We start from the raw sequence: 144,179 nt of genomic DNA, 5'->3' as shown, positions 1-144,179 counted from the left end.
ATGTAGATCGATTCGTAGAACGATGATTATGCTCGAGGTACATAATGAGATGTTGAGGAGTATTTTGTTGAAACTTGAGTTGTTGGTGGTACTGGTATTGATGTTGGTGGTACTGTTGGTGCCGGTAATGTTGCTGAAGCTGGTACATTTTGTACCATATTTTCCAAGGCTACAACTCGGGCGCGAAGCTCGTTGACTTCTTCCATTACTCCAGGATGATTGTCGGTCGGAACGAGCGAATGAATAAGGTTTAGAATTTGATGTAGTATATAATCATGACGAGATACTCTGGAAATGAGAGAAAAAAATAGTGTTTTGGACAGGTTCACCGGTAAGTGCTTCGAGTTCTTCGTCAAGAGGGCAATTTGGTTGGTGGAAAGGATCGCCTTCTTCCCGTCTCCATCGGTTAAGTCAACTACGAACCCATCAGATGAATTGGGGATGGCTGATTGGTTGATTCATTCTGGTAACGCTGCTTCCGGAGCTTAGGTAAACATCCATGTCAGAATAGTTGTCGGAATAACTATCGGAATAGCTATCGAAATCTAAGGGACTCGAACTGGTTAAGGGATTCATCTCGTACGATCAGATGAAGGATTTTCGATAAGAAATAGATTATAGGATGTAGATTAGTACCCTGCAATACATAATTTACATATGCATATATAATAATAAAATCCCATAAGTTACGGAGGAATCTACGGAAGCTGTCAGGCAAAGGTAACAATAACAGATACGCTAAGATATGAATTTATCTATACACTGTCTATGCAATAGAGGCAGTAAGACGTGTCTAGAACTTAAGGATGATAAACAAATAATTTTTGACACTAAATGATAAGCAAAACTTTTGATATGCAGACACGGTCGAAGTCCAGACTCACTAATGCATCTAAACAACTATTAGTTAGACACACTAATGCAAGACCTGGTTCGCTAAGACCACCGCTCTGATACCAACTGAAAGGACCCGTTCATATACATTATAAATGATTCACAATAGTTGATTTCATCACGAGGTATTTGACCTCTATATGATACATTTTACAAACATTGCATTAGTTTTTAAAAGACAAACTTTCATTTACATCGAAAGTTGACGGCATGCATACCATTTCATAATATATCCAACTATAATTGACTTAATAATAATCTTGATGAACTCAACGACTCGAATGCAACTTCTTTTGAAATATGTCATGAATGACTCAAAGTAATATCTTTAAAATGAGCAAATGCACAGTGGAAGATTTCTTTCATACCTGAGAATAAACATGCTTTAAAGTGTCAACCAAAAGGTTGGTGAGTTCATAAGTTTATCATAAACAATAAAAATTTATCATTTTGATAGACCACAAGATTTAAATTCTGCATGGTACAAATGGGCCCGAATCCTATACCCACATGTAATGTACATGCGATATATTTTAAATACAGTACACCTTTCTCGTGTACGAAATCATCTTTCATAAATCTTAGTAACCGTACACGTATCTTGTGCACAAAAATAACATACACATAACCTGTGTATAAAATCATTTTCTCGATACATAACATTCACTTTTCATTTCTTTCATAGCTTGGCTTGGTAACCGACCTTAACATATAATGCGCATAATAATATCCCCAAAACAGAACATCTCGTCTGTATAATAATCATATAAACTTTGAAGTACTAAACACCACGCCCAGTAGCCCTTTCGTCTAGTGAACATTCTGGGTGAGGGTGTTAAACCCGGTAGCTACCTTTAGGATTCGCGTTAATTAGGCGTGCACTAATTCTCAAAATTAGTGATGTTCCCTAATACTTAGGTTACCAAGCAATAATAATCAGGAGAAAAATATTCATATCAATTGTGGCAATTATCACGTCCACATAATTCATTCGAGGAATGTTTTGCTTGTGTCTATCTCGTCAAACATTTATAAGAGCATTTCATGTATTCGCAGTTCAAAATGTATTTCAAAAGCATCTAATAAAACAGTTGTAAAAGTAGCGCATGTATTCTCAGTCCCAAAAATGTAAAGAGTAAAAGGGAATCCAATGAACTCACCATACTATATTTTGTAATAAAAATACATATGACGACATTGAACAAGTACAAGGTTGGCCTCGGATTCACGAACCTATATCATTTGTATATTTATTAATACACATATTTGTAATCGAATAAGTTTATATATTATTATTAGTGATGTACTTGTTATATTTAATAATTTGTAAGTTTTATTAATTATATATATTTTTATTTTATATATACAATTATTAATATAGTTAAGTTATAATATTTTATATCTATACACTTTATTTTACTACTTATAATCTTAATAACGTCATTTTAAAAAAAAACTTTTATTTTCATAAATAATATTTGCTTAATAATAATGATATAGATAATACTTGATAATAGTAATAATAATAGTTTTAATGATAACAAAATAATAATTTTTATACAAATGATATTAATGATAATAGTTTTTAATAATAACAATACTAATTTTATTAATAATAATGATAATACTAATAATTACAATAATGATGCTAGTGTTAATATTAGTAAAAGAAAAATACTGGATTGTATCGTTTAACAATATCAATAGTCATAATCCTAGTAATATCAGTAATACTTATTTTAATAACAATGATAATTCTAAAATTTCCATAATTATACTTTTAATGATATTGATAAGGATAAAAATAATAACAACATTAATGATAATATACTAATAATATCAACAATCTTAATCTAAGTAATAATAATAATAATAATAATAATAATAATAATAATAATAATAATAATAATAATAATAATAATAATAATAATAATAATAATAATAATAATAATAATAATAACAATAATAATAATAACAATAATAATAATAATAATAATAATAATAATAATAATAATAATAATAATAATAATAATAATAATAATAATATCGTGTCGAAATTTCCTATAAAGACTAAGTTTAAATTTGGTCGGAAATTTCCGGGTCGTCACACAACATGCCCTGCGTATCGAAGCAGTTGGAGAAGAATTCTATAAACATGCTCTTGGTTTGATGTTACCCCACTCTCCCATGGTTAAGAGTCATGTGATGTCCATGATATTGCTTCATTTATACATAATTTTATTCGAATATCAGTTTCATTCTGTTGGTTTTCGGTTATAAGTTGATGAATTTATGAAGATATCCATTAAAGTTCAGGTTTTTAGATTCATAAACGTGAATTAAAGAATTGTGATGTTTTGGAGTAAAGTCGGGTAGTGATTCCAGTGTTTTCAAGTAAAAATCGAAGAAAGAATCAAAGGTACCAAATACTAGAGATCGAGAATCAGAAATTGATGAGAAATGTAAATCTCGCGGCCACAATCTTTTTCTTCGCGGTCGCGAGGTATCATGATTCTCGCGAAAATTGGATGGTGGTCGCGAGATTGTGACAGAAGTTCGGGCTTGTGGAATGCAGTCTCACACCCGTAAGATTTGTGATCGCGCTCGCGAAGATTAAACCGGGTTCGCGCTCGCAAGGTTTAGCTCGCAGTCGCGAGGTGGCTAGCTGACTTTAGTTTTTAATTTATTTATAAATAGCCGAATTTTTTCCCAAGTTAGGGTTCAGTTTTAGTTACGAATTTTAGCTTACCATCAGTTTGAGTTACGATACTCATAACTTTTCTACATACTTTTAAGAGGGTTTATGTTATTGCATCAATCTTGGTTAGTTTTAGTCTTGTAATCACTTTAATTCTTATTCAATTTAATGTCTTTGATTGTTTATCTTTTCTATTTTATTGTTTCTTGCATTAATATGAGTAGCTAAATTCATAGTATCTGCTTAGATTATTGAACTGAGGTAAAGTATATCTATCTTTATGATTTAGACAATTAATCATATTACTTGATCTTGTTTAGCTTAAGAACGACCGTTATTGAGGTTAATTAACTAGTTGAAGTTGCGGAAATTATTAACTATTTAGCGAGAGTTGAATTAAGTTGTGATCTTTACTAGCTTATTGAATGTGAATAATTTAGGCCTTCGGATAGTTGTATGCGGAACACCAGTATAATTAGACGATTAGCAATTAAACTGTGATAAACTTTGATGATTTTGAAATTGTGTAGGGACACCAAAGCAATTCAAGTTAGATTATTATCTTGAGTAATATCTTGGCGACTAGATTAGAAAACTAGAATCAACGAGAGTTGAACTAGGGATTTACTTAATAATCTATGAGAATCGAGAGATAATTACAGTGTCACTATAATTATAATTGTTCAAAACGGACTTAATAAGCAATCCTGACCCGAGGCAGTTGATTCTAAGTGGATACCTTTTCTATATTGATTTAAATCTAATTTACTTTTCACGATTATTAGTTTTACAAACAACCCCCCCCCCCCCCCAATTTTACTAGAAAAATTATTAGTTAAAGTTTCTGATAAAACTGCTCTCTGTGAAAGAACTGGTCAATTTTACCTATAGATTACTGCACGAACGGGATTAGTTGCATTTATTGTGTATTGTGTGATAATTATTGGGTATTTTTACTAGTTAATTTAGAGTAAGAAATTACACATCAGTACCCGATGAATGTTGTTGTAAAGTTGAAGAAACGCATAAAAATCCATTCATGTATCAAAATATTCCACCGTTGGAACGTACTTATTACCATTATATCCACAAACAGTGTATATAATGTATCTAAATTATTTAAGTTTAAGTTTACGAAAAAAGTACTTAAATTTATCCAGTTTACACTTACAATTAGATGAAACTGGAACTACGGAAGAGGATAAATATCATAGACAGGTGGAGAAAGCGTGGTTAGCTGAGTTGTTATTTTCGTCATCTACCGAGGCTGGTGGAGAACCGAGGAAAAAGGTGAATGTGGTGAATAGGGGTGATAAGATCTTGCAACAAATATTGGATCATTGGGAACTTAAAGAACATCTGACAAAAAATATCAATTACCCTAAAAAATAAAGTAAATGATCAGTAATCATGAAAACTCAAGATTCAGTTGATAGGTTGTTTTAAGCCCGTGAAACATATTATTTTTTATTTGCGTTTTAAAATCGGGAACCGTTGTTGGTTCCGGTGAGACTGTTTGAAGCATGTTGCATGGTCAGATTGTCTGACCTTCGAACCTTGCAACTAGTGTTAGATCATTAGTCACACAGTTTGATTCAAAGTCGCAAGGTCAGACTGTCTGACCTGCGAACCTTGTGACTAGTGTTAGATCATTAGTCACACAGGTTCATTCAAAGTCGCAAGAATAATTTGTCTGACCTGCTGATAATGCTAAAAATGAACATATATTTCATAGCATTATTCCTCAAGAAAGACAAGCTTTTAGTTGCAATTGTTCTATTTACAAGTGATATTCGTTTAAATAATAAAAGGTGAAGACAAAAGACAGATTCAACGAATTGAAGACGCAAACGACCAAAAAAGCTCAAAAGTACAAAAGACAATCAAAAAGGTTCCAATTATTGATAAGAAACGTCTCGAAATTACAAGAGTACAAGATTCAAAACGCAAAGTACAAGATATTAAATTGTACGCAAGGACGTTCGAAAATCCGGAACCGGGACCAGAGTCAACTCTTAACGCTCGACGCAACGGACTAAAAATTACAAGTTAACTATGTATATAAATATAATATAATATATAATTAATTATATTAATTATATATATATTATATTTATAAATAAAAACCGTCGGCAGAGAAAGACTCCAAGGGACTGAGCTGTAATTTCATTCTCCGCGACTCGCGGAGTTTGAAGGCCAAAATGGCCGCGAGTCGCGGAGCCCCCAGTTTTGAAACTCCCTATAAAGCAAACCGAATTCTGATCATTTTCATCATCTTTTTCTTCTTCTTCTCATACGTAAATTATATATATATATTTATAATTTATATTTTAATTTTAATTATAATTCTAATAATAAGGGTATGTTAGCGAATATTGTAAGGGTGTAAGTCGAAATTCTGTCCGTGTAACGCTACGCTATTTTTAATCATTGTAAGTTATGTTCAACCTTTTTACATTAATGTCTCGTAGCTAAGTTATTATTATGCTTATTTAAAACAAAGTAATCATGATGTTGGGCTAATTACTAAAATTGGGTAATTGGGCTTTGTACCATAATTGGGGTTTGGACAAAAGAACGACACTTGTGGAAATTAGACTATGGGCTATTAATGGGCTTTATATTTGTTTAACTAAATGATAGTTTGTTAATGTTAATATAAAGATTTACAATTGGGCGTCCCTATAAATTACCATATACACTCAATCGGACACGATGGGCGGGGTATTTATATGTACGAATAATCGTTCATTTAACCGGACACGGAAATGGATTAATAGTTAATAAACTTGTTGAAACAGGGGTGAATTACATTCAAGGGTAATTGGTGTAATTGTTAACAAAGTAGTAAAACCTTGGTTTACACGCAGTCGATAGCCTGGTGTATTCATTAAACAAAGTATTAAAACCTTGTTACAATTCGAATCCCCAAATAGTTGGAATATTTAACTTCGGGTATAAGAATAATTTGACGAGGACACTCGCATTTTATATTTATGACTGATGGACTGTTATGGACAAAAACCAGACGGACATATTAAATAATCCAGGACAAAGGACAATTAACCCATGGGCATAAAACTAAAATCAACACGTCAAACATCATGATTACGGAAGTTTAAATAAGCATAATTCTTTTATTTCATATTTAATTTCCTTTATTTTATATTTAATTGCACTTCTAATTATCGCACTTTTATTTATTGTTATTTAATTGCACTTTTAATTATCGTCCTTTTTAATTATCGCAAGTTTATTTTATCGCACTTTTATTATTCGTAATTTCATTATCGTTATTTACTTTACGCTTTAATTTAAGTCTTGTATTTATTTTTAATATTTTACATTTGGTTTTAACTGCGACTAAAGTTTTAAAATCGACAAACCGGTCATTAAACGGTAAAAACCCCCCTTTATAATAATAATATTACTTATATATATATTTGTATTTTTATAAAAGTAAACTAATATAGCGTTAAGCTTTGTTTAAAGATTTCCCTGTGGAACGAACCGGACTTACTAAAAACTACACTACTTTACGATTAGGTACACTGCCTATAAGTGTTGTAGCAAGGTTTAAGTATATCCATTCTATAAATAAATAAATATCTTGTGTAAAATTGTATCGTATTTAATAGTATTTCCTGCTAAAATTAATAACTATTTTATATACACCCCGCTGCACATCAAGTATTTTTGGCGCCACTGCCGGGGACATCTCTTAAAAGCCGGAAGCGCAACACTAATATAAAAAAAAAAAATTTAGTTAACTTTTATTAAAATTCGTTTTTGTAAAAATACGTTTTAATTATTCAAAAATATAAAAAGAAAAACAAAAATATAAGTATTATTAAGATTTTGTTAAATATTTAAGTTTTATAAGTTTCTTTATTTTTATTTTAGTGTATAAAAATATAAGTTTTATTTAAATATCTTTTATTTATATAAAAACAGAAAACAGAAAATAAAAAAAAAATAAATAAAGAAAAACGCGTCGAATTTAAATAAGCTGTCATCTGAATTTCTGAACCCCGCGAGTCGCGGGGTTTGATGCATTAAATACCGCAAGTCGCGGAGTAATTCTGACACCGACAGAAACCCTAATCCTGCATTTATTACGGATTATTATTAATTATTATTATTATTAACCCTAATTATTATTATTATTATAATTAGTTTTAGTTTAATTTAAGTTTTATTTAATTTATATTTTAGTTTATTAAGTTTAATTAAATTGTAAAATTAATAGTTTAATAAAATAAATAATATAAAAATAATATTTTTGTAAAAATTGTACTTTTTACAACTTTTTGTATATTTTTATATTTTGTCCCTTTTTAATCGTTGTAGCGTAATATTTGTATTTTTTTCGCTCATATTTAATTTTAAACTTAGTTTTTGCCATAGTCATTTTTACTCCTAGATTTTTAGGCTTTGCCGTAGAATTCCTTAAGTGCTTTTTCTTTAGACTGAGATTTAGGTACTTTAGAATTTTGCGACGCCTTTTTTTTAAGTTTTAGTTTCTTTTTAAGTTATTTCCATTTGGGATTTAGTTTTTCCTGTAAGCTTTAATATTTTTAGACGACTTTTACCTATGTATCAATTATCATTTCAATTAGTAATTTCAATTTGCGATTATAATTTTAAGTTAGTTGTAGTAATAAGGTTAGGTTAGTCAAGTATTTTTAAGTTTTTATAAGTTTCTTTTATTTTTCCGTCACCTTTTATTTTTCAACCATTTTTCTTTTTCGACCTTTTTCGATGAACTCTTTTTCTTTCTTATTTCTCGCTATTCTAGTTTTAGGACATAGATTTTTATTCTACTTCTTATCTAAATTTCTTAAAATTACGAAAATTTATTTTGAGTGGTTAAATTGATAGACATCAAAATTTTCTGGTTCGTAGTAATAGTTGGATTTGTACGTGGACCGGGTTATTGGAGCCAAACAGTCCTCAATTATATTGAGACCAAACGAATCCTGCCCCTCTGCTGCATCTTTTGGCTATTCGAAACGTGGGCAAAATCAGAAAAGTCTATTGATTGGATAACTTATTATAATTTTTCTTTCCTTTTAAAAACTAATAGGATATTCAGTGAATGCACCGAGCAAGACGTTCATCACCTTTTGTACGTTCACCACCTGTAACTAGATCAAGACATTTAGCAAATATAACCGCCGTTGATTTTTCTTTAGAATCGTCATCCAGTCGACCAAGTACTTCAGTTCAAATTTCCGATAATCCATTTTTTGAACCCGACCTCACAATTGAGAATCCGGAGAATATTCAGGAACGGTTCGTAGATCCTGAACCATTAAACTTTCCTCCGGAGCCACAAATCATTCAAACGGAGATTGTTGAGGAACGAACCATTAAATCAGAATCATCTAGTGATACCGATTCAACAAATTCAATTATGGAGAATCTGGAACCTTTAAGTATGGAAGACCGAATGAGAGCTAAACGCACTGGCCAAGGTCACGCAATTACTCATCCAGACATTAATGCGCCAGATTATGAAATCAAAGGACAAATTCTACACATGGTGACTAATCAATGCCAATTTAGTGGTGCGCCGAAGGAAGATCCAAATGAACATCTACGTACCTTTAATAGGATCTGCACACTATTTAAAATCCGAGAAGTGGAGGATGAACAGATATATCTCATGTTATTTCCCTGGACTTTAAAGGGAGAAGCCAAAGATTGGTTGGAATCGTTACCTGAAGGGGCGATCGATACATGGGATATTTTAGTTGACAAATTTCTTAAACAATTCTTTCCTGCATCTAAAGCCGTAAGACTTCAAGCAGAAATTGTTACGTTCACACAGAAACCAAATGAAACTCTATATGAGGCTTGGACTAGATATGGAAAATTGTTAAGAGGATGTCCGCAACATGGTTTAGACACCTGTCAAATAGTACAAATATTCTACCAAGGATGCGACATCACTACAAGAAAAGACATAGATATAGCAGCTGGTGGTTCTATTATGAAGAAAACCGAAACTGATGCTTACAAAATTATTGATAACACTGCTTCCCACTCACATGAGTGGCACCAAGAAAAAGATATCGTTAGATCATCTAAAGCAGCTAGAGCCGATTCTAGCCATGACTTAGATTCCATTTCCGCAAAGATAGATGCTGTGGAAAGACGAATGGAAAAGATGACTAAGGATATTCACTCAATACGAATTAGTTGTGAGCAGTGTGGAGGACCACATTTGACAAAAGATTGTCTCAGTATTGAATTAACAATGGAACAAAGAGAGAATATTTCATACATAAACCAAAGGCCTGGAAATAATTATCAGAATAATTATCAACCGCCAAGACCGATTTACAATCAAAACCAGAATTATAACCGAAATATTCCATACAACAACCAACAAGGTCCTAGCAATCAACAAGTATCCAATAATACTTATAATCAGCAAAGACCTAATTTTCAAAACAAACCACCACAACAAACCGATGATAAAAAGCCAAATTTAGAAGATATGATGACGAAGCTAGTTGAAACTCAAACGCAATTTTTCACATCTCAAAAACAAACCAATGAACAAAATGCTCAAGCATTTAGAAATCAACAAGCTTCTATTCAAAATCTGGAACAAGAAGTAAGTAACCTAGCAAGGTTAATAGGTGAAAGAAAACCAGGAAGTCTACCTAGTGATACAAATGCTAACCCCCGAAATGAAACAGCTAAAGCTATTACCACAAGAAGTGGTACAACACTTAAACCACCTGAAATACCTGTAACTTCTGATAAAGCTATTCCTACTCCACAAGAACCACAACCTGATCAAGATAAGGAAAAAGAACCGGTAGTTGAAAAGGTTAATGAAGATAACACAGTTAAGGATAAACCTTATGTTAAACCATACCAACCACCACTTCCTTACCCGAGTAAAATGAAGAAAGAGAAACTTGAAGCCGAGCAATCCAAATTCTTGGATATGTTTAAACAGATAAATGTAAATCTTCCTTTCATTGATGTGATTTCAGGAATGCCTAGATATGCTAAATTCTTGAAAGATCTAATTTCAAATAGAAAGAAAATGGAAGAACTCTCGGCTGTTACTATGAATGCTAATTGTTCAGCAGTGCTGTTGAATAAGATACCAGAAAAACTATCTGATCCAGGAAGTTTCACAATTCCATGTTTTCTGGGTAGTCTTAGTTCAATAGAAGCATTGGCAGACTTAGGTGCTAGTATAAATCTAATGCCGTATTCACTATACGCTAAACTAGACCTTGGAGAATTGAAACCAACCAGAATAAGCATACAACTAGCCGATAGATCAATAAAATATCCTAGAGGGATAATGGAGAACATGCTAGTTAAAGTTGGTACTTTAGTATTTCCAGTAGATTTTGTTGTTCTGGACATGGAAGAAGATTCTCAAGTTCCTCTCATATTAGGAAGACCATTCTTAAACACGGCTAAAGCAATGATAGACGTGTTCGGTAAGAAACTGACCATAAGTATAGAGGATGAGAGTGTTACCTTTTCAGTTGATAGAGCAATGCAACAACCACAATCTGCAGATGATACATGTTATTATATTCAAACTATAGATGCACATGCAGAATTATTAGAAGAATTTCCAGAATTACAAGGAACAGAAGAATGTTCTTTAGGAGAAGGTAATGAACCAATTGATGAAGCTGAAATGTTAGCTACACTTATAGCTAATGGATATGAACCAACAACAGAAGAAATTCAAATGCTAAAAGAAGAAGACAGATATCGATACAAATCATCGATAGAAGAACCTCCGAAATTAGAGTTAAAGCCACTTCCAAGCCATTTGGAATACGCTTATTTACATGGTGAATCTGAATTACCTGTAATAATATCGTCTTCTCTTACTGAAAATGAGAAATCACAACTCATTTCTGTGTTAAAAGCTCATAAACCAGCCATTGCATGGAAGATTCATGATATTAAAGGAATAAGTCCTTCGTATTGCACACATAAAATCTTTATGGAAGAAGGTCATAAAACGTATGTGCAACGCCAACGAAGACTAAATCCTAATATGCAAGATGTAGTTAAGAAAGAGATTATTAAACTGCTAGATGCAGGTTTAATTTATCCAATTTCCGATAGTTCATGGGTAAGCCCAGTTCAATGTGTACCTAAGAAGGGTGGCATGACTGTCATTACAAATGAGAAAAATGAGCTTATTCCTACTAGGACTGTAACAGGATGGCGTGTATGTATTGATTATAGAAAATTAAATGACGCCACCAGAAAAGATCACTTTCCCTTACCTTTCATAGATCAAATGTTGGAAAGATTAGCCGGAAATAGTTACTATTGTTTTCTAGATGGATTTTCCGGATATTTTCAAATTCCAATAGCACCCGAGGACCAAGAGAAAACCACATTCACGTGCCCTTATGGTACTTTTGCTTACAAACGCATGCCATTTGGACTTTGCAACGCCCCTGCAACCTTTCAAAGGTGTATGATGGCGATTTTTCACGACATGATAGAAGAATGCATGGAAGTATTCATGGATGACTTTTCAGTCTTCGGTGATACATTTAAATCATGTCTAGTTAATCTGGAACGAATGCTAATTAGATGCGAAAAATCAAATCTAGTACTTAATTGGGAGAAATGTCATTTCATGGTTAAAGAAGGCATCGTTCTTGGACATAAAATTTCAAAAGAAGGAATTGAAGTGGATAGAGCTAAAGTAGATGTAATTGCTAAACTTCCACATCCCACCAATGTTAGAGGAGTTAGGAGTTTTCTAGGGCATGCCGGTTTTTACCGACGTTTCATAAAAGATTTTTCTAAAATTGCCACTCCTATGAATAAACTCCTAGAAAAGGATGCTCCATTCATCTTTTCAGATGAGTGTATCAAATCTTTTAATATTCTTAAAGAGAAACTCACTAATGCGCCGATCATGATAACACCAAATTGGAATCTACCATTTGAACTAATGTGCGATGCAAGTGATTTTGCAATGGGAGCCGTTTTAGGACAAAGGATTGAAAAACGATTTCAACCTATATATTATGCTAGTAAGACATTACAAGGAGCACAAACGAACTATACAACTACTGAAAAAGAACTCCTTGCTATTGTCTTTGCTTTTGACAAATTTCGATCATATCTCGTTCTAGCAAAAACGGTGGTCTATACCGACCATTCTGCTCTTAGATACCTATTTTCAAAACAAGATGCTAAACCAAGATTAATCCGTTGGATCTTACTCTTACAAGAGTTTGATATTGAAATCCGAGATAAAAGAGGAGCAGAAAATCTCGCCGCTGATCATCTTTCTCGTCTTGAAAATCCCGAATTAGAAGTTCTAAATGAATCGGCCATACAAGACAACTTTCCTGATGAATATCTATTGAAGATAGATTATAAAGAAATCCCATGGTTTGCAGACTATGCAAATTATTTAGTATGTGGATTCCTTGAAAAAGGATTATCGTACCAAAGACGAAAGAAATTCTTCAGTGATATAAAACACTATTTCTGGGAAGATCCACATCTGTTTAAAAGTTGTCCCGATGGAATAATACGCCGATGTGTATTTGGAGATGAAGCTAGTAAAATTTTAAACCATTGTCACACAGGACCAACAGGAGGGCATTTTGGGCCTCAACTAACAGCAAGAAAAGTTTATGATGCTGGATTCTATTGGCCAACAATTTACAAAGACGCACACCTTCTTTGCAAATCCTGTGATGCATGTCAAAGGGCCGGAAAAATAAGTCAACGTGATGAAATGCCACAAAATGTCATCCAAGTATGTGAAGTATTTGACATTTGGGGTATTGACTTTATGGGTCTATTTCCAAAATCTCATAATAATCTATATATACTCGTAGCCATTGATTATGTATCTAAATGGGCGGAAGCACAAGCTCTCCCAACTAACGATGCACGAGTTGTAGTCAATTTTTTAAAACATCTTTTTGCAAGGTTTGGAACACCGAAAGCTTTAATAAGTGATCAGGGTACTCATTTCTGTAATAATCAACTTGAGAAAGTTCTTAAAAGATATGGAGTAACTCATAAAATCTCCACCGCATATCATCCACAAACAAGTGGACAAGTTGAAAATACCAACCGAGCTTTAAAACGTATTCTAGAGAAAACCGTAGGATCAAATCCGAAGGAATGGTCCATTAAATTGGAGGATGCACTCTGGGCTTTTAGAACAGCCTACAAAACTCCAATTGGAACCACACCTTTTAGACTTGTTTATGGAAAAGCATGTCATCTTCCAGTAGAAATTGAACACAAAGCATTTTGGGCTTTGAAAACATGTAATCTTGATTTACATGAAGCTGGACATCTACGATTAAGTCAACTAAACGAATTAGAAGAATTAAGACATGAAGCATACGAAAATTCGTTAATCTATAAAGAAAGAATGAAGAAATGGCATGATAAAAGAATCAGAAGTTCAAAAGAATTTAAAGAAGGAGACAGAGTTCTTCTTTTCAATTCACGATTTAAGCTATTTCCTGGAAAATTGAAATCAAGATGGTCTGGACCATTCATAGTCAAAAGAGTTTTCCCATACGGAACGATAGAATTAATAAATTCAAATGGGATGGAATTTAAAGTTAATGGTCACAGAGTTAAACATTACATACATGGTCCGACGGAAGTCGACAACCAAGTTAATCATAATTTCGACACCACAGCTAACTAAGTGTGGGGAGAATCAAGTCTTTAAAGGATAATATTTATTTCTGTTAGAGTTAGATTGTTTGTTTTCGTGTAAATCTCGAAAATGGAACCCGAATGGTCTTTCCCTAGCAGACCCTAAAGAACTACTCTTCTCCCCCCATTCTGAATTTTTATTTTTTTAGGTTTTTACAAAATGAAGACTGCCTGTGAGCTAAACCATGGTCTAATGCTACACGCTTTGATCACTAAAAGAAATAATGACATACTACCAAGTGAAATAGTATCAGTAATCAGAGAAAGAATGGACGGAGTTAGAAAAGAATCCAGATGCGAAGATAATAAGTTACAATTTGGTAAAGGAAAATCAAAATCCGCAGTGAAAAGAAGAGCACGACACCTAGAACGATGTCATAAATGCGGAAAATGGTCACATGGAGGTAAATGTTCAAATAATCAAACCTATTCAAATACCGAATTTGTTACTTTATGCAGAGACGGACCGTTCATATGTTTAGAAGAAAAGACACTGAATGCGCGAGGTTACGCCTATGTAGCCATGGAAAACCAATTAAACCGACTATCTTATGAATGGGATAGATCATATAACTAAGAAATCTATTTCACAGGTATGTCTGTACAGTTTTTATTTTTATTTTTATTTTTAACCTTTTGATAATAAACGCTAATTTGTTCGCTAAAAAGTATTAAATTGGTATTGAATAAAATTAGGTTTGGCGACCGAAATTATTGATATAATTCAAAAATTTATTACATCACTGCGAAATTTAACGTTTATTCTTAAGGTATAAATATCTTTAAACAATCAACCCAAAATATTTCAAAAATTCGTCATGAGTTAAATTAGGTCTTGGAACCGAAATTACTTTACCGAAAAGAGGGGCGCATATTTTTGATAATATTTGATTGATTAAAGTGGGATAAAAAGACAAAAAGATTTTTAATTTTATTCTTACCATGTTTTTAAAATTAATATTTAAATCTTAAATTAATATTGTAAACTTTGTAAAAACAATATATTTAAAATTGTAAATATTTGAAAAATTAATATAAGTTTGGTATGAATTTATAAATTTTTAAATTAAGTTTGGTGTGAATTTTTAATTTTTAAAATATAAATTTTTAATTTTATGCATTTCAATTTTAAGTTTGGTGTGAATTTTTTTTATATTTAAGTTGTGTGAATTTAAAAACAAAAATTTACTTTATCTCATTAAGTTAAAAATATGATTTTTAAAATTCGTCGTAAGTTGAAGACTAGGTCTTTAAACCGAAATTGCTTTACCCGAGGGAGGGACGAGAACTTTTATTATCATTATTTTTAATCTTATTGAATTAAAGTATGCCAAAAACATTGAAAAAACCCAAAAATCTTAGCTTTTAAAACAATCGCTACAAAAAGACAAATTTTAAAATTTTGTCGAGGGACGGACTAGGACATCGATCCGAAACGACCTCGTCCTAAATAACAAAGGAAACAAAATTTTAAAATTAAGTACTTAATTGTTTCATAAGTTAATGATTATAAAAAAAATAAAAAGATAAAAAAATAGCAAACTCCGCGACTCGCGGAGTTTGAAGTGCAATTCGCCGCGACTCGCGGAGGAGTCGGATTACATAAAAAAAATAAAGAGCTGCAACAGCTCAGTTTCACTCCCCACAACACAAAATAAACTGCGAAAACCCACGAAAATACCCGAGAAAAAACCCCCAAAATCACAATTTTTAACCGTTAATCACCAAATCTTTTGCTAAAATCATGTTGAGAAGGATGCTATCTAAGAATTACTCAAGAAAAACGGTAAATTTCTACACCTAAACACCATTTAATCCGAAATTTGGTGTTCTTGAGTCATTTTTTTCCCAATTTGATTTTGATGCTTTTTAGTGTAATTAGGCTTAAATTGTTTATGTATTATGCTTGTATAACCTAGATTGATGCTGTTCAACATGATTAGAAGCCTTAAACTTCAAATTTTGAATAATCTAGGGTTTGTGTTCTTGAGCAAATTTGGGGCTTTTTGATATAAACAGGTTATGGTCGATTTTTATCATGAATTGTTGCTAAAATAAGTAGTGTAACATGTTTAGGTAGTTAAATGATCCAAACTTTGAGCCTAAATATGATTTTGAGAATTAAAGTGGACTTTTTCAAGTCTAAAATTCATGAACTTGATTTTTGAAAGATAATGCCATTTGAAACTTGTTTAATTGCTAGTAATGATTATTTTGACATGTTATTTGAGTTGAATGCTTATGAACTTGGCGAACATTTTTGTATATGCTTATTTGCAAAAGTGTAGATTTGATAAAAATGTGAAAATGAGCTTAAGTTTGATATAAATTGATCATGTCATTGTAATTATTTTGATTGATGATTTTGCTGACACTAATGCATATTTGGATGCACAAAAATTGTGTTTGATGTGTTTTGCAGACTGAAAGGGGTGAATTTTCATCCCAAGCCCGCAATGCTCCTGCTGAGAATATGGAACAACAGGAGGTGGATAACTACTACAAGCAGGATATACCTCATCCAGTCATGACCTTTTCTGATATGCACTTGGAAGAGTTGCACCCGAACCTGAGATTTGACAGACTTTGGATAGATTATCCAAAATACCAAAGGGGTTTGCATACTCTTCATTCTAAGGTTGTTGAGGTACCGAGGGTCATAGAATGGGGACCCTTAGAAGCTGTAGAATTGGCCGGGCCAATTAGGGAATTACTTGTACAGAGGTATGGTAATTCTTCTTTTAATGACTGGGTACGTTTATTCACCATGCGTAGACCTGTATATAAAGTATGGTGTGAAGAATTGTTATGTAGTATAGAGTTGAATGATCGGGTAGCTAGTTTAACCGATCGTTCTTTTATTAGATTTTTGTTAGGCGGTTCGATGCGCCACATGTCTTTACTGGACATGGCTCAGGCTTTACGTATATATAAGCCTGAGGAGTTAGCGTCTGCCGATTGTAGAGGATTGATACTAAACGGTAGAAAGATAGATGAAAATTTTGATACACACGGTGTGTGGAGTCAAATGACAAGCCATCACCGTTTCAAAGGGGGAAATTACTCTTATTTGGATATAGATAGAGCCGAATTAAGAGTGATACATAGGTTTTTAGCTAATTCGATTACACAAAGGGGTAAGAACAAGGAAAAAGTAAATGAACAGGATTTGTTTTACCATATGTGTATTCGAGACCCACAAAGCGCTGTAAGTATACCATATTGTGTGGGTTATTATTTATCAGCTATGGTTCGAGGGATGCGACCGCATAGCATAATAGGAGGTGGTATTTTTATTACTTTGATTGGTGAATATCTCGGTGTGGATATAAGTCGGGGGGGATTATTAGTAGAAGAACCAGAACCCCGCGATACTATAGGTTTAAATGTATACCATGGTGCGAAAGTTTTGAAGAGGCGAAATAACGCCGCAGTACGATACCATGGTAGACATCCACAGGTGGAGAGAAACCAACAGCAAGGTAATGTAGGAGGGGGGAATGAGATGCAAGAAATGCAAACGTTTATAGCTTCTCAGGAATACGAAAATGCTAGACAGAGAGCATTTGAAGATTGGCAAGTTCATCAGAACCAAATCATAGCTCATTGCCAACATATAGGTAGAAACTATATTCCTACACCGAAACCCATCTTCCCTCCCTGGTCTATAGAGATGCAGCCACCGTATCCTACGTATGACCCTGCCGAAGCATTCTATAGCACCTATGGTTATGCCTGGAACCCCTGTTGGTACCAGTATCATCCCTAGTATACTTATTATTTTTTTTATTTTGTAATTTGTAATGATTGATACGTTTAATACTTTTGTTAATATTGTAATCATTTTTATAATTGTCTAACTTTTATTCTTAGATTTTAATAATTTTTGAATGTGGGGTAATATACCAAACTTCAAAAATATGTATATATATTTGCAGTTTATCTTATGTACACAACAGGGTAAAACAACGCATTTTCAAAGACTGGCATTAAGTTCAGCAAAAGCAACTAATTTTGACGACAAGATGCAAAATATATGTGAAATAACAACAAGACGGAATGAACAAATGATGTGCACCATTTATCATTCAGCAAACAAACGCCAATATATTTGGAAACTTTGGTAAAATTTAATCATTTTCACACAAATCACCCTCAATAATTTAAATTGTTACTGATTTCTTGCAAATGAGGGCATTGCAAGATCTTAAGTGTGGGAAGGGGTTAAATTCTTTTTTTCGGATTTTAAAAATTTTTACTTTATACACTTGGTTACCATTAAAAATACTAGTAAAGCAGTAGTTGTATTAGAATCTAGTGCTCTCTGATAATAAAGAACAGCCCTGGTCTTATATACTGACTACCCAATTCTAGTAAAATTTTTTAAAATTTTCAATTAAATGAACTAAAAATCATGTTTATACATATTTATGAACGATAAAACTAGGTTTTAACACCGAAATTATTGTTACCTCAAAAAGGACATAAATTGAGAAACAAACCAAAATGTTAAAATTCATTTAAAATGGAATAGAGGACGATAAAAAGGAAAATAAAAGCCAAGTGTGGGAAAATTTACCAAGTTATCTTAAACATATGTCACATATATCTGTAACAAATAACTGAAAATACTTTTGCTTTGGACTAAACTAAACTGTTTTACCCGATGAAAGAAAAGAAGAGATGGATCTACACGATGAATTAATTCCATCATTAAAAGGAAGTAAAGTCTTCCGAAAAAGAAACGCGCTTCTTGATTTAGGTCATGAAGTTGTCGTCCAGACCAGCTGTAGGTTGACGAAAAATCTAGAAAAGTCATCACTAAAATCAGCAGGAAATCCATGGACCTCAGCATTAAACAGGGTCGCCAAGTGGTCAGATTTATCCTAACCATGAGAAGGATTTATCTCATACAATGGGGGGCACCATGCAAATTAGCTGGATAAGACTAATAAATCAGATCCCCAGAAAGGATAATCTCCTTAAAGATTAAAAATCAGCTTTTAAGACTGATATTACTCAATCCTAGAGATTGACCTTAAAGATTGAGAATTCAAACTCATGGAATTCAATGATATCTAAACTCGAGCTTGAACGAGAAAATATTTTGATCAAAATTACAAACCGATTTGTTTTCTGAAAACCCTATTTTCAATGCGTTCATTACCATTGAACGTAAAATCTTAGGAATTCACCTGGAATTCATTAGGTCACCTGAACTAAATCGAGTGTCAACCGTAAGAACGGTGGTTGCATAGTGGTCAAAGACAGGACCTTGTGCCATACCGAAAAATTATAAGGGTGAGCTTTACTATTGCTCCTACCAAGGATAGTAATTGCGTCCGACACGTTATAGACCATAATTAAAAGCATGTCAGGGGACATTGCCTTAACAGTTGCTTGTTCAACGCTTTCCTTTACAACCGGACGGTAGTTTACCAAAAGGTAATATACGGGACAAGTAAACTGGACGTGTTGCTTTCCAAATACAAGGTTAGCAAGTGGGTGACACAAAACCATAAGTTTTGAGTTAAAATTTTCAAATCTGAAACCCACCAAACCCACAAAAATATTTTGCAAACACCGGTAAAGGGTTATTCCGGAAAACTTATCTAGGGTAAAAACTAGATTTAATTTTCAAAAGATCAAATGTTTTCATAAAGATCCAATTTCCTTAATGGATCTAAATTTTTATAGTCATGTGGGACTGTAAACCATATCGTTACTACCATTGTTTATACGGCCGTATAGAAATCACTGATATACAAAGTGTGAAGAATAAAGAAGTGATTCTAGTATTTCAAGACGATATTGCTTGAGGACAAGCAACGCTCAAGTGTGGGAATATTTGATAATGCTAAAAACGAACATATATTTCATAGCATTATTCCTCAAGAAAGACAAGCTTTTAGTTGCAATTGTTCTATTTACAAGTGATATTCGTTTAAATAATAAAAGGTGAAGACAAAAGACAGATTCAACGAATTGAAGACGCAAACGACCAAAAAAGCTCAAAAGTACAAAAGACAATCAAAAAGGTTCCAATTATTGATAAGAAACGTCTCGAAATTACAAGAGTACAAGATTCAAAACGCAAAGTACAAGATATTAAATTGTACGCAAGGACGTTCGAAAATCCGGAACCGGGACCAGAGTCAACTCTTAACGCTCGACGCAACGGACTAAAAATTACAAGTTAACTATGTATATAAATATAATATAATATATAATTAATTATATTAATTATATATATATTATATTTATAAATAAAAACCGTCGGCAGAGAAAGACTCCAAGGGACTGAGCTGTAATTTCATTCTCAGCGACTCGCGGAGTTTGAAGGCCAAAATGGTCGCGAGTCGCGGAGCCCCCAGTTTTGAAACTCCCTATAAAGCAAACCGAATTCTGATCATTTTCATCATCTTTTTCTTCTTCTTCTCATACGTAAATTATATATATATATTTATAATTTATATTTAAATTTTAATTATAATTCTAATAATAAGGGTATGTTAGCGAATATTGTAAGGGTGTAAGTCGAAATTCTGTCCGTGTAACGCTACGCTATTTTTAATCATTGTAAGTTATGTTCAACCTTTTTACATTAATGTCTCGTAGCTAAGTTATTATTATGCTTATTTAAAACAAAGTAATCATGATGTTGGGCTAATTACTAAAATTGGGTAATTGGGCTTTGTACCATAATTGGGGTTTGGACAAAAGAACGACACTTGTGGAAATTAGACTATGGGCTATTAATGGGCTTTATATTTGTTTAACTAAATGATAGTTTGTTAATGTTAATATAAAGATTTACAATTGGGCGTCCCTATAAATTACCATATACACTCAATCGGACACGATGGGCGGGGTATTTATATGTACGAATAATCGTTCATTTAACCGGACACGGAAATGGATTAATAGTTAATAAACTTGTTGAAACAGGGGTGAATTACATTCAAGGGTAATTGGTGTAATTGTTAACAAAGTAGTAAAACCTTGGTTTACACGCAGTCGATAACCTGGTGTATTCATTAAACAAAGTATTAAAACCTTGTTACAATTCGAATCCCCAAATAGTTGGAATATTTAACTTCGGGTATAAGAATAATTTGACGAGGACACTCGCATTTTATATTTATGACTGATGGACTGTTATGGACAAAAACCAGACGGACATATTAAATAATCCAGGACAAAGGACAATTAACCCATGGGCATAAAACTAAAATCAACACGTCAAACATCATGATTACGGAAGTTTAAATAAGCATAATTCTTTTATTTCATATTTAATTTCCTTTATTTTATATTTAATTGCACTTCTAATTATCGCACTTTTATTTATTGTTATTTAATTGCACTTTTAATTATCGTCCTTTTTAATTATCGCAAGTTTATTTTATCGCACTTTTATTATTCGCAATTTCATTATCGTTATTTACTTTACGCTTTAATTTAAGTCTTGTATTTATTTTTAATATTTTACATTTGGTTTTAACTGCGACTAAAGTTTTAAAATCGACAAACCGGTCATTAAACGGTAAAAACCCCCCTTTATAATAATAATATTACTTATATATATATATTTGTATTTTTATAAAAGTAAACTAATATAGCGTTAAGCTTTGTTTAAAGATTTCCCTGTGGAACGAACCGGACTTACTAAAAACTACACTACTTTACGATTAGGTACACTGCCTATAAGTGTTGTAGCAAGGTTTAAGTATATCCATTCTATAAATAAATAAATATCTTGTGTAAAATTGTATCGTATTTAATAGTATTTCCTGCTAAAATTAATAACTATTTTATATACACCCCGCTGCACATCACCTGCGAACCTTGCGACTAATTTTAGATCATTAGTTACACAAGTTGATTCAAATTCGCAAGGTCAGATTGTCTGATATGCGAACCTTGCGACTTGATTCAAACAACAGTCTTTAACATGAGATACACACATACATGCATGCATGTATGTATGTATGTATGTATGTATGTATGTATGTATGTATGTATGTATGTATGTATGTATGTATGTATGTATGTATGTATGTTGTAACGCCAGCCTATTTTTATCACATCGGAAATCTTAATTTAACAAACACCACGTTATTTATAAAACACGTAATTAAGTTATTTATTACAAACCGGATTATATAAAATACAGTTTCATTTTAAAATAAGACACATCAGAGTACTTCGAGTCAAACACGTCTTCAGCCCAAATCCCAATCCTAGCAGTACCTAAACCTGCAGGGGTGTAAATGTGGGGGTTAGCGCACCGCTAAGTGAATGGAATCTATCTAACAGAATAAGATTAAGCATCACACAAGCTTTACATCAATATCACAACATGGTAACCACCAACTAGCATACAAACACGACAATATGAGGATCGGCGACTTGTACGAGCACACGAATCCTAGCTGATCGGGCTAGAGTCTACCGATAGCCCTCGCTATTCGATTCACAATATAGTCATCCAGACGCAGGGGATGCGTCGTTCACACTATACTCACAATCAGTAGCCTATGGACCCAACCTCCCTAGGCACGGTTGACCTCATACAGACTCTAACCTCCCTAGGCATGGTCTCGAGCCCCCAGTCTCCCTGGTGTCAATCACATAGCGCACATACAACCACATACAACAGGCTTACAACAACTCACGAGCATGGCAATCACTAACTAACATTGCAACTATCTAAGAATTGCATTTTACACAGTATAATCAAGATAAACACAAGTAGCGTGATCAGCTACTTAAACTCTATCTATAGATAGATCCACTCACCGATCACCAGCTAAACTCGGTAGTCTAATATCACCGGGTCTTCTCCTTGTTTGTACCACCCGAGAATAAACACTGAACAAGTTAGTAAATTGCACCACAAATACTAACTATATGATATTCATTATATATATATATATATATATATATATATATATATGTATATATATATATATATATATATATATGCACGCCACATATATATTTACATCTCTATATATATACATATACATTCGCACTCACCTAAACACATCACTTATAATAAACACTTATATATATACATATTTACATACATATATATACAAACGTACATACACTATACGTATATATACACGCACACTATATATATACACATGTACATACACTATATGTATATATACACATATACTATATATATACATACGCACATACACTATATGTATATATACACATACACTATATATATACATACGTACATACAATACAACAATATTCTCAATTATATATATATATATATATATATATATATATATATATATATATATATATAATATATATATATATATATATATATATATATATAATCACATTTACGGGTCATCGGGATGCGGCCACGCCAAGCCGATTCGTGCCACGATGGGCGAACAGCAGCAAACAAGCTGCGAACAGTAGCTAATAGGCTGCGAACAGCAGCTAATAAGCTGTTAACAGCAGTAGGAAATAGTAGCAGTAGCTACGCTGCTGTCCCTCTCGGTTTTGCCCACAAAAATTGGGTTTCGGGCTGTTTTTGAATAAGTAACAAGTTCACGATCAAGCACATAAATTAATATAATAATACACAAGATATTCTAACTAACGGGTCAACGGTCAAAACAAGTATTCCACACCAAATGCACCATTTGCAGAATTTAAATCCCAAATTTATTATTAACGAAATAAGTCACGAACCACAGTTGGATCACAAGCAAAACGGGCCACGAGCTAACACCCGTTATAAACAACTGCTAATAAAAACCCAAGTCATACTAATAATTGGATCACAGTTAAATGGGTAAAACCAAACAATATACATTAATACTTAAACACTTACGAAAACATCTAACGCTAAAAGAACGGGTCATGAGTAACATAACAAACAACGAATATAATTTCACTTACAAACATATGCATTGTATAACGACCCGGATTTTTCCGCTAATATATTGAAGATTAATATTTACATAATTAATGTTTCCAACATGTTAATAAATCAAACTCATTAAGAATTGGTTATTTGCAATGAATTTTATACAAACGTTTGGCCACCCAGTTTGTCTGACGATTCACGAACGTCATGAATTGAAATAATTATATAATGATGTATATATGGATATATATATATATATATATATATATATATATATATATATATATATATATATATATATATATATATATATATATATACTTATGATTTGTTAAAATGATATTTAAGTATCTCATTATATATAATAATAATTAGTTATATACATAAAATGAGATTACTAACTTAAAGACTTCAAGACTATATACATATATATAACGATTAACATTGTAATAACTTCTAAATTAAAATGTATGTATATGTATTGTATTAATATGTATTAATACACTTTTGAAAGACTTAATAATATATATCAATATATTTATACTCAATAAAGATAGCTATACTCATTTTCTCATTCAATTTTATCAAGAATCCTATTCGTATTCATACAGTATTTATACCCATATCATACCCAGCTTCTATACGTATTTACTATGGGTATATACATACCAAATCATTGATCTTAGCAGCCCTCAATCAGTTGTGAGACATGTATAAACATGATGTAGACTTGTGGGAACCATGGCTTGGAAACTAGTATGACTAAATGCATAAAATTACAAACCATGGAGCCATGTTGTTGCCCCCATTTTGATGTCAACATGTAGGATAAATAACCATCCATTTCATTCCAATTAACTACATCATTTTACTCTCTAAACACATACTCAAACACTCTCTCAAACCTCCATTCAATTCAGCAAGTATTGGTCTCATAATTCAAGTTATAATCATCATAACAAAGCTTGATCAAGAACACTTCAAGAATTCCAAGCCATCAAGGGTATCTTTGAACTCAAGATATTCTCCTTATTTCTCCAGCAACTTTATTCATTTGATTTGAGGTAGTAACCTTATTCATAATCTTATTCGATTCATATTCATATAGCTATCTTATTTTGAGTTATAACTAATAACAACAAGAACATAGTTTAGATTATTTCTAAACTTGTTTGCAAATAAACTTAATCCTTCTAAATTGACTTTTAAAACACTTCAACACATGTATTATGACAGTATGTCAAGCTAACACAAGGTTATAAAACTTGTAAACACGAAGAACACCTTAAAATCGAATATACGCCGTCTTAGTCGAACGGGGCTGTTTTGGGTTTGATTTTAAAAACCTATATTAAACTTTGAATTAAAAGATTTCCTTTAGTGAAAAATCTTATTTTATATGGATATGAAATATATCCAAAATCCATGGTTAAACTCTAATTGGAAGTATGTTTTTCAAAAGAGTCATCAAGATGTCGTTCTTACGACGGATATGACTTTCTTCTTATATTTGACACCTAAGCTGTATTTTCGACTATAAACATATATGTTTTCTGTTTAGATTAATAAATAACGGTTCGATACAAAACCATGGCAAGTCGAATCACTCAAAACGGATTTGTAACGAAGAAATTATGGGTAAAACAAAATTGGATATTTTTGTTTGTTTTTAGCTACGGTTTTGATTAATAAAAATGTATGCTAACCTTATCCTAGCTAACTTACCTTGTATCCTACATGTATTTATACATGTCTTGTTCCCGAACTTATGGAAATACAATTTATAATAGTCGTGATTAAGTTCTACGACAATATATTATAGTCTTAATAAAGATCGTAAGGCACCATATATATATATATGACTTGATCACCGTGGATTCGTATACAAAGTTTTAACATATCATTTTGACTTCTTCTATATATATATTATTGGAACGAACTATTAGACACCATTGGCAGTAATCTCGAGTTAGCTGTGGGTCGAAGTGGATTCCAAAATATTATATACTTTGAGTTGTGATCGAGCCTGAGACATGTATACAATGGGTCGCGGATTGCTTCAGACAATATACATATTATGTATCTTATTATATTAAGACAATATATTATAGTGTTAGTGAATTCTAACACAATATACGCATTTATATTTATATATATATATATTTATACTGTTGGACTATTGGACTATTGGACTATTGGACCACGAACGTTAGACTACTAACAATGGACAATTAAAATTATCACAAGTATCATAAGTATGGAATATTAATTTTATATATATATATATATATATATATATATATATATATATATATATATATATATATATATATATATATATATATATATATATATATATATATATCTTGACACAAGAATATTATTATTAGGTTCGTGAATTTTTCAAAAGGCCAAGTCTTATCACCATCTATTCGGAAATCATCACAAGTGAGTTATAGTCCCATTTTTACTATCTAAATTATTTTGGGATGAGAATACATGCAAAATTTATAAATGTTTTACAAAATAAGCACAAGTTCATGGAACTACATTCTACGATTGTTTTGTTATACCGGATATCTGTACTTATTATTATTATACTGGGTAACCTAAGAATTAGTGAAAAACACTAATTGACGCGAATCCTAAAGGTAGATCTACGGGCACCAACCACCCCCATTTTCGAATAGTGGAAATGCTTTAGTACTTCGAAGGGTTCTTATCATACGTTTGAATAGTGGAATGTATGATGCCAGATATCTTAGGCGCTCTATGTTAAGGTTGATTACCAGGCTACTCATCGTATGAATGATTTTTGCAGTTGTAATGATCCTGCGCATTTAATTAAATGAAATCTTGTGGCTTATTAAATATTATGATTATTATATAGAAATTAAACCTATGACTCACCAACATTTTGTTGACGTTTTAAGCATGTTTATTCTTAGGTGAATATTAAAAACGCTTCCGCTGTCGTAAGCCAACCCAAGGTCAAGATTTGGAGTCGGCATAATTGTTTATATTGTTTAAACTTGCATTCGGAGTATTTGTTGTAATATATTTGATCATATTGTAATGGGTTGTGTAAAAACTTATTTATTTGAGGAGATTGTCTTTGATAGACAATCTAAATTATGTCATTAAGACCTTTATTCAATAATAAAGGTTATGGTTATTTTTTTAAAAACGAATGCAAGATTTGAAAAACGTCTCATATAGAGGTCAAAACCTCGCAAAGAAACCAATTAATATGAAACGTTTATAATTAATATGAACGGAGCATTTCACATTGTTCCAAATTTATTATTTCATATAAATGGGTCAAAGTCCAAATGGGCGAACAAGTCAATATTTTTAATACGAACGGGTCGGAGTCCAAAAGAACAAACCAAACCATCCCGTGCACCGAAAAACAACAACCACCGCTGGCTGCCAGCTGCAGCCGGCAGCGGCGGTCAGCCACTGGAAAACCAACAGCAACAGCAGCCGTAGCTACTGTCTCCACCATGGTGCACCCCTAAAAATGTTGTTTCTTGTTATTTCAAGCCATATACAAGCCCCCGAATACATGCAAACATGTACACATTCATAAATTAGCATAAATCAAACTAAACAACATCACAAAGCCAAGATTAGCAATTTTTTATCATTTTTGTGAGAACCCTAAATTAACAAAAGTTGAAACGAAATTGGGGAGACAAACCTTGTTAGATGCTAGAGATGAACACAATTAGATTTTAGGAGCTTGCAATTCTTTTAATTACACCATTAATCAAAAAGCTAGGGTTCATGGTTGTGGTGGGTTTCGTGACAGAGAAAAGAGAGGGAGAGAGGAGGAAAAACACTACTTTAAGCTTGCAATTTCTTCATCTTCTTCCTTAAAATTGAAAGCTAGGGTTTTATCTTCATGTGTATGTGTGTATTGATCGAAGAACAGAGAAGGGAGAAGAAGAAAACCACGAATCAGGAAATAAAACAAGGGGTGAAGCGGTTTTTGGCTTATAAATGGGGATTAAATCCCATTCCTGATAAAACACGGGTATTTATCTGTTTACTGAAACGCAACGTACCTCGTTCGGTAGCCCAAACGAAGTCCAAATTTAATAAACAAATAATTTCTGTGACCCTGGTCACAAAACAAACCCACTGGACTAATAATTAAATAAAAACACTCAACAAATAATCAATTTAATAAAATACTCACTAAAACACCAAACGGACAAAAAGGGCAAATAGGTAATTTCATCCAGGTCCGACATCAGGATGTTACAAATCTACCCCCCTTAAAGAGATTCCGTCCTCGGAATCTGGTCAGTCAAAGTCAACAATGTCATGGATACCGCAAACCATAACAACGGGTCATAATTAGACCTAAATCATAAAATGTCTGACTGTCACACACTACCGGGTTCAATTCACTTCTTAACCGCCCGATTAAAACTTACAAATCTAAAGTCAGACACAACTTAAGCTAACAGACAATATCCAGATCATCAATCACGCATTATACTTAAAATCTCATTTTCACCTCTCGCAAGAGTATTCTATGTGACGACCCGGAAATTTCCGAACAAATTTAAATTTAATCTTTATAGAATTTCGACACGATAAACAAAGTCCGTTAAACTAAGTCTCAAAATTTTGAACTGATTTAATATATTTATTTTAACCATCGACTGTTCTCGACGATTCACGAACCACTATTTGTAATTAGATACATGTGAAATATAAATTAAAATAATATATGATTTAATTGTAAGAATTAAGTTATAAAATAATGAACAATATAATTAGGTTATTATGAATCTATATATATATATATATATATATATATATATATATATATATATATATATATATATATATATATATATATATATATATATATAAGTATATTAAAATAATAATTAATTGATTATTATACTCGTGTGACGTTTCGATTATTATTATTTAGAGAAGTTAAGACGAACTTATATAAAATAAACGAGGATCCGAAAAAGGAGTCATATAAATTATAGACTTTTATCCTCCACTAATACTCAACGGAGCTCGATATATCATCCGTAAATAACCGTTGGCATATAACAACAAATGGTGGCTACCATGTTTTCAAACCACACGTCCTCTTTCAACTTTTAGATTACTAAATTATTATGTTATTTGTATTTATATATGTATAATATATATCACATACATGCACTAACTTATATTATGAATCAGCACATAGTGCTACTAAATTCTTTTCTGCCATTTGATTTTTGTGTGGGGTTGCAAACTAGAAAAATTAACATCTATATTACTCCTTACTATATAATTTAAATTCATGGGATTCCATCTATCACTGTTTTGTGTTGGATTCATTCTTAAGAGTGTTTTCTTTATATATGCACATGTAATATACATAGATAGAGAACATGCAAATAATTTGTCAATTAACACATCACAATTATATATATACATCACTTACACATAATGATAGAAAGTAAAAACAAAATCTCTATCTTTCTGTATCCTGTCAATCTCACAATCAAAGCAACCACATAATCAGGGCAACCTTCCAAATTGTTCCTGTTAAGAGATGCCCACTCACAGCATATTATATTAAACTTGTCTAATTGGCCTTTACACTTTTGAATTTACACCTTATATATTATATACATAGATACCTAGATAAATGCATACACTTAGAGAATGAACACAAGCTTCATCTTCCTCCATTGTTACCTCACGACAACCGCCACCAACCCAGGCAGCCACCACCCTTTGCCTCTTGACAATTTCATCACCATGGTCACTCTACAACCATCATTAACTATATAATATTTCTGTTTCCTTTCACTGGTCGAACGTAATCTTCAAGGCCATTCAATGTCGGACCTAAAACAAAAACACACAAACAAAAACACATATTAGAAGAATCACTACCACTAAAACACTACCTTGTTCAAACCTGCTACTTCTTTGTTTTCTATTTCAGAAGAACCCCAATAGCCTGCTAGTTTTACTTCATCTTCAATCACCATTAAACAATCAACCTGCACTTTCTATTGAAACCATAATATCATACACCACATCTCTCTCTTTTCTCTATCTCATACATATCTACCTACATATATACACATAGCTTATATACATAATTACCTTTAATTCTCTAGAAAGCCCATGAGATCACCACCACGATCACGCCTGCAGCTACAACTGCTATGTTTTTGTTTTAACCCCATCATAAATCGCCCCTGCAGTCTCAAACCATCTGCAAACCAACTGCTACACTCATGTTTTATTTGAAGACTTTCATTATCATTATACCTACAACTCACTGCAAGGATTTCCTGTTTTACAACAACACCATAACACCCTTGCTGTTCACCAATTCTGTTTTACTTAAGTTGTTACAGCTACTGCAGAGGTTATATTTTTCTCCTGGTTCTATTCAAACATCAAACATCAGAAAACTGATGAGCAGACCAAACTCAATGGCTTATATTTTTTTTTTAGCCATTTAATGAAATGTAAAGAATAGAAAAGGTACAGTCTAAAGTTTTGTCGATTTAATTATAGTATATTGATATATGGCATTTTAAATCAAAATCACAAGCAGGTCATTAACTATAAATGATCATCACTGAACCCTTTAAGATCCCAATTTTGTTAATCGTGTTCAAATCCATTAAAATTACAGAAATATATAAATGGAAGAAGAAAAAGAGAATATCATTGAACCCATTTACCTATTTGATTAATTAATTAACCGAATGCACTATCAATTGATGAAGGATGATATGACGATGATTCTGATACAAGTGAAGATTGATGTTGAGGACCTGCTATTCGTGTGAATGATGCTCGAACGATGATGATGATGATGATGACGACGAACCAATGACCTATTGTACCTAAGAAATTATTGCTCGATTTGGGTGGTCTGTTGAGAAATCGAACCCTAACCGTGACATTTTTGTAGGTTTTTCGTATGCCCGAGAGACGTATTTAATTAATGTGGCTGACATGTTATGATCCAAGTCAGGTCATACCCAATAACAAGCTTACCGACACCTTAAACGTATTTGATCTTAACTATTGGATCATTAAACGAATATGCGACACTTGGATTTTAGAAAATCGGGTTTCTAAAATATTATCACTTGAGATAAATTGTTTGGACAATTTATATATTAAGGATTTGATTATTTATATGTATAAATAATTACGTTTTGTTATACTTTATAAATTGGTTTATAAAGTACAAGTAACCTATATTTATAACTTGAACTTTAATAACAAGTTTTATATAAAATGTAACAAGTTTTATATAAATTATACTTATTATTTAAATGATACAAGAATGCAGATTTTGGGACTCCTAGGTGACATCCCATGCTTGCTTGGTTACTTGTAAACAATATATTCCTTAAGGCATGCAAGACTCTCTTTAACCAAGGGATTCCTTGACTCAAGTGAGTGAGAAAACAAGCAATACACTAAAAAAAACTGCAGTTTTTCTGCTGAAAACACAGCTGCTGGCTGTGGCAGTTTAGAGGGAAAAAGAGAGTGTTTTTGCATGGTAATCTTGTTAATCAAGTGTCTAAAATCCTAACCAAACAAAGGAAGGTGTTGGTGCATAAAAAGCTTGGGGTATTGCACACTTGAGGCTTCAAGTTAGAAGCTTTCTTGCCTTCATCTTCATCATCATCTTGCACATTTGTAAACTACCCTCAACTAGCTTGAGGAGGTATTATCTCTAAACCCACTCTTAATTTGTAAGTATGTTTCACAACTTGATCTTATTTGGGATTTAACTTTAAATGGTTAAAGATTTACAAGTTTTAAAATGGTAATTTATACGATTCCACAAATATTATTTCTTGAATGATTATAAGTATTATGGAACTTGTTAAATCCCAACAATGGTATCTAGAGCCGAAGTTGTTGAAATATGCTTCGAGATGGTTATTAAACCCACTATAATTTTGCATTCTATGAACATGCATGAAGTAGAATGTAAAATTTTCGGTTTTGAGTGGTTTGTCATTTTGCCCAAAATCACTTGTGATTCTGCATTCTGTGTTGCCGATCACTTGTGATTCTGTGTTGCCAATCACTTGTGATTCTGTGTTGCCGATCACTTGTGATTCTGTATTGCCAATCACTTGTGATTCTGTGTTGCAGATCACTTGTGATTCTGTGTTTCCAATCACTTGTGATTCTGTTTTGCCTATCACTTATGTTGATGATGTTCACAATCTAAGCCTTGACCTTGTGTTTGGTTGCATGTTTGGTTGATTTAATATTTATTCATTTGGTATGTAATAATATTATTTTGGTTATGTAATTTATTTTATATTTGGTATGTAAAATAGATTAGGTTGTAATTTCACTTTTTTAGACAAAATGTATTAGGATATATTTTGTAAAAAGATGAAGATGATGAAGACTTGAAGAACACAAGAAGAAGCATTTGGATGCAAGATTAAGTGGGAGATTTAAAATCTCCTACTTTGTGTTATAACCCCTTATCCGGTGGCATTTGTTTTCGGCTAAACAAATGTCTACCAAAATGGCTTGATTGTGAACATATTTGTTTTGCATGCATGGTTGTTTATTGTATGATTGTGTATTGTATGTTTGTATGCTACAAGTTAATCACACAAGTTAACAACAAGCAAAATGGCAATTTAATTGGTTAAATTATACATTAATTATCGACATGCAAAACGACAATTTAATTGGTTAAATTAAAAATTGCTAAAAGAACATTAATAAACGGTTATTAAGAACATGATTAGGATCTTATATATAAAATGGTTTATAGACATGAAAATGGATTTCAAATGAACCATACACTAAATGCATGTTGGTGTATGGCATAAAAGTTTTCTCAAACTAGAATTAATGAAAACTTAAAATCCCTTATTAACAAGGCAAACAAGTTAAACGCCATCCTTTTGTGCAACACTTAAAAATATTAGGGAACTCACAATGGGATAAAGGTCACCTAACCATTATGAGCAAACTAATATGATTAAGGTGAATTTCGCATGCTTGTGGGATAAAGGTCACCTAACCACTTGTATGTTAAGTTTACACGTTTACACAAGTAGGACGACTTGATTTGGAAATCATGAACTTAGGGTCACCGAAGCATGAGGAACAAATAGGCGTTGATGGGATAAATATACCATGCAAAAGGATTGCATGATCCCATAACTTAGAAGTTGCAAAAGGATTGCAATTGTCATATAATGACTACCTAGGTAAATCAAATAACGGGATAAAGGTCACCTAACCGAAATTTGGTTTACCGTTGGATTCTAAAATTTAATAAATATCAATTGGATTTAAAGGGTATTGATCGTTAAATTAAAATTGATACTTAAACAACTTTGTTAAATTTTGTAGATGGCCGCCAATAACAACAACATTCCGAACGTACCAATAAGCTTTAACAACCTATCGTTGAGGTCAATCCTCAAAAAGGAAAAACTCAACCATACGAACTTCATGGATTGGTTCCGCAATCTAAGAATTGTCCTCAAACTAGAGGATAGGGCGTATGTGTTGGAAGACCCCATTCCCGATCAACCAGATGAGGATGATACGGAAGGCATGGCTTATTGGGAGAAATATTGCACCGATTTGTTGCAAGTTTCTTGCCTCATGCTTGGGACTATGATACCTGAACTCCAAAAGTATTTTGAGCATCATAGTGAATATGACATGATCACACAGTTGAAGGAGATGTTCCTTCAACAAGCTCGTGTCGAGCGCTTCGAAACGGTTCGAGCGCTTCATGCATGTCAGATGGACGACTCCTAATCCGTTTCATCTTATGTCCTTAAGATGAAAAGCCTTATTGATCGAGCGAACTGTCTAAATTGCAACGTGTCTAATGAATTAGCCACAGACCTCATTCTCAACTCATTGTCAAAAAGGTTTGACACATTTGTAATGAATTACAATATGAATGGTTGGGATAAAAGCATTGGCGAATTACATGCCATGCTTAAGACGGCAGAAGCAAGCATGGGTAAAAGGGCTTCACCCATGTTTACGATCAATGAAGGCGGGTCCAAAAACAATAACACTTCTAAGCTAAAGGCGGCTAAGAGGAAAGGACCCGCCTACCAAGGCAAAGGCAAGGGAAAAGGGAAGATGGTTACCCCAACCAACAACAACAAGAAGCAAAAGGTTGCTGGTAAAGCTTACCCCAAGGAAGATCCGTGCTTTGGTTGCGGTGAGATGGGTCACTGGAAACGCAACTGCCCGGTCTACCTAAAGGAGTTGAAGGAAAAGAGGGATGCAGGGCAAACCTCAGGTAATGTATATATGGTATACATTGAGCTTAGTATTACTTCTTCTAATACATGGGTATTAGACACAGGATGTGGAACTCATATTTGCAATTCTTTGCAGGGGTTCAAAAGAAGTAATCAAGATGCGGGAACAACAAGTCTCTTCATGGGAAATGGAGCAAGGGTGCAGGTGAAAGCTCAAGGAGACTTTGTTTTAAAGCTTCCAAGTGGTTTGGAGCTTACTTTGAAAAATGTTTTGTATGCACCTGATTTATCACGAAACATTATTTATGTATCCCGTTTGAAAATATATGGTTTTAATCTTAATTTCATTAATGATGATATCCATGTTTCTTTAGATAATGTGTTCTATTTCAAGGCTTCGCCTTCGAATGGTATTTATGAATTGGTTCATGATGACACATCATACAATAGCTCAATGTACCATGCAAACATCAAGAAACTCAAAAGGGATTTGAGTGATTCCTACTTATGGCATTGTCGCCTTGGTCACATAAACAAGAATCGAATGCATACACTTCAAAAGAATGGCCTTTTGAAATCAAATGAACTAGACTCATTTGATGTATGTGAATCTTGTTTACAAGGCAAAATGACTAAAGCACCTTTCAAAGGGACCTATGAAAGGGCTAAGGACTTATTGGGATTGATACACTCGGATGTATGTGGACCCTTTAAGCCCATAACTAGGAATGGTTAAAGATACTTCGTTACTTTCATTGATGACTTTAGTCGTTTCGGATATGTCTACTTATTAAGACACAAGGACAAAACTTTTGAAGTATTCAAGGAATATCAAAACGAAGTACAAAATCAACTCAATAAGACAATCAAGGTACTTCATACCGATAGAGGAGGTGAATACCTAAGCGATGCTTTCCAAGATCATCTTAAAAGTTGTGGGATTATCTCGCAACTCACTCCTCCTGGAACACCCCAACTTAATGAATTTTTCGAAAGGAGGAACCGAACCCTAATGGATATGGTTCGATCTATGATGGCTAGAAGCTCGTTACCTCTATCATTTTGGGGTTAATGTCTATGCTCCGCGGCTCGTATTTTAAATATAGCCCCAACCAAGAAAGTGGAACGAACACCTCATGAGATGTGGTTTGGAAAACCTCCATCTCTATCATACTTAAAGGTATGGGGATGTGAAGCTTATCCTAAGCGTTACGTCCCTAATAAGTTGAATGCTCGATCCACGAAGTGTATCTTCATAGGATATCCCAAGGATGATATGGGATATTATTTCTATGATCCATCCGAGCAGAATGTATTTGTTGCTCGAAAGGCTGAATTCCTTGAAACTAAGTTCCTAATGGAAGGAAATAGTGAAAGGAAGATAGATCTTGCAGAGGTTCAAGATCAAGTAGATGATACACAATTGGTTGACACTAGCACTCAACATGAAAATGTTGAGAATGATCAAATGGATGATCAAAATACACAAGACGTTCACAGATCTGGTAGGATTAGTAATCCTCCTGCGAGATATGGGTTTCTCATGGATGGTTGCTATGTGGTTGATTTAGATGAACCAATAAACTACCAAGATGCTTTATCAAGGATTGATAAAGATAAATGGCAGGAAGCCATGAACGCTGAGATGCAATCCATGTATGACAACCAAGTTTGGGAACTTGTTACACAACCTGCTAGCTCAAGGCTAGTTGATTGTAAATGGCTTTTCAAAATGAAAACCGACATACATGGAAACTTGGATACATATAAAGCTAGACTTGTAGCAAAAGGTTTCACTCAAACTCAAGGGGTTGACTATGATGAAACTTTTTCGCCTGTGGCAATGCTAAAGTCTATTAGGATATTACTTGCCATTGCTGCTCATTATGATTATGAAATATGGCAAATGGATGTCAAGATCGCTTTCCTAAATGGACATCTTGAGGAAGATGTCTATATGGTTCAGTCTGAAGGTTTTGTTGATCCGAAATATCCTAAAAAGGTATGCAAGTTAAAGAAGTCAATCTACAGATTGAAACAAGCATCTAGAATGTGGAATCATCGATTTAATGAGGAGGCCAAGAAATTTGGCTTCATTAAAAATGGTGATGAAGCTTGTGTATACAAGAAAGCTAGTGGGAGCACTATCATGGTCCTTGTACTATATGTGGATGATATATTGTTATTTGGAAACGATATTCCGGCAATGCAAGGTGTTAAAACTTGGCTAAGTAAATGCTTCTCCATTAAGGATCTTGGAGAAGCACAATACGTTTTGGGGATTGGGATCTACAGGGATAGATCCAAGAAACTGATAGGTTTGAATCAAAGTGCATACATTGAAAAGGTCTTGAAAAGGTTCAAGATTGAGAACTCTAAGAAAGGTTTGGTACCTATTCAAAGAGGAACGCTCCTTAGTTCATCTCAGTGCCCCACCACGAAAGACGAACAGGAAAGAATGAAGAATGTCCCATATGCGTCTGCTATTGGGTCAATCATGTATGCAATGATATGTACTAGACCGGATGTGTCATGCGCTCTAAGCTTGACAAGTAGATACCAGAATAACCCAGGAAACAGTCATTGGATTGCTGTTAAAAGTATATTGAAATACCTTAGGAGGACTAAGGATATGTTTCTAATATATGGGTCTGGTGAGGAGGAACTCGCTGTAAAAGGTTACGTGGACGCGAGTTTCCAAACTAATCGAGATGATTCTCGATCACAATCCGGTTATGTCTTCACGTTAAATGGAGGTGCGGTCTCTTGGAAGAGTTCAAAACAGGATGTTGTTGCATTATCCACTACAGAGTCGGAGTACATTGCCGCCTCATTGGCAGCGCAGGAAGCTGCATGGATGAAGAAATTCATCGACGACTTAGGAGTAGTCCCTTCCATTTAGGACCCTCTTGAGATCTTTTGTGACAACGAGGGTGCGATTGCTCAAATCAAGGAACCTCGTGCTCACCAAAAGACCCGTCACATTGAGCGGAGATTCAACTACATAAGGGATGAAGTTTAAAAGGGAAAGATATGTATTCGCAAAGTTCACACAGATCTTAATATAGCGGATCCTCTCACGAAGCTCTTACATGGATCAAAACATGCAGGACATGTTTGTGCATTAGGGCTTCGATATTCTAGTGATTGGTCATGATCTGTTTTAAGTATTGTAATGGAACGAAATTATTCAAACTCATTAATATAATTATGGTTTAATTTATTTTGAGTTAGGTTTCTATTTTGCATATTTTATCCATGAATAAGCAATTATTCTAAATTCCGTAGTCGATCACATTTGTGGGAACAAGTGTGAGGTTTAGACTATTATGAACTTGGATTGGTATACATTCACGGACTGAATGTGGGGCAAGGTTGCAACCAAGGTTCATAAATATTTGTGGGATACAAATATTGGAAGACCCGCCCTCAAGATTTACTAAATGGAGCCTTTGTGGTTGATCACATGTAGTCTTGAGTAAAGGCGAATATCATTGTATCCTCTGACCTGAGATACATATTGGGTTCGGATATTTACCAAGTATTTGGCCTTGATTCTTTCCTTCACTATTCTGAAATATGGTAGTTCACAAGGAAGAGCTCAGGCATAATGCAAGGTACATATTTAGGACGTATGTAGTCAAGATGGAATTTGTCCCTCTTATTCGTTGAGAGTCAGATGTCTAAGGCCTGATAAAGTTAAATCTAGAAGAGAGTGATCACTCTGTATCTCTTGGATTTAACATGACATCTAGGACGAAAGGAAATAATGAAAAGATTCACCTATTCATATTCGAGATGGGAACTCGAAGGGGATGATGTTATTGAATGGCACAAAGTCATAACATATTGGGGGTGATGGACGGTCGTTAGGTGGTATCCATCACTTGCATTAATTTCTTATGTTCTCGTGCAAGTGGGAGATTGTAGGTTTTTCGTATGCCCGAGAGACGTATTTAATTAATGTAGCTGATATGTTATGATCCAAGTCGGGTCATACCCAATAACAAGCTTACCGACACCTTAAACGTATTTGATCTTAACTATTGGATCATTAAACGAATATGCGACACTTGGATTTTAGAAAATCGGGTTTCTAAAATATTATCACTTGAGATAAATTGTTTGGACAATTTATATATTAAGGATTTGATTATTTATATGTATAAATAATTAACCTATATTTATAACTTGAACTTTAATAACAAGTTTTATATAAAATGTAACAAGTTTTATATAAATTATACTTATTATTTAAATGATACAAGAATGCAGATTTTGGGACTCCTAGGTGACATCCCATGCTTGCTTGGTTACTTGTAAACAATATATTCCTTAAGGCATGCAAGACTCTCTTTAACCAAGGGATTCCTTGACTCAAGTTAGTGAGAAAACAAGCAATACACTAAAAAAAAACTGCAGTTTTTCTGCTGAAAACACAGCTGCTGGCTGTGGCAGTTTAGAGGGGAAAAGAGAGTGTTTTTTGCATGGTAATCTTGTTAATCAAGTGTCTAAAATCCTAACCAAACAAAGGAAGGTGTTGGTGCATCAAAAGCTTGGGGTATTACACACTTGAGGCTTCAAGTTAGAAGCTTTCTTGCCTTCATCTTCATCATCATCTTGCACATTTGTAAACTACCCTCAACTAGCTTGAGGAGGTATTATCTCTAAACCCACTCTTAATTTGTAAGTATGTTTCACAACTTGATCCTATTTGGGATTTAACTTTAAATGGTTAAAGATTTACAAGTTTTAAAATGGTAATTTATACGCTTCCGCAAATATTATTTCTTGAATGATTATAAGTATTATGGAACTTGTTAAATCCCAACAATTTTTTCTTCTGCATTTTGCTCTGTAACTCGATCTGATTTTGAACCCTAATAAAATGCGTGCTCCTTATATTAGGTATTATTATTATTATTATTATTATTATTATTATTATTATTATTATTATTATTATTATTATTATTATCATTATGAGTACAAGACTGTAAATACAAATGTTATTATGAAAATGATTAAGTTACAATTTAAAATGAATAATTATTATTATTATTATTAACATTATTTTAGTATTATTATAATTATAATTTTAACAAACAAATGATACTTTTATAGAATATATTTATTATATATATATATATATATATATATATATATATATATATATATATATATATATATATATATATATATATATATATATATATATATATATATATATATATATATATATATATATATATATATATATATATATATATATATATATATATATCATATTAAATATTATTAATTTTAAAACTAAAATATTATTATTATTTAAGTTACAAATAATATAAATATATTCTTATATAATCATATATATGAATTTTAATACATTATATATATTTTAAATAAAACACTTATTATATAAATAGAGATAATTAAGTTATTTATTAAATAAATATCAATATATATTAATTTGTTTAAATGTTATTATATGTATTAATATATATAAATGATATAGGTTCGTGAATCCGAGGCCAACCCTATACTTGTTCAATGTCGTCATATGTATTTTTACTACAAAATACAGTATGGTGAGTTCATTTGATTTCCTTTTACTCTTATACATTTTTGGGACTGAGAATACATGCGCAATTTTTTCAACTGCTTTACTAAATGCTTTTGAAATATATTTTAAACTGCGAATACATGAAATGCTTTTAAAATTGTTTGACGAGATAGACACAAGCAAAACATTCCTCGAATGAATTATTATGCAGACAGAAGTTCTGCGGATTATTATTGAATTATGTGGACATGATAATTGCCACCATTAAATTATGTGGACATGATAATTGCCACCATTGAATTATGTGGACATGATAATTGCCACCATTAAATTATGTGGACATGATAATTTTCACCAATTGATATGAATGTTATGTATCGAGAGAATGATTTTATACACAGGTTATGTGTATGTTATTTTTGTGCACAAGATATGTGTACGGTTACTAAGATTTATGAAAGATGATTTCGTACACGAGAAAGGTGTACTGTATTTAAAAGATATCGCATGTACATTACAGGTGGGTATAGGATTCGGGCCCATTTGTACCATGCAGCATTTAAATTTTGTGGTCTATCAAAATGATGAATTTTATTGTTTTAAGATAAACCTATGAACTCACCAACCTTTTGGTTGACACTTTAAAGCATGTTTATTCTCAGGTATGAAAGAAATCTTCCGCTGTGCATTTGCTCATATTACATGGAGTCGTTCATAGCATATAGAGGTCAGAACCTCGCAATGGGACCAACTGTTGAAGACTTCGTCCAGATGGATTAGGACGGGGCATTTCAGTTGGTATCAGAGAGGTGGTCTTAGCGAACCAGGTCTTGCATTAGTGTGTCTACTGATAGTCGTTTGGATGCAGTAGTAAGTCTGGACTTCGATCGTGTCTGCATGTCAAAAGTTTTGCTTATCATTTCGTGTCGAAAATTATCTGCTTATCATTCTTAGGGAATCATTTACTTATCATTCTTAGTCTAGACAAATCTTACTGCATTGATTGCATGAATAGTGTGTAGACAAAATTCATATCTTAGCGTATCTGCTAAATCATATCTTAGCGTATCTGTTACTGTAAACTTTTCCTGACATATTCCTTAAAATCCTCGGTAATATACGGGATCTCCTGTACTACAGATAGGTATTCTATGTAATTAGAATATCATCCGATATCTGAAAATCATTTCATATCGAAAAATCCTTTTCTCAATTGTACGAAATGGAACTAGTCACTAGATCAAGTTCTTTGGATTTCGACAGCTATTCCAATATGGATTTCAACTTGAGCTCTGAAAGCAGTGTAATCGGAATGAATCAACCAAATAGCCATCATCTATTCTGGATGAATTGGAAATGGGTTCGTAGTCGACTTAATCAATGGAGACGCAAAGAAGACGATCCTTTCCACCACCAAATTGCCCTCTTGGCAAAGAACCTGAAGCATTTACCGGCAAACTCATTCAAAACACCATTTTCACACTCATTTCCTGAATATCTCGCCACGATTACATACTATCTCAAATTCAAAACCTTATTCATCCACTCGTTTCGACTGACAATCATCCCAGAATAATAGAAGAAGTCAACGAACTTCGCGCTCGAGAAATAAATTTGGAGAATATGGTACAAAATTTACCAGCTTCAACAACATCACCGATACCAACAGTACCATCAGTAACAGCACCAGTACCATCAACAATCCATGTCTCAACATCTCATTCTGTACCTCGAGCATAATCATCATTCTATATGACGTTCTACAACATTTATCTTCGTATGACATGATGGATATGTAAGCTCTAAATGTTTTAGAGATTATGTACTCTAGTTCTAGCCGTAAATCAGATGAGTTTAATATCATATTGACTCATTAAATCCATGATTATATCTGAAGAAAATATATATGTATATATATTTTCATAAAGATTATAATTAAAAATTCTTTTGTACAAACTGTTAATGGTGAAAATATTTTAACGGGCAGGTAATACCCGAGGAATATTTAGATTTCACATTAATAAGTTACACTGCACATTCTTCGAATCTGATTCAACAGTCATTTACTATCCTACTTACATCCACCGATATACGTATCCGTTCACTACAGAATAACCATTTTCATTCAATTTCATATTTGAATTTTGACCTATCAGAATCCGACAAGTGGCATAATGAAGAAAACATTGGACAAAATAAAATTTGTTAGAAACAGACAAATTAACTATGAGAAATTTTGTTAAGAATCCACGCTAACTGTTCCTAGCTAATTGTTCCTAGCTAACTGATTACATTTTATTTATCGCAATTTATTTATCGCAGTTTATTTATCGCAATTTACATTCTCGCAATTTTATTTATCGTCATTTAATTTCTGTTATTTACTTTACGCACTTTATTTATCGTCATTTATTTTCTGTTATTTATTTTACACACATTAAATATCGGGACACGTATACAAGGTTTTGACATATCACATCGACGCATCTATATATATTATTTGGAATTACCATAGACACTCTATATGCAGTAATGATCGAGTTCTCTATACAGGGTTGAGGTTGATTCTACAATAATATATATACTTTGAGTTGTGATCGAGTCTGAGACGTATACGGGTCACGACACGTATTAATTAATTCGAATAATATATATTAAACTATATATGAATTTTTGGACTGTCAACTGTGGACTATCGACTGTGGACTAATAACATTGGACAATTAAAATGAATTAAAATATTGATTATAACATATGAAACTAAACAATTCTTCAAGTTTGCCACTTGATTTCATCTTAAACCTCATTTGTATCTTGACAATTACAATCTGCGTCCAAACCTTTCATGATTCTTGAAAACACCTCATTCGAGAGGATGAACCAACTGCACTTCATCTACGAAAGAAAAGATTGATGCATATAGTTATACACCTGAAAATACTCGGAATCTGAATAAACGTTTAACACATACCTGTGCTAGCTCCTTTGGCATTGTTATTACCGAAAATAACATTGCAACTCTTTTTCAAATTAGCTAATTTTGTAACAGCTTCAACAAATCAACTCTGACTTCCATTTGAATTTGCCTTATTATAACCTTGATATATAAGTTTGCCTTTCGTCATCGTTATCGGAGAACCGTTTATATTCCACCACATTAGCAGTAAACTTACCAGCAACCTCGTTACTTCTTGACTTAAATCTCTATGATAAATCATTGTATTTATTCATTGAAACCCTATCATATACTCATCCGCATTTTGTAATGAGAACTGACATACCAATTACCGGGAATCAGCAATCAGTACTTTGAAAACTCATAGCATATCTATATCAACAGTTATATGTATAACATTCATCTCTTAGAATTATGAACTTTCATTATGAAATTCTGAAAAGCACTCAGTCTACAAATCAATATTCTGAATGTTGAAAAAGCTGAATGAAGCAACTGAAACCGTAGACAACCGTAAATGACCTCAATAGCCGAAAGTTGATGATAAAGAATTGTATGTTGGCAAAGCTCAGAAAAAGTTTGAAACTGAAAAAAAAAAACTAATTGAGCAAACTACGAAGGAGTCTCTGAACAAATCACAAGGACTAAACTTGTACATTAAGAATCCTGATAATTCTGTTTCTGATGAAATCTTTAGTAAATACCTTACTCCTGACTCTAAATTCTTGCGGACAAATTTTCTTCATCAACCTTCAAACTTAGAAATTCCAAAATATCATCATAAATATCTTCGATATTTCTGAGGATATTTTCATAAAGATTCTTGTCCAAAATTATTTATTTCTTCCTGCTATCTATATTACATTATAAAGGAAATTACTTTAGTTTCTAAATTTCTTTAAAATTCGAGTTTGAATTATGAATGAATTTCCTCATCACAACTTGATTCAAAAATTCCAAAATATCATCGTATCGTTCATTATAAATATCCTCCATATTCTTAAGATATTTTCATAACTATTCTTATCTGAAATCATTAATCGCTTCGTGCTATCAGTGTTACATCATATAAAAACTGTTAGTTTCTATATTCTGTAAACTTTCAAGCTTAAAATATGAATGTTATTGAAGTAATGTTGGGAACTGATGCATGAGTTAGTATAATATAATGACACTTGATCAACGTGATTATATTACAGTAAGTCATGCTGAGTTTCTAAATGGGACATGATGATTCACAGATTATAACGTCATCATGTGCCATGTTACACGACTCTTACATTTTTTTCTATTATATAAATATATCAAGAACATATTTTCTTAATAGTTCTATCTTTCCCGGATATTCTGGTAATTTGACGAATCAAGATCGTGCTATTACCATTTCTTTCTTAAAACATTAACTATGTTCATTTCGAAATTCATATTTATGAATTCTGAATCATTATTCGCTTGATTTAAAGTCGGGAAGAGAAAATAAAAGCATGGAGCTCCGAAATATAAAGGAGGATATAAAGCCCGATAATAACCCGTAAATTACAAACCGTGTATGTCAATGTTTATCGCAACATAAAGACACGGGAGAATTAAAAACACTATAACCCCAAGGGCGAAGTAGAAGAAAATAGATTCCTTCCGGTGGGAGTTGGAAAAGAATAACGATCATTGCGATAGTCAGAATAAGAACAAGGATTAGAACCGGATTAAGCATTATTATAATCTTTTGGATGTATGAACTAAGAAAGAAGGTATAGAAGTGGTGGAAACTAATGGAACGGAAAAAGGTAAATTTATAATGGAAATATCAGACAGAGTAATCGAGGCAGATCACCGTATTTAATTATAGAGATATTAATTCCCTTATTCGCCGAAGAATCAAATCTTTTAGATTTTGAAAATTTTCTTAAAATCCCTTGAATTCCGGAATTCAACCAAAACAACGTCAAAAGCTAAGACGCACCTTATTTTCTAAATTCAACCCTGACTCTGTCAAAAGCTAAGACAGATCTTTATCCTTTCATTTCACTATTTTGTGATAGCTTCATTCGTACTCTTCGAATAATCGAATTGTTTTATCTATATTATTCAATAATGATAAAATTCTAATTATCAACTCATATTCGTCACAAAAACAATTTTATTGTTAGCCATGATGACTTCACTCAAATTTCAGGACGATATTTCTTTAACGGGTAGGTACTGTGACGACCCAGAAATTTCCGAACAAATTTAAATTTAATCTTTATAGAATTCCGACACGATAAACAAAGTCCATTAAACTAAGTCTCAAAATTTTGAACTGATTTAATATATTTATTTTAACCTTCGACTGTTCTCGACGATTCACGAACCACTATTTGTAATTAGATACATGTGAAATATAAATTGAAATAATATATGATTTAATTGTAAGAATTAAGTTATAAAATAATGAACAATATAATTAGGTTATTATGAATCTCTATACATATATATATATATATATATATATATATATATATATACATATATATATATATATATTCATTATATATATATAAAGTATATTAAAATAATAATTAATTGATTATTATACTCGTGTGACGTTTCGATTATTATTATTTAGAGAAGTTAAGACGAACTTATATAAAATAAACGAGGATCCGAAAAAGGAGTCATATAAATTATAGACTTTTATCCTCCACTAATACTCAACGGAGCTCGATATATCATCCGTAAATAACCGTTGGCATATAACAACAAATGGTGGCTACCATGTTTTCAAACCACACGTCCTCTTTCAACTTTTAGATTACTAAATTATTATGTTATTTGTATTTATATGTGTATAATATATATCACATACATGCACTAACTTATATTATGAATCAGCACATAGTACTACTAAATTTCTTTTCTGCCATTTGATTTTTGTATGTGGTTGCAAACTAGAAAAATTAACATCTATATTACTCCTTACTATATAATTTAAATTCATGGGATTCCATCTATCACTGTTTTGTGTTGGATTCATTCTTAAGAGTGTTTTCTTTATATATGCACATGTAATATACATAGCTAGAGAACATGCAAATAATTTGTCAACTAACACATCACAATTATATATATACATCACTTACACATAATGATAGAAAGTAAAAACAAAATCTCTATCTTTCTGTATCCTGTCAATCTCACAATCAAAGTAACCACATAATCAGGGCAACCTTCCAAATTGTTCCTGTTAAGAGATGCCCACTCACACCATATTATATTAAACTTGTCTAATTGGCCTTTACACTTTTGAATTTACACCTTATATATTATATACATAGATACATAGATAAATGCATACACTTAGAGAATGAACACAAGCTTCATCCTCATCCATTGTTACCTCACGACAACCGCCACCAACCCAGGCAGCCACCACCCTTTGCCTCTTGAAAATTTCATCACCATGGTCACTCTACAACCATCATTAACTAGATAATATTTCTGTTTCCTTTCACTGATCGAACGTAATCTTCAAGGCCATTCAATGTCGGACCTAAAACAAAAACACACAAACAAAAACACATATTAGAAGAATCACTACCACTAAAACACTACCTTGTTCAAACCTGCTACTTCTTTGTTTTCTATTTTAGAAGAACCCCAACAGCCTACTACTTTTACTTCATCTTCAATCACCATTAAACAATCACCCTGTACTTTTTGTTGAAACCATAATATCATACACCACATCTCTCTCTTTTCTCTATCTCATACATATCTACCTACATATATACACATAGCTTATATACATAATTACCTTTAATTCTCTAGAAAGCCCATGAGATCACCACCACGATCACGCCTGCAGCTACAGCTGCTATGTTTCTGTTTTAACCCATCATAAATCGCCCCTGCAGTCTCAAACCACCTGCAAACCAACTGCTACACTCATTTTTTATTTGAAGACTTTCATTATCATTATACCTACAACTCACTGCAAGGATTTCCTGTTTTACAACAACACCATAACACCCTTGCTGTTCACCAATTCTGTTTTACTTATGTTGTTACAGCTACTGCAGCGGTTATATTTTTCTCCTGGTTCTATTCAAACATCAAACATCAGAAAACTGATGAGCAGACCAAACTCAATGGCTTATATTTTTTTGAGCCATTTAACGAAATGTAAAGAATAGAAAAGGTACAGTCTAAAGTTTTGTCGATTTAATTATAGTATATTGATATATGGCGTTTTAAATTAGAATCACAAGCAGGTCATTAACTATGAATGATCATCACTGAACCCTTTAAGATCCCAATTTTGTTAATCGTGTTCAAATCCATTAAAATTACAAAAATATATAAATGGAAGAAGAAAAAGAGAATATCATTGAACCCATTTACCTATTTGATTAATTAATTAACCGATTGCATGATCAATTGATGTTGAGGACCTGCTATTCGTGTGAATGATGCTCGAATGATGATGATGATGATGATGATGACGACGAACCAATGACCTATTGTACCTAAGAAATTATTGCTCGATTTGGGTGGTCTGTTGAGAAATCGAACCCTAACCGTGACATTTTTTCTTCTGCATTTTGCTCTGTAACTCGATCTGATTTGGAACCCTGATAAAATGCGTGCTCCTTATATCAGGTATTATTATTATTATTATTATTATTATTATTATTATTATTATTATTATTATTATCATTATGAGTACAAGACTGTAAATACAAATGTTATTATGAAAATGATTAAGTTACAATTTAAAATGAATAATTATTAATATTATTATTAACATTATTTTAGTATTATTATAATTATTATTTTAACAAACAAGTGATACTTTTATATATATATATATCATATTAAATATTATTAATTTTAAAACTAAAATATTATTATTATTTAAGTTACAAATAATATAAATATATTCTTATATAATCATATATATGAATTTTAATACATTATATATATTTTAAATAAAACACTTATTATATAAATAGAGATAATTAAGTTATTTATTAAATAAATATCAATATATATTAATTTGTTTAAATGTTATCATATGTATTAATATATATAAATGATATAGGTTCGTGAATTCGAGGCCAACCCTATACTTGTTCAATGTCGTCATATGTATTTTTACTACAAAATACAGTATGGTGAGTTCATTTTATTCCCTTTTACTCTTTACATTTTTGGGACTGAGAATACATGCGCAATTTTTTCAACTGCTTTACTAAATGCTTTTGAAATATATTTTAAACTGCGAATACATGAAATGCTTTTAAAATTGTTTGACGAGATAGACACAAGCAAAACATTCCTCGAATGAATTATTATGCAGACAGAAGTTCTGCGGATTATTATTGAATTATGTGGACATGATAATTGCCACCATTGAATTATGTGGACATGATAATTGCCACCATTGAATTATGTGGACATGATAATTACCACCATTGAATTATGTGGACATGATAATTGCCACCAATTGATATGAATGTTATGTATCGAGAGAATGATTTTATACACAGGTTATGTGTATGTTATTTTTGTGCACAAGATATGTGTATGGTTACTAAGATTTATGAAAAATGATTTCGTACACGAGAAAGGTGTACTGTATTTAAAAGATATCGCATGTACATTACAGGTGGGTATAGGATTCGGGCCCATTTGTACCATGCATCATTTAAATTTTGTGGTCTATCAAAATGATGAATTTTATTGTTTTAAGATAAACCTATGAACTCACCAACCTTTTGGTTGACACTTTAAAGCATGTTTATTCTCAGGTATGAAAGAAATCTTCCGCTGTGCATTTGCTCATATTACATGGAGTCGTTCATAGCATATAGAGGTCAGAACCTCGCAATGGGACCAGCTATTGAAGACTTTGTCCAGATGGATTAGGACGGGGCATTTCATTCTAAAACCGAGAATCTGTCACTATCCAAAATCTGAACATGTCCAATCCCGTCTAAGACCCATCTGAAAAGGTTAACTAGCCATCGGTCGTAGTCAATTACAAACCATTTGTCCAAGAGCATCAAAATAATTCACGTCAATCATCTCGTTCTATTATCAATTTTATGGATTTGCACGAAAATATCTTGTATCGAGTAAAGGTTCACTCACTGAGGTCACGAATTATCGCCAACAATTCATTACCCAATTACCCCATACAGTCTAAATAATGGGTCAAACACTATCACTTACCTCTAAATACACCAAATTATTTAATTTTATTCGCACAGAATTGCTAAGTCGACCCAGATTATACTAAAATTATCCAAATTTTGTAATTTAATACTCGTTTTAAACCCAATATTTAAGAATTTTGTCCAAATTCGCTCAAACATATCAATTCCCGCCCACTAATTCGTTGACTGATTCGTGTTTCTGGTCAACTCAATCATAGTGGAAATGATTACCAACCTAGATTTCAAGTCAATTTAATCATTAAATCATGAATCTCGTTAAAGAATTACCGTTACCACTATGTCATGATAGTCAACCCTCTAAAAATTACAAATAATCTGCCAATCAAGTATAATTTATCTATATCTCCTCCGACTCTCAGAACTACTGTATGGTTTACCACAATGTATTTTCGTTGTCCAGACGTAATGCATCGTCCCAAATCATATTTTCATTCCAAGTATTTCGAAGCAAGATCCTAGTTAAGTCTATCAATTCATCACCGTCTTACTTCGTGGGTCACTGATAGTTATAATCCATTAATAAGAAATACTTTCAAACACAAAGTTTTTAAATTAGTCATCTGATTACAACTATACCGATATACAAATGAATCTATCACATTCACATGGTTCAAATTTACCCAACTGATCCACTTAGGCAAATACACTAATAATTCCGACATTAGTATTATCCAAATCTTATATAGTCGCACTGTCAACTAACGATGTCCTACTTTATTTAATGAATGACAGTCATAATCAACCAAACCTTTCTATTCTAAAGAGATACTAGCCACAATATCCTTAAATATGGTCTGACACTCGCCTTGGTCATGAGGTCAACGTACACCTGACACCCAGTCCTTGGTCAGGCCAAAGTTCTGCATAACTTACTCTGTAGACATCTAAGGAAAGTAGACCACACCTATTTTCTAAGACCCACACAAAAAGTCATGTTAGGCCACAGAAGAAAGACAGTTCCTTAGGACAACTCTACAGGTCCAACACAACATGTCCAGTCTCCAGATTTAACCAAGACTCAACATAGTCTAATTTGACACGAATCCCTATAAAAATCAAGGTTTCTTCTAACTTACAAGGAAACCAAATAAAGAGTGTCTCCCACACTTATACTTGAGGGTCACATCGGTCCACAGAGGGCAACAGTTTCTTAGGACAACACTGCCGATCAAACACAGTTAGCCAAATCCTGTAGGGTACAGTAGGGCTAGTATTACACATCACATGACAACACGACAGAGTTTTCCTATCTCTGAATTAGGACAACTCAGAATTCTCCAATCATCTTACTTCATAGAGGTCACCACCAACTCATATGAGTCAATGGATGGAGAAATAATTCCTCAAGGTCGTACTACAGCCTCACTCATCTAAGTCAATCACGTACAACAGTATAGTAAGGTCAACATTAGACATGACCTACATATCACATACACAAGGCAGTATTATCCAAGGTTCGAGTCCTTCATTAATAGACAAGGGCACTACAACACTATTCCAATCCTTACGGACCACTATATGTGTCCTGTGGGTCCATGGAAAGGAACTGCAAATCACATAGGTCCAACTAAACAAGTCTAAACATAAACCTATACCACAAAGCTAGTCAAACCTACCGGTTCCGTCACGGTCTTTAAGCATACAGACTTCACATCACCTGGCCACATAATAATGTTAGGGCCTTTCACCATTAGTCAAAGGGATCACTACCCTAATCCGTCTATATGGGTCACTACGTGTGTCCCATCATTCAACAGTAAAGAAAAAGACTTATACAAGTCTAATTTACACTAATAATTCATGCACATCGGTTCACCAAGTCTAGGCTATCTGTCGACTCCCATTCAGTATAACCGTCCAAATACTTATTAGCATACCACTATCACAAAACAAGTCACATGCCACATCTTAAACAATTAACATGATAGTCATATTGCAATTACCGTATTTAGTAAGCTCTAAGGTACCGAGTAATCGGTCAAAGGGAGTAAAATCCTGACACTATCAAGGGTAGCTCCAGACAACATCGTCGTAACTGGAGTCGTCAATCTGTTAACTATTTCTTACTTACAAGAGGAAGTAATCATATCACAAGTAATCACAACAATCGTCATACACCATCATTACAACGAACACACAAACACAATCTGCAGGTACACTAATAATAATTACAATGTAACAAGAATGTACCTTTACTGATAAGAAGACATCTTCTGAATCTATCAACACCTCGATCTCACCCACACCCTTGATCCTCTTTCATTTTGCAACTCGATCCTCATCCTTGAAGTCATGGTAACTAAAACTCGTCAAATCCTTTACTCAACTTAGTATTGAACCCGTCCACTGTAGTTTTGTCAGCACTGAGGATCAATGGGGCACCAGCAGGGCGGAATCGATCTTCATACATGTCTTATCACAACATCTCACACAAAGCTTAGTAGATAATATATTAGTTCAAGCACAACTAACACACTCGATATCCTGCATTCACTTACCTCACCCCACAGACGTGTTTGACTTAACTCGAGGTTTGGGAATAGGTACACGCATGTACTGGTTGCCAAACCAATGCTCTGATACCAACTTGTAACGCCAGCCAATTTTTTTTATCACAGTGGAAATCTTAATTTAACAAACAACACGTTATTTATAAAACACGTAATTAAGTTATTTATTACAAACCGGATTATATAAAATACAGTTTCATTTTAAAATAAGACACATCAGAGTACTTCTAGTCAAACACGTCTTCAGCCTAAATCCCAATCCTAGCAGTACATAAACCTGCTAAGTGAATGGAATCTATCTAACAGAATAAGCTTAAGCATCACACAAGCTTTACACTAATATCACAACATGCTAACCACCAACTAGCATACAAACACGACAATATGAGGATCGGCGGCTTGTACGAGCACACGACTCCTAGCTGATCGGGCTAGAGTCTACCGATAGCTCTCGCTACTCGATTCACAATATAGTCATCCAGACGCAGGGGATGCGTCGTTCACACTATACTCACAATCAGTAGCCTATGGACCCAACCTGAGAATAAACACTGAACAAGTTAGTAAATTACACCACAAATACTAACTATATGATATTCATTATATATATATATATATATATATATATATATATATATATATATATATATATATATATATATATACGCCACATATATATTTACATCTCTATATATATACATTCGCACTCACCCAAACACGTCACTTATAATAAACACTTATGTATATACATATTTACATACATATATACAAACGTACATACACTATACGTATATATACACGCACACTATATATATATATATATATATATATATATATATATATATATACACACACACACACACATACACGTACATACACTATATGTATATATACACATATACTACATATACTATATATACATACGTAAATACACTATATGTATATATACACATACACTATATATACATACATACGTACATACAATACAACAATATTCTCAATTATATATATATATATATATATATATATAATCACATTTGCGGGTCATCGGGATGCGGCCACGCCAAGCCGATGCGCTCCATGATGGGCGAACAGCAGCAAACAAGCTGCGAACAACAGCTAATAGGCTGCGAACAGCAGCTAATAAGCTGTTAACAGTAGTAGGAAACAGTAGCAGCAGCTACGCTGCTGTCCCTCTCGGTTTTGCCCACAAAAATCGGGTTTTGGGCTGTTTTTGAACAAGTAACAAGTTCATGATCAAGCACATAAATTAATATAATAATACACAAGATATTCTAACTAATGGGTCAACGATCAAAACAAGTATTCCACACCAAATGCACCATTTGCACAATTTAAATCCCAAATTTATTATTAACGAAATAAGTCACGAACCACAGTTGGATCACAAGCAAAACGGGCCACGAGCTAACACCCGTTATACACAACTGCTTATAAAAAACTGAGTCATACTAATAATTGGATCACGATTAAATGGGCAAAATCGAACAATATACATTAATACTTAAACACGTACGAAAACGTCTAACGTTAAAAGAACGGGTCATGAGTAACATAACAAACAACGAATATAATTTCTCTTACAAACATATGCATTGTTCCAAATTTATTATTTCATATAAACGGGTCAAAGTCCAAATGGGCGAACAAGTCAATATTTTTAATACGAACGGGTCAAAGTCCAAAAGAACAAACCAAACCATCCCGTGCACCGAAAAACAACAACCACCGCCACCGGCCGCCAACCACCATCGCTGGCCGCCAGCTGCAGCCGGCAGCGGCGATCAACCACCGAAAAACCAACAGCAACAGCAGCCGTAGCTGCTGTCTCCACTATGGTGCACCCCTAAAAATGTTGTTTCTTGTTATTTCAAGCCATATACAAGCCCCCGAATACATGCAAACATGTACACATTCATAAATTAGCATAAATCAAACTAAACAACATCACAAAGCCAACATTAGCAATTTTTTTATCATTTTTGTGAGAACCCTAAATTAACAAAAGTTAAAACGAAATTGGGGAGACAAACCTAGTTAGATGCTAGAGATGAACACAATTAGATTTTAGGAGCTTGCAATTCTTCTAATTACACCATTAATCAAAAAGCTAGGGTTCGTGGTTATGGTGGGTTTCGTGACAGAGAAAAGAGAGGTAGAGAGGAGGAAAAACACCACTTTAAGCTTGCAATTCTTCATCTTCTTCCTTAAAATTGAAAGCTAGGGTTTTATCTTCATGTGTGTGTGTATTGATCGAAGAACAGAGAAGGAGGAAGGAGAAAACCACGAATCAGGAAATAAAACAAGGGGTGAAGCGGTTTTTGGCTTATAAATGGGGATTAAATCCCATTCCTGATAAAACACGGGTATTTATCTGTTTACTGAAACGTAACGTATCTCGTTCGGTAGCCCAAACGAAGTCCAAATTTAATAAACAAATAATTTCTGTGACCCTGGTCACAAAACAAACCCACTGGACTAATAATTAAATAAAAACACTCAACAAATAATCAATTTAATAAAATGCTCACTAAAACACCAAACGGACAAAAATGGCAAATAGGTAATTTCATCCAGGCCCGACATCAGGATGTTACATATGTGTGTGTGTGTGTGTATGTATGTATGTATGTATGTATGTATGTATGTGTGACAACCCGGAAATTTCCGACCAAATTTAAACTTTAATCTTTATATATTCCCGACACGATAAGCAAAGTTTGTAAGTTGAATCTCAAGAATTTTAAACTATGTTCATACACTCATTTAACCTCGACCAAATTCCAATGATTCACGAACCATTATATGAACGAATATGATTATATATGTATACGTGTATATATTATAACTTGAAAACATTAACAAAAGTATTAGACGCATAATACTTTACATAAACGTATTTGTTTCTTAATATATTCAAATAGTTATCGATGGAATTAAAAGATATATCAAATGATTGATTCATCAGATACATTGAATTATGATTACGAGTCTCTGTTAGGAAGTCCACTTTGATTTGGAAAACATTTCTTTTTAACGATATTCGGAATAAATGGTAAAGTGATCTTCGAGTAAGGACAAAGTGTCAAATCGCGAGAGCTAGTCGGATTAGTGGAGGCTTCTGTTTGATTTTCAATACATGCTTTACAATAATTTTCTCGTGACTCTTGATAAATTAATTATTTAACCTTCATAATATTTAAAATAAAAACGAAATCATAGAGAGTAAATAATTTGAATAACGGTTGTAGACAAGATAAACCCATTTGACGGGTTACATTAAAATGATTTCATACGTTTAATTAACTACTGGACTTAGCCCTATGATTCACGAACAATTGTGTGTGTGTGTGTGTGTGTGTGTGTATATATATATATATATATATATATATATATATATATATATATATATATAAATATATAAAAATATATATATATATATATATATATATATATATATATATATATATATATATATATATATATATATATATATATATATTGTAATGTTTGAATATTAAATATTTAATGTATGTTATCATATATATTACATAATTAATAATATGTAATATTAATGTTTAACATAACAAGTCTAACTATAAATTAAATTACAATTGTTATAGTAATATTATTATTACTTTCAATATTAACATCTATATTAGTATTATTAATATTATTATGTAAATGGATATATATATATACAAGTTGTTATATTATTATTACTAATATTATTCTAATTAATATTATTATTAGTATCATAAATAATATTATTATTGTCATTTATAATACTTTTATGATTTTTATTATTATTGTTAGTATAATTTTGATACAATTATTATTAATAGTATTATTATAATATTTCTACTATTATTAGTATTGTATTTTTGTTAAAATTAATAAAATTCTTAAAGTTAGTAATAGATAATACAAAAAAATTTAATATGATATATACATAAATGTATATACAGATATATATATGTATACATATAAATACTATTATACATATTTATAATAAATATAAATTCATACGCGTAATTAAATCAATTATCAGATTCTTTATATTTTTGTCTGTTATATATTTTTCTTCCCTGTCCTTCTCCAAACCGTGACTTATCACAAACAAACAACCAATTTACTGCATCAAAGATTCGTCTAACAACATTATTGTAGTTATAAACAACCTGCAATTGATTCACATTGAAAACAAAAACAAAAAAATTAAATAGAAAAAAAAATAGAAACCGACGGCTTCTTCTGTTCTCATTTTTTTTTGTTGCCAAAATTCAAAAACGACCCAATAATCAAAATCCAAAAATGCAGAATTGTTAGGTATCATCCACTCCAACTATCTGCAAAGTTTCAGAAGTCAATTCGTCATATCGAGTTCAAATTTTTGAGTCAAACTTTTAAATTCAAAAGTCAAACCGTATGAACTTGAGTCAAATTCGAGTAATCTGTTACGAATAAAGTTCAAGTGATAATTTGAGTGTATTATGATGACAATTTAGAAGATATTTCATGAAGACATCGAGGTCTCAAAAGCATTCAAATATCAAAATCAAATTAAAGTTCTGCGTTTTTTTTTCTTCCTTTTCAGCGACTGTTTTGATTTTTTTTCTTCCCTATGAACTGTCGATCAAATCTTCATGACAGGTTATTACGTTTTGATTTCAAACTCTAAATTCAAACCTGTAACTTGTTTTCGTGTCAATTATACCCTTGGTCGATTTGAAATTTAAAGAAGAAGATGAGTTAGCTAACAGACGGATTATATGAAATGTTTTCTGTTTAATTTCGAACATGGGGCAACAGCCCAGTTTGTTAGAGTGTGGTGTTAGGTTTCGAGAGGTCTCGGTTCGATTCCAGGCAATGGCTTATTCTTTTTAAAGCTTGATTTTAAAGGTAGTTTTGATTATTATTATTATTATTATTATTATTATTATTATTATTATTATTATTATTATTATTATTATTATTATTATTATTATTATTATTATTATTATTATTATTATTATTATTATTATTATTATTACGATTATTATTATTGTTATTATTATTGTTTTTGTTATTATTATCAGTATTATTATTAGTATTGTTAATGTTAATATTATGATTGATATATTTAAGTAGTATAGTTATAACTATTAATATTATCATAGGTATAAGTATTATTATTATTATTATTATTATTATTATTATTATTATTATTATTATTATTATTATTATTATTATTATTATTATTATTATTATTATTATTATTATTATTATTATAAGTATTACTAATTACTAATGTTATTATTATTATTATTATTATAATCTTAGTATTAATATCATTATTAAGATTACGATTATTAATAGGAACATAATAAAATTTATTATTACTTTCATTAATATCAATACTTGTATCATTTATAAATATTAGGATTATTACTATAAACATAAGTATTATTATTAATATTAATATTAGTAATAAAATGGTTAAAATTATTATTATTAAGTATTATCATTAGATATTATTACTATTATCATTACTAGCATTATTATTACTATTATTATTATTAGTAATTATTATGATTATTATTAATATTGTTATTATTGCTATTATTAGTATTAATATCTTTATTTTAGCATTATTATAATCATTAAGTTTACAAACACAATAGATTTATATATAAAAGTATATTACATACTATATTTTTATATGAAATGTTATTAACTATAATAATAAATAAATTACATATAGTGTATAAATATATTTTAGATATTATAAGTAATAATATAAACACATATATAAAAATAAGTATTAATTTTAATACATTATATATACATAACAATAAGTTACAATTTAATAATATTTTATAATAAGTATATATACAAATTTTGTTCGATTACAATAATATGTGTTAATATATATATACATGATATAGGTTCGTGAATCCGAGGCCAACCCTACATTGTTCAGTTGTTCAATATAGTCATATGTATTTTTACTACAAAATACAGTATGGTGAGTTTCATTTGCCTTTTTTACCCTTTATATTTTTGGGCTGAGAATACATGCGCAATTTTTTATAAATGTTTTACGAAATAGACACAAGTAATTGAAACTACATTATATGGGTGAATGATCGAAGCCGAATATGCCCCTTTTGCTTGGTAACCTAAGAATTAGTAAACCGATCTACTAATTGACGCAAATCCTAAAGATAGATCCATTGGGCCTAACGAACTCCATCCAAAGTACCGGATGCTTTAGTACTTCGATGTTGTTTTATCATGTCCGAAGGATTTTCCGGAATGATAGGGGATATTCTTATATGCATCTTGTTAATGTCGGTTACCAAGTGTTCAATCCATATGAATGATATTTTTGTCTATATGCATGGGACATTTATTGAAATATGAAAATCTTGTGGTCTATTAAAATGATGAAAATGATTGTTTATGATAAACTAATGAACTCACCAACCTTTTGGTTGACACTTTAAAGTATGTTTATTCTCAGGTACGAAAGAAATCTTCCGCTGTGCATTTGCTCATTTTAGATATATTACTTGGAGTCATTCATGACATATTTCAAAAGACGTTGCATTCGAGTCGTTGAGTTCATCAAGATTATTATTAAGTCGTTGATAGTTTGATATATTATGAAATGGGATGCATGCCTGTCAACTTTCGATGTAATGAAAGTTTGTCTTTTAAAAACGAATGCAATGTTTGTAAAATGTATCATATAGAGGTCAAGTACCTCGCGATGTAATCAACTATTGTGAATCGTTTATAATCGATATGGACTTCGTTCAGATGGATTAGGACGGGTCATGAAAGTATGTATGTGTGTGTGTGTGTGTATATATATATATATATATATATATATATATATATATATATATATATATATATATATATATATATATATATTCCTATGTTGGTGGTGGTGATGAACTGAGAGTGGTGATTGGTGTGGTTGTGGTGATGATGTGGTTTGTGATAAAGTTGGTGATTGTGGTATAGACTGATAGCCGTGATCGTGGTATATACTTTTGGTGGCGATGATGCGGTTGATGTTGATGAACGTTGGTGGTGATGTTGGTGCTAATGAACGATAGTGGTGATGGATCTATATATGCATGTTTAACAATGTAACCTGTGAGTGTAAGGTGGTAAGTGATTGGTGATATTGAAGATGGTAAGTCAAGGAAGTTGTTAAGTGATTGGTGATGTTGAATGTGGTACTTATGTTGGTATATATGTAGGTTAAACAGTGAATCTCGTGAAGTAATTGGACCCCACGTGCAGGCTTTAAGATCTAAAATCTGTCATACAGTCTTATCGGAAATCTTATCCAGATACGCTTTTTGATTTTCGCAAGGTGACCTTTGCGAGCCTTGCGACTCGTTCAACAACATCGTATGACTCATAAAACACGGTCATACGCAACTCGCAAGAGAAGTGTGCGACCCTAGCTGTCACTCGTGTTGTCTCGGTCATCAGTCTAAGTCTCGATTCGCGACTTGAATTTTCTCAGTCATCACCAAGCAAATGGCAAGTCGCAGGGTCGCACGGTCACCTTGCAACTTATGATGGCATTTGAAAATGGGCGTCTTGATCAATAGTCCATTATCAAAAGCTTTTGTAAATGATAATTATTTCATTTGATAACTTAAACATTTTAGTAGTTACTTAAAACATTTCATAGCTAGCGTATGTATAAATTACATTATAAACCTAGCTAGGTAAATATGTTGGGATAACTAGGGAAAAAATATCAAGAAACAACGATGAATAGATGAAACGACCACGAGTATATCCGTTGTGTCACTTATATCTAAGCAAAAACTACTCTACAGATGCAATGAATTGTGTATGAAATTTTGGAATATTTCGTCTCGATACATACGATTAAAATTACACAAAATCAGCAATTGCACTTTAATTACCAGTAAAGCTATTTTCACATGCCTTTAGTACTTGTTAACTTTTGAAAAGAATCACGATAACAAGAACAACATTTGGTCATTGCATTTTTCATTGAGCGGAATTTGCGATGCGTATACTATTACAGCCGACAACATGTCATTCAAGTGTATCAATAAAAAATAACTAAATACTCTAGACTAGCTAGGAAAAGTAGGATTCGTTCCACGAGAAATTGTAGTTAAAAACAATCGATTCTTATAGTGGTTTGGTGATTAAATACTACATTAAATTAGTTAAAAGCTACGGAGTATTAAATAAAAAAACTTGAACTTTAATGGTTTTAAGCAAAAGAGTATAAACAAAATATTTAAAATGTAAAGTTGTTATCAATGGATTAAAAGCCTTTATTCCTTCTAAATTCCAAATGAGCATACATTCATTCAAACAAATATTGTGCTTATCAATTCAACATTCAAATCACATAGACATGACTTCTTAAATTCGTTAAAGCAATTACCTTGTGTACAATTATGTAACTTAAACACGTGTCTTTATACCTAATCTAAATTAACATCAAGTTGAATAAGAAACAATTGTTAAATCACAATAATAGTCTTGCAATAATTAAATCAACAAACTTGCATTAAACATTAAATTGATCGTTTCACAAAATTATAATTCAAAAGACATAAGGATTGCAAACTCATAAACATATAAATATTTGAATATATTAAGCATGCATCAAGTGTTCAATGTAAGGAATAAAAAAAAGGAAATTAGTCTTGCATGTTGTTGATGATGAACTCGATGAACAATGGATGAAACAAGATAAACACGCCTTTAATACTTGAGAAGATGAGTATTTTGATGTTAGGATAAGTATTTTGATGTTAGGATGAGTAGGGGATCTCAAATTTGTGGCCTAGGGTCCCCTATTCCGAATTCTCCCCGAGTTGTCAAGAACTCCCTAAAATCATCGCCGAGTTCTCCACGAGTTCTTATCGCCGAGTTCTTCACGAGTTCCGATTTCTCCACCCTTGATAATAATCCAAGTACATAGAGCATGATCATGTATATTGTGTTTGTTATATACTGTTATCTTTAATTATTTATTATATTTATTATAAACTACATAACGTTTTTGGCAAAAAACAGGTACATAACCAAACATCTCGCACCATCAAGCAGCAAAAAGAAAAAAATAAAATAAAACCAGGTTTCAAACTTAAGAAAGAAAGTCAACAATGTCAAAAAACAATTTGCCTTTACATATCCATTATTCATCCAAATCCACTTATAAACTGTAATTTAGTGTTATTTAAATACTTCGCGTGAATTAAACAACTAAAACTAGCTACAAAATCTCATAAAGTTACTGTATTGAATCCAACTTCCAAATCTTGATTGTGCCATCATCACTTGCAGAAGCAAGAATCCGATTTTCCTGCAGACAGATTTGCAATTTGTGAGGTTGATTAGTCATATAATAAACTAACCATCTTTCTGTAAGTCACATTTGTTATTTTGTCAAAGAGCAAGATAATTCAATGCACTTCAGTACACTATGCATTTTAATTTCTTTTATAGAATACAATATGAAAACTATAAATATAAATGTAGTTGCTTAAGTATAAAACCTCAGTATATCATCAAACATGTCAAGACTATTAATGTTAAAAGAAGGTTTTACTTTACAGATAAATGATTTACAAAAATTGTATACGGACTCTTCAAAGAAAAAAACAAATCCTGTCAAAAGATTATGGTTCTCCTGTTACCAGAATTGTTAATATTACATATTTTTATGTAAAAAAAAAAAAAATCAAAAGCATAGTCTTAAGAAGTAGATGAAACGATTTTGAAATTATTAAACAGAAATATAAAGGAATTACCGTAGGGCTCCAACGCACACAATTAATGTCCATGTCATGAGCCTTTTCTTTCTTGAGAAGCAGTTTATATGTAGGTCCATCATACTGTAAAACAGAACAAGCAATCAAGTTATAAATGTTATGATCGAGCTTAAATCAATTTGTACAAATTTCTCATAATTCTGTGTAGTATTATCAGTATGTTAAATGTTAAATTTAAGAAGAGTTGCATACAGAATGATCTTCAGACTCAACAAATAAGCATATAGCATCATCGGCTGCCCCAGTAGCTATTATACCTTCCCTGTGAATATTCAAATTCAAATATTAAATAAATCGATATCATAATAAATATTAAATATTAAATGTGTGAATGTAAAGAAAAGTGAGTATGTGGTATAACCTCGACCAATGGACTGAGAATATTGTTCGTTCATGATAACCAGATAAAGTGCACAGGTGCCTCCTGCAAAAACAAAGAAACAGAATAGAAACACTCATCATATAGTACATGCACAAGCACAAGCACAAGCAGAACTTTTTTAAAATTTGACTAAGGTTTTTGTGAAAGTAAACTTAATCATTGAATAACTAATAATCAAATGAAAAAAATACGTTGGTACTCACCAAGGAGCATTGCTATCACCAGATTGCATTCTTGCAATGTCTACACCCCAAACCTTCACAGTGAGATCATCGCTACAGATTAATAAACGATCATCGAGTTATTCTAAAACTATTTTATTAACCAATAGATTCAATAATTTAAGAACAATCCACAGCTCAGAATACCTGCACGTAGCCATTTTATCTCCGGAATAATTAAAAGATAGAGCCCACACTGTAGATGAGTGTCCACTGGTAGTCGTTACAGTACATTATAAGTATACAATAATAAAAGTTGAAATATTAATGAAAGATTAAAAAAAAAAAATTCACTAACAGCAAAAGGTCCAGCCTGTACCTATCAGATTCACCTAAAGTCTGAACACACTGCCAATCATCACTATCACCATCCTCTGCTGCCCAAACCTAAAAATGTAATTAAAGTTAAGAATTGGATTATCGGTTAAATGTATAATAATATAACAGAACTATGAACAAAATTGATTTTCTTCGCCTCTATTTCTTTCACACAAAAAATGTATCAGATAATTTCAACAGTTCAACATGACATAGTTATAGTAAAAAATCACAGATACACGGATGTTGACCAAGTTTGACTTGGGCCTAGTTTTAACCGATTTTCCAAGTAATTCCGAGTTTGATTAAGTACTCTCCGATTAATTCCGAGTTCTGCAACACTAAATATAAATGCGCGATGCAGGTAACGCATGGTGGAATGTGAAGAATGACGTTAAGTGAATTACCTTTATCGTGTTATCGTAGCTACATGAAAATAAAACATCAACAGTTGGATGCCATTGAACCATCTTCACATCTTGTGTATGTCCTTGTAGCACCGCAACACAATCATACTCATTTCCAGGCATAACTTCCCATATCCAAACACATTTATCTCGGCTACAAGTTGCAATCAGTGAACCAGATGCATTCCACGACACACTTTTAACTTCATTTTCATGACCCTATATACGTTAGGACCTTATTCAGATGACTAGAATATATTTTGTTATGATCTACACTAAATTACCGAAAAGATTATCAGAAGTTGTAAAAGGACATAAAATGTTGCGATAAAAATAAATCAAGAAATACCTCTAAGGTGGATACACATTCAAAATTATCACCATTGTGTTCGAAAATAGCCGTAGTGGCATCAAAACTTGCAGTTGCTAACTTGTCACCAGATGGTGACCATGCACATGATCGAACCGTTCGAGTATGATTCTCTTCTAATACTGCCTGAACACATTAATTGTTTAAACAACATTTTAATAAAAAAACTTTTCTTCAATTCCCTCAAAAATAACAAAAAGAAAACATGCTTTCAATCACATGATTCACATCTAAGGGAATTAACTTCTCAGATTACTTAAATATTGTTGTAAATATTAATTAAAACTTGCATATTATCAAACACCCAACAATAACATCTTATAAATGAAATCGCCCCAATCGTTATATATCGCCATTGAGATGTTTGATAACAATTTTTTAAAGTAGTCAATTTAACAAAAATCGCAACTTTTGATTAATGCATCTACGATCACTTAGTAAGTTACATAAAAATATGCACCTAAACATATATGGATCAATACGAAATAAAAAAGCCAACTTTGTGAATTTGTTAAAATAGTATAATTATATAATTCAAATTTAACAAATTTAGTAATAACTAACACACATAGATGTAAATATGTATTCTGTGTATATAAACCCTGAACCCTAATTTTAGTGAAACTGAAAAAGGGGGAAATTGGAAACGAACCCTGGATTCAAGTGAAGTAGACGAAGGGCTCCGTTGTTGCCAGATACGAACAGATTTATCTCCGCCGCAAGAAGCAAGCATGGTCGGAATACGACCTGTTCCGGTGGCCGGATTCCAAGCAAGACCCCATACCCTATCGGTGTGACCTTCTAGTTTTTGTACTTCTTTAAGTTGTAAATTATCTTGCTCTTCTAGTGATAAAGTCATGTTTAAGTTGCCGGAAAAGGTGAGATCTGCAGGCGGAGTTGATCGGCGGTTCTAGCTGTCGGAGCTCGTGGCGGCGGGTGAGTGGTCTACCAGCGAGCTTTTTATTATAGACGCTCTTTATTACGCAAAAAAAGAAAAGAAAAATAACAATAAATAATTATTTATTTTAATTTTTTCGAAAAAAAATAACAAATAACTTATATAATTGGGACTTTCACCGATACAAACAATAACAATATACAATTTTTTTAATGTCTTCAAACAAAATACATTTTTTTTTAAAAAAATTGTCTTTTTACACCATTCAGTATACGGAAATTTTGTCTACCACCTTTATCTGTCGTCTACTACCATTTTTACAAGGTAGTAGACAGTAACAACAAGGTAGTAGACAGTGAGAACAAAGTAGTAGACAACCAATTAGACCGTCTACTGCCTTGTTGTTATTGTCTACTACCTTGTTGTAGGTGTCGACACCAATAATACATATCAGTCGACACCTACAACAAGGTAGTAGACAATAACAACAAGGCAGTAGACGGTCAGCTACCTTGTAATTGGTTGTCTACTGCTTTGTTCTCACTGTCTACTACCTTATTGAAACTGTCTACTATTTTGTAAAAATGGTAGTAGACGACAGATAAAGGTAGTAGACAAAATTCTCGTCTACTGAATGGTGTAAAAAGACAATTTTTTTAAAAAAAATGTATTTTGTTTGAAGACATTAAAAAAGTGTATTTTGAACAATTTCCTTTTTTTAAAGAAACACAATACAACCTGGCCCGTTTTTCAAACTTAAAAAGCAAAACAAAGCACCTTACCATGACAAACACTAATCTAAACATCTAAGCACAAATCGGACTACAAAGAGCAAAACAAACTAACAATACCAATAACTGACCAAGACTAACCAAAAATAGAAGCCCAGACTAAACAAATGTGGCTCAAAAAAAAAAAAAATACAAGCATGAGCATCTAACAATGAAAAAAGCAAAACAACAAATCTTTTTCTGAAAAAATAAAAAATGACAATTACATTAAATATTTCGTACTCCGTATAATCTAACAAGGTTACAATTGTACCGATTATGGTAATATCAACATTGAACAAACACTAACTAAAACATACACCATAAGCTATTATGACATAGAAATCCCGCATCTTCACATCTTGTACTAAACTAATCACCTGAAAAATGCAAATCAGAATGAAAGGTCGACCTGAGGAAGTCCTTTTTAAGTTGATAGGAGAACTTCACTTACAAAATTTCTCGAGTAGCAAGAACCTTTCCTAGGAGGCACGGAAAGGGTCCAAGTCATAGGAAAGACAGCAACTTAAAAGCAGATAAGGGCGAGAACTTTTGACTTTATGATGATATCAGTTACAACCCGAAAGCATAAAAGACTTCATAACACATTAAACGTCCACCTTAACAAACGCCTAGAAACACAAAATAGCGAAATCTGGTTTCGAAGGAGCAAGGCCTAGTATCGAGGAAACACGATCTTGTGACCCTTACACATCCGAATCGGGTGGTGATTCAACAAGATATATATAAAATAAACACCGGAGAAAGGAAACTCAAGGCAAGGGGAGAAAACCCAAGGCATGACATACTTGAAAATCCGGGGAAAGTAGCTATGTGGAACCAACCTGACAACCAATAAGCAAGCATCAACAAACCATACCATTTTTTGGACTTCACCAATAATTGCAACAAACATATGAAACAAAAGTGAGAAGACCAAGCTGTTGGGAAATTACGACCTCACCACCCAGCCCAACAATAATAGTAAAGAAATAAGAACAATCCACAACATAAGAATTTAACGTGGAAACTCCAAAACAGGATAAAAAACCACGGGCCTCCAAAGAGAGAAATACACTATATCACAAATTGTTACAATGACATAGACGACTCTCTTAAGCCAACTACACTCTCCAAAGTATTTAACTAAAACAACTCCCAAACAATGGTAAGAAAGAAAGAAATAATCAAATACTTAAAGTGTATTGATTGGTGCAAATTGGAATGAAGACTTAGCCATCCTTTTATAACCAAGTCACCTACCTCCAACTTTCTCCTCCCACCTATTTGGGATAACATCCTTCACAAAATAACCATATCAATTTTTCTATCAAAAAATAAACCAACAAATCTCCACCTTTTTGATAGAAAAAGATAACCATACTTTAACATTATGGATAATCGATATAGATGCTTCCTCGACGACAACTTCAAGATTCTCATCTTCATGCCAATGACATTATCTCCCAAGAGACAAAACTTGCATCTTTACCGAATATTGTCTAAACCGACAATCATTGTCATCATAGACAATCATAACTCTTAACAAGAATTATCATACTCCACCATTAAGAGTATAGCATTTAGAATATCACATTCTAAGCATTTCACCTCGGCACATGTTGTTGAACAACCAGCTGAAACTTTATGGTGCAACTTCCCTGTTTAGCTTTCCCGAAAGTCTCATCAGCTACAACATCAGTTTCCACCACACAACCTGCATCAACGCCAAACCAATGCCCATGTGTAACTGTGGAACCGCTAACGAACATCCCTTTCCACGGTGGCGCGGACACACCATGAGGATGGTGTGACTTCAGAGGAATTCGTCACTCTCCGTAACAACGGAGACATCATTAGCGCCTTTAGAGCCATTTATCGAATTAGCTCCACCTGGACAATTAACCCACACATGCCCAGTCTTCCCGCACCTCCAACATACCAGATTCTTCCCAGAGTTTCTTTTTCGCCTATCTGAACACAACACTATCGTATCTCCTGATGACGAGACCCCGTTACCTTCCAGTCTTTTCTCCTCTGATAGGAGCTTGCTAGTAACGTCTTCAAACTTCAGAGTTTTCTTCCCATACATCAATATAGGTTTCATGTGTTCATAAGACGATGACAAAGATAATATCAACCTCAAAGCTTTATCTTCATCATCCACTTTAACTCCAATAGCTTCTGTGATGACCCGGGAATTTCCGACCAAATTTAAACTTAATCTTTATATGTTTCCGACACGATAAGCAAAGTCTGTAATGTTGAGTCTCAACAATTTTTTTTAAACGGTGTTCATGTATTCATTTAACCTTTGACTATATCCGACGATTCACGAACAAATTGTTGTTAATAAATATGTATATGTATATATATATATATATATATATATATATATATATATATATATATATATATATATATATATATATATATTTACATATATATAAATATGAATAAAAAGTGTATATGTTAATTTGAATTAATAAGATACAATTTAATCATTTGAATTGGAAATGTAAAGTAATATACAAAGTTGTTATTAAAGTGAGTCTATATATATATAAATATGATTCCATGTATAATTATAATTAAAATTATATTGTAATATATATATATATATATATATATATATATATATATATATATATATATATATATATATATATATATATATATATATATATAGTGTATAAGTATTAAATTTTATATTATACAATTAATAAATCTTACATAATTAATAAATTGTAATACTAATATATATAAAATATAATTTCAAGTTAATTCTAGTTGTTATATTATTATTATATAATATCAGTACTATTAATATTATTAAAAATTTATAATATATAATTTACATATTTAATTTGTTATGTTATTGTTATTATTAATATTAATTATCAAGGTTAATATCATTATTATTATAACTAATAATAAAAATTATAAATTTAATACTTATGATTAATAATAGCATTATTATTAAATATTGTTATTACCATTATCATTAATAATTAGTATTATTATTATAAATTATTATTAATATCATTTTTAGTATTATTTGATAATATTAATATTATTATTATTATTATTAATTCAATTATTTGTAAGAATTTTAATTAATTATTAAACATTAATATATATTATCAAATGTATCTCTTTGGAATCAAAAGTTGTTACCAGCAGTTTTCAATCTATAGTACTATCTTTGTATTTGTCCCCAATCTGCTTAACGTCTGTGTCAATTAACAATAATCAATTACAGAATGATAGCAACTAATTTATTTTTTTATTCATTTTCCCTATTTTTTGTGATTCTTTCTGTCAATATTATTTAGATATAAGGCCATCGATTTCTTTGTGATCTGGACAAACACATTCGACCTCACACCCATAATATCAAATGCCAACACATTCAACATCTAATAGCTGATGAATTAAATTGAAAAACCCATTAAATATGTCGAACACCTCTGTTGAGTCACTTTTAAACCAAAACCTAGAATTTGAGATAATTTTAAAAATCTAAAAGTGCAGTTGTGTTAGGAACGTTTTACTTGAACTATCTGTAAAGTATCAAATTCCAAATTATTGTATTGATCGAGAATTTTTGAAGTTAATGTTCGTTTTAAAAAGTCAAAGCTTTTGTTCATCAAGAAATTAGAATTCGTGTCGATGTTTCAGTTAAAATTGAGAATTTACAAAGTTTATAGGGGTGATTTGCAACATAATTCATGAAGAAAGTATTGGCTAATACGGCCTTAAATTCTTAATCAATGTTTATATTCATCGTCATCATCGTGAGGTACTGCAGTTGCTGTTTGCATTTATTTTATTTTTTTCTTTCTTTCTCCTTCTGTTAATACAATTCACCGATAACCAGTAGTATCTGTTTCAAGTGGAAGACATAAAATCAACAATTGATTGATGTTATGATTATTATTGCCTCTGGTCGATTCATTGTTTGAAGAAGATGATAAAAACCGATAGAAAAATAAATAAATTTAACTATGATAATATGACAGAAACACAAAGATAGCGTAATGGTTAAGGTGATGTTCGGGTGTTTGAGAGGTCTCGGGTTCGATTCCAACTGGTGACAAAAATCTTTTTAAAAACCGATTTTGAGGTAGTTTTTCATTTTTTATTATTATTATTATTATTATTATTATTATTATTATTATTATTATTATTATTATTATTATTATTATTATTATTATTATTATTATCTTTATTATTAATTATTGTTATAACATTATTCATTGTTATTAATACCTCGATTATCATTATAGGTTAGCTTATTATTATTACTAAGTATTATTATTATTTATGATAAAAATGATTGTAAAGATTATCATTATATATATATATTAATTATAAATACAAATATAAAAATTATTATTATTACTAAATATTTAGAAGTATCATTATCATTAATTAAATTAAGAGCATTAGCATTATTGCTATTATTAATATAAGTATTATTACTACAACTAGGATTATCATTATTATTAATGTTACTACTAATATTATCATCATTTTAGTATTAGCCTTAAGAATCGTTGTTATAAGTATCATCATTATAATCACAGTTGTTAGTATCATTATTATCATTTTCGTAAATATTAGTATTAATATCTTTATAAATAATAGAAGTACTAATATTGACATGAGTATTATTATTATCAGTAGTATTATTATTATGTAAATACTAAAATCAGTATCATGACTAACATTAACAGTAAAAAAATCAATATTGCTACAAGTATTATTATTAATATCACTACTATTATTACTATGATTCTTATTATAATTATTATTATAAGTATGTTCTTATTAATATTATCATCAAATACAACTCTTAATTACTATATTATTAAGTATATAAAATTATACATATAGGTAATATTACATATAAGTATGAATAGATTATATTTAATAATTTTTATATAAATATTTATATAAAACAAACTAGATATTTATAATATATATATATATATATATATATATATATATATATATATATATATATATATATATATATGTAACTATATAAATAATAATCATTTTCAAATGTATATACAAATTAAATATATAATATATAAATTTATAATATATGAAATTGTTCGATTACGATTATATGTATTAATAAATATACAAATGATATAGGTTCGTGAATTCGAGTCCAACCCTGCATTGTTCAATACAGTCATATGTGTTTTTACTACAAAATACATTAGGTGAGTTTCATTTGCTCCCTTTTTAAATGCTTTTGCAATATATTTTTGGGACTGAGAATACATGCGTTGCTTTTATAAATGTTTTACGAAATAGACACAAGTACTTAAAATTATATTCTATGGTTGGATTATTAACCGAATGTAACATCCCGCGTTTTTCCGTTAAATTTAATTTTAACACCGTCTTTTTTTTTTAAACATAATCTTTCGTATTTAAATTAATAGTTTCCGTGAGTAACGTTCATTATATTCCCGCTATTTAATTTTGACGTCACCCGTTTACTCGAGCGTTTTAAAAATATTCGATCGGTTAAATTCCGCATCCGCTTTGAAACTCGAGGGACCGGAGTTGCCAAATGGGCAAACTAGTTGACTAGGTCAACTAGTCAACCCATTTTTCCACCATTCATTCATTCCATCATCTCCCTCATCTCTTTTCTCTCCATCTCAAGAACACACACATAAACTCATTCCATTCATTCATCATCTAAATTCAATCTTGGAAGCTCACAACAAATCCGACTACATATTCTTGATCCTCTCATCATTCTCTACGATTTGATACTAACCACGCCGATTTTGGGTAACATTTCTAAAACTCTAGATTTCTTTAAATTCGTGTTTTTGACTTGAAATTGTGTTAGTTAGTGTCTATGGCTCGTGTCTAGCATGAATATATGTTTTACTTGCTCGATTTGTTGTTTTGAGTAACTAGTAAGAACAATTGAAATGGGTGTGCTCAATATTTGATTTTGGATGAGTTAATGTTGTTAAATTGTTAAAGTTCATGTTTTAATTGTGTTACTAGTATCACTAGCTTCAATTTGGTGTGTAGGTTGATTTGGAAAAACATCACTAACATGATTATTGATTTTGTGATTCTTGGCTAGGGTTTGATAGCTCTTAAAATGGACTTTTGATGCTTGAATGCCATGAAATGTTAATTGTTAGTGTTTAGTAGTAATGTATGCTTCATTACCTTCAAAACGGCATATCATATGTGTAAATTGGTTGCCCGAATCATGAAATGCGTTTTACAAACTTGAAACTTTGATTATGAACGTTCATTGAACATTTGACGAGAATTTGATTATTTTAAATGCATGTTTTGATTGATAATATGTACTTAGTTGCATTCCTCGTCAAAATACCTTTCCAACGATGTATGATAGGCGTTATAAGTGTTTGCGGGTCAAGTGTTGTGTTAGAAAAGGTTTTGGTTCGTGCACACTTGGAAAAACTGACCAGAATTCTCTGCCCAGGTAGTGGCGCGGCGCGCCACATCCCCGCGCGGCGCGCAGAATCACCTGGCCAGATTCTGACCTCTTGGACCCATTTCACGTGAATTGTTTGACTAGCTATCGACCTCCGATTCACATGAAACTTGTTCTAATATACTTGTATATGAATAACTAGCATAGAAAAATAGTCCGGGACCCGACCCGAACATGTTGACTTTTTCGTTGACTTTGACCAAGTTTGACTTTTAGTCAAACTTAACCAAACTTTTATACAATCATTCTAACATGCTTTTATACTTGTTTCTTGTATGAAACTTGACAACGTGATTCACATGCTATACTTAATCGAGTCGTAACGAGCCATAGGACTAATTGAACACATTTCGCCCGACCTTGTGTTGTAACGGTTAATTGATATAACTTAATTGTTTAGGTCAAGGCTAAGCAACTTTCATGCACACGTTTACTTTACGAAGTACTTTTATACTCGTGCACTCGAGGTGAGATCATAGTCCCACTTTTTACTCTTTTGAACTTACTTTTGGGATGAGAAAACATAAACGATTCTTTTGAACTAAGTGAACACAAGAACGGGAAAACAAACATTCTACATACGAGTTTAGAACGAAAATCCTCAATCCGATTATCATTAGTTACATCAGATGGTGTAAGCGAGAACTTATGTTATATGGCCATATGGGTTTGACAGCCCTCATCTTTGACGGTTCGCTACCGTCTACGGATGAAATATATTTTCGAGAATCAGTGTTTGTTCTAGCACTATTGATGGGGTATTCAACGGACGGAATGTTAAGCTTTGATAATTGGGTGCTCGTGAATATTAACTTTTAGAATGTACTACTATTATTTCAACTTTGCAAATCTTGTGGTTCGACTTACTTTACCTTTACTCACTTGCTCAAACCTATGATTTCACCAACGTTTTTGCGTTGACAGATTCTTCTATGTTTTCTCAGGTTTATACATGGCTACTTGATACATGCTTCCGCACTCTTTGATTACTTGATTGGAGTCTACCATGCATGCATACGCTAGGGATAGCACTTTTGGATTCAAACTTTTGTCTACTTACTTACGCTATTTATAGCAACTGTGATTTTAAACTAATTATGTCGCGAGTTATTTCAATCATACTTTACTACTTTTGTAAACTTAAACTTGTTGTCGATCCGTTGTTAAACTAAACTTGCAGGTCTTGTACCTTTCAAATGAATGTGACATAATTTTGGTCAAACGAGTCTCATATAGGGACTACGACCACGCAACGGGACCTAAGTTAACGGCGCCGTCAATAACGGTTTTGGTCGGGTCGTTACAAGTTGTACCAGAGCGTTGGTTGTAGGGAACTAGGACGTGCATTAGTGTGTCTAACAGAGTCGTTAGGACGCATTAGTGAGTCTAGACTACAACCGGATAGTTAGCATTTGCATTCTGACATACATTTGCTATAGATAGCACTTACTTGACTACTTGTGCATTATACTTGAATCATTCTTAGGCAAACTTTTTAATGGTACCCAACCTTCATCATACGAACTCGTATTCCGCCACTTTCTGGTAACACACGTAAATTCAAGATTCATGCGCGTAAGGATGACAACGACTTCATTGGTCACACTTGTCCGGGAACCATGTCCCCCAGATTATGATTTGCCACCGTTTCAACTTACTATCGGTGTCACACCGGTGTTCCTTACTATCTACCACTTCTTGTTACTACCATCACTACTCTAAGTGAGTATCGTCATCGCTAATTATCACTACGGTTGCGTACTTTTTGTTATCATGATTCGTTACTCTTTTCGTGCCTAAGGGCATTATCACTTGACTTGAACCGCAATGACGTGAACAATCATTTATACACTTCCCTCGGGGAACGCTTCTTTATAGTTGCACTAATTCTTTCGATTCAATACGAGTCACGTTAGAGACGTCGTTACACTTTGTTTATTTTAAACTTCACGATTACACGAACTTGAATCTATAGAGTGATGTGGGAATGGAGGTATGAGTTAGCGTAATATAACGACACTCGATCAACGTGGTTATATTACGGTAAGACATACCAAAGTTCTAGTGACACGTGATGGTGGTTAGACTCGATCAACCTAAACACCACCATGTGCCATGTACATGACTTCATCTATTCATGTTTGGACATCTGAAAAACTCCGAAAGTACTGACAACAACCATACCGGGGACACACCTTCGAATATTGTCGAACCATATTTATGCTTCCGAATGAATGACGAATTCTTTCAACTTCAAACATACGTTATACATGAATACTATCTCGTCCTCGCACAGTTTTATCAACGAACTACAATATACCTGTTATGCTCACACCGAGGTGGGAAACTTCTCTCGCCTTACACTCGTACTTCCGTTTAAGGAAATATTTTATCTAAATTCTCAATGGAGAGAGAGACTCTTCACACTATACTAGTATTCGCCTCGAGGGTGAATAGTCCTATCGAACATTTTCGGAAACCGATAAATCTTTCGCGGCGCGAAATTCTTGAGAAACAGAAACTTGTTCCAACAAACGTTTTCACGTCCTAACAAACTCTTTCAAATATACCTTAAAGAGATGTACCTCGTTTCAGATCGAGATCCTCGTTTCACTTCTAGATTTTGGAGTGCCTCACAAAAAGCCTCGGGACCACGTTTAGACATGAGTACCGCACATCAACCACAACCCGACGGACCGAGCAAACATACGATTCAAACCTTGGAAACCGTAATACGAATTTGTGTGATCAACTTCAAATTTACTTGAGACAAGTTTTTGCCTTTAACCAAATTCTCTTACAACGATGGTTATCATTCAAGTCTTAACGTCACACTTTTCGAGGACCCGTATAGCCGTAATCGTCGTTTTCTTAATTTGTTGAACCGAAGTAGGTGACAAGCGAACCACCGGACCCGAAATCATTCATGAAACAACCGGAAAATTTTTCAATTCCAAGAAAGGCTCAAGGCGGATCGTAGTCGCCAAAAGAACTATGCCGATGTTAGACGTAAACATTTCAAATTCCACGTGGGAAACCGCGTCACGTTAAGAGTCGCACCTTGGAAAGGTGCAATCCGTTTCGGGAAACGTAGGAAGCTAAATCCGCTATATTTCGATCCTTTTTGAAATCTTGGGGCGTTTTGGACCCGTTGCTAGCCGTTTAGATTTTCCGACTCATTTTGAGTCTCCGTTTATCCTACATTCGATGAATCAACTTAAAGACGTGTTTTGCGAAACAAGAACTTGTTATCTTCTTTGATGAGCTTACTATCGACGATAAACTTCACTTCCTAGGAGAACCGGTTGAAACCATGAATCGTGAAACAAAAACCTTCAAACAACATATGATCCCGACCGTCAAAATTCGTTGAAATACCCTAGAACGTACTTCTCCCTCATTCGTAGAATTGGCAACACAAGATCTCGAGGAAGATTCAACGACTACTACTTCCAACTAAATTTCGGGACGAAATTTCTTTTGAGGCGTGGATAATGTAACATCCCGCGTTTTTCCGTTAAATTTAATTTTAACACCGTCTTTTTTTTTTAAACATAATCTTTCGTATTTAAATTAATAGTTTCCGTGAGTAACGTTCATTATATTCCCGCTATTTAATTTTGACGTCACCCGTTTACTCGAGCGTTTTAAAAATATTCGATCGGTTAAATTCCGCATCCGCTTTGAAACTCGAGGGACCGGAGTTGCCAAATGGGCAAACTAGTTGACTAGGTCAACTAGTCAACCCATTTTTCCACCATTCATTCATTCCATCATCTCCCTCATCTCTTTTCTCTCCATCTCAAGAACACACACATAAACCCATTCCATTCATTCATCATCTAAATTCAATCTTGGAAGCTCACAACAAATCCGACTACATATTCTTGATCCTCTCATCATTCTCTACGATTTGATACTAACCACACCGATTTTGGGTAACATTTCTAAAACTCTAGATTTCTTTAAATTCGTGTTTTTGACTTGAAATTGTGTTAGTTAGTGTCTATGGCTCGTGTCTAGCATGAATATATGTTTTACTTGCTCGATTTGTTGTTTTGAGTAACTAGTAAGAACAATTGAAATGGGTGTGCTCAATATTTGATTTTGGATGAGTTAATGTTGTTAAATTGTTAAAGTTCATGTTTTAATTGTGTTACTAGTATCACTAGCTTCAATTTGGTGTGTAGGTTGATTTGGAAAAACATCACTAACATGATTATTGATTTTGTGATTCTTGGCTAGGGTTTGATAGCTCTTAAAATGGACTTTTGATGCTTGAATGCCATGAAATGTTAATTGTTAGTGTTTAGTAGTAATGTATGCTTCATTACCTTCAAAACGGCATATCATATGTGTAAATTGGTTGCCCGAATCATGAAATGCGTTTTACAAACTTGAAACTTTGATTATGAACGTTCATTGAACATTTGACGAGAATTTGATTATTTTAAATGCATGTTTTGATTGATAATATGTACTTAGTTGCATTCCTCGTCAAAATACCTTTCCAACGATGTATGATAGGCGTTATAAGTGTTTGCGGGTCAAGTGTTGTGTTAGAAAAGGTTTTGGTTCGTGCACACTTGGAAAAACTGACCAGAATTCTCTGCCCAGGTAGTGGCGCGGCGCGCCACATCCCCGCGCGGCGCGCAGAATCACCTGGCCAGATTCTGACCTCTTGGACCCATTTCACGTGAATTGTTTGACTAGCTATCGACCTCCGATTCACATGAAACTTGTTCTAATATACTTGTATATGAATAACTAGCATAGAAAAATAGTCCGAGACCCGACCCGAACATGTTGACTTTTTCGTTGACTTTGACCAAGTTTGACTTTTAGTCAAACTTAACCAAACTTTTATACAATCATTCTAACATGCTTTTATACTTGTTTCTTGTATGAAACTTGACAACGTGATTCACATGCTATACTTAATCGAGTCGTAACGAGCCATAGGACTAATTGAACACATTTCGCCCGACCTTGTGTTGTAACGGTTAATTGATATAACTTAATTGTTTAGGTCAAGGCTAAGCAACTTTCATGCACACGTTTACTTTGCGAAGTACTTTTATACTCGTGCACTCGAGGTGAGATCATAGTCCCACTTTTTACTCTTTTGAACTTACTTTTGGGATGAGAAAACATAAACGATTCTTTTGAACTAAGTGAACACAAGAACGGGAAAACAAACATTCTACATACGAGTTTAGAACGAAAATCCTCAATCCGATTATCATTAGTTACATCAGATGGTGTAAGCGAGAACTTATGTTATATGGCCATATGGGTTTGACAGCCCTCATCTTTGACGGTTCGCTACCGTCTACGGATGAAATATATTTTCGAGAATCAGTGTTTGTTCTAGCACTATTGATGGGGTATTCAACGGACGGAATGTTAAGCTTTGATAATTGGGTGCTCGTGAATATTAACTTTTAGAATGTACTACTATTATTTCAACTTTGCAAATCTTGTGGTTCGACTTACTTTACCTTTACTCACTTGCTCAAACCTATGATTTCACCAACGTTTTTGCGTTGACAGATTCTTCTATGTTTTCTCAGGTTTATACATGGCTACTTGATACATGCTTCCGCACTCTTTGATTACTTGATTAGAGTCTACCATGCATGCATACGCTAGGGATAGCACTTTTGGATTCAAACTTTTGTCTACTTACTTACGCTATTTATAGCAACTGTGATTTTAAACTAATTATGTCGCGAGTTATTTCAATCATACTTTACTACTGATGTGGTAGCGTGAGGGTACGAAATAGTATTATTTTTAATACAAAATACTACAAAATATGACACAAGTTTTATTAATTTACGGATGGGATATACCTAAACCTTGCTACAACACTATAGGCAGTGTACCTAATCGTAGAGTAGTGTAGTTTTTAGTAAGTCCGGTTCGTTCCACAGGGAGCTGGTGAAGTTAACGCTATATTATTAAGTTTATTTGTAAAAATATATATATAAATAAGTAGTAGTATTATTATAAAATGGGGGTTTTACCGTTTAATGACCGGTTTGTCGATTTTAAGCGTAAAAATAAATGACAAAAATTAAAGTGCGTAAAATAAATTGCGATAAATAAAATGACAGAAAATAAAATTTCGAGTAATAAAATGACAGTAAATAAAGATACGATGAGAAATATAATAAAAGAATTATGCTTATTTAAACTTCCGTAATCATGATGTTTGACGTGTTGATTTTAATTTATTACCATGGGTTAATTGTCCTTTGTCCTGGTTTATTTGATACGTCTATCTGGTTTTTGTCCATAATAGTCCATCGGTCATAAATATAAAGTGCGAGTATCCTCGTCAAATTACCCTTATACCGAAGTCAAATTTTCCAACTGATTAAGGATTTAAACTCTGACGCAGTTATCACTTCTGTCAACAATTACACCAGTTATCACTATATGTAATCCACCCCTGTTTTAATTAGTTTATGAATATTAATTCATCCACTTGATCAGAATGAATAATCAATTACCCAACCCAATTGATTAATTAAATGATTATAACAGATTCCATATGAACGTCACTAAATAGGACAACCATAATCATTATTAATTATTGGGTTAATTAATTTGAAGATAGGTTCGACAGACTCCAATGAGTTGTCACTCAATTAGACAATACCCCCCATCTATTAATAGTCAATAGTCCAATTTCCACAAGTGTCGTTCTTTTGTCCAAACCCCAATTATGGTACAAAGCCCAATTACCCAATTTTAGTAATTAGCCCAACATCATGATTACTTCGGCTCAAATAAGCATAATAATAACTTAGCTACGAGACATTAATGTAAAAAGGTTGAACATAACTTACAATGATTAAAAATAGCGTAGCGTTACACGGACAGAGTTCTGACTTAAAACCCGTAAATCATTTGTACAATAACTAAATTATTATTATTATTAAACTTAAAATTAATATTAATTATAAATATAATATAAATACATATAGAAAGAGATTGAGATTGAATTGAAAAGGGATAAAAAGGGGTACTTAAAACATCGAATATGCATCGCCTTTTATAGGCAAATATGAATTGAAATTTTCATTTACGACCCCTAAACTATGCTCAATTAACAACTTTTTATTATTTAATATTATTCTTATTATGAATTATTTAAATATTATATTTTATTCTTGTGCATAGTTGACTCGTAATTTTTACACCGTTGCGTCGAGCGTTGAGAGTTGACTCATGTACCGGTTCCGGATTTTCGAACGTCCTTTCGTACAATTTTATATCGTGTACTTTGCGTTTTGTAACTTGTACTCTTGTCATTTTTAGACGTTCCTCATCAATAATTTGAACCTTTTTAATTGTATCTTGTACATTTGAGCTTTTTGGACCTTTTTGTCTTCAAATCTTCGTTTTCGCCTTTTGTCTTCGCACTTATTAAATATAAACGAATATTACTTGAAAATGGAACAATTGCAACTAAAATCTTGTCTTTCTTGGGGGATAATGTTATGAAATATATGTTCCTTTTTAGCCTTATCAATATCCCCACACTTGAGCGTTGCTTGTCCTCAAGCAATACAGTCTTGAAAAACACTTGAATCACTTATTTATTCTTTACACTTTGTACATCAGTGACTTCAATACGGCGGTATAAACAATGATAGTAATGATAGAACTATGGTTAAAGGTGGGTGTGTCATCCACAGTTGCCTCGGGTTTAGGTCAACGACACTTGCAATCAAATAGCCGATTTACTTTCGGTTTCCAAAGCAAAGTGCACATTTGAAAGGCGGTTTACAGTCCCACATGACTATAAAAATTTAGATCCTTTAAGGAAATTGGATCTTTATGAAAACATTTGATCTTTTGAAAATTCAAGCTAGATTTTACCCTAGATAAGTTTTCTGATTTGATCCACCATTGGTGTTGCAAAATATATTTGTGGATCAATATTTTGGCTAAAAACATTTAGGTTTGTGTAATCCACTGCTATCCCGGTATCGGAAAGCACACATCCAGTTTACGTGTTCCGTATATTACCTTTCGGCAAACTACCGTCCGGTTGTAAAGGAAAGCGATGAACAAGAAACTGTTAAGGCAATGTCCCGTGACATGCAGATGATTATGGTCTTATTAACGTGTCGGATGCTAGAACTATCCTTGGTAGGAGCGATAGTAAAGATCATCCTATGATTTTTCGGTCTGGCACAAGGTCCTGTCTCTGACCATGCTATGCAACCACCGTTCTTACGGTTGACACCCGATTTGCTTCAGGTGACCTAATGAATTCCAGGTGAATTCCTAGGATTTTACGTTCAAAGGTAATGAACGCATTGAAAATGGGTTTTCAGAAAACAAATCGGTTTTATTTTTGATCAAAATATTTTCTCGTTCAAGCTCGAGTTTAGATATCATTGAATTCCATGAGTTTGTAATTCTCAATCTTTAAGGTCAATCTCAAGGATTGAGTAATATCAGGCTTAAAAGCTGATTTTTGATCTTTAAGGAGATTATCCTTTCTGGGGATCTGATTCATTAGTCTTATCAAGCTAATTTGCACGGTGCCCCCCCATTGTACGAGATAAATCCTTCTCATGGTTAGGATAAATCTGACCACTTGGCGACCCTGTTTGATGCTGAGGTCCGTGGATTTCCTGCTGATTTTAGAGATGACTTTTCTAGATTTTTCGTCAACCTACAGCTGGTCTGGACGACAACTTCATGACCTAAATCAAGAAGCGCGTGTCTTTTTCGGAAGACTTTACTTCCTTTTAATGATGGAATTGATTCATCGTGTAGATCCATCTTTCTTTCAAAAATATTACAATAAATCGGGTAAAACTGATTAGTTTAGCGTCCAAAGCAAAAGTACCTGCAATAATCTTGTACAAAATATGTGATAGATAGTTTTTTTTTTTTTTTTTTTTTTTTTTTTATTAAATAACTTGGTACATTCTCCCCACACTTAGTTTCTTTCTTTGCCTTTTTATTCTCCTCTATTCCATTCTTAAATGAATTCAAGCGTTTTTGGTTGTTTCTCAATTTATGTCCTCGAGGTAACAATAATTTCGGTATTAACACCTAGTTTTATCGTTCATAAATATGTATAAACAAGATTTTGACTTCATTTAGTTGAAAATTTTGAAAAATTTACTAGAAGTGGGTAGTCAGTATATAAGACTAGGGCTGTTCCTTGTTATCGGAGAGCACTAGATTCTAATACAACTACTGCGTTACTAGTATTTTAGTTGAAAATTTTTCAAATTTTCACGAAATTTGGCAATTAAACTAAGTATAAACCCGAGAGAATTTATAATCCTTCCCCACACTTGAGATCATGCAATGCCCTCATTTGCATGAAATCAGACTCTAATTATAAATTCATAAGGGTGATTAGCGTAGAAAAGTGATTAGAAATACCGAGTTTGCAAACATATTGTTGTTCGAATGATATTTTGCGTCTTGTCATTAAAATTAGTATCTTTTGCTGAACTTAATGACAGTCTTTGAAAGTGCGCTGTTTTACCCTGTTGTGTTCATGATAAAATACAAACATATATACATTTTTTTTTTATCGTTTTTGGCATACTTTAAATTAATAAGATTAAAAATAATGATAATAAAATTTAAATATCAAAATTTTAACTTAATGAAATAAAGTAAATTTTGTTTTTAAAATCACACAAAAACTTAAATTTAAAAAGCATATTAATTCAAATAAAACCTACAAAAAAAAAAAAAAAAAAAATTCAGAATGGTGGGAGAAAACTAGTTCTTTAGTGTCTGCTAGCGGAAAAGACCAATCGGATTCCATTCTCGGAACTACACGAGAACAGAACAACTAACTCCAGACAACATTTTCTTTTTAGAACACTTGAATCTTCCCACGCTTAGGTAGCTGTGGTGTCAAAATTGTGATTAACTTCATCATGAATTTCTCTTGGTCCATAATCAACTTGCGTATCTGTGACTTTTTCTTTAAGCCATTGACCAGCTTTTCCAGTAATATCCACAATTTCAACTAGTTTCGCCTTTTCTTTAGGTGACAGATTGGATACTAACCGGTTACATAACTTAAAGTTCCCTTTATTTTTAGCATCAATAGCCCGTTTATAAAGTTTCTTCATTGAACTATTAATAACGGGGTTATTTAATTTCGTATCAACAACGGGGTTCTTTGTTATCAAGTCATCATTAGGTGTTACTTCATTTTCCCCACACTTAGGCGTTTCATTATTATTAAGCACTACCGTTGGAGTTGGTAAAACCACATGGTTATTACCAATCGTTTTTACTGGTTCAACGGTTTTGGTTGGTGGAGATTTAGACTTTCGAATCATAAAGGTGATTGATTTGTCACCACTTTTAAGTGTCATTCTTCCATTTCCTACATCAAATAACGCCCCAGTGGACGCTAAGAATGGTCGTCCTAAAATTAGAGGAATGTTTGGGTCCTCTTCTATGTCAATGACAATGAATTCGACTAGAAAGGTTAAATTGCCTACTTGAACGGGTAGGTTGTCAGCAATTCCAACTGGGTGCTTAATGGTTTGATCAAAGAGTCGAACACTCATATCCGTTGGACTTAACTTACCTACACCTAATCTCTTATATAAGGAAAGAGGCATAACACTTACACTTGCACCTAAATCTGCTAGTGCATCATACATGACACAATCACTAAGTAGACAAGGAACAATAAATTCACCCGGATCACCTACCCTAGGTGGAGGTTTTGGTGGAACTGTCTTCACCGGGTTTATATTTACGGCTTTTGTTTCTTGCACTTTCTTTTTCTTCTTCTTCTTTTTCTTTCCAGAGGTATCACAATCTTTATTACCTATTACTTGCTCATACTCAACTCCTTTTCTTGGAAACGGGATGGGTGGTTTGTATGGTGCCACCATTGGCTTTACATACTCGGGTGGTGGTGATGGTGGTGTAACTTCTTCATTGTTACTCACATCTAAAACCTTCCCATCTTCTGGAGCTAGTTTTTCAGAATTTGTTGACACCATGTTAACATTCTCATTCCGAGGATTTACTTCAGTATTACTCGGTAGCTTTCCTTGTTCCCTCTCACTCATCATGCTAGCAAGAGTACCTACGTGTTTTTCTAGATTCAAAATGGAAGCTTGTTGAGTTCTTAATGACTGATCAAACCTCTCGTTCGTTTGGGTTTGAGTTTCAATAAATTGTGTTTGAGATTCAACTAGCTTAAATACCACTTCTTCCAGATTTGACTTCTTCTCGTCGGTTTGTTGTGGTGGTTTATACAAGCCAGGTCTTTGTTGATTGAAAGTGTTGTTTTGAGTTGGTTGGTTATTCGGACCTTGTTGGTTATACGAGTTATTGTGTCCTTTTGGATTGTAAAGAATGTTTTGATTTCGATTGAAGTTTGGCCTTGGCGGTTGATAATTATTCTGATAACTATTTTCCAGCCTTTGGTTCATGTAGACAACATTCTCACGTTGTTCCATCGTTTGTTCAATGTGACAGTCTTTCATTAAGTGTGGTCCACCGCATTGCTCACAACTGATTCGTATTGCGTGAATATCTTTATTCATCTTTTCCATTCGTCTTTCGAAAGCATCTATTTTTGCGGAAACGGAATCAAAGTCATGGCTAGAATCGGCTCTAGCCGCTTTAGATGAACGAAAAATATCTTTTTCTTGATGCCACTCATGAGAGTGGGAGGCTGTGTTATCAATAATTTTGTAAGCTTCAGTTGCGGTTTTCTTCATAATGGAACCACCAGCTGTTATGTCGATGTCTTTTCGTGTAGCAACGTTGACACCTTGGTAGAATATTTGTACTATTTGATAAGTGTCTAAACCGTGTTGAGGACATCCTCTCAACAACTTTCCAAATCTTGTCCACGCCTCATATAGAGTTTCATTTGGCTTTTGCGCGAACGTAACAATTTCTCCTTGAAGTCTCACGGCTTTGGATGCCGGAAAGAATTGTTTAAGAAATTTTTCAACTAAAACATCCCATGTGTCAATCGCCCCTTCAGGTAACGATTCTAACCAATCTTTGGCTTCTCCCTTTAAAGTCCAGGGAAACAACATGAGATAGATCTGCTCATCTTCCACTTCTCGGATTTTGAATAGTGTACAAATTCTTTTAAACGTACGAAGGTGTTCGTTAGGATCTTCATTCGGTGTACCACTATATTGGCACTGATTAGTTACCATGTGTAGAATTTGTCCTTTAATTTCATAATCTGGCGCATTAACTTCTGGCTTAATAATGGCGTGACCTTGGCCCGTGCGTGTGGCTCTCATTCGGTCTTCCATACTTAGAGGTTCCGTTACTTCCATAATTGAATTTGTTGAATACGAATCACTAGAGGATTCTGATTTAATGGTTTGTGGCTCAGGAGGAATAATTAGTGGTTCAGGATCTTGGAATTGTCCTTGAATATGCTCCGGGTTCTTAATTGTGAAATCGGGTTCAAAAGATGGATTATCGGAAATTTGAGTTGAAGTTCTTGTTCGACTAGATGACGATTCTAAAGAAAAATCAACGGCGACAATATTTGCTAGATGTCTTGATCGAGTTATAGGTGGTGAACGTATGAAAGGTGGTGAACGTTTTGCTCGGTGCATTCACAGAATATCCTATTAGTTATAAAAATAAGAAAAACTTATATAAGTTGTCCAATCAATAGACTTTTCTGATTTTGCCCACGTTTCGAATAGCCAAAAGATGCAGCAGAGGGGCAGGATTCGTTTGGTCTCAATATAATTGAGTACTGTTTGGCTCCAATAACCCGGTCCACGTACAAATCCAACTATTACTACGAACCAGAAAATTTTGATGTCTATCAATTTAACCACTTAAAATAAATTTTCGTAATTTTAAGAAATTTAGAGAAGAAGTAGAAAAAAATCTAAGTCCTAAAAACTAGAATGGCGAGAAATAAGAAAGAAAAAGATTGCGCGTCGAAAAAGGTCGAAAAATAAAAAGGTCGAAAAATAGGCGTCGAAAAATAAAAATAAGAAAGTAGTGCGAAATACGGCGTCGTAAAATTCTAAAGCACCTAAAACTTAATCTAAGGAATAAGCACTTAAGGGATTTTACGGCAAAGCCTAAAAATTCTAGAAGTAAAAATAACTATGGCAAAACTAAACTTAATACTAAAAGTTGCGACTATAGTCTAAAAATCTAAAGGTAATAAAACTAAAAAAAACATTTTTTTTTTATAGACAAAATTTTAAAAATATATATATATATTTTTTTTTTTTATAATTTTTTTTTTTTTTTTTTTTTTTTTTTTTACGTTTTTGTTTTTTTTTTTTACGTTTTTGTTTTTTTTTTTTTTTTTTTTCGTTTTTTTTTTTTTTAAATTTTTTTTAAAAAAAACGATTTTTTTTTTTTTACAAATTTTTTTTTTTTTAAACGATTTTTTTTTTCTTTTTTAAAAAAAACGATTTTTTTTTTTTTACACAAATTTTTTTTTTTTTTTTTTTTTTTTTTTTTTAAAAACGATTTTTTTTTTTTTTTTTTTTTTTTTTTTTTTTTTTAAAACGATTTTTTTTTACAAATTAATAATTTTTTTATAATTATAATTTTTTTTAAAAACTTTTTTTTTTAATTCATTTACTATTCATGAATAGTAAATGAAAATAAATTAATTAATTTACTATTCACATGAAAGCGACATGATAGCAATTATTAATTATAAGTTACATAATATACCCCTGAAGTATTTAATAAATACGACTTTTTTTTTTAAATTTTACGTAAACTTTTGATTCTTAAATATTTTTATATTATTATATTCTATTTCAATATTATTATATTATTATATTCTATTTCAATATTATTATATTATTATATTTTATTTCAATATTATTATAATTAAAAATATAGCGTTTTAGCGCTCCCCGGCAGCGGCGCCAAAAACTTGATGTGGTAGCGTGAGGGTACGAAATAGTATTATTTTTAATACAAAATACTACAAAATATGACACAAGTTTTATTAATTTACGGATGGGATATACCTAAACCTTGCTACAACACTATAGGCAGTGTACCTAATCGTAGAGTAGTGTAGTTTTTAGTAAGTCCGGTTCGTTCCACAGGGAGCTGGTGAAGTTAACGCTATATTATTAAGTTTATTTGTAAAAATATATATATAAATAAGTAGTAGTATTATTATAAAATGGGGGTTTTACCGTTTAATGACCGGTTTGTCGATTTTAAGCGTAAAAATAAATGACAAAAATTAAAGTGCGTAAAATAAATTGCGATAAATAAAATGACAGAAAATAAAATTTCGAGTAATAAAATGACAGTAAATAAAGATACGATGAGAAATATAATAAAAGAATTATGCTTATTTAAACTTCCGTAATCATGATGTTTGACGTGTTGATTTTAATTTATTACCATGGGTTAATTGTCCTTTGTCCTGGTTTATTTGATACGTCTATCTGGTTTTTGTCCATAATAGTCCATCGGTCATAAATATAAAGTGCGAGTATCCTCGTCAAATTACCCTTATACCGAAGTCAAATTTTCCAACTGATTAAGGATTTAAACTCTGACGCAGTTATCACTTCTGTCAACAATTACACCAGTTATCACTATATGTAATCCACCCCTGTTTTAATTAGTTTATGAATATTAATTCATCCACTTGATCAGAATGAATAATCAATTACCCAACCCAATTGATTAATTAAATGATTATAACAGATTCCATATGAACGTCACTAAATAGGACAACCATAATCATTATTAATTATTGGGTTAATTAATTTGAAGATAGGTTCGACAGACTCCAATGAGTTGTCACTCAATTAGACAATACCCCCCATCTATTAATAGTCAATAGTCCAATTTCCACAAGTGTCGTTCTTTTGTCCAAACCCCAATTATGGTACAAAGCCCAATTACCCAATTTTAGTAATTAGCCCAACATCATGATTACTTCGGCTCAAATAAGCATAATAATAACTTAGCTACGAGACATTAATGTAAAAAGGTTGAACATAACTTACAATGATTAAAAATAGCGTAGCGTTACACGGACAGAGTTCTGACTTAAAACCCGTAAATCATTTGTACAATAACTAAATTATTATTATTATTAAACTTAAAATTAATATTAATTATAAATATAATATAAATACATATAGAAAGAGATTGAGATTGAATTGAAAAGGGATAAAAAGGGGTACTTAAAACATCGAATATGCATCGCCTTTTATAGGCAAATATGAATTGAAATTTTCATTTACGACCCCTAAACTATGCTCAATTAACAACTTTTTATTATTTAATATTATTCTTATTATGAATTATTTAAATATTATATTTTATTCTTGTGCATAGTTGACTCGTAATTTTTACACCGTTGCGTCGAGCGTTGAGAGTTGACTCATGTACCGGTTCCGGATTTTCGAACGTCCTTTCGTACAATTTTATATCGTGTACTTTGCGTTTTGTAACTTGTACTCTTGTCATTTTTAGACGTTCCTCATCAATAATTTGAACCTTTTTAATTGTATCTTGTACATTTGAGCTTTTTGGACCTTTTTGTCTTCAAATCTTCGTTTTCGCCTTTTGTCTTCGCACTTATTAAATATAAACGAATATTACTTGAAAATGGAACAATTGCAACTAAAATCTTGTCTTTCTTGGGGGATAATGTTATGAAATATATGTTCCTTTTTAGCCTTATCAACTACTTTTGTAAACTTAAACTTGTTGTCGATCCGTTGTTAAACTAAACTTGCAGGTCTTGTACCTTTCAAATGAATCCGACATAATTTTGGTCAAACGAGTCTCATATAGGGACTACGACCACGCAACGGGACCTAAGTTAACGGCGCCGTCAATAACGGTTTTGGTCGGGTCGTTACACCGAATATTGCCCTTCAAGTCTGGTAACCTAAGAATTTAGGGAAATGGCCCCTGATTGACGCGAATCCTAAAGATAGATCTATGGACCTTGACAAGTCCCATTCGGGGTACGAATGCTTTAGTACTTCGAGATTATTATTATACAGACGAGAGGTTCTGTTTTGGGGATATTCTATGCATTAAGTTAACGTCGGTTACCAGGTGTTCAATCCATATGAATGATATTTTTGTCTCTATGCATGGGACGTATGTTTATGAGAAATGGAAATATGAAATCTTGTGGTCTATTAAAATTATGAAATGATTATTTATGTTAAACTAATAAACTTACCAACCTTTTGGTTGACACTTTAAAGCATGTTTATTCTCAGGTACGAAAGAAAATCTTCCGCTGTGCTTTTGCTCTTCTTAGAGATATTAATTGGAGTCATTCATGACATATTTCAAAAAACGTTGCATTCGAGTCGTTGAGTTCATCAAGATTATTATTAAATTAATTATAGTAAGATATGTTATGAAATGGTATGCATGTCGTCAACTTTAGATGTAATGAAAGATTGTCTTTTCAAAATGAATGCAATGTTTGTAAAATGTATCATATAGAGGTCAAGTACCTCGCGATGAAATCAACTGTTGTGAATCATTTATAATTAAGATGGACTTCGTCCGGATGGATTAGGACGGGGCGTCACATTTGGTATTAGAGCGGTGGTCTTAGCGAACCAGGTCTGCATTAGTGTGTATAACTGATAAGTCGTTAGGATGCATTAGTGAGTCTGGACTTCGACCGTGTCTGCATGTCAAAAGTTTTGCTTATCATTAGTGTCGAAAATTATTTGCTTACCATTCTTAGTCTAGACACGTTTTACTGCATTGACTGCATGAATAGTGTATAGACAAAATTCATATCTTAGCGTATCTGTTACTGTAGACTTTGCCTGACAGCTTCCGAAGATTCCTCCGTAACTTATGGGATTTTAGTATGATATATGCATATGTAAATTATGTATTGCAGGGTACTAATCTACATCCTATAATCTATTTCTTATCGAAAATCCTTCATCTGATCGTACGAGATGAATCCCTCAACCAGTTCGAATTCCTCGGATTCCGACAGCTATTCCGATATGGAGTTTCACCTAAGCTCCAAAAGCAGTGAGACCGGAATGAATCAACTAAATCAGCCATCACCAATTCATCTGATGTGTTCGTAGTCGACTTAATCAATGGAGACGCGAAGAAAGCGATCCTTTTCACCAACCGAATTTACCTCTTGGCGAAGAACCTGAAGCACTTACCGGCGAACCTGTCCGTAATACCATTTTCTCTCTCATTTCCAGAGTATCTCGCCACGACTATATCATAAATCAGATTCTAAACCTTATTCATTCGCTCGTTCCGACCGACAATCATCCCGGAATAATGGAAAAAGACAACGAGCTTCGCGCTTGAATAATCAATTTGGAGAATATGGTGCAAAAATTTACCAGCTTCAGCAACAACACCGGCACCAACAATACCATCAATAACAGCACTAGTACCATCAACAATCCATGTCTCAACATTTCATTCTGTACCTCGAGCATAATCTTCATTTTACACCTTGTTCTACATCGATTAATTTTCGTTCTACGAATCTGTTAACACCTATTTCCTTATGAGGTAAGGCTTAGTATGTCAACAAGAGACTAGAAGTGATCTAGCTTTTAGGAGGGTGGAGTGTTGCAGATTGATTTTTACCCTCGGGAAATAATCCCTGCAGACCCGGTTCACAAGTGTAGAAACTTGTGGGGTGGCTTAATCAATCTGTCGTCCGTAGAGAGTAAGAGTGCTAGCCGGATGACTTCTAGTGAGAGAAAGTAGAGAGAGAAAGAGAAGTGAAGTCTCAGCTCTCAAAGTTGTCAGAATATCTGAACTTGTGTAAAATGACGACCCAAGGGGTCTATTTATAGTATCAGATCTACCAGATTTGTTTGGGGACACGTGTCGAATGATGATACGTTCTGTTACATGTGCTCCGAAATTTATGCTAAATGCGGCACTCTCCGGCCAGGGCTTATGCGCTAGGCGGCCTTCAGGGCTTACGCATGACGAAGCAGCCTGTACAGCGGAGAACGCTGGACGGACAATCTCCACAAAACTGTTGTTTCCAGCCTTCCTGATGCTACTTTTATGCAACCATTATGCCTTTTATGCGTGTATACGATAGGATACACCATTAAGTCCCCCCAGTTTAAGGACTTAAGCATTTGAAAAATGATTAAGTTGTTAAACTTTTGATAACGCATGCCAAACCAGCCTGTTCATTGCCCACTTACATCGGGGAAAACATTTTAGGCATTAAATGCAGACGAATTTTACTGACACTGTTATGATTGTCTTCTTACGGCTGAGATCATCCACGCGCCTCCAGTTGTAAAAAGTATTATCTTGCACCCTTCGTTTAAACTCACCCATACACGTGTCTCAATCATGACCATAAAAATTGCACCGATGAACCCTTATAAAACCCGTCATAACCCTGTTACCATCACTTTTTTACCTTTGCCAAGATCCAAAAAGCATATTTCTCCCAAATCTTCATCGCCTTCTTCAATCTTCAACTTTTTAAGGTTCACCGTCTTCCAAGGTCAGTACACTTCATCTTACTGCTATTTTCTTGTTGTTGATATCTGTTACTGTATTATCATGGCTTCTTCACAGTACTGGCCAAGAACACACCAAGCCTTCTTCATCAAATACTGCTAACATTCCAGAAGTTAGCACGATGGCTTCATCATTGACTAGTGAATACTTAGATGGATTAAAGATTGCCTTTCGCCATCTCAATCAATACAACCCTGTTCTTCCCACTATCGGACAAACTGCTGACAATCCTCCTGAGGGAAAAATTACTTTATACGCTTTACAAATTACCCACGGCAACCTCCGTGTTCCCCTTACTAACTTTCTTCTTCGCCTTCTTAGATATTACGGGGCCTGCCTTAGTCAGATACATCCTCATGGTCTTCAAAAAATCATCCTTTTTGAAATGTACTGCAATGCTATTAATATAAAGCCTCGCATTAATGTTTTTATCTCTTTGTTTAGAATCCGCACAATTAGCGATTGCTGGCTTACTATTGATAGTAAGAAAAATAATCATTTTGTTGGTCTAAATAGAGTTTAAACTTGAAGGACTGGAAAAGTCCATTTTTCTTTGTTGATGAAACTGTTATTCCGGAAGAATACTCCGTTGTCCGGGAGTGGGGTGCTATTGATGCTGGCATAGGAAAGGGTGTTAAAATTTCTCCCGCAGAACAGCGGATAGTAAATAGCTTGAAAGGACTCCGTATTCCACCCAAATCATACGAAAGGTATGAGGGAATCCTTGTGCTGTGCAAAGTGAGCCAAGAATGGCCAAACAATTCTGTGCCAGTACTTCGTGAGAAAAAACAGGGTAGGATGTGATATGATCATCCTATTATATATATAGATTTTTGTCCACTGTTTGTCATGTGTACTTATATTGCTATTAATGTGTAATCTTTACAGGCAACTCCGTGATGCAGGTCCGCTCTGCTCTTTTATCCCCTGATCTTGATGATGATGTGGAGGTCACTGCTCGTGACAAAACTGTTGAAGAGCTTGAGGCAGAGAGAATTGCAGCTGAAGCTAAAGGTGCTGCTGATGCTGAAAAGGGGAAAGAAATTGCTGTGAGCAGCTCTGACAGCGAATCCGGGTCTGATCATACAGACACTGAGCGGACAACGGATGACACCACCACCGCCGATCAGCAAACATCGGCATCAATTGACATCACGGGTGAAACCAACCCTACTCCTCCTCCAACCCAAAAGACAAGAAAGAAGAGCATAGGCTCTAAAAGGGTGAAGAGTACTGAGGAGGGCAAAAAGCAAAAACGCAGGAGAAGTATGTCCATTCTGCTTTCTTTTAAAAATGCACATGTTTTTGCATATAACTGTTATGTTTGTTCATAATACTAATTTGTTTTTGTTAGTAATTTTAGCAGAGTCGGATGATAGCCAAGGGAAGGCTACGGAGGGCGGTGACCGGAGGCCGGAGGGGAATCTTGAAAGTGAAGGAGAGAAGGACCTGAAAATGCCTGACCCAGACTTTGCTCCCTTCGATGAATCTGAATTTCATGAAGATAGGCCGGAAGGCAACTCTGCTTATGATTATCCTCTTCCTAATATCACTAACCCTGCTGTCACCTCTTCCAATGTTCAAGAGCCAACTCTTCCTGCTCATGTGAGGGTTTTGCAGGCCATCATTGCAAACCCTGCCACTAAGGATAAAGAATTTGCAACTCTTCTTCAGGTATGAATGATAAGACCATCTACATGTATATGCTTGTAATTTATTGATGTGAGCTGTTTGAAATAACTCATAAAATTTTATTGATGTACAGGGTTGTGTTATCCCCGAGCTAAAACCCCAATTCTCTGCTCTCCGTTCTCATCAACTCAGGGAATCAACTATGGCAGCTCATGTACTGCTAACCAACCACCTGGACTCTGTGCTGCAACTGTAGGAACATCAAGAGTCTATTCTTTCCTTTGCTCGTAAAGACATAGCTGAAAGTGCAAATGCTCGTAAAAGAGCTGCTGATGCTGAGCGTGCCTTAAATGATGCGCAGAACATAATAAAGGCTAAAGAAGTTGAGTTAAAAAGTGCTCAAGATGTTGTTGCTGTTCTGCAAGGGGAAAAGGATGCTGAGCAGGTGAAAGTGGGTGAGCTGGAGAAACAGCTGAGTGAAGAGAGAGAGAAGTCTGCTGAGCTACTCCGGAGGGCGGAGAAAGGTGAGGGCAATTTTGCTGAGCTTAAGAAAGGTGTGCCAGGTCTGATAGCTAAGGTGCTTGGATCCAGTCTTGTAGGGAATCCCTACAATGATTATGTTGATGCTGCCTGCGCCCATGCTATTGCTGATGTGACCGGCAAGCTGTTCAAACACCTTGCTCCCAACCAAACGCTTTCTGCTGCCATTGCCAAACTTATGCCTCCTGGTACTCAAGAAAAAGTTGATGAGGTCAAGAACAAATTGATAAATCTGAAGATAAATGTTTATGATGAAGTGTGCAACAAAGAAGACTCTTCTGCTCAAGATGTACTTGGCGTGCAGTTTAATTGATCTTTGTAAAAATTTCAAACAATGTTTTGTAATAAACTTCTTACTGACTTTAACATTATATATATATATATATATATATATATATATATATATATATATACTGACTTTATTGTGATGACTATGTGTGCTTATATGCTTGTTGCAAATATTTTATTATACACAATTGTACAGTGTATAATTTGAGCAAATCATTTTGAAAAGTGCATAAGGTAACTCATATGTAAATGCCTTGCAGTATCAAGAATACGATGTCTGATTACGCCTTGCATCATAAAATTAATGAGGAAGAATTATGAAGTGTTTTAGAAGAATGACTATAAATCAACAAACTCTCCGTCTTACGCCTTCCGTCATAAAGTATATGAGGAAGAATTGCTAATTATTTTGCCTTCATACATAAAATGTATAACTTCGTTCTGTGAAGTAATTTTTTATAATGTTTGTCATGACAAGTATCTGAGTTTTGTATCATGCCTCGGTGCATTCTAGTAAAACTTAAACGTTTTCTAGCCGATCCCTTGTGCCTTTATTGGCCGGCACAAAAGCTTCCGCCATCGGAGGTATTTAAAAATACGATCCTTCTGTGGGCAGGTTATAAATGTAATGTTTTACATTTATCACGGGCAACACTTTGTTTAAGAAAAATATAAAATTATTGCTCAGTACTGTGCAGTACATAAACGATTGATGACGACTTTTAGGTGGATCAAGCCTAATTAGTACGTCATGAATGTTTAATGTATGCAATTTCTAATGTATGCACTGCAAAATAACCACAATGGTTCACAGTAAGTTTGATAAACGCTGCTTCATCTTATAATTCGAAATGTGTTCTTTAAATGCCAAACAAGCATGAGTACAACGATTGTAAAAGACTGCTTTTATTAAAATGCTAAATGAAACTGCTCTTTATTGAAAAGATAAACACTGTTCTTGATAACTTGTTGACAAATTGCTTCTTCATATGCCGAGCGCCCAGCGCTGTCCGGCCTTCACACTTGCTTACAAAATAAAAACTCCTGAACTTCTTCCTCGCTGAATAACCTATCACGCCTTCTCTGATTCATTCTGCCTTCTGGCCCATTTGCAAACGTTGATCTTTCCCTTGTTGGCTGCACATACTGTGAATGTATGGCTGCGACTCCATTTGGAGTGGGGAATCTGACCTCTGCATGGGCCGTCGATGTTATTGCCCCAAACTTAGCCAAAGCTGTTCTTCCAAAAAGGACATTAAAACGAGAATTGCCATCTATGATTGTGAAATCAATTGTTTCCATTCTCAACAATGGGAATGTGCCCATAACAACTTCTAAACGAATCTGCCCCATGGCATTTATCGGTGCTCCTGTTAGTCCAGAAACTTTCAACATCGTTTGCCTAGCTCTGCTCTGCACATGCCTTGGAAAAGTTCTCAAACAATGCCAGTAGATGATGTCAGCTTCACTTCCTGTATCTGTGTAGATACAATTGACAAACTTATTTGCTATCTCTGCTAAAATGATCACTGGTTGAACAGATAACGCCCAATTCTGAATTGGCTGAAAGATAATTGGGGCATATCTCCAGCTGTCCAAATTGCTGTTTGATGATTCACCTTCTTCATAATGACCATCGTTAATCCAAACCATCCTGATTACAACTTCTGGAGTTGTCTCATGCTCTGTGATCCGTTCTCCGTACTGCGGTTGGTTCCGATTATCTCTTCCGCCCTGCTGCTCTCTTCTGTTCTCTCTACGGCGTCCTCTGCTACCATCATTCCTTTGCCACGCAAATTTCCTGCGAGGATCATTCCTCCTGTACTGTTTGCCAGGCAACAAATGAATCAATTCTCCTGCCTTGATTTTCGCTATGATTTCCCTCATCAAAGATTTGCAATTGTCCGTATCATGGCCCCATGCCTCATGGAAATCGCACCACAACTCACTCTTTGGACCCTCCCTTTCTTCCATAGGTGTTGGAGCATTGAAAGTGGTCCGAATTGGTTCAGTGAAGAGGATCTCTTTCGGAGTTTTGGTAAGCGCCATAATCAACGGGTGCCTTTCTATTGGCTTTCTGTTGTGGTGAAAATCATTAGGGTGATTGTTTCCTCTCCATCCTCCATTTGAATTGTCATTCCTTCTCTCATTTCTGTCAAAATACCGTCCTCCGTTGTGCGGCTTGCTACTACTGCCAGTATCAAACTTGTTCAACCCACGCTCACCAGCTCGAACATGCCTCTGTGCAGCCTCCAAAGCTTGATGCAATGTTTTTGGCAAGTCATACCGTAATGCATGAACAAGTGCACTAAACCGTCGTTGGTCCAAACAGAAAATGAAACTAGATACAAGTTGTGATTCTGGACAATCAGGAATCTTCTGTGCTTCAAGTGTATAACGCTTCATAAAATTGCTCAAAGATTCGTTATGATGCATTGTGATCTCGTGTGCATCAAGATGTGTCAGAGTACAGCTCCGTAGATTTTGGTATTGCATCACAAATTTTGCTCTCAAATCAAGAAAACTGGTAATACTCCTTGGTGGCAAACTAGCAAACCATTCGCGTGCCATTTTCTGCAATACCATAGGAAACATATGGCACGCAGTTTCATCCTCCCAATGCTGCAACCTCATAACACCTTCAAACATAGTCAAAAAATCTTCCGGATCCGTTGTACCATCATAAACTCCAATTGCTGGTATAGCAAGATTTCTGGGCAATGGATAATTAGCATTTCGATCAATGAAACACTGCGTTGATTCTGCCATCGCTGGTGGCTTGGTGGCTTGTTCTCCAGTAATGAGGGGGAAAAAGTTGTCCACAGCCACAGCACGGACGGCGGGCTGCGCTAAGCGCTGCTTGTATTTTGCTGGAGCTTTCTGCTTAAGAATGTCATTTAAAAGCAACACTGCCTGCTTTTCTGACATGAACTCATCTTTGTCAATTTCATCATCAGAGTCATTATTATCACAACTCAGGTCATTATCATCCCCAGAATCATCAATAAGACTTCCCAGCTTGTCAAGTAGCCTGGATAACTTGTACTTTGATATAGATTGCCTTTTCATTATCTGCTTGTCTTTGCCATCCGCCATCCGCTGAAAAGGTATAAATGACGGACATCGCCGTGGCTGCATCAATGGTCGTCGCTCTGGATTAGTAACAAAATTTGGAAGTCTTTCTGCACTTTTAGCTGTCACTTCTTCGATTACTGGCCTTTTCTCCGAATTAGTTGCCAAATGTTTAAGCCTCTCTATAGTTTCAGCAACTGTTTCTTCAATCGTACCATCTAGTGGTGAAATAGGTACATCTTCAACAGTGACCATGTCGTCGGTTGATGGATGATTGACTGCTTCAAGTACAAATGGAGCTTCAGCTGCTTTCGTTCCTTTTCCATTTCGTGTGTTCTTTGCATTAGTGGATGGCGCCATTGTTAACACCTATTTCCTTATGAGGTAAGGCTTAGTATGTCAACAAGAGACTAGAAGTGATCTAGCTTTTAGGAGGGCGGAGTGTTGCCGATTGATTTTTACCCTCGGGAAATAATCCCTGCAGACCCGGTTCACAAGTGTAGAAGCTTGTGGGGTGGCTTAATCAATCTGTTGTCCGTAGAGCGTAAGAGTGCTAGCCGGATGACTTCTAGTGAGAGAAAGTAGAGAGAGAAAGAGAAGTGAAGTCTCAACTCTCAAAGTTGTCAGAATATCTGAACTTGTGTAAAATGACGACCCAAAGGGTCTATTTATAGTGTCAGATCTACCAGATTTGTTTGGGGATACGTGTCGAATGATGATACGTTCTGTTACATGTGCTCCGAAATTTATGCTAAATGCGGCGCTCTCCGGCCAGGGCTTATGCGCTAGGCGGCCTTCAGGGCTTACGCATGACGGAGCAGCCTGTACAGCGGAGAACGCTAGACGGACAATCTCCACAAAACTGTTGTTTCCAGCCTTCCTGATGCTACTTTTATGCAACCATTATGCCTTTTATGCGTGTATACGATAGGATACACCATTAGAATCGTTCTATATCATTTATCTTCACAGAACAAGGCGATTATGTAATCTCTAAAGTCTTAGAGATTAGCTATTCTAGCTCAAACCGAAAAGCAAATGAGATTAATATCATATTAATTCATTAAATCCATGATTAAATCTGAAGAAAATATATATGTAAGTATATTTTCATAAAGATTGTAATTAAAAATTCTTTCGTACAAACTGTTAATGTTGAAAATATTTTAACGGGTAGGTAATACCCGACGAATATTTAGATTTCACATTAATAAGTTATACTGTACATTCTTCGAATCTGATTCAATAGTCATTTACTATCCTACTTACATCCACAGATATATGTATCCGTTCACCACAGAATAATCAATTTCATTCAATTTCATATTTGGATTTTGACCTATCAGAATCCAACAAGTGGCATAATGAAGAAAATATTGGACAAAATAAAATTTGTTAGAAACAAACAATTTAACTATGAGAAGAATTTTGCTAAGAATTCATGCTAACTGTTCCTAGCTAACTATTCCTAGCTAACTATTTACATTTTATTATCGCAATTTATTTATCGCAGTTTATTTATCGCAATTTAATTATCGCAATTTTATTTATAGTCATTTAATTTCTGTTATTTACTTTACGCACTTTATTTATCGTCATTTAATTTCTGTTATTTATTTTACGCACTTTAAATATCAGGACACGTATACAAGGTTTTGACATATCATATCGACACATCTATATATATTATTTGGAATCACCATAGACACTCTATATGCAGTAATGATCGAGTTCTCTATACAGGGTTGAGGTTGATTCTCAAATAATATATATGGTTTGAGTTGTGATCGAGTCTGAGACATGTACACGGGTCACGATACGTATTAATTAATTCGAATATTATATATTAAACTATATATGATTTATTGGACTGTTAACTGTGGACTATCGACTGTGGACTAATAATATTGGACAATCAAAATGAATTAAAATATTGATTATAGCATATGAAACTAAACAATTCTTCAAGTTTGCCACTTGATTTCATCTTAAACCTCATTTATATCTTGACGATTACAATCTGCATGCAAACCTTTCATAATTCTTGAAAACACCTCAATTGAGAGGATGAATCAACCGCACTTCATCTACGGAAGGAAAGATTTATGCGTATAGTGATGCACCTGAAAAACTCTCGGAAACTGAGTAAACGTTTAACACGTAGCTGTGCTAATTCCTTTAGTGTTATTATTACTCAAAATAACTTTGCAGTTCTTCTTCAAAATAGCCAAATTTGTCACAACTCCAGCAAGACAACTTCGACTTTTCGTTCGAAACAACCTTATTATAACCTTGAAATATATGTATGCTCTTTTATTGTTACCGGAGAACCTTTCATATTCCACCATATTTCCATCAGCGTTTAATCATCTAAAAACACAATTCTCCTGAAACCACCTCAGATTGATAACCGATGATTCAGATATCGTAGCATTAAATGCAGAGGAAACAGAAAAACGGTAGATGGTCTAAACGACCAAAAGTTTGATGATAAAGAAAGGAGTGTTAGGAACGCTCGATAGAAAATTTGGTACTGAAAAACAGATTGAGCGAACTATGAAGGAGACCAAGGACAAATACATAGACCAAACCCTATATTCAAAGAATTCATGTAATTCTAGATCCAATGAAATCTTCAGCAAATATCTTGCTCCGAAGTCATGTTAAATCTTGTAGAAAATTTTTCTTCATCAACTTTCGAACTTAGAAATTCTAAAATATCATCATAAATATCTTCAATATTTCTGAGGATATTTTCATAAATATTCTTATTCGATATTATTTATCTCTTCGTGTTATCTGTGTTACATCATAAAGAAAACTATTTTAGTTTCTAAATTCTGAAACCTTCGAGTTTAAATTATGAATGTTATTGAAGTAGTGTTGGAAATTGATGCATTATTAGTATAATATAATGACACTTGATCAACGTGATTATATTACAGTAAGTCATGCTGAGTTTCTAAATGGAATGTGATGATTCACAGATCATAACGTCATCATGTGCCATGTTACACGAATCTTACGTTCTGTCTAATCTATAAACATATCAAGAACATATTTTTCTTGATAGTCATATCTTTCCTTGAATTCTGGTAATTTGACAAGTCAAATCGTGCTATTACCATTTCTTTCTTAGAACATTAACTATGTCCATTTCGAAATTCATATCTATGAATTCTGGACCGTTGCTCGCTTTACTAGAGGCCGAGAGGATAATAAAAAGACAAAGAGATCCAAAATATAAGAGAAAATATAAAGCCCAATGACAACACTGAAATTACAAACCGTGGATATCAGTACGTATAGCAATATAAAGACACGGGAGGATTATAAATACAATAATCCCTAAAGCATAATAGAAATAAACAGATTCTTCAGGTGGGAGTTGAAAAAAAAAAAGAACGATCATTGCGATAGTTAGAATAAGAACAAGGATCAGAACAGGGTTAAGAATTTTCATAAATCTTTTGAATTTGGGAATTGAGTATAGAAGTGGTGAAAACTAATGGAACGAAAAGAGTAAATTTATAAAGGAAATATCAGACGTAGTAATCGGGACAGATCATCGCATTTAATTAAGGATATCCTAATTTCCTTAAATCTCGAAGAATCAGATCTTATAGATTTCCAAGATTTTCTTTAAATCCCTTGAATTCCAGAATTCAACCAAGACAATGTCAAAAGTTAAGATGCACCTTATTTTCTAAATTCAACCATGACTAGTCAAAAAAAATTATGATGAAACTTGTCTTTCTCATTTCACTAATTAGTGATAACTTCATTCGTACTCTTCGAATAATCGAATTGTTTTATCCATATTACTCAGTGATCATAACACTATGTTTATCAACTCATATTCGTCATGAAAACATTTTTATTGTTAGCCATGACCACCTCACTCAAATTTCGGAACGAAATTTCTTTAACGGGTAGGTACTGTGATGACCCGGGAATTTCCGACCAAATTTAAACTTAATCTTTATATGTTTCTGATACGATAAGCAAAGTCTGTAATGTTGAGTCTCAACAATTTTTTTTAAACGGTGTTCATGTATTCATTTAACCTTTGACTATATCCGACGATTCAAACAAATTGTTGTTAATAAATATATATATATATATATATATATATATATATATATATATATATATATATATATATATATATATATATATATATATATATATATATATATATATATATATAAATATGAATAAAAAGTGTATATGTTAATTTGAATTAATAAGATACAATTTAATCATTTGAATTGGAAATGTAAAGTAATATACAAAGTTGTTATTAAAGTGAGTCTATATATATATAAATATGATTCCATGTATAATTATAATTAAAAGTATATTGTAATATATATATATATATATATATATATATATATATATATATATATATATATATATATATATATATATATAGTGTATAAGTATTAAATTTTATATTATACAATTAATAAATCTTACATAATTAATAAATTGTAATACTAATATATATAAAATATAATTTCAAGTTAATTCTAGTTGTTATATTATTATTATATAATATCAGTACTATTAATATTATTAAAAATTTATAATATATAATTTACATATTTAATTTGTTATGTTATTGTTATTATTAATATTAATTATCAAGGTTAACATCATTATTATTATAACTAATAATAAAAAATTATAAATTTAATACTTATGATTAATAATAGCATTATTATTAAATATTGTTATTACCATTATCATTAATAATTAGTATTATTATTATAAATTATTATTATTATCATTTTTAGTATTATTTGATAATATTAATATTAATATTATTATTATTATTAATTCAATTATTAGTAAGAATTTTAATTAATTATTAAACATTAATATATGTTATCAAATGTATCTCTTTGGAATCAAAAGTTGTTACCAGCAGTTTTCAATCTATAGTACTATCTTTGTATTTGTCCACAATCTGCTTAACGTCTGTGTCAATTAACAATAATCAATTACAGAACGATAGCAACTAATTTATTTTTTTATTCATTTTCCCTATTTTTTGTGATTCTTTCTGTCAATATTATTTAGATATAAGGCCATCGATTTCTTTGTGATCTGGACAAACACATTCGACCTCACACCCATAATATCAAATGCCAAACACATTCAACATCTAATAGCTGATGAATTAAATTGAAAAACCCATTAAATATGTCGAACACCTCTGTTGAGTCAATTTTAAACCAAAACCTCGAATTTGAGATAATTTTAAAAATCTAAAAGTGCAGTTGTGTTAGGAACGTTTTACTTGAACTATCTGTAAAGTATCAAATTCCAAATTATTGTATTGATCGAGAATTTTTGAAGTCAATGTTCGTTTTAAAAAGTTAAAGCTTTTGTTCATCAAGAAATTAGAAGTCGTGTCGATGTTTCTGTTAAAATTGAGAATTTACAAAGTTTATAGGGGTGATTTGCAACATAATTCATGAAGAAAGTATTGGCTAATACGGCCTTAAATTCTTAATCAATGTTGGTGATTTTATTTTAAATGCTTTTGCAATATATTTTTGGGACTGAGAATATACATGCGTTGCTTTTATAAATGTTTTACGAAATAGACACAAGTACTTAAAATTACATTCTATGGTTGGATTATTAACCGAATATTGCCCTTCAAGTCTGGTAACCTAAGAATTTGGGAAAATGACCCCTGATTGACGCGAATCCTAAAGATAGATCTATGGACCTTGACAAGTCCCATTAGGGGTACGAATGCTTTAGTACTTCGAGATTATTATTATACAGACGAGAGGTTCTGTTTTGGGGATATTCTATGCATTAAGTTAACGTCGGTTACCAGGTGTTCAATCCATATGAATGATATTTTTGTCTCTATGCATGGGACGTATGTTTATGAGAAATGGAAATATGAAATCTTGTGATCTATTAAAATTATGAAATGATTATTTATGTTAAACTAATGAACTCACCAACCTTTTGGTTGACACTTTAAAGCATGTTTATTCTCAGGTACGAAAGAAAATCTTCCGCCGTGCTTTTGCTCATCTTAAAGATATTAATTGGAGTCATTCATGACATATTTCAAAAAACGTTGCATTCGAGTCGTTGAGTTCATCAAGATTATTATTAAATCAATTATAGTAAGATATGTTATGAAATGGTATGCATGTCGTCAACTTTAGATGTAATGAAAGATTGTCTTTTCAAAACGAATGTAATGTTTGTAAAATGTATCATATATAGGTCAAGTACCTCGCGTTGAAATCAACTGTTGTGAATCGTTTATAATTAAGATGGACTTCGTTCGGATGGATTAGGACGGGGCGTCACAGCTTCAAGTTCCGAAACAATACCATTCAAAATGCTCAGATGATCTGAAATCTTTGAACCCCAATCCATACACAAAGTATGAAATTGTTCTTTAAGACACAATCGATTTGAGATGCCCTTGCCCTGGTACAACTGCTCTAGTTTAACCCAAAGCTCCTTTGCTGTTGATAACCCGTGCACTTTTGCAAGCACGTTCTTTGCAAGACACAAACGAATCGCACTTGCTGCCCTCAAATCCATATCATCCCATTCTTCTTCATCGAACTTACTGCTAGAATCATTGACGAAAACAAAGGTGGGTTTACCTTTCAATGCCTTGTGTAACCCGGACTGAATCAACACATCCTTGACTTGAACCTGCCATAAGCCAAAATTGATCCTCCCATCAAATTTTTCTACATCAAACCTCATTGGACTGAACTTCGACATCGTATCCGTATCCTATAAACAACACTTTCTCTGATTTTGCTCACGTTTCGAATAGCCAAAAGATGTAGCAGGTAGCCAGGACCCTTTAAATCGGAAATCCACAACTCGCCACTAACAAATCCAACTATTACTACGAATCAGAAAAAATATTGTCTAACCAGATACCCTATACGATCAATAGAACTCGTTTCTGATGTGGACGATCCACTCCCGTGGCAACCACAGAGCATACTCCGACTCCTATAACCGAGACCCCCGTCAAACCTGACGCGCTGATACCAGTTGTTGGAAAATTACGGCCTCACCACCCAGCCCAACAATAATAGTAAAGAAATAAGAACAATCCACAACACAAGAATTTAACGTGGAAACTCCAAAACAGGAGAAAAAACCACGGGCCTCCAAAGAGAGAAATACACTATATCACAAATTGTTACAATAACATAGACGACTCTCTTAAGCCAACTACACTCTCCAAAGTATTTAACTAAAACAACTCCCAAACAAGGGTAAGAAAGAAAGAAATAATCAAATACTTAAAGTGTATTGATTGGTGCAAATTGGAATGAAGACTTAGCCCTCCTTTTATAATCAAGTCACCTACCTTCAACTTTCTCCTCCCACCTATATGGGATAACATCCTTCACAAAGTAACCATATCAATTTTTCTATCAAAAAATAAAACCAACACAAGCAACCATTTTTTGGAAGGAAAAACGAGCCACTTATTTTGGAAGACAGATGAACCGTACAGCGCCATCAGACCCATCACTTTTTTTTTACCATCATGCCAGTATGCCCCAAAACATTTCTTTAGTAAAAACAAAACATATAACCCAGATCATGACCCAGTAATCATAATCATATATGCTTCTCAATCAATGAGATTAAATTAAATGCATTTGTAGTCGCATTTTTCAAATCATATACCAACGACCTTGATACAATCTGATAATGTGCGACTCGTAATTTGTTAGACTATACAAAATATGAATAATTGAACCCTTTTAGTTCTTATCTACAGGAAATCTTTTCATTCATGTATAAGTATTTAAATCTACAAACAGAAGAAAGCCAAATGATTGTGTTTTAAGTAATAAGTACTAATCCATCAACCACTTTAATTAGAATATAAACGATAATTTTTTAGCGAGGTGCATTTATAAGCATCTATATATAACTTCATTAGTAATCCTGATGATCCTAGAACTAGGACACATATATAATACTCCGTAACAATTAAATACAACTCCTAAACATTTTCAAATACAAATCTTGTTCAACGATTATATTGTTAAAATACAATGCAAATTTAGAATAATATGGATTTAGTAAATGTATATGGGTAAAATATCTAGATATTAATATGTATAAGAAAATATCTAGATATTAGAATATGAGAGAAAAATCTAGAAATTGAAATGTAAAAGAAAAATCTAGATATTTGTAAGTTGTAAAAATATCTAGATATTTATATATCCATGGAAATATCTAGGTTCTAGAATGTTCCATGGAGTAGTATAAATATGGGAGGAGATTTCATTTGTGTTGTGTGAAGTTGTGAGAGTGAAATAAGAAGTGAGTTGTGAAGACGAGAAGAAGAGTGTGAGTTAGCGAAAGTAGAGAAGATAAAGCTTGTAAGTAATATTGTAATTGTAATTTAATATAAGTGTTTTTGTTAAGTTTCCCGATCAAGCCTTAGTTTGTGTTTAAGTTCTTAGTGCACTTTTGTTGTTCTTATTATATGGTCGGCTCTGCCGCCTAAGTAATACATGGTCGGTTATACCGCCTAAAGATATATGGTCGACACTGTCGCCTAAGTACATTGTGCACTAAGGATTTATAAAATTAAAGGCTAACCAACGTCAAAGTGTTGGTGTAGTGAGTCTAGTATAGTCTAGATCCTCTATAGTGGTGTGTTGGCTCGTCGAAGCTTCCAACAATTGGTATCAGAGCGGGTCGTTCGGGACCATTTCAAGTGGAGAAAATCGGTAAACGTTGGACGTTTACATCGACTTGTTTTCACCAAGGCTCTAAGGGAGATTCTGTCGGAGCACAGTTAGAAACTGTGAAAGCTCATCGGTCAGGGACCAAACTTATTGGACGTTGGACGTCATGATGGCAGATCTTGCAAGTACGAGCAGTGGAATCAAGAGTCTCAATAACCACAACTATGGTTATTGGCGGACTTGCATAGAGTCCTACCTACAAGGACAGGATTTATGGAAAATAGTTGCTGGCAGTGACACAACGCCTCCACCGAAAGAAAATGCTGAAGCCTTGAGAAAATGGAACATCAAGGCCGGGAAGGCTTTATTTATATTGAAGACTACAATCGAGGAGGATCTATTGGAGCACATCCGTGACAAGAAAACACCAAAGGCAGCTTGGGAAACTTTTGAAAAATTATTTTCAAAGAAGAATGAAGCACGGCTCCAGCTCTTGGAAAATGAGCTCGCGGGTATCTCACAAGGAAGTCTGTCTATTTCTCAGTACTTCACCAAGGTGAAATCAATTTGCCGTGAGATATCTCAACTTGCTCCTGAAGAGAAAGTGAGTGATGCAAGGATGAAGAGAATTATCATCCACGGCTTAAGATCCGATTATAATGGATTTATAGCCGCTGTGAGAGGATGGCCTACTCAACCATCATTAATAGAGCTGGAGAATCTATTGGCAAATCAAGAGGCATTAGCCAAGCAGATGAATGAAGTAACCGTAAAAGACGGAGAAGATGCACTCTTCACCAATAAAAAGAAAGCAACATCTCGAAGACAAGAGGCGATGAAAGAAAGTAAGACATATGGGTGGAAGGGTCACCCAAAATCAAAAGGCAACGCTTCAGGGGGAGCTCAACAAGGAAGAAGAGATCATCGCCAACAATACGGGGAAAATGATAAGAGAAACAATGGTGAATGCTTCAATTGTGGCAAGAAGGGTCATTTTGCTCGAGAATGTAGATTCCCCAGAAGGCGAACTTTCGAAGGAAATGTGGCCGCCGCAAGAGATGAGAAGAAAGAGGTCACATTCGAAGCAACCATTAATGAGGAAACATGGGATGCAGAAGCAGGACTCTCCGTTGAAGCTGACATGGATGATCAAGCTCTTGCAGCAACCTTAAAGTCAAAAATAAACTACAAAGATGATTGGATCATTGATTCTGGGTGCTCAAATCATATGACCAATGATGAGACGAAGCTGCAAGAAATGGAGGATTACAAAGGAAAGAGAGTCGTGTTGACAGCCGACAATTCAAGGTTGTCTATTTCTCACATTGGAAAGACAATAATTCCAAATGAAGGCGACTCTCATAAGCTCCAACTCGAGAAGGTGTATCATGTCCCTGGCCTAAAGAAGAATTTACTATCAGTACCACAATTGACAGCAGAAGGGAATTATGTGCTCTTTGGACCAGAAGATGTGTCCGTATTCAAGAGAGTAAAGGTGGTTGGCAATCCAGTTATGCATGGAAGAAGAATAGAATCGGTCTATGTATTATCTGCTGAAATAGCTTATGTGGATAAGACTCAAAAAAATGAGACGGCTGATCTTTGGCATGAACGTCTTGGGCATGTGGGCTACAACAAGTTAAAGGAGATGATGGTAAAACGCATAGTAAATGGGCTTCCTCAAATTGATATGCGAACAGATACAATATGTGCTGGATGTCAATTTGGCAAAGCTCACCAATTGCCATTCAAGGAGTCAGCGCATCAGTCCAAGACACCACTAGAGCTCATACACTCAGATGTCTTCGGCCCAGTGAAACAAACATCACTTGGAGGTATGAAGTATATGGTGACATTCATTGATGACTTCTCAAGGTATGTATGGGTTTACTTCATGAAGGAAAAGTCGGAGACTTTTCAGAAGTTTAAAGAGTTCAAGAACAAGGTAGAAAGTGAGCTCAATACTAAGATTCGATGCTTATGCACAGATAATGGAGGAGAATATTTATCGACTGAGTTCAATATGTATCTTGAGAAGCACAAGATCAGAAGGCAATTAACTTGCCCTAATACTCCACAACAGAATGGAGTGGCAGAACGTAAGAATCGTCATCTTGCTGAAACCTGTCGAAGTATGCTTCATGGTAAGAATGTACCAGGAAAATTTTGGGCCGAATGTATGAGGACGGCTTCATACGTGATTAACAGACTCCCACAAACAAAGTTGGGATATATTTCACCATATGAAAGATTATGGAAGATCAAGCCAACCGTCAACCATCTCAAGGTTTTTGGATGTGTATGCTATGTCTTCGTGCCAGATCATTTACGAAGCAAATTTGATAAGAAGGCAATTCGATGCATTTTTGTCGGTTATGATGAATCAAGAAAAGGATGGAGATGTTGTGATCCAAATACTGGGAAGTGTCATACTTCAAGAAATGTGGTATTTGATGAAGCTTCTTCATGGTGGTCACCTCAAAAGATAGAGCTTCCAGAATCTCATGGATTAGAAGAAGTTCCAAAAGAGAAAGAAGAACATAAAGAGCACATATCGGATCCAATTAAAGAAGGAGATGGATCGTACTCTAAGGAAACGAGTCCATGGAAAACTAGGGTACATCAATCTACATTCGAAGAGGTTCGTCCAAGCCAAATGGATGCCGAGGAGCATGTACAAGAATTACGGAGATCAACAAGGCCGAGGCAACCTAATCCGAGGTATGCCAATGCTGCTCATGTGGATGAATTAATACATATTGAGCCTTCCACTTATGAAGAAGCAGCACAAAGTCAAGAATGGCAGAAAGCGATGGAAGAAGAAATTAATGCACTAAAAGAAAACCAGACATGGAGTTTAGTTCCAAAGCCAAAAGATGTAAAACCAATATCTTGTAAATGGGTTTACAAGGTGAAGACTCGATCAGATGGCTCCATTGAAAGGTATAAAGCTCGACTTGTTGCTAGAGGTTTTTCTCAACATTATGGGCTGGATTATGAAGAAACGTTTAGTCCAGTGGCGAAGATCACAACAATTCGAGCTCTACTAGCTTTAGCCGCTAGCAAATCTTGGAAGCTGTGGCAGATGGATGTCAAGAACGCTTTCTTACATGGAGAACTTGACAAAGAAATTTATATGGAGCAACCAAGAGGCTTTGAGAACAAGTCCCATCCTGACCATGTCTGCAAATTAAAGAACGCACTATACGGCTTGAAGCAGGCTCCAAGAGCTTGGTACGGGAAGATTGGCGAGTTTTTAGTAAAAAGTGGTTTCACAGTTGCTCCTTCAGATTCTAGTTTATTTGTGAAACAAGATCAAGGAAAACTAGCCATAGTGCTAGTATATGTGGATGACTTAATCATCACGGGAGATCACTATGAGGAGATTCAAAGAACAAGAGAGAATCTGTCTATTAGATTTCATATGAAGGAGCTTGGAGAACTCAAACATTTTCTTGGACTCGAAATAGAGCAGAAAAGAGAAGGATTATTTCTGGGACAACAGAAATATGCGCGAGATCTTTTACAAAAGTACGGAATGCTTAATTGCAAACCTATCTCAACTCCGATGGATCCGAATACAAAACTACGAGCAGATGAAGGAAAAAGTCTTCAAGATGTTACCATGTATCGAAAGATGGTCGGAAGTCTTATTTATCTCACACTAAGCCGGCCAGACATATCTTATGCAGTTGGAGTGGTTAGTCGATACATGAGCAATCCGAAGAAGCCTCACCTTGATGTTGTACGACGCATCTTAAGGTATGTTAAAGACACTATTAACTTTGGCATTTTGTACAAGAAAACAAAAGAATGTCACGTGACTGGATATTGTGACGCCGATTACGCTGGAGACTATGATACACGACGGTCAACAACTGGATACATGTTTAGTCTTGGATCAGGAGTAATATCATGGTGCAGCAAGAGACAACCAACAGTATCCTTGTCAAGCACTGAAGCAGAATATCGATCGGCATCGTCAGCAACACAAGAAATTACATGGTTGAAACAACTAATGGAAGATCTTCATCAATCAACAGACTATCAAGTAGAGCTTTTCTGCGATAACCTATCAGCTATACGTCTAGCAGAGAATCCAGTCTTTCACGCAAGAACAAAACATATAGAAGTACACTATCACTATGTTCGCGAGAAGGTCCTTGAAGGGGAGATCAAGATGGTGCCAACAAAGACAGATGAACAGGTAGCAGATATATTCACCAAGAGCCTAAGTAAACCGAAGTTTACAAAATTCAGAGAAGCACTTGAAATGGTCTGCAAGACATCGTTGGAAGAAAATTTGCATTGAGGGGGAGTGTTAAAATACAATGCAAATTTAGAATAATATGGATTTAGTAAATGTATATGGGTAAAATATCTAGATATTAATATGTATAAGAAAATATCTAGATATTAGAATATGAGAGAAAAATCTAGAAATTGAAATGTAAAAGAAAAATCTAGATATTTGTAGGTTGTAGAAATATCTAGATATTTATATATCCATGGAAATATCTAGGTTTTAGAATGTTCCATGGAGTAGTATAAATATGGGAGGAGATTTCATTTGTGTTGTGTGAAGTTGTGAGAGTGAAATAAGAAGTGAGTTGTGAAGAAGAGAAGAAGAGTGTGAGTTAGCGAAAGTAGAGAAGATAAAGCTTGTAAGTAATATTGTAATTGTAATTTAATATAAGTGTTTTTGTTAAGTTTCCTGATCAAGCCTTAGTTTGTGTTTAAGTTCTTAGTGCACTTTTGTTGTTCTTATTATATGGTCGGCTCTGCCGCCTAAGTAATACATGGTCGGTTATACCGCCTAAAGATATATGGTCGACACTGTCGCCTAAGTACATTGTGCACTAAGGATTTATAAAATTAAAGGCTAACCAACGTCAAAGTGTTGGTGTAGTGAGTCTAGTATAGTCTAGATCCTCTATAGTTGTGTGTTGGGCTCGTCGAAGCTTCCAACATATATATTGACAGATATACAAGCTTTAGCTGTGAATATGTGTGCTACTTACTGATGATGTAGACATACAACATCCAGTAAACATAATACATCCAGTAAACAACAATTTAGATTATCATCAACGTTCGGTAATTTCACTTAACGACACAAAGAATCTGCATATATTTTTAGCATTGTTCTTGTTTCCATCAAAGGCAGTTTCATCGAATACCAAGACCTTTCATCAGCCTATTATAAGTAGCAATATCAGGTATAAACTCCTTATCCAACATCTCATCCACTATACACTTCCCCTCAATCTTTCTACCTTCTTTTGAATATCCAGATACTAATATGTTATAAGTTACTTCATCAACACATACACCTTTATTACAACCCAAGATCCTCAATTTATCCGCTTCCAACGTTCTTCCTGAATTACACAAATCACCAAGAACACAGTTAAATGTCACACTATCCGGAACAATACTTTCTTTAAGCATCTTATCCATTAACGTAAACGCCAATTCAATATTCCCAATCTTCCTTAAACCGTCGATCAAAATAGTACAAGTGATCGAGCTTGGAGCATTTCCATTCTCCCATATCTCATCAACTATCGATTTTGCTATTACCACATTTCCTTTATCACAAAGGCTCTCGATTAAGCCAAAATAGTCAAACGTTGTAGGTAAAACTCGTTTTCTTGAAAAATCAAGAACGAGATCACAAACCTCTGATACACGTCCATCCTTAATAAGCCCATCAACCAAAATTTCACAAGTTACACTCGATAAACCGCACCCCAATTCGATCATCTCGTATGCCATTCCTATCCCTTCTTTAAACTTCCTTTCTCTAAAAAACCCTTTGATCAAAGTATTAAAAGTGACTACATTTGGAGTACAACCCTTGACCCTCATTTCCTTGAATACCTCTAGAGCTAAACCGAATCTCGAGCTACGAAAGTATCCATTAATCAATATGTTAAAGGTGACCACATCGGGCTTTACTCGATCGTTAATCATTCTCTCATAAAACTCCAAACCCTTTTCAAATTCACCATACTTAACAAAACTATGAATTAATATATTGTATATAGCGGTGTTCGGTTTACCATCAACTAGCTTACGCATATTATGAAAAGCATGGATGGCATCATTAAACCTACCAACGTTACAAAACGAGTTGATGGCGAACCGGAAAATAGGTTCGGTACGTGAGCAAGAAAATATACCGTCGGAACAAGGGCAAGGGTTTGAGACGATGAAATCGAGAACGGATGATAAGGAGTCGAGGCGGTGCGTAATGGCGAGCGTTCGGACCATCCATTCGTAGGTGGAGTGGTCGTGGCGGAAGGAGTCGAGGGTGGCGGCATGGCGGAAGACGTGGAGGTCGAGGTGAGCGAATTTTGGGTGGTGGTGGAGGTGGTTCTTGAGGAAGGATAGGAGGTCGTTAGCGGTAAGGTTGTTTTTAAGGTGAGAGTTGATGAAATTGGTGAGTTGTGATTGAGTAGTTGAGGTGGGGGATGTAAGAGAGAGGGTTGGCGGTGCGATGAGTGATGTGTCGGGTGGTGGCGGTGGTGGGAGGTTGGTGGTGGTCGATGGTTGTAAAGGGCGGCAGAGCGGTGGTGGTCTTGTAAGTTTCTTCATCGGCATTTCAAAAGATTATTGTTCAACAATTCATGCCAAAATCTTATCTTGATTACTACCCTGCGAATTGAACAAATGAAAATGAAAAACATGAGTGTTTTCACAAGTACTACTTTTTAACTTGTATTAGTTCAATTAAACAAGATTCTGCAGATGATTCTCATAATATTGGCATAGGTGGCATTTTATCAAACAGGTAGTGGGCATCATAAGCTAAATAACATAAACATGGTCAGCATGAAGCCGGTTATAACCCAAAAGCACAATCATATCAACATCAACATGAAAGATAATTACATACTACTATGATTATTATGATAACACATAAAATCAAGGCACTTTGAAGAATTGCAGAACTTACTTGAGCGTCTTTTGTAAAATCAATTTCGCTGGAGCAAATTAGTACTCGTATTAAAATTCCAGTGACTGTAACCTGTAAGTTTGTGATCTAGTTATATATTTGTAAACTCTTCAAAAAGTATAGTTGTACCCATAAAATATCGTTACTTTTATTAAAAAGAGCAAACCACATGTTTTCAGTTTTTTTTTTTTTTTTTTTTTTTTTTTTTTTTTTTTTTTTTTTTTTTGAGTTTGGCTTTCACTTTTCACTTTATCATTTTAATTTTCAGTTTTGGGTTTTTTGTATTTCAGCTTTCAATTTCAGCTTTGCATTTCATATTTCAGCTTTTAATTTCGCGTTTCTATTTAAGTTTTCAGTTTCGCGTTTCAGTTTAAGTTTTCAGTTTCGCGTTACCTGTTTCAGTTATTAGTTTTAGGTATCAGTTTTGCGTTTCAATTTTTAGTTTTGCGTTTTAGTTATTAGGGTATATTTCGTAAAACTAGTTGTTAGGCGGTAGCTTTTAGCCGATAACGTGTAGCTTGTATCTGTTAGCTGGTAGCAGATAGCCGTTAGCTTTTTATATGTATATAGGTGTTTGACATGGTAGCTGAAATTGTTAAAATAAAGTGTAAAATGACAAAAAGTTATGAGTTTTTTCTCAAATGCTACTTAAACTAGCTTTTAACTTTTTTCATCGCTCAAAAAACTTTTACGCACTCATAACCAAACAGAGTTTTTTTTTTTTTACTTGACAGGAGCTTTTTCATAAAAAACGCTTAAAAAATTCTAAAAAACTTATTACCAAACATACCATTAATATTGGTTTTCAGGATAACGTTTCCATTTCAATTTTTACGTATGCTCACTGTAAGTTTTTTTTTTTTTTTAATCTAATTTTAAAACTTTTTGAGAAAAGTTTTGAGTATTTTGACCCATATCCGACCTGACTTGATTGAGTTCTAACCCGTTTGCACCAGTTAAAAAAAGCTGACCTATTTGAGTTTGACCTGTTTAGAACCTATTCGACCCAAACCGGACAAGGTACAGTACAAACTATAAAGCCAGCTTAAAAACCCTAATACGTATATTTCCTCCCGAAATTCACGCCTCAGTTAACACCCTTAAATTCGATCAGCTCATCTCCGATCAGCGGTGACTATAAATCTCTATAAACCCTAATACTGCATTTTCAGAGAGAATGCTAATTAAGAGCTTTGAAACTAATTCAGCATGTGTAGGACTTACTGATTCATTCAATAGAATCCCAAGCAGAAAACAAAAGTTTGTAACACCACAGAGCTCAAGTATATGCCTTGATAATATATATATATATATATATATATATATATATATATATATATATATATATATATATATATATATATATATATATATATATATATATATATATATATATATATATATATATATATATATATTTTGTTTATTATATATATATTGTTTATAAAATTATCCGTATAATTGTATTAAATGTGTGTTTGAAAATGTAATTTTAATTTTAATAATTTGACAGGATCTCAATGTCTATCTATTAGGTGTGGAGTTAAGTTTCGCCCTTGCATTGATATACATAAGGTTAGTGCTTTGCTAAAGCTTTGTGAATGTGAATTATATCTTCAATTTTTTTAATTTTTAATTTTATTTTTAAGTAGTTGACATATTTCAATTTTAGAAGTGAAACTAGATGGCATAGCACATTTCGTGGCTTACGAGCTTATTGGATGTAAATAATATAAATATATTGACACTAATTTCTTTGAAGATTAAGGCGTTTGGGGTAAGCCATTAAAATTGAGGTTTGAAATTTTGAAGTCTAATAAGCTCATTTTCAACTGCCAATGAGTTTATAAGCCATTATATAAGCTAATAAGCTTGGCAAATAGGTTTACGCGTACACCACAAATTTGATGTTTACTTATTAATTTGGTTTATTAACCTTTTTTTTTTTTTTGTAACAATCTTCCTAGACAGCATATTAAGTAAGCTGTAGCTTATAAGCATGTACATCGCTAAAACTGAATGTATTCGCTTTTTTGAAATTCAGTAACTGTTGAAATTAAGCTTTACCCTAACCCCTCTTTTTTATAAGTTTATTGAAGTGATTTAATTATGTGTTTATAGGGGAAAGTAAAGCAGATTGTTGGTTCTACTCTTTCAGATAATAAAGATAGTGGTTCAACACTTGTTACGAACTTTGAGTCTGATAAATCAGCTGCAGAGTATGCCACTCTTTATAAAGAAGATGGTCTAATAGGTGGTCATGTAATCATGCTTGGAGTGGATCCTTTAAGTAACGAATCAGCCATTGGGGCATTACGTGCTTATCCTGGTATGATGATTTCCACTTAATATGCCAATTTTTTATTTTTGTATAGTTTACAATTTGTAATGGTCATACACAGAATTTTAAGAAGAAACCGCTCAAGTTAATAAGTTATACATCATGTTAGAAGATAACGAGTCTTTTGAGCTATATCGGAACATAATTGTTTTCTCTAATTTAATCGCACACATATCATGTATCAGTATATATAAATAGCAGTTTATCTTGATGGTTGATAGTATGAACTTACAGATATTGTTTGTTGAACTTACTGCGAGAACCGTATCATTTAGGTGGTTTGCAAGTTGGAGGTGGTATTAATTCGGGCAATGCTTTGAGTTACATACAAGAAGGAGCTAGCCATGTCATCATCACATCAGTATGTTTATTTCATATTTTTTCTTGTTATTCTGGAGCTAGCCAATATATATATATTATTTGTTAAGGAATTTTCACCAATTTATTAACTAGTTAATATATGTGCTTTAAAATGATGCTAAGTTAATGATAATGTATTAATTAGAAATGTATACAATTGCAGTATGTATTCAACAATGGACAAATGGACCATGAGAGGCTCAAAGAACTTGTTCGCGTTGTTGGAAAAGAAAGGATTGTCTTGGATCTCAGTTGCAGAAAGAAGGTATACATATTTTTGTGGTTGTAGTTATGTGGAATCATTAATACTTGTATAGCACACGCTTACAATCTTGTTAGGGTCGACCCAAATTGGAAAACAATTTGAAATCAATATGTTTGTAAATGAAAAAAATGGATCTAATCTTAAGCGATAAGCCAAGTCTTCTAGTTCTATTTGAACATTTCGATAGGTAAGCTTACTTTCCGAATGACTCACGATACAGCCAAAATTAGTATTAAATACATAGCATACTATCATAATAAAACCTCGATTATATTGCTAAATTATCATGGAAACTACATCGTTGACTCATCATCAACGGAAATAACGACGATATTATATTTACCACTTACTATCTCCCCTCCAAAATTCACCCTTGTTACCAATTTAGCAATAGCTCAGTGGTACTCGATACCTTTGAGCTGGGACCCGCCATAACATAAAATAGGCGCAGGTTCAATCCCCACTCGTGGCAAGAATTTACAACTTGTGTGGCAGTGGGATGATGGTTGCTCCTGTCACATGTGTGGGGACCCGGTGGAGGTACTTTTCCGGCATCCGACTCTTTCAGGGTGGATCTGTGGATTTGGTGGGTATCCAAAAGAAACACAGGGTCGGGGAGTCCCTGCCAAACGCACAACTTTTGGACATAAAACTCACCCTTGTTGCCAAGGAGTAGATTCTACAAATCGTCTTCATCAATAACAAAATTTTGAGATATAAGCTCTCTCATGTTCTTTTTTGTGTGTGTGTGTGTGTGCGGGTGTGTGGATGAAAGCATATATATAAGGACTAGTTCTAGGAGATTATTATGCTCGATTTAAGAGTCTGCTTATATCTTGAAGGTAAACACCTTTCTAGGGTTTTGTCAGCACCTGTAGTAATTCTTCTTTTGGTTATTGGTATTTTAGGTTCTAAAATATTACATCTCATTCTGGCACTAAGAAGAGTGTGACTTGTTTCCTTTTGAGCTTCATTTTAAATTTTTTACCCATTTGACCAAGTAGAGATGAAACATAATGCGAATCAACCCATTCATAAGTAATTGGGTCAATTTTGCTGTATGTACTTCGTTCACTAATAAAAATGTTTGTAATCATGAATTTCAGAATGGGAAGTATGCGATTGTAACAGATCGATGGCAGAAGTTTACTGATGTATATCTTGATGAGAAAATACTACATTTTCTTTCCACATACGCTGACGAGTTTTTGGTCCATGGTGTTGATGTGGAAGGTAAAAAGTAAGTAATCAATTTTCTTGGACAAATCAATATTTCATTTTAGTCTTTTGAATTTTATTTATTTTTATTTTATTGCAGACTCGGCATTGATGAAGAACTCGTAGAACTCCTCGGCAGGCACTCCCCTGTATGTATTACGCACCTCATCTTTCTTTAGTATATGATTGTAGCCTTTTTCAGTTCATCCAATAGAGATGCCAAAATGGGTAGAGTTTTGGGTCATGTCAAAACAGACAAGATTTGGTCGACCATAACATATCTTCATTTTCATATAAATAGTTGAGTCAATCTGTCAATTATGAAAAATTAAAATACGTTAAGAACAAGACTTACCCGTTCATAAGTAAATGGGTCGGAATTGCCACCTTATTATGTAATCATTATCCCTTAACCTTTTTTATGGTGTGCTTATTGACTTTAGATTCCAGTCACTTACGCTGGTGGCGTGACCGTAATGGAGGATATGGAGAAAATAAAGGTTGCAGGGATGGGTCGCGTGGATGTAACTATGGGTAGCGCTTTGGATATTTTTGGAGGCAAATTGGGTTATAAAGATGTTGTAGCTTGGCATTGTAAGCAAGAAGCTGTGCCAGCTTAGCAATGTCTTTGTTATTTTATTTTCTAATGTAACTGTTTTTTTTTTTTTTTTTTTTTTTTTTTTTTTAAATAAAATTATCGTGTTTATACAAGTTGACCTTCGAAAGTCATGTAGTGGTCGTTGTCTTCAAAACTATTTGTAACAACAAAACTAGGTTGCTTAACATTTTTAAGTGATTTCATTTATTTATGCCTTCTAGTTTTAGCTCATTGTTAAACTTCCAACAATAGCCACATGAACTGCATGAATAACTAGATTATGTTTTGACCTATTGTTTTGTCGCTAGATTCATATTAACCAAGTTTATAACCTATTGTTTTTCATGACCTATCATGTATATTTATATTTATATCATTATAATTTTGAACACCATAATTTTCCAATAGTTTTGTATTGTTGAGAAATATGGTAGTCGACTACCTTGTAAAATAGGTGGTCGACCACACTATGAGATAGTCTACCAAATGATTGGTCGACCGAAGGGTGCAAAATGTAAATTGCCAAATTTTTTGAAAAAAATGTATATTGTTCGAAAGCTTTAAGTACCACATTATTAGTTTTCTTATCCATCCTAACGGCCCTTTTTGCTGAGAATGACTTTCAAGTGAGTTTGCCAAGCCGAATGCTTATCGGACTTGTCGCCTTACTGCTCTCAATGATTGCCATGATGGTGGCCTTTAGTGCAACGTTGTTCCTTGTCTTTTGTTATCAAAAACTACGGATGCTTGCTCCAATATGTGTCTTGGCTTTCATCCCAATTGGTTCCTTTGTTGTTCTACTGAAACGACCCCGACTCAATTTCAAAAAAACGACAACTTTTTTTTTTATGCATTTTGACACAATTCAAAACCAACACAAAAGTTACCCAAACTCATTCATATCAACCAAAATCTGTTTAGGATTCAACGTACGACAAAATCACACAACGAAACGCTTAAACAAGTTTAATCATATATCGGGTGGCCCACGACCCGTTACATAATACAAAAGTGTAAATTTGACCAAATTACACAACGAACGGTTTAGAACTTAACAACCTAAACCAATACCAAGAGCATGATCCCGAGACCACTTACCCCCAACCCGAGTCTAATAAGGTAGTAACAACCACATCATAAGCTCAAACAATTCTTAGACATCTAGTCTAAAACTAGATATCTTCACGTCATCACACCGGTACCTATAAAAAGGTAAACAACAACGGAATAAGCTAACGCTTAGTGAATGTAATAATCATACAAACATACACATAGCTCATACAATCACGACTATAACACCGAGCATGCAATCGTATAGGCACCAAATGCTATCACGATAAGAAACACATTAAAGCATGCTACATCACATCAATCAAACATTAAAACTCAATCATAACACATAAGGATATCCAAATCATCGGGTGGCCGCCCAAACGTTATCCAGTGTCCAATCAGAGTTACTAGACAACAAGTGGTCTAACTCATAGTCCACTTTAGTGGCCTAACTCATAGTCCACTCGCCATGTGGTCTAACTCATAGTCCACTCGCCATGTGGTCTAACTCATAGTCCACTAGCCATGTGGTCTAACTCATAGTCCACTAGCCACGTCACATCATCATATGCACAAATATTCGTCGGTTTATTAACAAATCATCTTGGGTCAAATATTCGCCGGTTTGACCATAAGTTACTCATAGTCAAATATTCGCCGGTTTGACTACGGGTCGCACATATAACCTATGCACACATACATACAATTATTACACTCACCTTGATAACGCGCAACAAGTAACTTGGAAGCACAACCGCCATCAACACATCCGAGCAAGTATTTACCTATACAACACATAGACATATAAACACATAAACACGCATTCTCTAAAAGAGAATCCGACACCATCATCTCTTAGCCTAGGGTTTCCACCTTGCTCACCAAAATCCTCCCATTTAGACATTTAAATGGACACAACCAAATTACCACTAAGGGTGGTAATTCTAGCACACAAACAAGTACAATTTTAACGCCTATTACACTTGACCCAAAAAGGACTCGACCCATCACCACTGCATGTGGTAATTCAAGTCCAATAACACCCTAAAGTTATTGACACTTGTACCAAGTCCAAATTTCCAAACAACAACACTTTAATCACTTTTTACCCATTTAACCAAATCTGGACAGCCCCTTTGTCCCTTAATTCTGACCAGTTTAAACACCGATTCAGAAAAGACAAACTTATTAGTTGGAAAGTATACTCCAAGACCTTTCCGAAAAGTGCTCACACGCCCCAAACGGAGCTACGGTTGATTAGATACGACCTTTACAAGATCATCGTTTGTGCAGCTTTTGTAACTACGGGTTTAATAATATATACCAAATTTTCAACTCACAAACATACCCAAAACACCAATTCACTAACTCTAGAGTAACAAGACTATGAAGGATTGAATTTTATCATAAATCATCACCACCATCTTCATTTAAAACACTAAAATCATAAATTTTAGTTACAATTACCCAACCCTAATTCATCCATGATGCTTATGCATCATGCTTGAACTAGTATCATCATCAAACAACACCACATATCATAATCTAAAAGAAAACCCTTTTAGTTAAAGCTAGGGTGCTTACCACAACACTTGAGATGAAGAAGGAAGATGATTCCCTTAGTTATTTCTACACCCAAGGGATTAGTCTACCACCAATTGCACAAAATCACTAGCTTTTAGCTCCAATTTGATGAGAATCAAAACCCTAATTTTTTTTCTCCATTTCTCTCTTGCTCGTCACTTTTCTCTTCCTCTCTATTATTTGTATCAATATTTGTCTAGAATGATTTAGAACTCACTATTTCCAGCTTATAGTACAAGATTGGGACTCATACACCTTTAGTCCCTCAACCTTTCAAAAACATCATCTAGACCCCTTAAATATTATGGATGTTACAACTCTCCCCCACTTATATTGGATCACGTCCCCGTGATCCGCGCCACTATTTAAAGTAGGTATTGCAACGCTAATTCTTCAGCTAACACACTAATTCGACACCCTTTTTAGTGTTCACATTTAACAAACAAGTTCTGAAACCACACCTCGAATACTCCACTTAAAGGGTACTTATCTTCTAACGACATACGCATTTACTCATAAGGAAGACATTTACTCGCAAGTTATTAGTTAGCTTGAATAAATATTCTACTTCATAACTCTTGTCAGCCCTAAGTGGTCCACAAACTGGGAATTAACATTTCTCATTAGCACAACATATTACTCTTTTCCATGGTGAAGTCTTAAGCATCATCATATCGTGCCTCTTGGAACGTTAACGGTCTCTTCGACCTATTCGCACACGATTTTGTCAATCCTAATTTGTTCGAAACAACAACGTTACACTCACGCTCTATTAACTAATCACATCCGATTACATCGGGGTTCCCCCTTTTTCTCACATTGCACTACATAAAGTGGCTTCCAATGCTAGCAAGAAAGCTATTATTATACTAAAATTCTACCCATCAAGAATATTCATTTTATCTACCTCTGAATTTTATCGTACGACCTACAATATGCCCACCAACGTCGGATGGGCCTCTCGCCATGACCACCCGTTATGGAGGATATCGGCACTCTATCACTAATAAGTTCTCACAACCCCCAGGGTATTTACACGAAAATCAATCAGCTAACCGAGTGTCTATTTGAGACAATCGAAATTGGAATTCCTCACCCAACACTCGACCTTATAGTGGGGTAATTCATTAAAGATTCCAACGAACACGCTTCCCGAAGAGGGAAAAGATGCAAGTTCCTCGATAACCGACTCATAATCATCTATTTATCACCTTAAGGGATTCCCGACATCCCCAAATCACGATACAAAAGCATTCCTAGTGACAGTCACATCTCCATTATAGAATTTCTAAGTGATCACAATATCATATATAACCTCCTCTCACATAATGGATTAATGGTGATACTCGACACCAAACTTACAAGGACTTGCAGTTTAATTAAACCTACTACAATTGACTCCACACTTAATACTCCATAAACCATATCTCAACGATCAAAACACTGGACCTAGAGTTCAATATCACTGGCTCAATACCCTACCACATTAAGATTTCGGGTTGAAACTGAGGTCTGGAACTGTATACTCCGATATTTCTTCGGCGGCAGTAAAACTCTCCCACTTAGGGTTCAACTCTACATCAACATCGACAAGATGATAAAATCCCGTGAATTTGTAGCCTTTCAACTGACTTAACTATTATCATAGTTGGTCAAAAGTACCAAATTTCCAAAAATTCACTTCGGACCCCTAAAAACGACATACTCAATAACCTTAGTCGTCATACACGTTAGTCGATCCTACTCGATCTTCTACTCACTTGACCGTTTAATTACTAGTAGTCATTTACTCACTCTCGCAAAAAGAGTGACTAATCTAATTAGCAAATGCATCACCTACAATGTAAGCACCTTACTAATTTATTCGGCCTAACTAGCCGTCAAGTCCCATGTCGTCTCACCATTCAATCTTACACCCCGAGCACGTAAGAGTAACGAGAATTCCCGTATCAATAACTTACCGCACCCGTGTCAACTATCATTGTTCCGTGGTTGTTCATGGCAACAACCATAGAGTTAATTTTTATTCATCCATTGCACACAAGGAATTTATTACAATGCTTACAAGCTCGACCTTACAACAGTCAAATTATTACACCGACCCTTCTACATTGTCATCCACCACTCTTCTTAAAGGTTTCTTACATGTAAAAGAAAAATCTAAACACAATGACTACATTATCATCGGAATCGAAAAATACATGAGCAGGCATAAAAGACACCTGTCCTAGAATTATGTGCTCTCTCACCATATACCGAGGTTTAGGAGCTCGGTCTTTGGGTTCCATATTACCCAATGTCACTTATTGCGCCACTCAACATGGTGGTACTCACATTACCGCACACACTATTGTTCTACTTCCTTTCCGAATATCTTTGCCGAGTTTCTTACAAAACTAAAACTCAACACAAGCACACCCTTACGGACGTAATAGCGTACGTGAAGATAACTTTACCGAACTCACCCGTTACACCTAACACTCTTATCAATTCTTCTGCCACGAAGATTACCATCTAACAACAATTTTTGGGAAAACTCCTAAGAATGCCTTAGGCTACTCTGTCACGTACGTCATCGCTACATTCACACTACTTACTTCCTCTTAATCAAACTTGGAGTATACAAACACCACTCTCAACTACATAGCTCACTTAAGCGAATAAATATGTACTTTTACAACTCGCCACTTGATGACTTATAGTCATATCCACTCGATAAACATTACGATGCTCTAGCTTAACAGTCTTTCTAGTGAACGCACGTTCCTCACAAGTTTACACAGGCCAAGATATTTAGCCTTACTACACATTTATATATCACTAACGAGACGAGATGCTTGGTGATACCAGGCCTTATACTCCTTTGTTCACTGCCAAAATTATCAACACAAGGGAATTCCTCAAGGAAAATTACCCAATGTGCCTCATTAGCACACCTATGTTCTATCACAATTCCTCGTCATACGGGTCTCACTCCCGCGAGTTAATGACCCAATGACTCCCCGGTACACAATCACTCATGTTGACTCACGATTGGAATCACTACGTGATTCCCTAACTACACACTCGACCAGGTTATAACACTTACTACTATCACGAGACTTGTTGCATCCCACGAGACTTGTTGGATCCCAGTACCGGATCCCAAGTCTACGCCACACACCCACCACGGTCATCCTAGTTACGGTAGAAGACTCTCATCATATCAATCTCGACATTGCACCCGCTACTTAGGGTGACTACGAATGCACCAATCTCACAAGTATACGTACTCGCCATAAATGTCTATGTTTACCATAACTCTCCTCGATTCACTATACTCCTAAGGTGATAACAAACACAACACCTTAGACCAACGCACTCTAGGAACGCACTCTAGGAACCATTACCTGACTCCTAAATCACCACCAAATATTTCCTAACAATGTCACGTTCATCCGTTCGGTACTCAACATGTCATGCTTGGTGTCAAAATACGTATTGTAATAATGGTGATCAAGCACTAATACAATTGCGTACCTTACCATTTTCACATGTCCATATAAAGTACTTTACCCGAACTAGTGCGACATTCACATAAAACAAAACACGCGACAACTCCTAGTACACCCGAATGATCCAAATCCTCGGTGAACTTGATCATTCACAATCGCCAATAACCCAATCTCTCCAATAGATTCATCCCTAGGACACCGCACCAAAAGATATATGTATATGTATATATACAATAAAATAATAAATGCACATATATCATAACCACATGTCATCCTACTACTTAAGGATTTATCATCAAAAGCAACCTCCTAGTCAACCTACTACTATAGGCGACTATCTATCTAAGGCACAAGCGCAAATACCAATTAAGGCCCCACATAACCACAGGTCTTAGTTAGTGTACCTACACTAAGGCACTAACCATTCGCAATACGAACCGTATTTCTACAAGTCCGCATTTAATTCCACACAATCAAGTCTAAGTCTAGGCACCTATCGCAAAGTTACCTAGATCCCTTAGACCATGCTCTGATACCACTTGAAACGACCCCGACTCAATTTCAAAAAAACGACAACTTTTTTTTTTATGCATTTTGACACAATTCAAAACCAACACAAAAGTTACCCAAACTCATTCATATCAACCAAAATCTGTTTAGGATTCAACGTACGACAAAATCACACAACGAAACGCTTAAACAAGTATAATCATATATCGGGTGGCCCACGACCCGTTACATAATACAAAAGTGTAAATTTGACCAAATTACACAACGAACGGTTTAGAACTTAACAACCTAAACCAATACCAAGAGCATGATCCCGAGACCACTTACCCCCAACCCGAGTCTAATAAGGTAGTAACAACCACATCATAAGCTCAAACAATTCTTAGACATCTAGTCTAAAACTAGATATCTTCACGTCATCACACCGGTACCTATAAAAAGGTAAACAACAACGGAATAAGCTAACGCTTAGTGAATGTAATAATCATACAAACATACACATAGCTCATACAATCACGACTATAACACCGAGCATGCAATCGTATAGGCACCAAATGCTATCACGATAAGAAACACATTAAAGCATGCTACATCACATCAATCAAACATTAAAACTCAATCATAACACATAAGGATATCCAAATCATCGGGTGGCCGCCCAAACGTTATCCAGTGTCCAATCAGAGTTACTAGACAACAAGTGGTCTAATTCATAGTCCACTTTAGTGGCCTAACTCATAGTCCACTCGCCATGTGGTCTAACTCATAGTCCACTAGCCACGTCACATCATCATATGCACAAATATTCGTCGGTTTATTAACAAATCATCTTGGGTCAAATATTCGCCGGTTTGACCATAAGTTACTCATAGTCAAATATTCGCCGGTTTGACTACGGGTCGCACATATAACCTATGCACACATACATACAATTATTACACTCACCTTGATAACGCGCAACAAGTAACTTGGAAGCACAACCGCCATCAACACATCCGAGCAAGTATTTACCTATACAACACATAGACATATAAACACATAAACACGCATTCTCTAAAAGAGAATCCGACACCATCATCTCTTAGCCTAGGGTTTCCACCTTGCTCACCAAAATCCTCCCATTTAGACATTTAAATGGACACAACCAAATTACCACTAAGGGTGGTAATTCTAGCACACAAACAAGTACAATTTTAACGCCTATTACACTTGACCCAAAAAGGACTCGACCCATCACCACTGCATGTGGTAATTCAAGTCCAATAACACCCTAAAGTTATTGACACTTGTACCAAGTCCAAATTTCCAAACAACAACACTTTAATCACTTTTTACCCATTTAACCAAATCTGGACAGCCCCTTTGTCCCTTAATTCTGACCCGTTTAAACACCGATTCAGAAAAGACAAACTTATTAGTTGGAAAGTATACTCCAAGACCTTTCCGAAAAGTGCTCACACGCCCCAAACGGAGCTACGGTTGATTAGATACGACCTTTACAAGATCATCGTTTGTGCAGCTTTTGTAACTACGGGTTTAATAATATATACCAAATTTTCAACTCACAAACATACCCAAAACACTAATTCACTAACTCTAGAGTAACAAGACTATGAAGGATTGAATTTTATCATAAATCATCACCACCATCTTCATTTAAAACACTAAAATCATAAATTTTAGTTACAATTACCCAACCCTAATTCATCCATGATGCTTATGCATCATGCTTGAACTAGTATCATCATCAAACAACACCACATATCATAATCTAAAAGAAAACCCATTTAGTTAAAGCTAGGGTTCTTACCACAACACTTGAGATGAAGAAGGAAGATGATTCCCTTAGTTATTTCTACACCCAAGGGATTAGTCTACCACCAATTGCACAAAATCACTAGCTTTTAGCTCCAATTTGATGAGAATCAAAACCCTAATTTTTTTTCTCCATTTCTCTCTTGCTCGTCACTTTTCTCTTCCTCTCTATTATTTGTATCAATATTTTTCTAGAATGATTTAGAACTCACTATTTCCAGCTTATAGTACAAGATTGGGACTCATACATCTTTAGTCCCTCAACCTTTTAAAAACATCATCTAGACCCCTTAAATATTATGGATGTTACATCTACAATTCCCCCTTATAGTTGATCTTTTTCGGTCAACATATTTACCCATCTTTGGCAATGAACGGAGAAATGCAGACAGAAGACTTAATCGCGCTGAAGTACGACTGCTTTTTCTTTCTGAACTGATTGAAGCTGGAAAGCAAAGAAAAAATGATCCATAAATTATCAATGTACGAATTCTATGTCGTGTTGTACCTTTACCCATTGTAATTTTTTTTTATCAAGTGATGTATGGAACTCCACCATTGACCACTGTAATTTTTATATTTACTGATGTATGAAACTCCACCATAAACCACTGTGATTTTCATATGAAGTGATGAATGAAACTCCTCCATTGACTATGTTTAGAGATCTGTAGTTGTAATCTGATATGAATTTTCATAATTGTTATCTACAACAAATAAATTTTAGGAAATTTGCGTTGTCTTCTTAACTCATCAACAGATACCGTTAAACCTTCGTCTCTTAGAACCGGTAACGTAAAAACCACCTACTCATTCCTACCGACTTGCTAGTTATTAATAAATTCTTGCCATTCCAAAAAAAAAAAAAAAAAAAAAAACCACCTATTCCCACCGACCCCCCGCTGATTACACGTAAAAATAAGCATATGAAATCTTGTCTATCCAGCTATCTTCCACTCAACTACTGTAATACCCCATAAAATTACCACTATAACCTTGATAATATTTAAGACATATGTTTTGGAATGAATAATAATTTATAAGTAAAGATTGCATTTCATCATAAGTTTAATATAATTAATTTAAGACTTAACTACATAAATAGTCACCGTGGTTTGTAAAATCTTGCAACTTTAGTCACTATGGTTTTTTTTCTTGCATTTTTAGTCACTGTGGTTTCAAAAATTTTCAATTTCAATCACTCAAGCAAACTGGCGTTAGTTTGGTGCGTTGGAACAGAGCATGTGCCCCTCACGTGAGGGGTATTTTCGTCAATATATTATTATTTCAGCCTTTAAAACAGGTTCATCTTCCCTTTTTTCCCCAATTTCAATTTGAAACCCTAATTTCTTTAGGCTTCAACTCGTCAACCTTCATCTTCTTTTATTAAAACCCTAATTAAATCTAACTTAAATAGAATGAACCTAGATCTGACAAATCTCTAACAAACATTTCAAAAAAAAAAAAAAACCATAGATACAATACAAATCTTTATCAAATTAGAATGAAATACAAATACTTTGAACCACATTTCCCTCATTACATCGTTACGTCTCTACACACCACAAACCCAAATAACATTGATAAAAGAAATTACTTCAAAGATCTTGAAAAATCAAAAATCACTTCGAGTACTTTTATCTTTTCCATTTAATAATTAAATTAACTACAATAACTATAACATTGAATTCTTCAACGAAAAAGAGCAGATGTACATACAAACACCATCTTTATATATAAAGCTAACATAATCTAAATTGGAAAGTTTTTGTTTAGTTAAGAAAAAGAGTATGCATATTACAAGTAAAAATGAAAAACATAAAAAGTATATCAAGTATCATCTTACTAGTTTTGTGAGCCTGTGCGTTACACGGACGTTGTATAATTTAATATTTGAAGCATTCAGATTGTTCTATTGTTCAATTAAGATCTCATTGTATTCAAACTTATGCTAGTATCCCTACTAAATGTTCTTATGATCAAATCAACATTTGCAAATTCCCATAAGCTCATATCAATTGGTCTAGTTGAATCATGCAATTATCATTAGTACTTAGCCTAGTTTGAAGTCCCCTAAAACCTTTTAGAAATCAAAATCTCTTAAGAAAACCAAACTTCACTATTTTGACTAAGGACCAATTGAAAACCAATTTAAGCCAAGACCCCAATTCTTTGAAAGCCCCAATTTGATTGTCTAGATCATTTAAGTGTTGAAGTACAAGTTGTTTCACTAATCAAATCCCTAAGAGAAGCTACACAATTCATATAATCAAAGTAAAGTTCAAAACAAACATAACAAAGGATCTTTGGCTAATTCTAATAACAAATCACAACCATCAACTCATAGATTCATCCAAACACAATCATAAACATTGATATGAACAATCCTTAGCTATCAAGCTTCATAAACAAGTGTACATCATAAAATCTAGCCAATCATGGCTAGAACAAGATCAATACAAGTAATAATAGCGAATTTAAACATCATTAAGAAATAAATAAGAGTAGATTGTACCAAACTTATGAAAATTACAATTAAGCCAGGTGCAGATGATGATGAACAAGCCCTAGATCTTGATTCAATCTTTAAATTCTTAATGTAGAATGGAAGAAATGATGAAAACTTGATGAAAACCTTAACAATCTTGTAACGACCCGACCAAAACCGTTATTGACGGCGCCGTTAACTTAGGTCCCGTTGCGTGGTCGTAGTCCCTATATGAGACTCGTTTGACCAAAATTATGTCGCATTCATTTGAAACGTACAAGACTTGCAAAGTTTAGTTTACAAACAATTCGACAACAAGTTTAAGATTACAAAAATTGTAAAGTATAAATGAAATAACTTGCGACATAATATAAGTTGAAAATCACAGTTGCTATAAATAGCGTAAGTATGTATGCTTTAAGGTTTAATCCAAAAGTGCTATCACTAGCGTATGCATGTATGCTTGACCTCAAGCAAGAAATCAAAGTGTGCGGAAGCATGTATCAAATAGCCGAGTATGAACCTGAGAAACATATAGAAAACTGTCAACGAAAAACGTTGGTGAAATCATAGATGTATTTGTAAACGTTGTTTTTGAACCACAAGATTTAGTATTCCCATAGTTGATTATCAAAATCGTTTGCATTCCAAAAGTATTGTTCGCGAGCACCCAATTATCAAGACTTAACGTTTCCTTCCATAGAACCCCATCACAATAGTGTTAGAACATACACTGTTTCTCGAAAATATATTTCATTCGTAAACGGTAGCGAACCGTCCGTAATGAGGGTTTGTCAAACCCGTATGGCCACACAATATAAGTTCTCGCTTACACCCTGCAAGTGTAACTAATGATAATCGAATTGAGGATTTTTGTTCTAACTCGCTGTGGAATGTTTGTTTTCCTTGTACTTGTGTTCAAAGTATAAAAGTAAGTAGTACAAAATGTAACAAAGTATATGTTTCTCAGCCCACAATTTAAAAGTATAAAAAGTTGTTGAAAAGGTGGGACTATGATCTCACCTCGAGTGCACGAGTATAAATGTACTTCACAAAGTAAACGTGTGCATGAAAGTTGCTTAGCCTTGACCTAAACAAGTAAGTTGTGTCAATTAACCGGTTACGATACAAGGTCGGGTGAAATGTGTTCAATTAGTCCTATGGCTCGTTACGACTCGATTAAATATAGCATGTGGATCAATTTGTCAAGTTTCATACAAGAATCACGTATAAAAGCATGTTAGAACGATTGCATAAAAGTTTGGTTAAGTTTGACTAAAAGTCAAACTTGGTCAAAGTCAACGAAAAAGTCAACACGTTCGGGTCGGGTCCCGGACTATTTTTCTATGCTAGTTATTCATATACAAGTATATTAGAACAAGTTTCATGTGAATCGGAGGTCGGTAGCTAGTCAAACATTTCACGTGAAATGGGTCCAAGAGGTCAGAATCTGGCCAGGTGATTCTGCGCGCCGCGCGGGGATGTGGCGCGCCGCGCCACTACCTGGGCAGAGAATTCTGGTCAGTTTTTCCAAGTGTGCACGAACCAAAACCTTTTCTAAGACAACACTTGACCCGCAAACAATTAGAACATGTATTTTATATCATCGGAAAGCTATTTCGACAAGGAATACAATTAACTACCTTTCACAAGCAAAAACATCAATTACAATAACCGAAAACTCGTCAATTGATCAAGAAAGGTTTATTTTCAAAGTTTCAAGTTCGTAAAACGTATTTTATGATTCGGGAATCCAATTTACACATACGATATGCCGTTTCGAAGGTAATTAAGCATACATTGCATCTAAACACTTACTAACAACATTAACAAGCATTCAACGCATCAAAAGTTCGTTTTAAAGCTATCAAACCCTAACCAAAAGTTCACAAAATCAATAATCACGTTTATGAAGTTTCTTTAATCAATCTATACATCAACATGAAGCTAATGATGCTAGTAACACTTTTAAAACATGAACTTTAACAATCTAACACATTTGATCATCCAAAATCAAAGATTAAGCATACACTTTTCATTTTCAAGCTAGTTACACCAAAACATCAAGATCGAGCATACAAATCATATATTCATGTTATACACGAGCCATAGACACTAACTAACAACATTTCAAGTCAAAAACACGAATTTAAAGAAATCTAGAGTTTTAGAAATGTTACCCAAAATTGATGAAATTGGTATCAAAATGTAGAGGATGAAGAGAGGATCACGAATATGTAATTTGTTTTGAAGTTTGCTTCCCGATCCGAATTTAGATGATGAATGTTTGAATTGGGTGTTTGTGTGTGTGTTCTTGCTAGAGAGAAAGAGAGAGAGATGGAGGTGATTGAATGGTGAGGAAGGTGGGGAGGTGGTGACTAGTTGCCCCAATTTGGCCAAGTGACGAGATTGGTCCCTCAAGTTTCAAAGCGGGTGCGGTAATTAACCAAACGAATATTTTAAAACGCTCGAGTAAACGGGTGATGTCAAAATTAAATAGCGGGAATATAATGAACGTTACTCACGGAAACTATTAATTTAAATACGAAAGATTATGTTTTAAAAAAAAAAGACGGTGTTAAAATTAAATTTAACGGAAAAACGCGGGATGTTACATTATCCACGCCTCAAAAGAAATTTCGTCCCGAAATTTAGTTGGAAGTAGTAGTTGTTGAATCTTCCTCGAGATCTTGCGTTGCCAATTCTACGAGTGAGGGAGAAGTACGTCCTAGGGTATTTCAACGAATTTTGACGGTCGGGATCATATGTTGTTTTAAGGTTTGGCTTCACGATTTATGGTTTCAACCGGTCCTCCTAGGAAGTGAGGGTTATCGTCGATAGTGAGTTCATCAAAGGAGATAACAAGTTCTCGTTTCGCAAAACACGTCTTTGAGTTGATACATCGAATGTAGGATAAACGGAGACCCAAAATGAGTCGGAAAAATCTAAACGGCTAGCGACGGGTCCAAAACACCCCAAGAATTTAAAGGATCGAAATATAGCGGATTTAGCTTCCTACGTTTCCCGAAACGGATTGCACCTTTCCATGGTGCGACTCTTAACGTGACGCGGTTACCCACTTGGAATTCGAGAGGTTCACGTCTAACATCGGCATAGTTCTTTTGGCGACTACGATCCGCCTTGAGCCTTTCTTGGAATTGAAAAATTTCCCGGTTGTTTCATGAATGATTTCGGGTCCGGTGGTTCGCTTGTCACCTACTTCGGTTCAACAAATTAAGAAAACGACGATTACGGCTATACGGGTCCTCGAAAAGTGTGACGTTAAGACTTGAATGATAACCATCGTTGTAAGAGAATTTGGTTAAAGGCAAAAACTTTTCTCAAGTAAATTTGAAGTTGGTAATACAAATTCGTATTATGGTTTTCAAGACTTAAATCGTACGTTTGTTCGGTCCGTCGAGTTGTGGATGGTACGCGGTACTCATGTCTAAACGCGGTCCCGAGGCTTTTTGTAAGGTACTCCAAAATCTAGAAGTGAAACGAGGATCTCGATCCGAAACGGGGTACATTTCCCTAAGGCATATTGAACAAGTTGCTAGGAATTGAAAACGTTAGCTAGGACAAGTTTCTCAAGAAAATTCGCGTCGCGGAAGATTTATCGGTTTCCAAAAACGTTCGTCGGGGCAAGTTCTTATCGGGTTTTGAAAACGATTGTTAGGACTATCCACCCTCGCGGCGAATACTTGTATGACGTGAAGAGTCGCTCTCCATTGAGAATTTAGAATAAGGACCTCCTGAACCGGAAGTACGAGGGTGATGCAAGAGAAGTTTCCGCCCCGATGTGAGCATAACGAGTAAATTGTAATTAGTCAATAAGACTGTGCGAGGACGAGCTAGTATACACGTGTAACATACGGTTGAAGCCGAGAGGAATCGGTAATTCATTCGGAAGCATAAATATAATTTGACAAAAGTCGAAGGGGTGTCCCCGGTATGGTTGTTATCAATATTCTCGGAGTTTTCGGATGTCCAAACATGAAAAGATGAAGTCATGTACATGGCACATGGTGGTGTTTAGGTTGATCGAGTCTAACCACCATCACGCGTCACTAGAACTTTGGTGTGTCTTACCGTAATATAACCACGTTGATCGAGTGTCGTTATATTACGCTAACTCATACCTCCATTCCCACATCACTCTATAGATTCAAGTTCGTGTAATCGTGAAGTTTAAAATAAACAAAGTGTAACAACGTCTCTAACGTGACTCGTATTGAATCGAAAGAATTAGTGCAACTATAAAGAAGCGTTCCCCGAGGGAAGTGTATAAATGATTGTTCACGGCAATGTGGTTCGAGTCAGACAATAAGGTATTCAGGTATGAAAAGAGTAACGAGTCATGATAACGAGTAGTATGCAACCGTAGTGATAAATGTTGATGACGATACTCACCTAGAGTAGTGATGGTAGTAACACCAAAAAGTAGATAGTAAGAAACACCAGTGGAAAACCGATAGTAAGTTAAAACGGTGGCAAACAACAATCCGGGAGACAGAGTTCCCGAACAAGTGTGACTAATGAAGTCGTCGTCATCCATACGTGTATGAATCATGAATTTACGTGTGTTACCAAAAAGTGGCGGAATACGAGTTCGTATGATGAAGGTTGGGTACCATTAAAAAGTTTGCCTAAGAATGATTCAAGTATAATGCACAAGTAGTCAAGTAAGTGCTATCTATAGCAAATGTATGTCAGAATGCAAATGCTAACTATCCGGTTGTAGTCTAGACTCACTAATGCGTCCTAACGACTCTGTTAGACACACTAATGCACGTCCTAGTTCCCTACAACCAACGCTCTGATACCACTTGTAACGACCCGACCAAAACCGTTATTGACGGCGCCGTTAACTTAGGTCCCGTTGCGTGGTCGTAGTCCCTATATGAGACTCGTTTGACCAAAATTATGTCGCATTCATTTGAAACGTACAAGACTTGCAAAGTTTAGTTTACAAACAATTCGACAACAAGTTTAAGATTACAAAAATTGTAAAGTATAAATGTAATAACTTGCGACATAATATAAGTTGAAAATCACAGTTGCTATAAATAGCGTAAGTATGTATGCTTTAAGGTTTAATCCAAAAGTGCTATCACTAGCGTATGCATGTATGCTTGACCTCAAGCAAGAAATCAAAGTGTGCGGAAGCATGTATCAAATAGCCGAGTATGAACCTGAGAAACATATAGAAAACTGTCAACGAAAAACGTTGGTGAAATCATAGATGTATTTGTAAACGTTGTTTTTGAACCACAAGATTTAGTATTCCCATAGTTGATTATCAAAATCGTTTGCATTCCAAAAGTATTGTTCGCGAGCACCCAATTATCAAGACTTAACGTTTCCTTCCATAGAACCCCATCACAATAGTGTTAGAACATACACTGTTTCTCGAAAATATATTTCATCCGTAGACGGTAGCGAACCGTCCGTAATGAGGGTTTGTCAAACCCGTATGGCCACACAATATAAGTTCTCGCTTACACCCTGCAAGTGTAACTAATGATAATCGAATTGAGGATTTTTGTTCTAACTCGCTGTGGAATGTTTGTTTTCCTTGTACTTGTGTTCAAAGTATAAAAGTAAGTAGTACAAAATGTAACAAAGTATATGTTTCTCAGCCCACAATTTAAAAGTATAAAAAGTTGTTGAAAAGGTGGGACTATGATCTCACCTCGAGTGCACGAGTATAAATGTACTTCACAAAGTAAACGTGTGCATGAAAGTTGCTTAGCCTTGACCTAAACAAGTAAGTTGTGTCAATTAACCGGTTACGATACAAGGTCGGGTGAAATGTGTTCAATTAGTCCTATGGCTCGTTACGACTCGATTAAATATAGCATGTGGATCAATTTGTCAAGTTTCATACAAGAATCACGTATAAAAGCATGTTAGAACGATTGCATAAAAGTTTGGTTAAGTTTGACTAAAAGTCAAACTTGGTCAAAGTCAACGAAAAAGTCAACACGTTCGGGTCGGGTCCCGGACTATTTTTCTATGCTAGTTATTCATATACAAGTATATTAGAACAAGTTTCATGTGAATCGGAGGTCGGTAGCTAGTCAAACATTTCACGTGAAATGGGTCCAAGAGGTCAGAATCTGGCCAGGTGATTCTGCGCGCCGCGCGGGGATGTGGCGCGCCGCGCCACTACCTGGGCAGAGAATTCTGGTCAGTTTTTCCAAGTGTGCACGAACCAAAACCTTTTCTAAGACAACACTTGACCCGCAAACAATTAGAACATGTATTTTATATCATCGGAAAGCTATTTCGACAAGGAATACAATTAACTACCTTTCACAAGCAAAAACATCAATTACAATAACCGAAAACTCGTCAATTGATCAAGAAAGGTTTATTTTCAAAGTTTCAAGTTCGTAAAACGTATTTTATGATTCGGGAATCCAATTTACACATACGATATGCCGTTTCGAAGGTAATTAAGCATACATTGCATCTAAACACTTACTAACAACATTAACAAGCATTCAACGCATCAAAAGTTCGTTTTAAAGCTATCAAACCCTAACCAAAAGTTCACAAAATCAATAATCACGTTTATGAAGTTTCTTTAATCAATCTATACATCAACATGAAGCTAATGATGCTAGTAACACTTTTAAAACATGAACTTTAACAATCTAACACATTTGATCATCCAAAATCAAAGATTAAGCATACACTTTTCATTTTCAAGCTAGTTACACCAAAACATCAAGATCGAGCATACAAATCATATATTCATGTTATACACGAGCCATAGACACTAACTAACAACATTTCAAGTCAAAAACACGAATTTAAAGAAATCTAGAGTTTTAGAAATGTTACCCAAACTTGATGAAATTGGTATCAAAATGTAGAGGATGAAGAGAGGATCACGAATATGTAATTTGTTTTGAAGTTTGCTTCCCGATCCGAATTTAGATGATGAATGTTTGAATTGGGTGTTTGTGTGTGTGTTCTTGCTAGAGAGAAAGAGAGAGAGATGGAGGTGATTGAATGGTGAGGAAGGTGGGGAGGTGGTGACTAGTTGCCCCAATTTGGCCAAGTGACGAGATTGGTCCCTCAAGTTTCAAAGCGGGTGCGGTAATTAACCAAACGAATATTTTAAAACGCTCGAGTAAACGGGTGATGTCAAAATTAAATAGCGGGAATATAATGAACGTTACTCACGGAAACTATTAATTTAAATACGAAAGATTATGTTTTAAAAAAAAGACGGTGTTAAAATTAAATTTAACGGAAAAACGCGGGATGTTACAAATCTAACTATCAAACCTTAATTTACTTAGCCACCACGATCTAACTACTGCTCTATTGATGATGTATTTGAAAAACCCTTCATCTCATTCTATTTATACTTCTCCAAAAACTGCCCAGAATTCCCAGTGGAACGTTGTTCCTCTTTTAGGAACGTCGTTCTTGTGCCCGTTTATGTGGAACGTCGTTCCCTTTAATAGGAACGTCGTTCCTGAATCGAACTCTAAATGCCAAATTTTTCTGTTTCCATTTCCTTTGTATTTTCCCAGGTAGAACGTCATTCTTGGCTTTGGAACGTCGTTCTTGCATGTTGGAACGTCATTTTGGATTATGAGAACACCGTTCTTGAGCCAGTTCCAGCAGTTTGCAGTTTTCTTGATACATTTTGCACACTTTGGTCAATTTTACACCAAATTCACACTTAGAACTGATGTAGCACTCAGAACGTGACTAAACCCAAGATCTTAACTTTTTGAGCATAAAGGACATGAAAACTGAGTAAAAGGAGGTAGATATTGAGTGAGAAATATAGCGTAGATGAGCAATATCAGGACTGTTTTCGTCCTCTTTTGGGTATGAGTACATTCTATTGGCGGTCGATTATGTTTCAAAATGGTTGAAGGCCGAAGCCACTATAACAAATGATCATAAAGTTGTTTTGAAATTTGTCCAAAAGAACATTTTCTCAAGGAATGGAATTCCTAGAGCTATTATTAACGATGGGGGTTCTCATTTTAAAAACTCACACTTTGCTAAATTGTTAAAGAAATATGGGGTTAACCACCGTATTGCTACACCCTACCATCCCCAAACAAGTGGGCAAGTAGATGTGTCAAATAGGGAATTAAAAAGAATCTTAGAAAAAACGGTAAATCCAAACAGCAAAGATTGGTCCCAAAGACTAGACGGTGCATTGTGGGTTTACCGTACTGCTTATAAAACCCCTATTGGCACCACTCCTTATCGACTAGTTTATGGTAGGGCTTGTCACTTACCCGTTGAAATTGAGCATCGTGCAGAGTGGGATATTAGGCAGGAGAATATGGACATCGATGAAGCAGGAAAGGGGAGAAAGTTAGAACTTTCATAGTTGGAAGAGCTTAGACATGATGCATTCAAGAATTTATAAAGAAAAGACAAAAGCATTTCATGAACAGAAGACTATAACAAGGGAATTTGCAATAGGTCAGAATGGTTGTTTAATTCGAGGGTAAAGTTATTTGGGGGAAAGTTGAAAAGCAAATAGGGAGGTCAATATGTTGTCATGAAAGTTAATCCATATGGTGCAATTGAAATTCAAGATCCGAAGGTTGGAAAACCATTTTTGGTTAATGGGCAACGTTTAAGAATCACTCCGAATTCTTCGCTTGAAGATATTAAATTTGTTGTAACGGTTCACTTTAAAACAATGGAAGTTCATCAACTTAAAATGATTCGAGTCGGAGAACCAAAGAAGTGTGTTAACAAGGAAAGCCTTGATGCATGGCTCGATGAAAGTGTTAGTATTAGCCATGTGCCTGATTATGATACTTGGGATTATGAAGGGCGATTTGATGATGCGCTCGATGATGCAGTATCTGAGGTTATTTTGGATGAGTGTTTTGAGGAATTTTATGAAGATTCGTCGTTAGATGAAGATATCATGTTAAAGGAAGACCGGTGATCCTTCTCCAAGAAGAAGATCCGGGTGAGATATTGTTTGAGTTAAGTTTCATCGGGGTATTACCCCATTTTGTTAATGATCATCGTGAATTCAAAGTGATAGCCGATTCGAGATCTTCGATTAATATTATGCCATATGCATTGTACAAGCAATTGTTTCATGACAAGTGTTCTTTATGTTCGTTAAGGGAATCAAACTCGATAATTACACTTGGAAATAACACAAAGTGTAAGGCATAAGGGTTACTTCGTAATGTGATGATTAGTATTAAAGGAGTTTTGATTGAAGCACCTTTCACTATTTTTGACATGCCAACAGATGAAGAAGTCCCGTTGTTAGTAAGACATGGTTTTATTGCAACCGCGGGAGGTAAACTAGATCCGGCGGCGGGTGCTATTACTTTTAAAGGTGGAAATTGAATTTTTAGATTTTGTAATTCAGAGTGTTGGGGTGTATTGTGATGAATATCGTATGAATGTGTGTAAACTAGGAAGATTGTAGAGAGAATTACTATTCCATTCCACAACTTCCTTAAACTCTTTTCATATGTTTGGCTAGGTTGTTAGTAAAATATGAGAGGATGGCATCCTATATATAGCCCTCATCTATAAGATCCCCCCATACAATACTTGACATATAATTGGCTCATTATCTGACCTAACAATCTCCCCCTATGAGGTGATTGTATGTCAAATATTGCCCACTAACAAAAAAAACATACAAAATTACATGAAATGGAATTAACTATCACTAACTAACTACCCCTCGAATCTTGTACGGCCGTTGAAGTAGATCTTAAATGTTGGAATTCTTCGACCTTCAATGGTCTTTGAGTATGCAGCGGAATTTCGAGTCTTGAACTGATGTTGCTCAAGAGTCTTACGTCAGTTTTGAGAATCTTCTTTGAATTTGCGAATTGCTGAAGACCTCGTACTTTCCCTTATATCTCCCTCTCAAAATGTGATTAACCCTTAAGCATATTTTGATCTGAGAGGAAAAGGGTATCAGAGCCTACGCAAAGATAATCGACGTTGAATCTTCATGCATAGCTCCCCCTTGACTAATGCGGAAACTTAATCAAGGTATCAGAGTCAGGAATCGTGGTAAGCATGTGTTCACTCCCCCTGGAAAGAATAACCAGTACTCCTTCTAGAAGTAAGAACACTTTCTTCCCCTTGACAAGTTACGTCGGCCAAGGTATGTTGTTTAATATCTCTTTGAAGACTGAGTCCCATACAGAAGTATATGGAAATCGTAGTGAAGTTAAATCATCGTCGTTTGAAATACCACTGGTAGGTATTATCAATTGTTTCTATAGATTCTTCACTCCACTTTGTCGAGACACTTAGTTTAGCTTTTGAGAATAGTTCTGGTGATAGTGAAGGGAATGAAGTTTTAGCCATATTCACGGATCGTGGCTTAAACTTGAGCAACTCTTGAAAAGAGTATTTGGTTGTTGTTGTTATTGCTGCGGAAAGGGGTGTGGTGCCAGCTTTGATTGATACTTGTTTCGAAAACTGAATCTTTGAAGTTTTAGAAACTAGGTCAACTTTGGTGTGAGGGATTTTTCTCGGACCTATGGATGACTTCTTGATTTTGTGTGAAATTATTTCTCCATTCTCCCCGTATGTGGTTTTTAAAAACGGACGATTCATGTTGGTCTCATAACCTGAATAAACTGTTTTGCTTGAGGAAAATGTTGTCTTGGGTTTAGAAACTATAGGAGGAGTGGATTTCGTCTTGACGACCTTTTTCTCAACCGTTTGAGGAGAAACCAAAATCGTAGTCGTTGATTTATCCACTACTGATATCGGATCAGTATTAACTCCTAGTGACACCATTTTGGGTTTTGGAATTGGTGTTGATTTAACATCTAACTCCATTTGTAACTCGGAAAAGCGTTCCTCAAAGTCATGAGTTAATGTTTGATTTTGAATCCGAGCATGATAAAGATCATTGCGAAGTTGAGTGATGATCTTTGAATCAAGCTCACGTTCCTTGGAAAGTATTAGTTTTTCAACAACCTGTGAACGAAGATCCCGAATGATGTGAGCGGTACTCTCATCTTTTTCTTTGTAAGTCTTTGCTTGACTCTCTAAGTCACTTTGAAGAGTAGTCACTTTCTTTTGAAGCTTTTCAGATTCTGATTTACTGTAAGCAACTTGAGATCCCAATTCTTTGATTTGAGCTTGCAACTTGGAAATCTCTGAAGATGTCGATTGAACTTCTTGTTCTCGCATCTGTTGAAGTTCTGTTTTGTAAGACCTGGATTCTGATTCTGCCCAGTAGCGCGCCGCGCGGGGTCATGGCGTGCCGCGCCATATGTCGCTGGCAGACCCCTTTTGTTATTTTAGAGTTTTTAAAAGGGCATTTCGGTCTTTTCACGTTTGAGCCACATTTGAGGACTTAACCTCCTCCACCCATTTCATTTATTCATTTCTTTTTCCTTTTCTTTTCATATTTCTCTCAAGAACTCAAACACCCATTTGATTCAAAGGGATTTTTGGAAAGGAAGAAGCGGGTTTTGATCTTTGGCGTAGTAGACAAGTTTGTTCTCCTCGTTCTTAGCTACACGGTGATACTAGTGGTAAGCTCTAACTCCGAATTTCGTTTTTGTGTTCATCATTCAAATTTGGAGCTTTTGATTATATGATTCATAGATGGAACCCATTTAGTTGTTAATTGAAGATTAACACCAAGATTCGGGTTTATAAGTGTTAAAGGCGGGTTTTGGTTTGGTTAATGATTTAACCATGTTTAAGACTTGAGAATGGTGTATAATCACTAGTATTAGTGATTATTGATGTATTGGAGACCTTTAGGGTTCTTGTGGTAGACTAATTTTGACTAGAGTCAAAGTTAGGGTTTGTTGATGATTATGACCCGAATGCCGATTCGATGAGGTTTATAAACTTAAAATGGATTAAGTTGAAGTGTAAAACCGAGTTAAATATGTTTTGGTGTCAAAACTTGTAATTGGTGAGATTTTGACTTTATGGGTCAAAATTAGGGTTTATGGGCGATTTTGAGAACGATAAGTGATTAACACTTGTGTTCGGGTTTAATTGGTATATTAGGACCATTATCACTTGTGTTAGTGATTAGTGGTTAGTTTGGGCACGGTTTGTGCTTGGAAGTGCAATTGGGTCGAAATTGCACTAAGTGTCGAATTGGGTTGGTTTGTAAATCCATCCTAATTGTGTTGTGGTATTTATGATAATGGAATAGGTACATTCCTTCGGCGAGTTGCGGATAATTCGGAAGCGTTCATCAAGGTGACAAGGTGAGTGTTAATATCCTATGTGCATATGTATGTGTAGGATGGGTGCGGGTCGGGTGAAGTGATTCTCCGCTATAGAGCTCACTTCACATATAGGTGGTTTTGATGGACTTGTGTATAGGTCCAATTGGCACGGTTGTGCGTTTTGGTTGATCACCTTTGGCGAAGTACACATTTGGTGTGTACATTATCACACGTGGTTGTGATGTGGATGATATAACCCCAATGGCGAAGGGTTTCGATGTTGAGAAGTGAGTCGCGTGTAGTTCAGATTCACGATGACGCGTGTAGTTCGGTCATCTTATTGAGGTTGTAATCTCGTGTAGTTCGGCCAACCTCGATGTTGTCTTGTTGAAGATAGTAATCTCGTGTGGTTTCGGATTACTAAGGCTCGTGTAGTTCGGCCAATCTTCGTTGCGGTGTTCGGTATTCGGTAACGGGTTAAGGGGTTAACCTTATTTGTTTATATATTGTTATATATATATATATATATATATATATATATATATATATATATATATATATATATATATATATATATATATATATATATATATATATATATATATATATATATATATATATATATATATATATATTGTTGTATTGTCGTGATGTAGCTAACCCTCCGGGTGTAGCTTCTTGGCGTTGTTCACATCGTCGTTGGTGAACTTATGTTTATTGATGCATATTTAGCTTGTTGCTTTGTGATCGTACGGTATGCTTAGATTAGCTTGCCTTTATGCTTGGATGCTCCGGTATGCGGTATTTGTTTATTTATGTGGCGTGTCCATTTTATGCATATATATGTGTGTAGTATATTTTCACTCACTAAGCGTTAGCTTACCCTCTCGTTGTTTACATTTTTATAGATTTGCTTGGATGAGGTGGCTCGGGTAAGCGTGGGAACTAGTGGCTCGCGTAGTAGCTTTAGAAGGCTTGCTTTTGGATTTGATTAGGATTGGGTAGCGTATCCCCAATCGCCATGCTCGGCTTTATTTTGTGTTAAAAATCATGTGGTTGAAAACTTGTATTTTGAACGAAAGTCGTAAAACGACCGATGTGGGCCCGTCTCGTAAAACTCATTTTATTATTGGAACGTGTTAGTTTTAACTAATATAAAATGTTGTGAAAAGCGTTTGGTCTAAAAGTGTCGTGAAGCAAGAGATCTTTTTCGTAAAAAAGGAAAAGTTGGACATGCCGTTTTGGCGCGCCGTGCAGGTCAGTGGCGCGCCGCGCCACTGTGCTGTACAACAAGATTTTTTTTTTTAATTTGCATATTTCGATTGCATATGGGTTGGGTTGTTACATGTTTGAAGTTGTTGATGAAGTTTGTGTTGTATGAAAACACAATTGGAACGTTAACTTCTGTTGTGGCATGAACAACCATATTCACAATGTGCAGTCACTTCAATAGAGGATGGTTATGGTGGAGTCATTAACAAAGCAATCGACTCAAGTTGTGTAGCTTTCATTGCTTCCACATATCTGATAAAAGCACATTTTTCGGGAGTGTTGTAGTAACAAGAACATCTATTGTCTCGATGATTGAATCTTTCAATGATATTGGGTTTCATCATCACGAAACGTTGAATAATATCAAGTATTATCGCCTTTTCTCCCCCTCAAAATATGATTCTGGTAATCAAATTTTGTTTTTGAACGTTCGTTGACTTTCGTTAAGTCCTCGTTAGTCTAGATTCGGTAATGGACCACCCTTGTAAATTCTGATAAACTGACAGGGCTGAAAGAGTCAAATAAGTCCTCAGATTCGGTAAAGGACTGTTGTTGCAAAAACTTGAAACCTGTCAGGGACCAAAAGTGACAAATTTCCACCAGTTTAGGTATTGGGCTTATTAAATTCTGTAAGTCCACTTAAGTGATTTTGTCAAGCTTGTTGGGCCCTATATAGATTCGGTAGCCCAATTAATAAGTATCAAACTAATAACCTCTTGGGATTTGGGATTCGGTAAGCCCAATTAAGATAACAAAACAGGCTCGATTCAAATCTAAACCGAGTCTCAAACCGAAGCTAATACCGAGTGTGTAACCGAATCAGTAACTGATTCAATACCGAATGTAATACCGAGTGTGATTCAAAGTTCTGTACCGAATGTGTTCTTCCTAGAAGATGAACACCAAAATTCGTGAAATTCAAATCTGATGGATTTGAGCTTCAAAGTTGATGGAAAAAGGATCTATAGGCTGCGATTAAGCTTTTAGATGAAGCAGTTTTGATCAAACTGCATCAGTAACTCAGAATCAATGATGAACAGTGCCGTTTTTGATGAACTTCAAGTGAAAATCGATTTTTCGTTTTAAATCTATTTTAGATCAGAATTCCTTCACCAAAGTTGCTCAAAATTATGTGCTCAACACTCGCCTAGCATTAAATCGTCCAGAAACAACATTCATCGATCCAATTCATGAATTGTTGACTTGTTGAAAAAGTCAAACGGATTTGAATCATGAATCAAATGATGTATTTGATTCAAATTAACTGTTCTCGAAGCTCAAACACGTATCCAGAAGCTCGTATCAAGTATCAATTTGATCTATAGCAAGCTGTGATAATCCAGGAACCTCAGTCTTCTTTAAAGTCTAACCGAAAGTGTTCTTCAATTTTCTGAGCAATCTGTTGTTGATTTAAGATGATGATAGAATGATGATGTTAATTGAATTAGATTCGGTAAAACGATGATGTAGATGATTGATCCGTTCTTGTTATTTGACCGATGGATATTGTTTTGAGAAGAGAAACAGATTGATGTATATGTGAGATCCTGAGATTCGGTATTGTGTAAAATTTTTGATCGATGAAGATTTCCAGATATATCTCTCGATGTACAGTTGAGGGGGAGAGATGATAGATGATGTCTGAAGATGTACAGTAGAAGTCAGAAGACTCGGTATCTTTTTATTATTATTATTATTATGTTTGATGTGAGATATATTGGAGAGAGAGAGAAAGATAGATGTCTGATGTTTGTACAGTAGATGAGATGAGATATCTGATCACTCGGTACTGTAGTCACACAAAAATATGAGATTCAGTATTTTTATTTTTTGTATTTTTGTAATATATGTAAAATAGAAAATGAATAAAATTGAGATTCGGTAAATTTTTGATATGAAGATTTGAAGATTCGGTAAAAATTTTTGATGAAGATACGAAGATGTGTATGAAGATTGGATGAAGATTGGATGATTCGGTTTGAATGAGATATGAAGATTCACACGATATTCGGATCGATGCTAAAAGCTTTTGCTCTGATACCAAATGTTGGGGTGTATTGTGATGAATATCGTATGAATGTGTGTAAACTAGGAAGATTGTAGAGAGAATTACTATTCCATTCCACAACTTCCTTGAACTCTTTTCATATCTTTGGCTAGGTTGTTAGTGAGATATGGGAGGATGGCATCCTATATATAGCCCTCATCTATATGATCCTCCCATACAATACTTGACATATAATTGGCTCATTATCTGACCTAACACAGAGAATATGAGATTTCCTTCGGCTTATATAGTTGAAAGAGAGTTAACAGATGATTATGCTATGATGCTCGGTGTGCAAGAGTAGGAAACGGATGAAGTAATTAATGAAGAAGAGGTCGATGATACTATAGATATGGAAGAAAGTTATCAAAGTGTTGAGTGTGGGGGAAATCTACTCGATCAACGCTTAAATTCTGAATTGAGTGATGATGAGAAAGATGAGATGTTATACGATTCAATGAAATGAAGGTACAAAGAATTCAAGAAAGCTCGAGATGATTATAAGTTGACCAAAAGAATGTTGTTTGAATTAAAACCGGAGGAACGAGAAGTGCTTCTAGAAATCATTCATTTCATTTTTATTTTGAAAGACAATTAAAGTGGAAGAGTGATGAAGGGTCAAGTAAAGTTGACACCGTTCGCGTGAAAAGATAGAAGAAGTACCAAAAGAAGAAAAGGAATTGGATATAAATGTGGATGAAAATCGAGAAACACTTGAGCATATGTGAGGTAAAGAACAAACAGAAAAGTTTATGAAAAACACTAAGACTTATTTTGTTGATGATGAAGGTTGGACAATCGAAGAGGTTGAGTGCAAGAAGGCTACACCGCAATGTCAATATAAGCCTTGAAGAAGGTTGAGAGATCCAGGTGAGTTCTCGGTTGTGTGTCGGTTTTGGAATGAAAAGACTTACATGGCATTGTTAGATTCGGGTGCAAGTGTTAATACTATGCCAGCTATAATTGCAAAGTCTTTGGGTATTCGGGAGTTAGTTCGTACCAATACGGATATTCGTTATGGGAATCAAACTATTGAAAAGCCAATCAGAATCGCGGAAGATGTTGCTCTTATTATTCATGGTGTCGGCTATAAAGAAGACTTTTTCATAATGGATTGTGCACCGGATGAGAAAATGCCAATAGTGTTGGGGCGAGGTTTCTTGGTGTAACAACCCGTCTTTTTCCGTTTACTTTCCGTTTATTTATTTTAAAGTCCGTTATTTATTTATAACATCTCCCGTTAAAATGCGTTTTAAAAATAATTCGTTTAGTTAATTCACGCACCCGCTTTAAAACTCGAGGGACTAAACTTGCCAAGGGGCCAAACTAGTTGACTAGGTCAACTAGTCAAACCCCATCCTCCTTCACTCATTCACCTCCCCAACTTGATACTTTTCAAACAAAGAATCATCATCCATTTCAAATCTAGCAAGCTAACATCAAAACAAATTGCATATTTGGAATCCTTACATCTTCCTCTTCAATTCCATACCAACTTCATCTCTTTTGTGTAACTTTCTAAAAACTCTAGATTCCTTGTTCTTGATGTTTTTGACTTATAAAAGTGTTAGTTAGTGTCTATGGCTCGAGTCTAACATGAATATGTGATTTGTTTGCTCGATCTCGTTATTTTGCATAACTAGCATGAACATTTGAAATGGGTTTGTTAAATCTTGGTTTTTAGTTGATTAAATGTTGTTAGATGTTAAACCTTATGTGTTAAAAGTGTTACTAG

General features: G+C 34.1%; 3 protein-coding genes and 3 long non-coding RNA genes across 6 annotated transcripts; 1 reads left to right on the top strand and 5 right to left on the bottom strand.

The window, feature by feature from the left end:
- Positions 1–22,403: 22,403 nt before the first annotated feature.
- On the bottom strand, positions 22,404–23,167 carry LOC139842786 (uncharacterized). Its single transcript, XR_011757451.1, has 2 exons — positions 23,108–23,167; positions 22,404–22,564 (listed from the first exon to the last, which is right to left on the bottom strand). It is a non-coding gene; the product is annotated as an uncharacterized lncRNA (long non-coding RNA).
- Positions 23,168–60,870: 37,703 nt separating this feature from the next.
- On the bottom strand, positions 60,871–64,272 carry LOC139840335 (protein CIA1). The gene is made up of 10 exons (XM_071830604.1): positions 63,935–64,272; positions 63,262–63,408; positions 62,913–63,131; positions 62,507–62,574; positions 62,335–62,400; positions 62,170–62,241; positions 61,946–62,008; positions 61,777–61,846; positions 61,564–61,647; positions 60,871–61,115 (listed from the first exon to the last, which is right to left on the bottom strand). The coding sequence occupies exons 1-10, from the start codon at positions 64,139–64,141 to the stop codon at positions 61,044–61,046; spliced, it is 1,068 nt and encodes a 355-aa protein (XP_071686705.1). The 5' UTR covers positions 64,142–64,272; the 3' UTR covers positions 60,871–61,043.
- A 926-nt stretch (positions 64,273–65,198) lies between these two features.
- On the bottom strand, positions 65,199–110,901 carry LOC139840334 (uncharacterized). The gene is made up of 2 exons (XM_071830601.1): positions 109,269–110,901; positions 65,199–65,795 (listed from the first exon to the last, which is right to left on the bottom strand). Exon 1 carries the CDS (start codon positions 110,851–110,853, stop codon positions 109,417–109,419), a length of 1,437 nt encoding a protein of 478 aa, XP_071686702.1. The 5' UTR covers positions 110,854–110,901; the 3' UTR covers positions 65,199–65,795; positions 109,269–109,416.
- Positions 110,902–112,243: 1,342 nt separating this feature from the next.
- LOC139843850 (1-(5-phosphoribosyl)-5-[(5-phosphoribosylamino)methylideneamino] imidazole-4-carboxamide isomerase, chloroplastic) lies at positions 112,244–116,063 on the top strand. The gene is made up of 8 exons (XM_071834013.1): positions 112,244–112,491; positions 112,722–112,783; positions 113,330–113,537; positions 113,825–113,910; positions 114,073–114,174; positions 115,281–115,414; positions 115,493–115,541; positions 115,836–116,063. The coding sequence occupies exons 1-8, from the start codon at positions 112,386–112,388 to the stop codon at positions 116,010–116,012; spliced, it is 924 nt and encodes a 307-aa protein (XP_071690114.1). The 5' UTR covers positions 112,244–112,385; the 3' UTR covers positions 116,013–116,063.
- Positions 116,064–116,858: 795 nt separating this feature from the next.
- On the bottom strand, positions 116,859–118,847 carry LOC139843628 (uncharacterized). The gene is made up of 3 exons (XR_011757649.1): positions 118,628–118,847; positions 117,763–117,828; positions 116,859–117,192 (listed from the first exon to the last, which is right to left on the bottom strand). It is a non-coding gene; the product is annotated as an uncharacterized lncRNA (long non-coding RNA).
- Positions 118,848–122,836: 3,989 nt separating this feature from the next.
- On the bottom strand, positions 122,837–124,626 carry LOC139843629 (uncharacterized). Its single transcript, XR_011757650.1, has 3 exons — positions 124,442–124,626; positions 123,577–123,642; positions 122,837–123,062 (listed from the first exon to the last, which is right to left on the bottom strand). It is a non-coding gene; the product is annotated as an uncharacterized lncRNA (long non-coding RNA).
- Between the last annotated feature and the right edge of the window lie 19,553 nt (positions 124,627–144,179).

The sequence above is a fragment of the Rutidosis leptorrhynchoides genome, chromosome 4, assembly GCF_046630445.1.
Source record: "Rutidosis leptorrhynchoides isolate AG116_Rl617_1_P2 chromosome 4, CSIRO_AGI_Rlap_v1, whole genome shotgun sequence".
In the NCBI taxonomy this organism is placed as follows: Eukaryota; Viridiplantae; Streptophyta; class Magnoliopsida; order Asterales; family Asteraceae; genus Rutidosis; species Rutidosis leptorrhynchoides.
Note: the sequence above shows the minus strand (reverse complement) of the source record. Positions and strands in the feature narration are given on the sequence as shown.

Bases quoted from the DNA above. Each gene is read 5' to 3' on its own strand.
- LOC139843850 (XM_071834013.1), top strand. From the start codon at position 112,386: ATGCTAATTAAGAGCTTTGAAACTAATTCAGCATGTGTAGGACTTACT. The intron at 112,784-113,329 runs GTTAGTGCTTTG...ATGTGTTTATAG, and splicing joins CTTGCATTGATATACATAAG to GGGAAAGTAAAGCAGATTGT. The intron at 113,911-114,072 runs GTATGTTTATTT...ATACAATTGCAG, and splicing joins GCCATGTCATCATCACATCA to TATGTATTCAACAATGGACA.
- LOC139840334 (XM_071830601.1), bottom strand. From the start codon at position 110,853: ATGCCGATGAAGAAACTTACAAGACCACCACCGCTCTGCCGCCCTTTA.
- LOC139840335 (XM_071830604.1), bottom strand. From the start codon at position 64,141: ATGACTTTATCACTAGAAGAGCAAGATAATTTACAACTTAAAGAAGTA. The intron at 63,132-63,261 runs GTATTTCTTGAT...TAACGTATATAG, and splicing joins AATGTGTATCCACCTTAGAG to GGTCATGAAAATGAAGTTAA. The intron at 62,009-62,169 runs GTGAGTACCAAC...TTGTTTTTGCAG, and splicing joins GGTGATAGCAATGCTCCTTG to GAGGCACCTGTGCACTTTAT.